The sequence below is a fragment of the Hermetia illucens genome, chromosome 3 (genome assembly GCF_905115235.1).
Source record: "Hermetia illucens chromosome 3, iHerIll2.2.curated.20191125, whole genome shotgun sequence".
Classification (NCBI taxonomy): domain Eukaryota; kingdom Metazoa; phylum Arthropoda; class Insecta; order Diptera; family Stratiomyidae; genus Hermetia; species Hermetia illucens.
The window spans coordinates 1,925,870-2,070,048 of NC_051851.1; the positions used below are offsets into that span (position 1 = coordinate 1,925,870).

Below are 144,179 nucleotides of genomic sequence, written 5' to 3' on the forward strand. Positions count from 1 at the left end.
ATCGTTTGATTTATCGCAGTTTGTACCATGTTAGCGAGACCATACACCTCTTGGAATTTTCTTTCATATCATTACATGGTCTTTCCCGCAGTCCACTTTCTTCCACATTCAACTTCGATTATACACCTCAAGGCTGGCTTTATGGATCGTCGATGTTGATTTGAACTTGTCTGACTCGTTGTTATGAACGTCGTGATCTGCACTGATAAAAGACTATTTCACTGGGAAGAGAGCGAAAAAATGGCAAAATGTAGTAATTTAAGTGATAATTTCATTTATTGAACGAAAGTTGATAGCAAAAAAGCCTGAAATGCTAAACGATTTTGGCTTCCTCAAGGGTATCAGGAATGGTTGCTCTGTAATTTCAATAAAACGCTCCTCAAGACTGGATCGTAACATATGGTCAGTAAATAATTCTAGAATTTGCTGCTTCGCCTATGTCGCTAGGCAACTTTGATAACAAGGTTGATTAAAAATAGAAAATGTTTCCGACCCTGGCTAAAATAAAGAGAATAATCAACAACGACGACGACAATAGTTGGTTCCAGAAACACCACTACTTTGGAGACTTCTTTTTGCATAATACTAGTTATTGAGGGATACCTTTCTAAATGATTTGGATTAAAGGCATTTACACACTAGCAAAGACCGTCAGCGCATCCCTTGAAGGGTTGAAATTATTCGGAGAGAAAAGGGTTCTATATATGTAAAATATAAACTGCTAAATCGCATATCCGTAAGGCAGCCATTGGGCAAATAGAAATTAAAGGGACTTTGCTCTTTTTAAGAGGTACACTTAGCACTCTTGTCATATACTGGAATGATCGATGGAATCGTCTTATAACCTCCGGGTCCGCTCAAAACTTGCGTTAGGTCGAAACCTACTTCGCCGTGGGATCGCTCGATCCATCACCGAATATCCCATATGATTCTGTATGTCCATCGGCCATTCTCTGACTTGTTCCACCTCTCCTGCCACTTGGCGATAGTTTGACTCCGTGCGGACTGCCTGAGATACCTTCGATCATAAATGCGTTGTCCTTCTCTCGCTAGAATGTCAATTGGGATCATCCCTGCTATCATCGAGGAGGGCGATCAGACCCGAGTCTGCAAGGGACTCATCTGAAGTGGCTCTGCCACGAAGCCTCACCGTAGGTTATCTGGTACCATGTTTCCATGGTCCGGGATGGCCCTCTGAGAGCATATGCTCCAGGAGAATTCCTGGAGGATGTGTTCTCGGCCCGGTTATTTGCGGTTGGCCCCCTAGTGGGAGTTTCATGGTGGTTGTGGTTATGCCTACATCACGGGCAGAGCTCCTCGGAGCTCAAGCGTGGAGTTGCGCTGTACAACTCGGGTGCCGTACACCTTAGTTGCGGCAGAGGTGTTAGATAGGCCTCGCATCCACTGGTATGAATGCTGAGCCTGCACTCAGTATAAACCAGGACCGCTGTGCTTGCATGGCGGGGCTCTGATTGTGGTCATAAAATCAATCCGCGTCCGAAGAGGACCGTGGGATTATGCCTTCATGGCAGGTACTCACGTTAAACCCCCCCCCCCCCCCCCCAGAACTTTCATCCCTGCTATCACGCAGGGCGCTTCATTGAATATTGTTCGATAGGTGGAACATATTCGAAGTGCAGTTAAGCGATATGCAGCTCCCTTTTTTCTTCTATTTACTTCCTTTTCCAGTGCATCTGCCCACACTGGGGCTGCATATAGTAGCATCGAGCTGACCACCCTTGAAACAAGGAGGCGTCGGCTCGGCCTTGGGCCACTTATATTTGGTTACATTCTCGCCATTCTCGATCATTACTTGATCGCAGGCTGGGAATGTATTATCTGTGTCCGAACTTTGATTTTCATAGACGTACTGTTCCTTTGCTCATAATAAGTACCATTTCCGTCTTATGTTCCTCAAGCGATAGGCGTGCATTCTCCAGCCAGGAGTTAATGTCGTAAATGGCTATTCGTCTGTTTGCCTGGTGGTGATCTGTCTGTCTATCACGCGTATTTTTCTTAGAAAAGGTTATACCGACTGACACCAAATTTGATGGAAACTGTGAAGGCCCACACAAAGCCTTTCATACAAGAAACGTCGAGCTTCTGGTTTTCCGACTTGTTTCTTCTTAATTGGTTGTAACCTGACTGCTAGCTAGCAATTTTGCCAGTCATAGCAGAACTCTGATGTATAGGGAAAGTAGGTCACCATCTTTTTCGTATTTCACTGTAAGATAAAAACTAGTATGTACTGTATTGCGCCTGCTGTAGAAAGCATTTACTCCTTTTTTGTAATCAGAATTGTTAACACATTGTTCGCATACTTTATCGAAAACTTCAACTCCATGCCTTCTCAGTGAGCTTATCTAATCTTGCACTGAAGTGGTTCTCAGATTTCTTTCTTACTTCCTGAAATGAAAGGTGTCATCGATAACGGGAAAGAATACCACCGATGACCCAATACCAAGCCAGACTTGCTTTTACTTACTCCAGAAAAGTGGTGACATGCGATTGACGAATTCGTGATCAAATCTAGGAAGTATTTTTACTCCTTATACTTCGCGTGGACTCTATGAGCATACATATGCAATTTTAATGACAGCTGTGAATTTGTCAGGAATTCTCGCGCAAGCTAAGTTACTGTTGAGATCGAAAGACTTCTCGAAATAAAAAAAACAATGAAACTCACACCTGGAGGAATATATGTGATGAATATAGAAGTGTTCATAGTGGAGAACGTTACAGCAAAACTTAAAAATGGCAATGAAACTAAAGCCAACCCATAAAAGGATATCAATTCAATAGCGTGGCTGAGTAAAAGAAACCAGGTAAGTAACTCCATCCATCCAAGATGTGAAGAATGTAAAGAGGATTACTACCTACAAATAAGACCGAAAAATACTTTGGAGCGTATTTGCGTCAACTTTTGAAGAAATCATATGGGTTAGCATACTTTTGAGTAACATATTTAACTAAAACTAAATTGACCCCCCTAAATACTCACCGTTCCCAACTACTCTTAACTTTAATGGTCGAACGAAAGCCGACTTTCTCCTAAATTTATTTTATCTGTTGAGTTACACGTGGTTTTAGAGTGGTTATTCCATACTTTATAGATCCCAAGCCGCTTCAAATCTTTGCTGCAATCCCCGGGACATTTCGCCTAAAAATACATATCAACAGACACCAAAGTTTCCAATGTTGAGCACATGAAATTGAGGTATTTTGTCCACCCAATTCAACCACTTCTGATCAATACTAAAGTGTACTGTCATAACAGAATTCCATTGACTCTCCCGTGGCGACTCCCGGCGTCTACTAGAATAATGTTGACAGATTTGTGAGAAGATTTCGTCACAACTCCAAGGATGAAAGGACATTGGATTTCTCACCAGAGAAAGAGTAGATGCTTGCGGCAACAAGGCTCAATAAGGAGGAGCAATCTTTGGTTTTTCTTCCATGTTATCGGATTTACAACTCCTATTTCTTCTCAGCTCACTAATCTAGGCCTAAATGCCGCAAAATTGTGCATAAGGATCATGTTTGCTATCAGACGTGAATTGAAGTATATTTTCGCTTTGGAAGAAACCTTCAATTTACTTTTTTGAATAAGGAGTCATTGGTCCATCACTAGGGACTAGCAAAACTTCCTGGTGTCTGGTGAAAAGATGATCAGTGAAGAGGAAGTTTGGTCAATTTCCCGCAGGCTTCCAAAGCTCCCAAATATGAATCTCCTCACTACTTAACCAAAAAGTAAGGTTTTTGCACCGGCAAAAAGTCACGATTTCAAAGATACTAAAGACATGGAAGTAACCCTCAATTCGAGCTTATGGGTGAACCGGAAATTCAAGGTCAACAAACTTTGATGACTAAAATAGGAGTTTAAGGAAGGAAGCAGATATCGTTGGTGCACTTCACTAGAGCTGACATTGAATTGTACCTTAAGCCAAAATCAGTACGAAGTGAAGACAAGTGGGGAAACCGGAAGCTGGACGCTTCAAGTATGAAAGGTTTTGTGTATAAAAAGACATTTAAGTGTGCATTTGTCCCATTGGTAATACAATATGCATGAGAATATCTACTTTTGCGTGATATTGGCAATTAAAATCTTCAATTTAAAGAAAAGCGAAAAATTTGAACTTCTAAAATTTTGTTAGTGATAGTGCGATTCCCACGAAACTTGGTAGGATCATGCTCTATGTTATAGCCTATATTATTACAATTCATGGTTCATGGTGCTAGGATGAATTTAAGGGGGGTTTTGCAGTCAATTACTAAAAATTATAGTAAGATATTATTATTAACTTTATTAGAATAGATATAAAGTCAATGTAGAACTATATAACTCACTGTATGCGTGAGCATTCACAGCTCCCACCTTTCCACCAAATTTGGTGTGAATCGCTATAAACATCTCTGAGGAAAATGCGTGTGACGGACAGACAGACAGTAAACCGATTTTAATAAGGTTTTGTTTTACACAACCACACAGCCAGTATTGAAGCAGACCCAGAGTATCTATTCGACACCAATCAGCTGAATTGTGATTATATTATCAGATAGTCAACCCAACTTATTCTGCGGTTGCATTTGGGCCCAAATCCTTATACAGATGCAGAAATTGAAGCGGAACTACTATAGACATGAGTTCATTAATTAGGCACCGGAAACGTTGGCCGGATTTTGAGCAAATAAATCATCTTCTTAGAAGAGGCCCATTTTGTAAACAAGGAAAATTGCAGATATTGGAGCGATCATAATCAAGTGCTCGATGAAGCATCAATGCATCCACAAAATTTGATGCGGTGGCATCATCAAAACCTATTTCTTTCGAAATGAGGCAAGTAACAACATTACCGTCAATGGTCCTCGGTATAGAGCTATGTAAACCGACTTTCTGTGATCAGAACTCGACAACATCGATATATCCGTGCTCAGTTCTGGAAAGGCGCACCACCTGCTACACAACCGACGCAATGCTCGAAGTTGTGAAGGAAAAATTTGACGATTGGGTCATCTCGCTGTCCGGCGACCGTTCATCAATTAATTGACCGCCGCAATCATGCGACTCGACACCCCTCGCTTTTTAGGGTTATGTCAAGTGCTCAAGGCAACTATTTTGGCTAACATTCGAGCAAGGCAACTATTTTGGCTAACATACGAGACACTATCACCAGAATAATGCCATATCTACCCGTAAAAAATGAGTATGCTATTCCTCACGAGGGAATTGAAGAGAGCTAAGGAGGAGTGGATGGAGTCAAAGTCAGAGGAGGACCGAAGTATAGAGCCTGCCAATTTTGCTGCTCGATTAGTGCCTATGGGTGTCAAAGCGGAGCTTATTGTCGAAAGTGACTCCGAGGTCTTGAGTGGAATTTAAGCTGGATAAGGAATGTCCATTAAGAAGAGTAGGAGAAAGAAGTGGGTGAGGATTTTTGGGAGAACCACATAGAGTGTCACTTTCTGATGTTTAGCGCTAAACCCTTAGTCGAGCACCAACGAACCAGAGTGTCTACGTTTGATTGAAGAGATACACAGTCCATAGGCAACGACATAGCGGAAAACAGCTTAAGGTCGTCTACATAGAACAAACAGGGACAAGTAAGGAGGGGGAAAGTTGTTAATAAAAATAACTAAGCAGGGATCTATTCTGGTCCCTGTGGACACCAGATATAGTAGTAGAGGAGACAGATCCTCCATAGATAAAAAGTATGACAAATGGTAATCGATACTTATCATGCCAGCTTAAGAGAGATTACTAGTCAACTTGACATTGCATATGGAACCGCCCAGCACATTGTGGTGAAAAAGCTCGTCCCAAAAGAATTTCTTGCACAGACAATATGGAGAGACGGGTCCTGAGAACATGTTTTGTGAAGCGAATAATGACCCAACCATCATGAAACACATAATGACTATAGATGAGACGTGGATCTACGAGTTTGACATGTTGCATCAGATGGATGTTATTTGGATGGTATATTGACAAAAGACTATAGAATCTAACTCCAGCCGTTTTCAGCCGTTAGACAAATAGTAAACCGATTTGAATAAAACTTTATTTTCACAAAAAAACTTAAAATACCGATTCTTTGCGTATACAGTCAATAACTTCATTTTAGTCGATTCAATCATAACAATGGACATCACTCTTGGAAACGACTTGCTCATATTTAGTTTAAAGAGGCTAAATTTGTATCGAGTCAATTGGATTTACCGCCTTAATTCAGGCAATAAAAAATTTTAAACTAGCACGTCAGAGCTTGTATTCGTAATCTGCATGCCATTTAGACATGTATGCAGGTTGGTACACATGCTTGGGACTATTGTGTGCAGTCCACGTCTGGCCCTCAATTAGCTGTGGCAACAACACGTTTGGAGATCTGGAAAGTGTAATGAAACTTTTCGAAATATTTTTCACGGAACAAAGTCTGTCAGAAAATGCTGCATTTCGGATTCGGCGAGCTTAAATTCAGTAGGAAAAGCCGTTACAATGCTTCGAGATATTCAGGCAATTTCAAAAGATGCATCAAAAGTGGCTCCCTTTGGTATTTGTATTCATTATCGTCTAATCCGAATTCGAACTAAAACTGAATAAACAGCGAAATTAAAACATTTCATTCAGAGCTCCGACTTTTAACTGATTCGGAGCCCCCGTACGATTATTCCCCATATGTATGTATAGGGGCTATAAATTTCCCCGAATTACTCACTCGAGTCACAGTTCAATTGGTGTTAATTAAATCCTAGATGATATCCATGCCCGTCGGCCATAAATTATACTTTCGATCAAATTCGACTTAATTCGATACGGAAAAAAAGAGAGGATTGTCTCAACCGAATAGAAACCCCTTTTTCAATCAAGGAAGCCACAGTCTTGAAAGGTGTTTCAATACAATTATGCACTCAGGATTAACTTGAACTCTCCCAGCAAATTGAAGTCTATCAAGAGCCGAATCAGCCTTGCAGAACCCAAACACAAAACCCTAAACATATTCAGAAAAACTGTCACATAAATCACTTTCGAATGAAAATATAATTCGATTCCGCAAAAACATCTTATGTCTATGTCTCCTATGTATCTTCTCTGGGTTTCGATTTCACCTTAAGGTCTCGCGGCCTGTTTTTTTCATTATCTGCTATTTCTCGGATGGTCGACCCTTATTAGAGGTGAACGAATAAGAATGCACCCCTAAGGTATGTGCGGTAATAATCTGCCCATATGAGAAGAATGGCCGTTGAATTATGATAATTTCTGTATTGCTTGGTCTTTTTTGTGGGATTTACAATTTTTTTCGGACGCCTTTATCTCTCATCTTTCAAGAATGAACACTATTTGAGGAGAATATGGTAACTGACAAAATGAAATTTATGATCACAACTCGTGGCATGGAGAGAATGAGTTAGTTCCCTGTTGCGTTAGTATAGGCTATTAAATGCTCGTAAAATTTGTAAGCACCTCATAAAAATAAATAATGTTTTACTTTTCTCCTGATGTGGTTTGTAGTGCGATTTTTACATTTGTTGATAGTGCAACAAGTTGAAAGAGTTGTGGGTGATTGGTTGGTGGGCCGGAAGGGTAGGCAGGCTGGAACTGCCTCCAGTTAGCTAAGTAACATCAAGATAGGTCTCGCTATGAATAAGAGAAATTGGGACCCTTTCCTACAATTGGAGCATCACCTGTCAGTTGCTGTATCTTTAGATACATAAATTACAATTTCACTTCATCAAATGTCTAATAACCCAAGTTTTCTCACCTCCATTTCAAAACCAAGCGAAACATGTAAAGATTTACACTAGCGCTAAACGCAGTAATTATTCCATTCAACAATATGTGGTTCTGCAATCTTAAGCAAAATGCCCAGTAATAATATAATAACTTCCACTGATGTTTTCCATGAGGTGATTATCAAAATATAAAAATAATTAAGTCACTTGAAAGCATGGAATCATGAACACGAAACCTAACGCTCAATGCTTTAAATCGTTAATGAGCGGATGGTGTGAGGGCGATTATGATGTGTGGGGATGTTGTTTCTGACCAGCATATCTTGCGTGGCGATGTTCATTACAAATGCATGGAGCTAAAAAATGAATGTTTAATGGTAATTCAGTCAGATCAACAACAGATCAGTGTTTGAATAAGAAAAATTTATGTTTTCTTGATGGCTTAAAAAACCTTTTGTTTCCATATACCTGGCGCCAGGGGTCTACCATAGTTGATGGGATTTAATAAATACTACAATTTTTGTTTTTTGATTCGAGGCAGTCCTAAGGCCTCATTGCCTGATGCCAGAGCGGACCAATCAGGAAGAAAATGCCTTCCCATTTTTCTTTGTCCATAAACTCGCTGTTTCGTACCCATTTTAAAACAAGTCGAGAAACCGGAAGCTGAACTTAAGGGGGGTTTTTCAGTCAATTACTAAATAAATTATAATAATACACTATTATTAAGCTCTGGCGTCAATCACCTGGGCTTCCATTTTCTTACCATTAACCTGGGACCACGCCCTCCTCTCCTTTAATTCCATTCTGTCTGAGCTCCTTCCTGGTTGCGTACCTTCCTCCCCCAAACCCCTGAACTCCTACCCATTACGGTTCACCACTGAAATCCATAAAAAACTTCGTCTGAAGCAAGCTGTGAGGAAAAAGTTTTTATCCATCGGAAGCCGTGCAGACTTTGACCATTTCAGCCCTCTGCTATCTTCAGTTAACTCGTTGATAGTTAAGTTAATGAAGGATTATCTAGACAGGGTGGAAATCGAATTGGCACGTGGTGAATAACTTCCTCTTCTTCCTCTCTCCCCCTTCTGAGTATAACTTTCTCCGAATTTCCTGCCATGCCCTCCCTACTCCCTCTTTGGTGGAGTACCTCATTGACAACCTTGATGCCAATCTCGGACCAGACCCCGATGGTCTTCCCAACTTCTTCCTGATTAAAACCTCTAAGTTCGTTTCCCTTCCTCTCTGCATTATTTTGAATAAGAGCCTCGAAGAGTGTTATTTTCCCACCCTTTGAAAGAAGCTCTAATTTTTCCCATACGCAAAGGCGGAGACCACCCTCTTGCTTAAAATTACGGCCCTATTTTGCTCCTCTCATTTTGCTCGAAGATCATCGAGAGGGACGTCAATGACTAGTTGACCACCCACTTCGGCCTCCTTATAGCTAAGCAGCAGCAGGGCTTCATAAAACGTCGATCCACTGCTACCAACCTTCTAGACTTCACCAATTTTGTAGCCCAATCCCTCAACTCTCGGCAGGAAGTCCACGTCATTTACGAGGACTTTTCTAAGGCCTGCGATTCCGTTAACCACGAGATACTATTGTCCAAACTCGTCAACATTCCTCCATCACTTACATGGCTGCTTACATGCTTTCCTTCCGACCCTGTAGTGTTTTCTTTGATGGTTGCACTTCTAGTCCTTTTTCGCCTTCTCTGGTGTGCCACAAAGATCCATTCTAGGACCCCTTTTATTTTTATTCTTTATTAACGACCTCCCCTTTATCCTTAATTGTCCTTGCTTGTTATACGCCGATGACCTCAAGCAGTTTTCTTCTGTTTCGTCCTCAATAGATTCCGCTTCCCTGCAGGCAAATTTAGATGTTTTGGCCCATTGGTCCTCCTTATGTCAGCAAATCCTACTCGATATGTTACTCGCTTCAAACCTCTCCCACTCTCTTGGTGGTTGCTTTCTGTCCTATCTGAACTCTATCCTCAACCTTGGCGTAACCTTCGATGATAAACTCCGTTTTGACAGCCACTACTTCGACATCACCAACCATGTTTTCAAAATGTCAGGTTTCATTCAGCGTTCCTGTACTGATCTCTCCTCGCTCCAACCCTCTATAATGCTTTTTCACTCCCTGATAAGTATCCTTAAGTACTGTTCCATGATTTGTTCCCCCTTCCGAAATTATGATTGTCTTGCCCTAAAGGAGATACAACGCAAATTCACTCGGTCGGTTTTCTTCAAAATGAACCTCCCCCGTGTTGCCTATCCCGTACATTTCGTTTCCCTTACCTCCAACAACGTAGAATCTTCCTCGATCTTTACACCCTCTTCAAACACTTTACCGACCTAATGGATTGCTTTGCCTCTGCTGATGCGTACTGCGTTTAATAAATAATTAAATAAATAAATTATTAACTTTATTTGAACAGATATCGGTATGGATGGTATTTGGCAGCCTAAGCGCTATATATTAACAGCCTCTTGATTTTTTCAGATTTTTCGGTGGTGTAGTTTCTGAGAATGAGTTCTTGACAAAAATGATCACTTTCAACTCCCCACCTCCCCACTTTTCCCACATAAGTCAAAACTTTGACCGGCTTCGGAAAGTACTAACCGAGACTTTTCATTTTATACGCCACAAAACTATATTTGGTAAAAAAAATTAAATCCTCCTTTTTCATGTATGGGGACCCTGCCACCAAATTCTTTTTTATTTTGTTTTACACAAAACCTTAAAAAATAGTGACTAACGATTCCGTCTAGAGCAAAGAGAACATCAGCAGCTGGCCTGGGTTCAGACAATTTCCGCCTCAGCCATTTCTGATTTAATTTTTTTAAGAGTGGCTTACTTATGATCCCAACCAACCAACCTCAACCAACTTGTCCAACTATGGAGTAAACACCTCATGCAACAAGGGTCTCAGATTGAATCTGAATAAAACAGAATTTTTAACGACCAATTCTAATGAAACAGGCACCATCAATGTCAGAACTGAGTGATTTAATGGTGAACTGCGTTATGAAATTGCTTCACCGCAATCCACAACTGGCATTCTGTATGATCGACATATCAACGCACGTCTCAAATCCAAAATTTACCGCATTGTCGTCCACCCGGTCGCCCTCTATGGTTCTAAGTCTTGGCCGACTGTAAAAGACAATGAACGGCGTCTCGCGGTAATGGTGGCGAAGATGTTGCGTTGGACTAGGGGCGTACGCGGATATCCGCGATCGATATGGGGTTGCACCGATCGTGAGGAAATTGCGAGAAAGATATTTTCGATGGTAACCCGCGCCAACTAAAATTCACTTGCCAAGATGGCTTGACACGCTAGATGGTGATTTGAAAACCTCGCGACTATAATAAGCCCTCACATTGACTGACTTAGCCCCTGTGTACCTTACTAGATGAAAGGTATCAAAAAGAGCCAAGATAGAGGATTTGAATGCTCACTATTTCGCAGGAACTAACGAATGTGGTCAATATCTAATATTAGGGTTCGGATGGTTTTCCATTCTTTTGAAAAACCTTGCAGTAAGGTATCTCTCTCTCTCAATTCGATTGATAATCAACATTCAATGGCTTTCGTTGAGCATGTGTTCCACATAGAAGCTCGTTTACATTCATATAATTGGTCATATGACAGAGAATCAGAATCGGCAGCACCTCTCAATTAGATCCCTAGATTCCACAGAACCTTGGACCTCTGTTACACCCGGAGCGTCTGAAGATCCGATGATCAGTGACGAACGGCGCACATCAAGAACTTCGGGAAAAGGATTTAACCGAACAAGCTATGCAACATCATTCGCAAGATATCTATACAAAGGCCACTAAGCCCGAAGAAAGAGCAAACTAGAGTACTTGTTTGTATATATCATTACGTTAACTGCTGCACGCACAAGTCGGCACCGAGCTACTACAGTTGTTGTGGTTGCAGAGATTCCCGGAAAGCACACATGCTATCCTGGCATGTGCGGATTCGGGGTCTCTGGACACGTTAGCCATCATTGTGGTCAAAATACATGAGGTTCATGTGCGACCCATGGTTGGCGAGGTGTTTCACGACAACTCAAGCCAGGTGGCTTAGCTGCAACAGATGGTGGCAGTATTAACAGCCACTGTCTCTGAGTTAGCAGAGGCCGTCGGTGCTTTGCTTTCCGGAAGTAAGACTAGATGAAGTTCTAGATCCGCTTCCCGAAATGGGCGATCGGATAGTAGGTCGTCGGCACCTTCGGCAAGTAAGGGAGCATGATGGTATCTGTTCATCGTTTTGAAAGACTTTGCCGACCCACGTATTCGCTCGTTTCTTCAAAAATACCGCAACATCACTACCGAGCGGAGTCTCTCTGAGTCCGTTAAGCATGATGTCCACATCAACACTACTGGCTCCTCGATCTTTTCAAGGTGTATCCATTACCATCGCAGACGCTCGCAGTTACACAGAATGAGTTCGAAGAATTTCTTAAGCAGGGTATTTGCAGACTTTCAGACAGTTGTTGGTCTTCGCATGATTCCTAAATGCAATGGCGAATTGAGACCTTGCGGCGACTACAGACGTCTAAATACTCAAACGATTCCAGACCGATACATCATCCCACTCATCCAAGATTTCGCGAACTCTTTCGCAAACTGCCATATTTTCTCGGCCATGGACTTAGTGAGGGCATACAATCAAACCCCTGTAGCTTCCGAAGACATTCCAAAAACGGCAATGTGCATTCTGTCCGGACTCTTCGAGTTCACTGGGATGTCTTGTAGACTGTGCAACGCGGTACAAACCTTTCAGAGATTCACCCACTCTGTGTTGTGAAACCTCCACTTCTGTTTCGCATATTTGGATGATGTTTTGGTCGCGCGTGTGCATTTTTCAACGTTTCCTTCAGGCTGGTCGAGTACTCAACGTTAATAAATGCAAATTCGTACAATTGCAGGTGAGATTCCTCGACCATCTGGTTACCCCTGAAGGCATTCAACCGGACCCAGTTAAAGTGCAAACGATTTCGAATTACCCGCTTCCAAAAAGATTTTTTTTTTAAGGATTACGGGGACTAAATCCGCATCCAATGTCGGACCGGACCAAATGGGAAGCAACTTACCCCCCCTTTTTTTTGGTTCACGGAACCCTCGTTTAGGGCTTAACGCCCAAACTTTAAAAATGATTAGGCGAAGACGGCTTTACGGTTTCTTACCAGGGCAGCGGCAAATCGTCAGACGCTGCCTCACCCCTGCCCTGGGAACGATTTGCCTCTGCCCTGGCAAAAAAAACCGTCTTCGCCCAATATTTTTTCCAAAAACTGTTATCGTGGTTTTTTGCCCCATACCGCCCATCATGAATCGATCCTTATCGCCTTCTAGTCTGGGCCGAAAACCAAAGTCTCCGGTCTGATTATGTGGTTCCCAGAGGCTGTCCAGGCGTTTAAGACCACCAAACAAGATCTGGTGGATGCTTCACATTTGGCATTCTCTCAGCAAAATGCACCCCTAGCCGTATTCGCCGATGTGTCAGACATTGCCGTAGGTGCTGCTCTTCACCAAAAAGTGAGCCAAGATAACGTGGTTGCAGACGCTTTGTCACGTGGTTCACAGGTCAAGATCCCCGTCACCGACAAACGACGCAGTTCTTTTGAGCTTGAGGGCCAACTCCAGATACACATTTAGGGAATTTCCTATCTTCGGCTGAACATCTAGTCCACTTTGCATATCTATAACATCTAGTCCCAGGTAATAAGACAAGCCAAAGATCTAGCTGCAGTTGCATCATCAATATTACCATTTTTAAGGGTATGTATAGCAAAACCTTATTAAATTTGCTTTATTGTCTATCTGTCCGTCACACGCTCTGTTATGAGAAATGACTGTACCGATTTACGCGAAATTTGGTGGGCAGATTGGAATTGTCAACACTCATACATGCAGCGATTTAGACCGTTCTATGTTTAATTTAAGGGTAGGAAAGTGAACTTTTTGCGCGAAACATAGTCATGTAGGGATGAAATCAAATAGGAAGGTAGGAAAGCTTGATGTTAGCTACCAAATGCGTTCTGCAAATATTAACTTTTGAATATAATTAAGTATTACCTACTATAGCTTGTCGAACCGTCCTTATTGTAGACAATTCTGTGAACAGAGTGGAGAATAAATTGCTTCGTAGTTTCTTGCCTTTAACCAACTGAGAGTTCTAGTTACACGCAAGACTGGACATACTTAAACTAATAATAACCGTGCGTGCGTGTGAAATCGTTTCCATTTTATAAACCCATTAATACCACTTGCCAGTTCTTGTTTTTCTGCTCCCTGGAATCACCGAAGAGGAATGAAGCCTTCCCGGTAGCTAAAGTCAAGAAACACACACTTTCGGTAATTCGAAGAAGGCAATAAAGCATACGAGCCTCTAGGTAGTGAATGAAAATGAAAAATTGAATTGGAACTAGTGCAAAAAATAGGTCGGGAAAAAAGAAGAAACGACTGAGTTTCCTTTGGTGAAGCAATCACGTTGGTACATACATAAATGTAGGCATCCGTATGTGTGTTTATGTAAAAAAAACAGTGACTGTGGAATGGTCAGTGAGATGTGAAATTTCCCATTTTTTATTCGGGGCTCATGTTTGTACTCGACCAGCTTCAAAAAGGCATTTGACACATTATCAAGTTAATATTGGTTTTTTCAGTCTTTGAGAAATGAGCAATTTAACCCCCATCCGATTTGACAACATCTGGACTCAGTGGGAGCGTTGGACACACAGCCGTGACGTATCTAAACATAAATTTGAAGCCGAAATTTACATAGAATTAAAAGAATTCCAAACGAAAATGGGAAAGATTAATAACTTTGTATAATTGGCTGAGGACCGATGAATAATGGGACATTTATCAGGGGATAGTTTTGAATTATTGATAAATAGAACGAGTTTCAGTTACTAGCGTGCATTGGCATGACCGTGTTCAAATGCATTATGCATAAACGATATACTTTGCATGAGTTGCTTTTAGAAAGTCTCGACTCTTGTTTGCTTTTCCTTGAATGGAGCCATGTATGACTTCATCCCTGCTTTAACCGCGGAACAATATTATTAAGCAATTAAATCCCAAGCCATTCGAATTATAATTATGTGAACAGTAGGCATGTTTGCATCCCAGCTCCGGACATCTTTATCCAATCTAAAAACAATATTAGTCCCCATTATAAATACCCAAGTCGAATTAAATAAAAGCACTTATTACAGCTTATTTATAGCTTGAATTTCAAAAGGATTCTTTTCTCGTACTGCGCTGAATTGAATTGCTGAATGTTTGGATTTATTACATCCATTTGTGCCGCCACTCATAATGACTACATATTCTAAGGTTCTCGAAGATACACTGAAAATTGCAATAACCAAGTCATCAGACTAGCAGGCAAGTAGGCAGGCACACACTTTGGCAAGCTACCAATTTCGTGTAGCCCAGCATCTGCAAGAGTTCGACACAAACAAAGAAGATATTTCGATGGATAATATTTTTATCTATTCAATATTAAATACTTTACTCCTGAATATCACATAATGATGACGAGTTAAAAAGCTTAACGGATACAAAATGTGGACGTTTCAGTTGTATCTTTTCTATTGATTCGCCATAGCTTTATGTATGGATGGGGTTGTGTAATTCGGTGGAGAGATGAGTTTGAGATTACTAGGAGTCTGTTGTGTGTGGTTATTACATTAAAAATGGGTTAGTATTAAGTATTTGATGCAAAAATAATGGCGAATACAAGTCGATTTCAAGTAATCCAATAAAATGGTTCACGATGACAAACGATTTCTTAAGATTTCTGTTATTGAAATATGCTGTACTGAAATATCTATTGGGGGCAAATGCATAGAGTAGGAAACTTCCAATTGATTGTAAAAAAATATGAATCAGTAAAGTCGCCTTTGTTTGAATTGGATGTAATTTCCTCATTATTGCCAGTTGAATCACAATCTGTCTTACTAATCGTTCTTTTCAACGTTTTGTGGAAAATAAAACCTTATTAAAATCGGTCCGCCTGTCTTTTTGCTTTTCATCGTTGGAAAGTAGAAAGGTTCAAAACCTACTGCTGACTATTGACATGCAGTTATTTGAGTAAGAGCCTGCGCACTAAATCAAACTCCTTCTTCCTTCATTCTCCGCACGGGACTGTTCAAAAGCTCTCAGGGCTGGATCAATTCTTAACTTCTTTTCTTCAGAATTCTTTCAGACTAAGCTCTACTCTGTTTCAACTTACTTGCAAGTCTGCGTTAAGTCTAGCGTGAACTCCACAATATTTTCGGGTGTTAATCGCCTGTCTGCGACGCCCTCCAATCTTGTTCGATTGTTAATTCCTCGTGCCTTCGTCCACTCCGTCTTCGAATCTTCGGTATAATCCAATATATTCAACAACAAGTTTGTAACTCGTCTCATCCCTTTTGTCACTCTCCAATAGATTCTAACAATGCCAGTTGACGCCGAATTACGCTTGACTCCCCAGTTGCATACGCTGTGTCATAGAAACGCCGCCCCTGATTCGCCAGAATGTCTATGAAGAGCATTCCTTCTAATACGTAAGCAGCTTCTCCTGATATTCGTTTCTCCCTTCAATTGTGACACCGCTAGTATTTAGAGAGCTCGACTTCACAAAGGATGACGACCTAACTGCTCCTTAACAATCCAAAATAAATATCTGCTTTTACAGAAATTCAGCGGTTTCAATCCGTCCGGAAAATGTTTACCAAATCCCATCAATCTTTCACTTCTCCGTCAAGTTATCTCTCAATAAAATCACACTCATTTCTAGCAAGTCCGAAATTTGAACCTTCTTCACCAATAGCCAAAAATGATCTCCCCTACTCATCAGCTGTCTCTCGATCAGCCGGTCCCGCTAAACCTGGCCTTGAACTCCTAGAGTTCATTTTGCCAGCAACATACCAAGTAGCGCTGAAGGCAGATCATTCCCCTCCGTCACGATCAATTCGCCCGAATGCATTCAATAATATGTAATATGCGGCGAAATTCAAGGTAATTGCACACTATAAAATGCATTATTTGATCAAAATAAACCCCACTGCAACATTTATAAAACGAACGGCGAAAAAAGCGACCACAAATTCAGTAAAAAGATAACAACATATTTGCAAACCTTTTCAAGAGTTTATTCGCTAAAAAAGAAATAAGAAGATTAATGACAGGCTTGAAAGCCTTTGGTAAAACCACAGACCCAAATTATGTGAAACTGTTGGCAGGGATAAAAATATTGCTTTCGACGTCAAGATTGTAAAATACGAGAATATTAGCTTTACAGTTGATCAAGTGACATTTTTGGAACATGGAATGCAAGAACCCCCCGCACCATACCCTGCCACATGTATCATACATTTAACGGATCACACTCCACGTAAACCCGGCGGACAATTTAAATCCCACATTCAGCAGCTTACAGACAAGTCCCTTTAAATTTTTGAAGCATATGGCGTTTTAATCGAAAAAAAAGTATAATATTAAGCCTACTGTTATCAGCTTATACCTGACACAGCATTAAGAGTGATGAAAATAAAACTGAAGCATCTTTTCACTGTGCCCCATACTCCATTAAGAAGTTGAAAGAGGTGGAGATAAACAATTCCAATCGTGGCATATGCCGGATTTTGAATAATACTAGCACTAAGTTCCCGCATTTAGGCTCGGATATATATATGTATATGGTTGTCATTCACTCATTGGTGGGGGGTATAAATTCAGAGCCATCGGGCCAAGGTCCACGACCCGGTGAGAGAGCAAAAAGATCCCACCAACGTAGTCGAGATGTTAGAGACAAGATGTCATAGTCCATTGAATTCCTCTACATCCTCCGGATAAAGCAGCATGAAAAACGTCACCGATAACAAGAAGAAATAATATCGGTAACAGGATGCAACACTGTCGGACTCCCCTTTGGATCTCAAAATCCTCCAAGATTTTACCTCGACGCAGCATGTGACATTTTGCGTCATCATATGTCGCCCTGATAATAGCTATTAGTTTCTCCGGAATGCCCCTACTGAGTAGAGCACCCCCTGTCGAGCGACAGTTGGATCATACGAGCGTTCGATGTTGCATTTAGCGGCCTTAACTCCCAATCCCTACGAGAAGTCATAAAAGTTAAAATCTAAAAAAAAGTGACGAACACCACGCAAACACGAATGTAAGCTGGCATACCACGAGCCCGATGTCAGCGCCACTGATGATACGCACAACCAGAACACAACTCCTAAGTCTATTGCCGATCGTGAGGTGGTCGATCTAATTCTACGTACGGTATCGATCAGTTGAAACCCAACTGACCTTATGGCAGCCTCCGCGCTCGTACAAGTTGCAAAATCCGCGAGCACCCCACTATTACCGTTACGGTCGCCGAGACAGATTCCCCCTCGCACATCCGAACAAGGTGTTTTCAGACGCCGCCTTGGCATTCAGATCATCCATTATGATCACAATGTCTCCTTTATGAAGCCTCCATTGAACTGCGTGTAATTGCGCATAGAAAATATCCTCCTCCTCTAAATCGAAAATCTCTGTTGGTGTATAGCATTGCACAATTGTGATGTTCCTTAACCTGAATCAAATCTTGCAGTTAGAAGTCTGTCGGAAACCGACTCCCCGCAGAAGAGAGCGCACCTTGCGGTACCACATTGCCGCAAGAGAGGGGGGAGGAGTACTCGACAGGGTCCTACCATCCTACTTCGCTTAAATCTAAAATGTCCCACCTATATCGTTGGAATTCCCATAAAAATTGGAGAAAGCGAGCATTCTGAGGACCCTCATTACCGTTGTTGAGAAACGTGCGCGCATTCCAGAAACCAATCGCAGTCCGTTTCCGATAGCCAAAGATCGTAGATGGAGATCTCATAGTCAAAATTCTCCCAGAAGTCGGCTCTCAGGTAATCTGGGTGCGGCTTGCGGTAACCATCAGTAGCAATCCTACAATGGAGGCGCATCTGCTACCAATACTGTTGCCAGAGTACAAAAGCACAGTGCCGCAACAGGAAGACAAGTACTCTACAGAATTATACCATCTTAGCGTAGAGGCAGAATGCCCAATTTATATCGCCGGTATCCTCGCTCAAGTTGTGAGAGGAAAAGATCGTAGTCGTCAGGTAAGGAGCTGTTGATATTTCGGAAGCAGGAAACGTCTCGTTATTTGTAGGTTGCTAGCCCACAAGTTTCTCACCTTCAAATAGAAACAATTTAAAGGAAGAGTAAAAGCTGCTAAAGAATCTTCGACGTGACATATGCCCAGATCTGCGTTCTAAAACTACAATTTCTCTTGTATAGGAAAAACATTCACCGGATCGGCAAGCAACCGTTCTTGTCATTGACTTAAATCCCCCCGTCCCCCCTACAGCTCATTGTATCTATGTCTTCAACTTTGGAATATTTTTGGACTTATATTGAAATGATGCAATTCGGTTAGATAAAAGACTGCATCTATCATTAAGAAGTACAGCAGGCCTATCAGCTCGAGCAATGTGGTTTCCATAGAGAAAGTTTTACTTCATTACATCCATTACGTGATGTTTACAATGGCCACCTTGACTGACTATAGTAAACCTTGACGCTAGCACCATCCCAAAAATTCAAAAAAGAGGCGAAATTGACCGAAACTGACCGCACTGGTTCGCCAGGATTCAAGTGCCCTGACGATATGCGCTGAAAGGCTTCAGGGAGTTTCTTAAGACACTCACACACCTATTCATTTCAAGCCCGAGTCTGCACGAGACTCATCTGAAGTGGCTCTTTTGGCGAAGTCTCACCTGAGGTTACCTGGTAGCACGGGAATTGGTATAGACTTCTGAGAGCATATGTCTCAGGAGAATCCCTGGGATATGTCTCTGGAGAATCCCTGGGAGATGTATTCTCGGTCTATTTATTTGCGGGAGGTTGGTGGTAGAAGGTTGTGCTACCTTGCTAAAGCGAGGTATTGCGAACACCGTACCTCTTAGGTGCGGTAGAGCTGTTAAGTTCGCATCTACTTTCATTCAAAAAAATGAGCCGACATTCCCTAAGCATTGGAAAAAAATCTCCTGTTTTACCTCTAGCTGTTGCTTGGTTAAGCAAATGTGTATCATAAAAGCCGATTAAGTTATTAAAATATGGTGAAATATATTGTCGTGTAACTACACTTGCCAAAAACACGTTTCTTATGTTAACATTCGAAAAGGTTCTGCCAATCAACCCAAACTTGCATCTTGAATAAACGCAATAATGCTATGCATTTATAATGAATTGCTCTTGATTAAAATACCGCATTGCCCTTCTTGCGGCGTGTAAAAAACTTGATATTGAGCCCTGTAATTTCCAATGGGTTACCATCTGATATGCTGAATGTCCTAAAAGTTTGGATATCTCAAATCGCAATTCATACCTAAATTACCAAATTGATTTTCCTCCGTTTCATTAAAGCAGATCTTTATTGGGAAAGTAGTACGTAACATCCAATTGACGCCTGCCTCGGTCTTTTTTGACATTTTCAGTATATTTTGAGCCATTAAAACTACCGAAGGGCGAATCTTTAAATGAAAGATAAAAGAAGATTTTGCAAACCGGATTGGTATCTTGGGCTTTCTAAGATCATAAAAATTCAATGGCAGCCCTCATGGATCTCTGATATCATTTTCGTCCAGGCGTCCATGAAATTATTAAACGGGCATTCCTTAAAACACAAATTGGAAAATACTGTAATGGCGTTCTAATGAATTCCTCCATGCAATCAGAGTATAACTCGTTCCTACAAAAAAAGGGAAAAACAAAGATAAGTGGCCAGTCCTCGCATATTGGGTCAATAAAACCTGATCAGAGCAGCTCAAAAGGCTGCATCTTTTTTCAGATCTCTTAGCCCAAGGTGGCGTGTACGTCATACTATTATAGTGTTTAAAGTACCCAAGGGAAATATCTTGGATCGGGAAGGTTTGTGAACTTTTGCAGGTTCTTGATCGCGAATACGCTCTTACCATCGCAATAAACAACTGCACAGAAAAATAAGTAAACGTTGACACGAAATCAAAAAAATGAAGGGAAAAAGATGGAAAAGAAGAGCTCACCTCATGGAACCCATAATTTTGAACCAATGGGCAATTTAGCCCTTTAGCATGTTTTAACTGAGGATTTAATAAAAGTGCAGAAGATAAAGGCTTTCGAAACCTAACTGGAATTGGACTTTGTTACGAGCAAAACAACTTGGAATACAACTGGGAGAAGATGCATATATCCACATGTATACGTATCTATGTGGATATGCACGGGTGATTTTCAGTAGGATTTAGGCTTCTTCCTATTCTTTATGAAATAAGGTGAAACTTCTTTGAATGTGAACTGCGTGCTTTTACTAACATCACCTACGAAAAAGGTATCCCTTCGTTTTGACAAGAGCCTCAGTTCAATCGACAAGCCATAGCCAAGTTTCTGATCTATCTAATGCTTCCCTGTATCTTAAATTTTTCCGATTTTCCATCCCCTGCATGCCTTTGATTAGCCATGGCTTTCCGGCATGTTTCCCATATACATAGTCCGATTTCGAAAATGGATCAACCAATTCCCAACCAAGAGTTCCATGAGCAAGAGATCTACAAATGAAAATGAACTAATACGAATCGGATTGTTAGGATAATTCGGAATAAACCGAAATGATAGATCGAAAATAGCAAGGTTAGAGGAAAGTAAGCAAAATATGATAGATTACTGCCTCCCGTGGTCTCCGCAATCGCTAACGAATGTCTTGCAAGTGATGGAGTAATTAAAATCCGCACCAAGAGGAAATCTGTTTACAATTGCTCACGGTCGGCGGCTATCTTATACAGTGTCCTGCTGCTTCCGCCAGTAATACACACGCATAACCTTCCGCCTTCAGAGTTATTAAACATCATTTCGAATGGCCTATTTTTCAAGCATGCATACAAATGAGCGAATCTACGAGCTGTATCTCATGCCCAATCGGATTAAACTCTAATTTATCAATAAGCTCTGAAAATCAAAATGCTGACTAAACACCGAACCTGCTCCTTCCCCACGGGACTCCATTTATAATATTTATCACAAATATTGTTTAGTCAGTTTTAAATTCACTATTTTGAGTCCAAGTATCACACGCTCATACATAAACTCCTAAGAATTTCTGGGAAAATGAACGAATCTTGCTGCTTTCTTTGTTTACTTAAACGACGTTATTTCGCTATTTAAACAATCTCGGAAAGCTGTGGGATGCAAGTTTACATAAAATGACAGACTACATATCTATGGATGTGCTTCATAGTGAAAAGATGTAGGTTTTTATCCGGCTTCCCCCCAGAATATCTGAAATGTAAACTACAAAGTGAGGAGATGTCCAACAGCGTGATAAAATACAAATTGGTGGAAAAATCACTAAATGGAGGTAGACCGTTTGAGATTGATTTATTTTTGTGTTTGTTTGCTGAAGTCAAGTTTACATTGGTCAATTTCTAATGAATCATTCCTACTGTCCCGATTTGGTTTATAGAAACAAAAAATTTTCCGTGCATCAATATGTGACCAAAAGTATCTATAGATATTATTCTAGGCAATCATAAAGTGCTAATCGAATGAATCTAGGTTGCTGTAGTAAATTTGCCATTTACTCTTGGACTTTTGGCTGAAATCTCTGTCGTGCTTCAGTTTGCTTCCATTTTGAGCCAAATTAAGTAGCGTTTGTATCTATTTTGTAAGCACGTAATGTATCCGGCATATATCGCAGCAGATACGGCACAGGTAAAAGTATTCGTATAGGGACCGTACAAAAAAGATCAACCCTCGCCCAATTCAATCAATATTTCGTTGCCCATTTTCAATATAAAAAATCTCGTGTGGCAAAAGGACAGACGGACAGTCGGCCTGTGAGGAGTTGCCAGATCTCCCATCAGGTGCGACCTCGGTTGGCAGATTGGGGCGTACCTATTTTCTGACTGTGAATGGACTAGTGTTTGCTCAGCTCTAGTGCGTTGGCCAAAATGGTTATGGAAAGGATACCCAGAAAGTAAAACCAATATGGAAGAAGAGAGAAGGAGGAAACTTACGGTGCTGGGGCACGGAACTCCAGTACCGGCGGCTTTTAGGAGTGAGCAAAAAGACTGCCAGCCGTTGATATTCCTCGACCGAGGTGGTTGTGGACAACTTAGCCACCGTGGCAACTAATACTACAAGTAATTTATAGTTGGAAGATGAGGTGTTGAAGCAAAGCAAGACCTTACCAAGAACACCACTAACGAAGGCAAAAAATGATGATTTGAAAGGAGATCGCCGCCCGACTAAGACGGTTTCGACATCCACCGCATTTGTCCGTAAGGGAGACCAAGAAATTGACCCATTCAGGAAAAGCTCCTCAATTCTTCGATCTCCACCAATGCCAAAGACGGCAAACAATAAAACCCAGAAAAGCCCGTTAAAAGCTGCTGGTGTTTGGAGGGCGTAATCCGTCCAAGACTGATAGAGAACAGAGCCCTGACCCGGAGGAACTACCTTTCAAGCGGCTTGGAGCAAACATAGTTGAACTATCCGAGTTCATCACGGACAAGCACAACGTGCTACCAAGCTATTAAAAGCGTCGTGAAAGCAATCAGGGTCCTCTGTAATAGGTCACAGGAAGAGGAAGGAGGCCCCAAGGAAAAGCCAAAAGCTTCCATTCCAACAGTGTCAGAGGCGACCCAAGTGGCACCGAACCGTAGTGGTAGGGACCTTGCAGCAAAGAAAAAAGTCCGGAAGAAAGACGGTGATCTTTTAGGGAATTAGCAGGCGCCTAAGAGAAAAAAAGTATATATATAGTTCCGAAGAACGGAACGGAACTATACGCACGAAAGATGAAAACCGGTACTCCAAGTAGCATCTGCAATTGAAGGGAAACCCAAAGAGAACAAAAATGGTGGATGGACGAAGGTCTTTAATAAAAAGGCGAAGAAGAAAGGAAAAGTGTGAATTCGCCCAGAAGCAATTGTTATCTCTAGTAAGGACAATTTGGCGCACACGAAGATTCTAAAAAAGGTGAAATCTGACCCCGACCTAACAGATCTGGGTGGAAATGCCAAAAAAATCCGAAGGACCCAGAAAGACGATCTCATGTTTGAGCTGAAAAAATTAGCAAAATCAAATGCTTTCCCAACCAAGTGAAAAACTCGCTTGGAGAGAATGTCACAGTTCGGGTCAAAAAGCATGAAATCTACATACAGTGCAAGTATCTTGACGAAGTGGTATCCAGAGAAGAAAAATGCACTGCATTGAGAGAACAATTCAAGCTAGAGTAGTAAGAAAAGTCTATGGTAATACTACGACTACCAGTGGAGGCAGCGCTGAAATTATTGTCGGCCGGAAAGGTTTGAATTGGATGGGTTGTCCGCCCCCTGCGAGAGCAAGGTTCATTAAAGAGGTGCTTCAAGTGCCTCATATTTGAACCCTTCGCGAAGGCAGGCACCAGCGGCGTTGATTGATTCGATCGACGCAGAAGCTATAGGGAGAAAGGACATATTACCAAGGAGTGCAATAGGGACCCCGAATGCCTATTGTGCAACAAAAAGGAAGGAAGGGGTAACCGGCGTATTGCTCGAAGCGGAAAATACCCGGAATTCAGGAAGGCATTGGTTTCGTGTGAGCGAAAATAAGCGATGCGTCTATGTACAGCTTCTACGCCCCACCCAGTCACACATTGTCATTGGCCGAAGTAAATTATATGCTTCTGCCCAGTTGGATTTAGTTTTGTCCAATGAAGGTGCAGCACCTAATCATAGACCTGATCTTTTTCAACATTACACTGGTACGTGGTATGTCCTGGCACGTTACCGAGGCCTACGCCAACAGCGATCAATCAGGCAATCATCTTTCAACTGACGAGGGCGCAACGGACCAGGGAAACAGGATAGCAAAAAAGGCCATCAAGCTGGTCTGCAAAAGCATTGGACGAGGGAAGCTTCTTCGAAGTGTGGTTAGGCCAACCTTCTAAGGCAGCCGGTCCGACGGAGAGAGCTCTCCATGTCACACAATGCATCGCCAAGGCATATGCCTAGGAGATGCTCATTCCCCAGTAGAAGACCCAACGACTGATGGAATAGTGAATTGGCCAACCTTCGATTAGCCTGCCACCGAGCCAGACGACCGGCTCAGAAGGCGGTAGCTAGGAGTGATCAATGACAAAAGGAGTATGTTTACAAGGTAGTCCGCAAAAACCTCAAGCCCTGCTCGGGAGCGGATGGAAAACCGTGAGAGAACATCTATAGAATTGTGATGGGTGTGAAGCGTGCATGTCTGAGGGAATATTCCCTACAGCATGGAAGCGACAGAAGCTGGTACTGCTGCCTAAGACTAGTAAAACTCCAGGTGAATCATCTTCTAGACACTAAGGTGAAATATTTGAACGGGTAATTTACAACCGATTATCCCCAATCGTCGAGAGCCAAGGAGGCCTTTCAAATCGGCAGTATGGGTTCTGTAAAACCAGATCAGCCACTAACGCCATCAAAATCACTACTGGTTTGACCGAAAATGCAATTTGCGGAAGAGGCAGTACCAGCAAATATTGCGTGATAATGACCCTGGACGGGAGGAATGCATTTAATTTGTCGAGAACGGACGCTTTGGTATGACATCGATAATAGGCCCAAGGAGTACGTTGTCTTCGTGAGTGTCCCACAGGGCTCCGTACTGGACCTACTGTGGAACATTATGTACAATGATGTACTGAACCTTCCGGTTTCGGAAAAGACCATGGTGGTAGGTTGCACGGATGGTATAACATTGGTTGTAGTCGCAAAGCATCTAGAAGATACTCTTGCGAAGCAATCAGTTCTGTTAAGGCCTGGTTAGAGAGCCCACCATCAAATACTTGGGGGTAATGATAGATACTAAGTTAAACAACACGTGCAATATCCGGCGATTTTGGCTCTGAGTGAGTGCGGTCTATAGGAGCAAGTCCTAAGGGTGTGTTCTGCTTTCAAAACCCTCTCAGATGAAACTACATTCATTATATCCGGAAGATGAGATAACAAATATATTCAACCTGAAGTCAAAGACAATGATCTTTCTTTGTTACTGACGCATCAACAAATCTTTCAAATACAGTCATCTGCCCTGTAGCCCTGTTCTGTGTACTAGGCCACCATAGAAAACAATGAACGGTGACTCATGATAATGGATACAAAAATGTTACGTTGGACCAATGGTGTAACATTCCACGATTATTTCCGAAATGAAACCCCCTGCGAGCGGTATGGGGTTGCATCGACAGCGGAAAAATTGCGAGAGAGGCGTCTTCTGCATTAGGATGAAATTCGCGCTAACGAAAATTAACTAACAATTATTAAGAACATACCCATACCCCGGAATTGAAGGAGTGATCATGTAGTCACTCCTTTATTGGAGATTCCTCAAGATTTACAGTCTTGGTCCAATTGTTTGTGCGGAGCGCACTTCACATAAAATTACACGAATAAGCTTTTTCTTAATTAGTTGGTGGATCGATGGTGGAGATGGTGACCTTTTTTAAATTTTTCTTGGCTAGTTATATAGGGTCCGTTGTGCTGAAGTTGTCCTGGATATTGTTGTATCCAGTAAAACATACTATACCACAGTTGATGACTCTCTGTAATATAGATGATTTTTTCACTTGAGGTTGTCGGGCAGTTCTTTCTTTTTTCTAAGCACGGAAGAATTAAGAATTGCCAGTTATTGGAAACTGATATGAAGGAGGTTATTAATGATTGGAGATGAAGTTCTAATTCACTAGCACGGTTTTCAGGTTTGTAGGCTTAGGTATCGCGGCTTTGTTGGTTGCTGTATGGATGGGCAACTATCATCTCATCCTGCTGCAGAATCCCCATCAATAGGAAAATATGACTATGATTTTCTGTGGATTCAGCAAACATGCGGATTCACTCTACCCTCATATTTGTAGGCAAAGTCTTCAATCCCCTTTCCTTAAAAGTCTTCAAAACGTTCGGAACATTTCATTTATGTCATAGGACTGGAGTATCTTTGCTTTTCTAGATGCGGAAAGATCAATTTTTCACAAAATATACTAATACATCTATCAGTCTTCTTGTAATTTCTTGGATAGGCGAACAGAAATTCGCTGATCCCAATTTCATCATGATTTTGCATTTACCTCCGTTGTTTTCGTCCTTGATGCCATTATGCTTATGCTGAATTTTGTCACCTTTGCTGTTAGTGATGCAGCTATTGTCACCTTTGCGTCTCTAATAGCTACCCAGCTGTAGCGCTTGTTCAAACCCCGAAGTGATGGGGCATTAAGAGGATTTTACGAAGGACCAGAGTGGCTGTTGTTTTAGTGTGTTTACTGTGAACCTTTTAATGGCATTGACAAACATAAGAACCTACAACTCTAGTTTTGTTTGATAAATAGAGTGGTCCTGAGTCCGTCATTTATTTGATCACGGACCGCAGCGTCTCAAGAGTTCGCCAGAAAGAGTGGTTGGTGCACAAGACAGAAGAAGTAAGTAGCTCCTCAAAATTAGTGCAGTCAGGATTCTGGCCAACCAAGGTTTCTAACAACACCTGTAGCTGCTTTCGCTTATATTGCTTCATATAGTAGAGTGGCTTTCTTCTTCTAAATAGGCTAGGCCACGAAACAACGTTGGAGATTTTTCCTCCATATGTATCAGTATTTATCCTAACAAAAGCCAACTTTTAATAATTGATTCTTGGCTGACGTGACTCTATGATATTGTTTCCACAGTTGGAAAAAGGTTCTGTCATCTCAGAAGGAATGAATGATTCATGCATTAATATTGAGACTTTTGAACATATACATTAATTTCATATTGGCCAAATTAAAAGACATTCAGTGAATTTTTCCTTTTTTTGAAGATTGTTCAAACTTGAATATTTCTGCAGAAAATGAACCTGAATTTAGTTATGTACAATAATTCAATAATAATTAAATTGATTAATTTTTATATTTCCAGGAAACGGTTCCCGATGCTTTCTTCATAAATATCAACTACCCAAGGATATCATCAAAGAGTACCTTCTGAAAGACATTTGTTCTTTCATTTTGGATGCTTACAATTTTACGTATGAATTTAAATACTATACAAACTACAAATTGATAATAAGATGGATCCCGACTGCTTTGCGATGACTTCATATCAGTTTGTCAACTCATTGGCATCCTGTTACCCTCAACCTCAGATCAACCAGCAACAAAGTCACCAAGCAACCGCTGGCAATACTACAACAAACACAAGTAGTGGATCAAGTGGAAGTGGCGGAGCTGGAGCCTCGAGTGCCCCTCAATCATCTGGATCCAGTGAATACTTTCCCGCTGCCCCCTATGCCTCAAATCTCTATCCAAATGCTCCTCAGAGTCACTACGCAAATCAAGCCTACAACCTAGGCGGTCAACAGAATCCAACAGATATGGTAGACTATACACAACTCCAACCCCAACGCCTCCTTTTACAAAACCAACAACAACAATCCCAACCGTCCCAAAATCAACAGCCCAGTTGTAAATATGCCGCGGAAACGCCTGCGGGTAATAACAATAATAACCAGTCAATATCGAGTCCTCAGGATCTATCCACAAGAGACATATCACCAAAATTATCACCGAGTTCGGTAGTGGAGAGTGTAGCACGATCCTTGAATAAAACCTCAGCGACCACTGTTTCATCAACAAATGGCGGAACCAGCAATCATACCCCCACAGCATTGAATAACAGTAGCAATAGTCATACGACACAAGTTCCAATGCACAGTCCCAACGGTGGTGATTCGGATACTTCAAGTGAAAGTGGCAATGAGGGTGGCGGCAATCAAAGTAGTTCCGGAAAGAAAGGAGGTCAACCACCACAGATCTATCCATGGATGAAGCGTGTTCATTTAGGACAAAGTAAGTGAATTTTGACTTTTTTATTGTAGTAGATTGAACTATCAGATTTTCGAAAAATCTGAGGCTGGATTTGTAATTATTCGGCCCCGACCTTTAAAAAACGAATTTCGTTTAAAATTAGTAAATTTTCATATATCTAAAGATAATTACCATCGCGTGCAGAAATAGGGAATGTTATTTTTGCTGTAGAACCACCCAATGGCCCAAATAATGCAGAAACCCCATGAAACCTGTCTCCTGGTTTCAATTTTTTCCGTGCGTGACCTTCTGTAATCCTTCACTTCCAGAACAGGTGTAGAAATTTGAAGTTCGCTCTTTATCTTCACGTCGCCCAGCATTCGAATTGAGAACACTCTGAAGACGTCTTCCAGACACAAGTCTATTGCGATCTCAGCTATGTGGTACCACGCATTTGCTATATCGTGTGCCACACGGATTATATTTTTATCTCGATAAGATGATGAACAGACTCACTGAATCTAGACATAGAAAAGACATCAGACAATTCTCCATGATCATCGACCATATAAATAAAATTCACATGCGGCACTTGCTGCCGGCCCACTACCGCCTTCCGAGTGTTTTCAACGCAGTTTCAGGCGAAGTGAGAAAAGTGAAAATTAAGAAAAAAAACCCTCAGTGGGTCTATTTCCCAATCATTTTCAAAAATCCTCTTCGCAGCCTTTCACGCTTTTCACCATGCCAATCACTTTCACGAAAAGATCGTTTCTACGCAATGTCAAAACATATAAACATGAATGGGTTTGAAAAATTATTTAGTGTTTCAAGATCATCGACTGAGGAATGTTCCCGAGCATATCCTCTTAGTTCACACACATGTGTGGGGGCGAGACTAGTAGGAAATCTGCGACATTTGCTGTTTAGATATGATCAGAGCTAAAATCGGATTGAAGGAATCCTGGAAGCAGACTCGTCTTGCGAGAGAACGGTGGAAAGGAGCTCAGAGTTGGCTCGGGGCCCGAAATAGGGACTTCGAAAAATCTGGGTCAATAGTAGAATTTTGGAAGGGAGAAGGGCCGCATTATTTTCACCACGGGCACGGATTTTCTTCCTATGACCATGCCTCAAAGCGATATGTAAGTTTCTCTGCAAGAAAATGGGAAGACAAGTCGATGGACCAGCTGCAGGTATCTTTTAAAATCGGTGGAAACGGGAGATATTGAATTCAAAACAGAAGGACAAGAGCAGGGCCTTAGAGAGGAACTCCGGGCCCGGGATAAAAATTGTGCTAAAAACAGGACCTAGGGTGAAAATTATAAGGGTTTAGGGAGAAAATTATTTGAGCCAGCCTATTATGCCTTTTTCCGTTCCAAGAAACCTCCGGGCCCAAGGGAATCCCTCCCCCATTTCCACTCCTCTTTCGTCAGACCTGGACAAGAGCTAAGCATTCCAACTAAATAAAAATCTTTTCTTTAAAAATCAGGGGTCTCAGATTTCCAACTGGGTCCCAAATAAAACCCAGCTCCCGAATAAGTTTATTTACTCGTATGTTTTGCTGTTGAGATGCTATGTTCGCTGACGGATAGCCTCTTCACAGCTCTGATAAACAAGTGTTTCATTTTCGATCTGCAGAAGTGTTGAAGTTCTTAAGAGAAATGCAGAGTGAACTACAAGCGGTGACAGGGCATTGGTAGACTGAGAAAAGTTGATCTCATTCCCATCATTAGCGCTAAATTTAAAATGGATGAAAACTATTTTCACACAATTAGACATTTTGATTATGGAGAAATTCTTCAAGAATTTAAGGATTTCGCCATTGTTGATTCAAGAAAATCGACGAATTTCTGTTTTGTTTTACATAAAACTGCCAATTATCACGTATTTCTATAAGCAGCAGATAGAAGGGTAGAAAGTGAAGCAGTATTTGTGTTTGTCATGCTCATAGCACCAGTTATACCCAGACACACAGTTCTTTGCAGTATGGCTAGCTTACAGTGAAAACTCTTTCGTTTCACTTTAACCGCTCACACTACGATGCATAAGCGAACATCGGCCTAATGAAAGCGAGGCCTAAATCCCCATGTCGAAGCAAAGGTCCTCCCACACAGCCCATAAGCTGTGAGAGCTCGTTTCATATTTATCTCTACATGTTTGTCCCAAAGAAGCTTCTTGTCTAGAATAACTCCCAGATATTTTACTTCGTCGGAAAATTGAAGGTTTGTAGCCCTCCTCTCTGGAAGGCAAAGACCATTCAGTTTCCCCCTTCTTGTAAATACTACCATTCTGGTTTGATTTACCATTTATTTTATTTACTGAAGGGCCATGCCTGAGGCACCAACTGTCAATCAAATCAACGGCCAACCGTTCCGGGATCTCAACCAACAATCTCTATCTTTAAAACCAAAGAATGAAGAGCAGACTCATAGAACTTTCTATGTTGGTTTTCATTTAGTGGGTGCGCCCTTAGCGCCTTCTCCCGAATGTGACGCTCAATCAGTCTCTCCAGACGTTTCAACGAAAATTATGTTAAGCTGATTCCATTTTCCTAGGATTCCTTTTCATTGCAAACTGTTCGCCTGCAATAGTTACACTAAATTTTCAGTAACGGTGATCTTAGATTGAGACTTCATCTAACACTCGCCAGTTTCTAATCAACTCTAACAAGTTTGAAGTGTAGATTGTCAGGTCAATTACCTCACTTCTTCTTGGCCCCACAAACATAGCGGCGTACCATACGTTTGCGGTCATCAGACCAGCTTCTCTCCTCTCAAATTGCATTTGAAACTTCCCCAACAAATATGCTGAGGACCCGCATCGTACATTTGGAGTTCAGGGCCACTTGATTCTACATACACTACCAGATCCTTTAGTTCTTGCGTCGGAGAAGGACACAAAAAATCATAGGGTAAGTAAGCAGAGGCAACTATAACGTTTCTCCTCTTACCATTAACCTGGCATTGTAAGTTGACCGCAACAAAGTCCTGGGAACAGAATTGTCTCAGCATGGTTGACTCTAACAATTTTGACATCAGAACGCAGGCGCTCGGCCTGGAGGATCTTTCATCGAAGAAGATCCTAGTCCCCTTGACTGATCCAATACCACAGATTTAAAATCTAAAACGAACCCATGGCTCTTGGACCAGAAATACATAAGGACAGTCCTGAAACTTTGCCAGTCTTTCCGCCAGTAGGTAGGAAGAAGCTTTGGCATGCTGCAGGTTAATTTGACTAACTCTTATGTTTGTAACCATAAGTGAAGTCTGATATGAAAACCAGCGCTAACTGAAAAGTCTGCTACCACACTTGATGTTGTAGCAACATCCATGTCCTCAGTCCCAAGAAACTTCATCTTGTTTCGCAGTGCCTTCTGTTATCATCGGCTAGGAGCCCTCCCAACTCCACGGTGCCCGGACTACATGGATTTGTTTCAATATACCGCAATTAGGATAGTTGCTTCTGCTTCACGAGCTTCCCTTTCTTGTGTTTTTTCTGGTAGAGGTGGAGGATAAGGTTCTGACAGGCAAGCCTGTAGTCCCTTCTCCTTTGCGGCTGAAGTTTCGTTCTGCCGAGCCTTCCCCTCCCGTTTTTTGGAAAAGTTAAGCAACAGTCTCACAGACAGGCCGGCGTAGTCAGCTTTCCAGTTGCTTTTATTGAAGGAGTTGCGGTACTATCCTTTCTGGCTGAAAGCGTCGTAGACACCGGATGCAGCTTTTCCACTGAAGTGAGGAACCTGTTTTGCACAGATTTTTCCGTGGTGGAACATGAATCTGGTGAGGCTTCCAAAATCCATGCCCCGGCCTGATTCCTCAAAGTCGCGGGTGGATTCGAAGTCTGTGACTTTTTACCACTTGGAGAGTTACAATCCTTTGTTTCCATATTCAAGTGTTTTTGAACACCCTTAGTGTAGTAGTAAACTAACACAGGCTCCCCCAGCACGACAGGGTGGTGCCCGAGGGAGAGATGAAATCTACAGGAACCAGCACCCTAATTATCAAAATATTTATTTGAAAAAAACAGACTTCTAATTATGTGCTAAGCTATGTCTACCGAATTCCATTGTATAAAATCCTTCACCCTCAGCTTTGCAGAAAATCAGTTGCAGAGCAAATATATCCAAATATTTGCTACCCCCAAAACATGGTCCCTGTAAAGCATCCATCCAATTATCTACCATCAATGACGATTTTCTCCAGAGTATTTCTCATTCTTAAGGTGTCAAATTTTCATCCTACCCCAAATCAACGAGCACTACACCACCATTGGACCCTTCTCATCCTTTCGACTGGTAGGATCAGTGCAGGACACAATGTTTATCTACAATAATGTAGTGAGGGAGATATACGAGTACTTGAAAGCAAAGGAATCCTACAGGTGTGTAAATCATTCTTGCAGCAGTTCTTCCGTTGACTCGTCCAATTGAATTCCCTTCGTGGAGTTCATTCGGAGGATTCTGTACGTTCTCATTCCCTTCTCGAGATCAAGAATGGAATGTTGTTGTTGCCGTTATCGCCCAAGGGAAACTCTACCACCATCACAAAGTCTGCTGCGGCAGGCGAAAGACAGTATCAGGTCTTTGATGTAGGCCAAGCAAATTGTATTGCCCTTTGCCGTCTGTCCTATTCCACAATTTTCTGTTTCGGCCATGATTTATGATGTTTTCTCAGATATTTCAGGATGTTGTACAGATATAGGAGATGCCAGATGATAGAATCTTTTATACTTAGCTTGAGTGCAACTTTAAAAGGTGTTTGGGAACATATATAATAGTTCAATCGTAGGAATGTGTTTACATGGCTCTGAGAACCCGGTGAGCACTTGCATTCTCCTTAGATGGCGAGTCGCTCTTTCCTTTGGGGGAAGCTGAGACGGCAATCCCCTCGATATTAAAATTCAAGCAAGGTAATGGAATAGGGGAGTACTTTAATCTTCAGGTCTATTAAAATCACATAAATTCCATAGAATGGAATTAAAATGTGTTTATTGGTTGTATTCATGTTATAACCGGTGTAGCTTCACCCCTTGTCTCAACTGGATAAGAGAGTTTCTTCAGATTTTGGGGGTGTAGAAGGATATTAAGAAATCCGTACACAATATGTATTGAGAGTAATTAAAGTTTTCAATTCACGTTTTAACCACACAAAAAACCCAAATGCAGGATAAAAATAAGACCGATTTTGGCGCGGTGGATTACAACATTAAATCAAAGCTGCTCTAAGCTATTTGAACCCAAGGACGTGAATTCGCGAAAGTATATTATGCAAGCGCAATTGCAACAGATGATGCTCCATTGGAGGTGTTTGTAATTTGCTTCTCAAAAAAAGCCGATTTTCAAGCGAATCATCATTGCGGACGAAAAACGGATTAGAGGAGTTAAAAAGGATAAAAGGTTCCGCAAGTTAACCCAAAGGCCAAAATTGATAAATAAATAAGATGCAGTGTTCCATCAAAATAATACGCCAGAAGCTCGGATTGGTTGGTTGGCACATACTGCCACACCCAGAATATTGTGATATCTTAATACCTACAAGGGAACATAAAATTCAGCATTTCATTTCACAAAACCATACAAAAGGATCATCAACACAATTCCACATGAATCATGGGCGCTACTTCAGGAAATATCCTTCCAATTTGATTTGAAATTCCAGTAAAAGTGCTTAACGCAGTCATAGAACTCATAATTGCCAGAAATATTTCGGACTAAAAACTCTGTGGAACCCCAATGAAGTCATACCAACCTCTCTCTTTTTGCTTGTTAGGTCCACTTTGCCCATTGGTAACATCAATGATGGGATGAATGGTTTCCAATGCCATCCATCCGCCATACTATCACGTCGACCAACCGACAGAACGGACTCGACTAAACCTGACGGTCAGATGGACCATCCGCTGAGCTGTTGCATATCACCCTCTCCAACAGCTTTCTCATATTCTCTAAACGACACATGGGGCAGGATGGGGGGAGGGCGCCAGGTGAACTTTGAGCTTCATTAACAGAACCAATTTATACCTCCTACACTCCGCGGGGAACATTCCATTTGCCATACATGTGCAGTTTCCATTCGATTGGTTCATAGTAGCTTCTCCTACCTCGATGATCAAGGTATTCTTCCCCGGTTCCTAGCTCTTCGACTTCCTTCTCAAGATTTCTTCATGCTACCAATAGATATGCATCCCACTGTGGGACTTCAGCTGACCCAGCTAACGCAAATTTTTCCATCACAATTTTCTTCAGGTCATGACCTCCTCCTAGATCCGCCACAAAACTCTCCTCCCCAAAGCCCCCGTAAACCAGCCAACGATCCAAGTTCTTTAACGTCTAGTCCTCCAACTATCGCTTTTTTCATTTCCAGTATCAAAAAAAATAGCTGGTCATTTTAGGCATAGTGTTTACTCTCCCGCTAGACCACCCCTCTAACCAACGAAAAACTAAAGAATGTCAGGTCGACGATCGATATTAACCCTCCACTTTGGAAGATAGGCGCGCATCTAACGCTAGCACGTCATTCAACTCCTCCTCCTCCCTCTTTACTTCAAGGAACGTGCACTCAAATTGCCTGCAATTACTTTGGGCTTCTGGTCTATAGCATTTAACACTAGACTATCCAGCGCGAGGATTAGCAGCTGTAAATATGGAGGGCGTTGATTTTCACCCTCACAAAATCGGTTGCTATATAACTTGTCTTCCGCATGTCTATATTACGACGTTGCCAGACATATCCCCCAACCAAGTAAAGCAGCCATTCAACAATCTGCTGTCAAGTAGTTGGTGAGTCCCACAATGATTGAAAGTGACTTGTATCAATCTCATTTAGCCGTGCGATTGAGCTCCCTCCCATGGGTGGGTCACCTGCCACCAGACGCAATGTGCTTTCCTTTTTATTTAATTCTACACCACTAATTGCCCCTTCAGCGCAACACAGCTATCGAAATAATGAAATAGCTTCATCCAGGTCTTTGCATTCGATTATCTCCTCATTTCGGCCTTTAACTACTTACTACCATTTTTAAATTTTATGTAAAAGAAAATTATTAAAATCAGTACATTGCCTATATGTCTGTCTGTCTTTTTTTGTGCTGGAAAGCTTCAAAAGCTACTATTGACTCCTGCCAAACTGTTATGTAGGACTCTTACTCATCTCCTATTAAGTCGCGAGGCTGGACTAGAATTTACCCTGGATTTGCGCTCCTCAGTCCTTTTTTCTTCAGATTGATTAGTAAGCTTCTTATGGATGGCGATCTTCAACTTCAGTCCATATTCTTTCCAATCGCAGCATATGCTCACCGGTTGCAGCTTCTAATGCGGCCTTTTAAACTGTGAACATAAAATAAATAAAACGTGTTCTAAGAAATATTGTATTTGCACACTTTGGACAAAATGATGATTCGTCAATCTCAAATCAATATAGGTATGCTCAATAATCTCCGTATCTACTCAAAAGCTGCGTTAGGCTGAAACCTACTTCGGCATGGGATCATCGCTCGATCTACCTTCGAATTTCCCATATGATTCTGTGGATTCAGCGGTCATTTTCGGACACCTTTCATTTCTCATGCCATTCAGATATATTTTCACTCCATGCTAACGTTACCGGTGAGCAAAGGATTCTCCGGTGAGATACGCTCGATCATAAAGACTTTGCAATTCTCTCGTTAAAATATCAATTAGGATCATCCCTGCTATTATACAGGCCGCTTCGTCGGCTATTGTTCGATAAGTGCAACATGTTCTGAGTGCACTTGGTGATCTGCAGCACCAATTTTTTTTTTGTTCACTTTTCTGTCCAGTGCATCTACCCACCCTGGGGCTGCAGACCTAGACCCCAGGCCCGGAGGATGGAAAAAAAGGATAATAGAGGAGCTCGCATAAATTTCACCTCAGACCCGTTTAATTTTTACCCCGGTCCCCTTTTGCAAATTTTCACCCCGTGCCCGGCTTTTCTCTCTACAACCCTGTGGGACTACATTTAGTAGGATCGAGCTGATCACCCTTGAAACTGTTGGGCTCTCTATATTCAATATAGTGGCATCAGTGCTCCGGTGTTTTAAAAGTCATGGTCGGTCAGTGTGTAGTTTTCACCAACGTGCCACTGAAGGTCCTTAGCTAAAATGTTACTAATAAATGTAGTAGCTATCACCAATCTCATCTCCCTTCTTCGGAAAGTGTTTGCGTATCCTGTGTTTGCACGAATATGATTAAGCTGAGAATGAATTTCTTCTTGCATTCATTTCGCGGTATTCTTCATTCCATGCATTAAAATTGCCAGATATTATCCTTGGGTTTAGGTCATTTGCGTCCATTACTAGCCTCTCTGCGTGAGGCTTGGTACCGGATATAGAATCTATTTCCACTCTCGTGAAACCACTTTCGAGTATCTCCATTGATTCATCTATGGTTCGATTTCCTCCTGTCCATATCGCCGCTTTTCTGTTCTTATCGGTAATCCACACCTCAATATGTAGATCTTTATACTTTTCGTAAACAGTAGCAACTTCAATTGTGTTCTCAAGTACCCTCTAAGAGAAGAGCTCATGGGCCACTTCGCAATAGTTGGAACTGTCAACGCCGATGCGTCCAGCAAGTAACATCGTTCTACGTTCAGTTTAAGGGGGGCGTAAATTTTTTCACCGAATATAGTTATGTGGAGTACCAGATGAAAGGTCCCGATTAATACTTTCTGCAGCTGCAACCAGTTTTGACATTAATTGTATATGGGGGTGATGGCACTCGAGTCCCCGATGAGTCTCGACTGCCGAGAAGAATGCTGTTCTCGGTAGTGATCTTCAAGTTGAGAACTTTTCCCGATTAAGATCTGTTGTAAATTTCGTTCCCATCGCAGTAGTGAAATTTGCCATTATCGATACCCTGTAGTCACTGAATATCTGAGGGTACACTTATACCAGATCAACTACTATAATACGGTCTATCCCTGCAAATGTAAATGCATTAAAAAAGTTTTCATTTTGGGTAAATATGATCGCGGAATTACTGCCAAAAAAATGGTTCCCGAAATTCGGTTATGCTAAATAAGGAAATATCTTCGACTGATTTACATTCGTTGAATAGTTAACAAATACATACTTAAGTTTTGGTCCAGATATACATAGGTAACTACTTCTCCGAAGCTTTCTACTGAAATATGCATGTACATATATACTCGTATACGCGATTGCCTCCAAAATCGAAACAAGTTTCTACATTCGAACCAATCCGTAGCCTCTTTACCACGGAGCTCACTGGAACAGAATGAGTGCATATCATAATGCATTTAAAATATAATCCACTGAATCCCCATGTTCAATTATAATTTCATTAGCATCGAACACGAAATCTGTAGTAAGCAAACAAATCATCCCGAAGGCTAATTTTTAATACTTACATGGCGGCATCACTTTCTTACCCAACCACTCCACGCCACTATTCAGATTTATAAACACCCAAACAGATATGCAGCCAGGTACCAGTATAGCGTTTATGTAAACTACCTCCATGAGCCTCAACGAAAGGGCGTAAGTCTAGCGTAAAGGCCGAGCACAAAGAAAAAATAACCACTAAAAACCATGTTGTCTTGAAGGGCTTGAATAATTGTTCAATTTTCTTCAATTTTTTCGTGTTTTTTTTGCTCCTAGTTTTGTTGCTTGCTTTACTTACCTTTAAATTCACCTTCATGATTGGTAATTTAAATGTACGTGTTTAGTAGGGTGGTGTTTGTGTAATTTATCCATAGCAATCACGGGGGCAGGTAAAATAGATGAAATAGCTACACATCTTCTCCATCTAGTGGTTAATTGGATGGACAATGGAGTGATGAATATCCAGGAGCAGGAATTCATTATCAAATTTATCTTATCTGCATTTATATTAAATTTTATTTGCAAAATAAAAATTAAAAGGTGCCTATAAGCTTTAGCTCCTCAGATTTCTAGATTCAATTTTCAACTCTTAAAATTCTGCCAGTTCAGTCTCATATCGAAAAGAAAATTTGATTCAAATTCAATCAAATGGGCAACCAAATATTCATTATTCGAATAAGAATTTTATACTTTTAAAACTATAACATATGAGTAACCCCGTAATCTTTTACAGAACAAACGCTTAAAGTCTGAAGTTGCTCCAAGAATAGACTAACAATAGAGAACTATGGCGAAGGTACTGTTGATATTATACTTTTCCCACCTGGAGGCAATCGAAAACAATATCCCCATTGTCTTGCCTACAATTGTTTGCCACCTTCCTTTTTACTCGTCCCTTGTCCGGCATATCTCCATGAACTGTTTTGTGTATCTACTTGGGCGCAATTTATTACTGGAGTTGACTATATCGTTACAATAAGCAATATTGCCCGTCCAGGTCCACCCAAGCTAATAATATCGAATTTAATTATTTCCATTCAAAGATTGTTTTGCAATTCCAAAAGTGCAAAGCTTGCACCCGTAGAATTCTAAAAGTAAAAATTAAGATATTGTCATATCTGTTGTAACTTTCTTATCAAAACAATTCGCGGGAATTATGTAATGGCTATTCATACATACAAGCATAAAATATTGTGTGCTCAAAACTTCACATGGCATTCAGTGTTCCTATCGTAATCGTACTTTTTTTCAAAATGTAGTGTCCAGTTTTCTTGTCGGATTTCGTGTGGGTTGTTTGGAACGCGAATAAGCTATGTTCCATATAGTACATGTACGTATATTACATGCAATTTTCACTAAGCAATTGCACGTATCGTTGAAAATTGTGGGAGCAGTCAACGAGCAGAAAAATTTTAAAAGGTATTTTGTTGACCCTTTTAACGGGGTGCAACTATTATATTTAATCGTAACTACAGAAAGCATTAGCAAACTTTGGACATTAAGATGATTATCTCACAGTTTATATTTTTTATGCATCCAGGCAGTTTCCTTGTCGTATTGTTTTTTTTTTGCCTATCTAGAAAGAGTTAAAGGCAACAAACGACATCATTTCGTTACCTGCATAATGAATTTTTATGTTGGGCAAAAATACGAAGACAGGCACAGGCGCCAATTTATGCATTTATTCGCGCATTAAATTTCAAGAACCATGGAAAAATGCTGTTGACGTCTTTAGGAGCCAGCAGGACATCAATTCCCACATACGGAATAGCCAACCTCACACATAACCACGGCTTTCAATGGGGCTCACCTTATTTACAAAGGAGAGACGGCGATTCCGACCATGAGGACAATTACTCGCGGAACCCAGTAGGATGATATCCTGCATGATTTTCTGGACAACCAGTGAAAAATGGATTCAATACCATGATACAGCTAGGTTTGGTACGTCCATCAAAAAGTCCTTGGGCTGCACTTCTGCATATGATGCTCAAAAAGACTGACGAGTAGAAACTATGCGGAGATTATGGCGCAATCAAAAGGATACACATACACACATACAAAATTTCGTCCAAACACTATGCAAGAAAAGTTTCTTCACAAAGCCAGTCCCAGTAAGGGCTTTTAACCAAACCCCGGTAGCGGAAGCCTGCCACCAAATCACCATTTGTCCTTTCCGTCCCTCCCTGACATTCAGTCTACGAAATACATAGCGAATGTTCCAGCCTTTCATCAATTACGCTTTAAGAGGTTTCGACTTCTGCTATACCTACATAGATGATATATTGGGTTGAGGAAAAAGAAATGTCGTATTTGTGATCGAAATTTGACGCTTTATTTAACATACTTAGAATTATCCGATTTAAGTCAAATATGCGCCGTTTTGTTTGCAAACTTATTGCCATTTAGAGGGCAACTTCATTATCCGCCCCTTATAAACCCCCCCCCCCCCTCCTTATTTGTAAAAAACTCAGACAGCCAGTTTTCTCAAGCTTCTTTTGAGGCCAACTTAGTAGCACCAAGAGCTTTTCGCATGGACCGGAGGAGATGGTAATCACTTGTTGCCAGGTCCGGACTATACGGTGGGTGCGATAGGATATCCCATCCCATGGAACACAACACCATTCCTATTGACCAATTCTGGCCGCTTCTGGTCAATCGCCTGCTTCAAACGGTCGAGTTGCTTACCGTAGCTCATAGTGGATGATTCCTTTCCAATCCCACCAAACACACCGCAAAACCTCCCTGGCCGTCAATCCGGGCTTGGCGATGGTTTGGGCCGGCTCGCCGCGCTTCGACCACGATCTTTTTCGCTTGAACTTGTCTTACGTGATCCTCTTTTCATCCCCAGTCACCATCCGCTTCAAAAAAGGGTCGAATTCGTTCCGTTTCAGCAGTGCATCGCAGGCGTTGATTCGGTCCAAGAGATTTTTTTCCGTCAACTCGTGTGGCACCCAAACATCCAGCTTTTTTTGTAATCCAATCTTCTGCAAATGGTTCCAAACGGCGAATGCTCACATGCCGGGCTATTTGGATGATTTCGATGATTTTATTGGTTTCTACGACGATTGGCCTACCAGTACTGGGTGTATCTTCGGCATCCACTACACCAGAACGAAATCGATCAAACCAACGCTGTGCTGTGCGAATCGTTACAGTATCGGACCCATAAACTTCACAAATTTTTTCGGCCGCCTTCGTTGTATTTTTACCTAGTAAGGTAGTAAAAACGTAAAATATGACGAATTTCTTGCTTGGTGGACTCCATCTTTGACGCGCTGTAACTTGAGACTGAAACGTACGATCACAACACTGCCAAAGAGACACTTGTAGCACAGATTATCGTCTTCAAATAGCCGTATAGTATGACCCGATGCGATAATTACAACACAAGATATGTTTAAGTGTCGCCATCTATTGACAAAATACGACATTTCTTTTTCCCCAACCCAATATTAGCCGATTCATCCTCCCTCGAAGAGCACGCTCACCACTTAACAAGCCTGCTTCAAGGTTAAAATAAAACGGAGTGGCATTGAACCCAAGCAAATACATTCGTCGTCAAAAAGAAGTCAGCTTCCTTGAATACCTGGTCTCAAAGGAGGGAACGTGTCCCTTGGAAGCTTAAGTCGACATGATCCAGTCATTTTCGCGACCAAACATCCATAACGCTTCTAGTCGAACTCTTCGACTCACCACCAACAACAAGCAAGTACAAACGTCTAATTTCACCAGCGAGTTAAGCCTGCGTTTTCAAAAGTTATGTGCAGTTAACGGAAGACTTGTGACAGCAAATCATGTCTTCATCCGTAATAACTGCCAAAAGAATATACTCCAACGCCCACATCACCCTGATCAGCAAAACAGATAAGTTTTGTGAATTTAAAGTATCCACCGATCGGCTCAAATTTGCTTACACGATACCCGAAAACATCATTTTCATCCTAACCTCTATCTTCCTTTAGCTTTTGTCCCGTCATGGTCTGCTCGTCTTGTTCGGTTGTGAATTCTATTTTGTCAAAAGCCTGATCGGAATGGATAAGTGATGCTTTCAAATCACCGTCCAGCGTATCACCGTTCTTTCGGCCGATCTTTTGTTCGTTTCCCATCGATTTCTATTTTAATTTTGGTAAGCGCAAATTACATAACCATACAACCGAAGACAACTCTCTCGCAATTGTTCCATGATCGGTACAGCCCCATATCGATCTTCGTTTCAGATGGGATCATGGCATGTGACGCCACTGATTCAACGCAACATCTTCGTATCTATTACCGCGAGGCACCTTTCATTGTCTGTTATAGTCGCCCGACATTCAGAACCGTGAAAGGCGACAGGGCGGACAACACTAATAGCTCCCAAAAAAGTCACTATGAAACTACAATAACTAACTAACTAACGTATGAGCATGCTTTTACCAAGTTCCTCTTTATGGTGGTCCGGGCAGTGATGCAACTCTTACTTTGAGGCAGGGTTATAGTCGTCGTTTGAATGGATCGATCCCTCCTACCTCCATATGCGAAAACCCGTAATGAAAAGGATTGTTCTATCCATATCTGTCAATACTCTATCTTCCTTCTCTTATTGAAGATACCTGCGCAGTGATCGATTTTAAAAGTTTCTCATTATTGAATGCTCTTCCTAATTGCAGTATGCGACCAATCATACTTTTCTCTAGCGGTTTGAATGTCACCGCGTTATATTTTTCACCGACATTTCAGGGAAAATCACAATGTCACGATTAGGAGTGGGAAATTCATAACAATTGCATCCTCGAAATCATTTCTCTTTAGCCTCAGGTGTGAGTGAGGCGCAGTCTTTGGGACGCTGGCTCTTCGTAAGCGTTTTCGGACTGAAATTTACACCCGAAATTCTGAAGGTAATTTTTTATTCGCTTCGAGTAGATAGACGAACAAGAGGATAGGAATCCTCACTCACTCTCGCGAACATTCTTCATGATGTCCGGGTAACAAAGTTGTTCGATCATCTTAATCCCATATAGTCGTCATAATCACATAGTCCAGCCGATACAAAACATCCGAAAGGAAAATGAAAGACCCCAAAACCTATAGCTAGACCTCAAAACTAGAAGCTAGCTACAGCTTCTGAGCACTCAGGCAGGTTTAGTAACCTGTTGATGTGAAGAATGGTGGCTAGGATCAGTTGATAATGTCACTAAAGTAAATAACCTAGTTCACTAGTTTTTCGATGGGAAAAAAAGGATTTTTAAGGACACGTTTTTGATATCGGAATATGGTCGGTGTCATCTGTACTTTTCCTTTACGGACGATATTTTGTCATTGTTGGAGTTGAGAGCTTTGTAAAGTACCAGTAGAACTCATCTAAATATAAATTGAGGGGAGGAGGGTATTGTCATCCTTCTAGAAAACTAAGAAGCTAAAAAAGCGGGAGGAATTGAAGCTTATTGCCTAGCTTGTTAGCTAGTCCACACGAAGTCAAAAGCTTTCCTTGTTAAGGAATTAAGGCTTGTAGGTGTCAGGTGTCTTACGGATAATTCCAAGCAAGATGTGGGTTTTCAGGACTAGAAGATTATTCTCAACTGGTTGACCTGATTGGTAAGCGATATGGAAGCGTACAATAGTATTATTTCTACTACGGTGCTTATCTATCATTGATTTGACGTTCTGCTCAAAAATTTTGGCGAAGGTTTAGAGGATGGAGGTAGGCGGGTGATGGAAGAACCGGCGGATGTATGGTAGAAGCATATATATGGTTTCTAAAGTTTGATCAAATTTTATCTGTTTATTTTTAGCAGCTAGTGGCATACCATCATCATCATCAACGGCGCAACAACCGGTATCCGGTCTAGGCCTGCCTTAATAAGGAACTCCAAACATCCCGGTTTTGCGCCGAGGTCCACCAATTCAATATCCCTAAAAGCTGTCTGGCGTCCTGACCTACGCCATCGCTCCATCTTAGGCAGGGTCTGCCTCGTCTTCTTTTTCTACCATAGATATTGCCCTTATAGACTTTCCGGGTGGGATCATCCTCATCCATACGGATTAAGTGACCCGCCCACCGCAACCTGTTGAGCCGGATTTTATCCACAACCGGACGGTCGTGGTATCGCTCATAGATTTCGTCATTGTGTAGGCTACGGAATCGTCCATCCTCATGTAGGGGGCCAAAAATTCTTCGGAGGATTCTTCTCCCGAACGCGGCCAAGAGTTCGCAATTTTTCTTGCTAAGAACCCAAATTTCCGAGGAATACATAAGGACTGGCAAGATCATAGTCTTGTACAGTAAGAGCTTTGACCCTATGGTGAGACGTTTCGATCGGAACAGTCTTTGCAAGCTGAAATAGGCTCTGTTGGCTGACAACAACCGTGCGCGGATTTCATCATCGTAGTTGTATCGGTTGTGATTTTCGACCCTAGATAGGAGAAATTGTCAACGGTCTCAAAGTTGTATTCTCCTATCCTTATTCTTCTTCGTGTTTGACCAGTGCGGTTTGATGTTGTTGGTTGATTCGTCTTCGGCGGGGTGGGTGATGGAAGAACCGACGGATGTATGGTAGAAGCATATATATTGTTTCTAAAGTTTGATCAAATTTTATCTGTTTATTTTTAGCAGCTGGTGGCATACCAGATCACCGAAATCTACGAAGTAAATTCAGTGGAGCCAGCATTTTGCTCACATCCTGGTAGACAAAATTTGTTCATAATCCTACCCAAGCATGTCGAAGTGCCGATAGTGAGAAAAGTTTCCGGCCTATCGGTTCTCTCTCCTGTTTTGCTGCCTAGCAGCAACCAGGTGGACGTGTTAAGGTTGTTCTGTACACCAAGTTGTTCCAGAACCCCAACACCATTTCGCTCTTCTTCTGGAAGCCAGAGAAAGCACTTTTTAATCGATGGAAGCTCAGAGATCCTTTTCAAGGTTGGTCGCGCACCCTCCCACACATCTTTAAGGGAGGGGCAGTACTGCCTGAGCCACTCGTTCGTGTCTTCGTCGGCAAAGTTCAGCCGTAACATTTTACGGTATACGCCTACCGACTCAAAGAAAAACTTAATGTCTTGCGCGGACGCAGTCCTTACAGCTAAGAGAAGTTTCCTCCTAAGCTGTTCAGACTGCTCAGTATCGTAGCCAGATGGATTAGAGTCGTCATACAGGACCCATCCATCGGCTTCGATAGCCTTGACTGCAAATGAAGGCCTAGCCGTTGCCGGCCGAGTCCTCTTTGCTGCCTTTTGTGTCGGAGAGTTAGGATCGTCCGAGGACCGCTGCCGCTTCGGTTTCCGCTTAACCGCAGATGCCCCGAACGCTCCTTTCCCCTCAATCTTGGCACAGCTCTTGGGTTGTGCGTTGCCCGGAGGCGGTTTTCCCGAAGGCGGTTTGCCCGGAGGTGGTTTGCCCGAGGGCGGTTTGCCCGGAGGCTGTTTACCCGAAGGCGGTTTGCCCGAAGGCGGTTTGCTGTCCGTGGATAGGTGCTTACCCATGGGCAAGACTTTAGCCTCAGCAGGTGGCGCCGATTGGAGCCTGGGGTCAGGAGTGCTGACAGAAGGGGCCTGCTTCGGCTCGTCCGTTAAGGACTGGGTCCCAATTGGATTGGTTCCCACTTGAATAAGTGGGGAATCTGAGTCTAGACTCAGGTTCTCCATCGATAAGCTCAGGGTTGCCCCTTCACTCGGGGTTGGATCGTCACGATTATGTTGTTGTTTTTTTGTTTTTTCATAGTTGGCTGCCATGGCCTCAATTTTTCCGGGGAAAGTAAGTCGATCTCGGCAGAGCCCCTTTTTGCCGAGACAAGGCTAGTTGAAACTGGGGGTCGCCTGGTACCCAGAGTTCACCGTTTACGGCCACATCTTAACCCCTGTGACCATTCAGCCCTCGGCACGGTTGTCACACCTTGGCTTGGGGTTTTGATTACCGCTTGGCTTCAGGTGTTACCTCCCGTTTCCTGGAGGATCTTCCTTACTGAGCTCCCTCACCACGACATGGTAGGTAATCGTCGAGGGAGGATGAACACCCATAAAATTAGATCCGTCTAATTCTAACGGGTTCAGTTAAAGTCAGTTCGGTTTATATTGGGAGAGGTGCCCTTTTACGCATAAATCTAGCAGTCTAGTATGATCATTCAAAAATTGAACTATTCTCAAGGAACGTTTACACCAAGTTTATGGTTAATGAATTCAAAGATTACTCCCTGCTCTCAAAGTTAATCACAAAACTACTTTCCATTTTCAAAAACTTCCTACTCAACAAGGTCCCCTGATATTATTTCATTTTCTATAAATTATTTTTTAACTTGCAAAGGTACAATTAACTTTTATATTAAAAAAATAATCTATAGAAAATGGAATAGTATTAATTCAAATCATGGAAAATTCTCATTGTGATCCCGTGTTCCTCATACACACATACTAATCCACATTGGACCAGTGGGACACAAAGTGTGCGAACAAATTGCAATTATTAAATGTTGCATTGTTCGGAGCGTGAAGTAATTTGTATTGTTGTTGCAAATCCAAAATGCCTCAGACTCCGAGCTAATTCCGCACTCGCGTTAATCATCCAAGGTTGTCCTGAAGCTGTGTTGTCCAGGTAACGGGTATCATATAGATATGGATACGAATGTATAAATAATTCATTGGACGATGGGCATGGTTGATTTGAAAATGGTCCCGGTTAAATTTCAATCTCCTTTAAATTGATATTAACTTCCTTTCTTCACTGGTGCTGATCTTAAGGGAACCTTGCCAACTGAGGGTCTAGAAATATGATTACGAAATTTGTCTTGTTAAAAACGATAAATACTTTCATGTGTAAAGATAAGATAGTTGCATAGTTTCTGAATTCGAAAAAAAAAACCCACTTCGCTTGTCAACAAAATAAGTTATAATAAATTCATTGAAATTTCGAATTAAAAGATGTCGTTCTTCCATAACATTCGCGGCACCCTTAAATGAAACCACACTACTGCTTCCATTCCACGGTATCCGGACTGATAGCAAGTATGTAGATACTATTACAGGTACCACCGCCAACTCGAGGAGTACCCATAGAAACATCGTACATAGTAACTATGTGGCTAAACGTACCTTTTTACTCGACTCTCTGTTTTTTTTATTTCGGCAACTTGATAAACACCCTTCAGCCGATATTTTGACTTGAGTAAAATTTATTTCTTTATTTCCTCCTCCGGAATACTCCGAGTACTTACACACATCCGTACATTCAAGACACGGCACGCAACTCGTGTGCGTCTAGGGAAACACGTAATCGGCAATGGTGGCTGACTATGACTGCCTTGACCAAAAGGATCAACCCCCGCTGCGAGTTACATTTTTGCGTAACGATTTTCATGTGCGGCGTTTTTAATTCTATTTTTTCCTCTATTTCACCATTTCGTTCACACACTTACTACCTAAACATTTGTTGTCCGTTGGCTGGAATTTCAACATGAAGATCCCTAGCCCTGTTGAGACATTGTCTCCGCAAAGGACAATGCGAGGGAAATGATAAAGGCGGCTTAGTGGCGAAGTGATATGGGTGTTACAGTTTTTAATGCTTCAAGAAGTCACTCTATTGTTCTCATATTGTCCTGAAATCTTCGTTTCCATCACTTTCCTTTTAGGGGACAATAAGGAATTTTGGCTAGAAACATGCAAATTTACAAATGTTGAGAATTTTGAGACAATTAATAAATCAATAAATGTTAAAACCACGTGGCTGGAAGACGTTTTGAATGTCCGATAAATAGAAAGGTCCCTTTGCCACGCTTCGAACTCAGTATGACCTCTTCAAGGAAAGCGAATACATATTAAAAACTTTCATTTTTCATGAGTATAACCGACGGAAAAGGAAAGTATTTAGACTATGTCCTAAAAATTAGATGATATTTAGATGAATTTCTATTATAATATTAGTAAATTTTTGATTCGAGTTCGTAGCATTATTTTATAACTCCCGCTCCAATGGTAAATGTTCATAAAATATCTGATGGTTGCATGAAACACGGTGCAATTCTGTCTTACTTTTTTTCTATGTCAAAAAAATCCTCGATAGTATCTTTGAATTGTGCCTGATTCCGCCGTGCAAAAATGGCTATATAAATCTTGCTGCGTCCATTCGTTACTATTCTTTATTTATATATATATAATTTATATGTATTAATTAAAAATTCCGGATGTCCTGTTAATTTTATTTATTTAATCATGACGCTTCGGCCCTTTTTCAAAGGAATTGTCAATACCAAAGAAAATAGTACTTTTGTATCTGAGTTCTGGCCTTCTTGCCTTAACCACAAAACTAAATTTTATCTTGAATACAAAATTTATTCCTAATATTTATACTATCATCTGATGACGACTGCTATGTCAGTTTCCCTTTAAAAAAAAACTGGGTTCGAACCCTTCTAGGTCAAAATATTTGAGTTCGTTTTTGTGCTGTGATGCTACTATATTCTTATTACATTAACTGTGATAATAATGAAACTGAAGCACAGTCTCACTAATCAAATAATCACTAATGTGTATTTCCTGTGCTGCTAGAGGAAAAAGTAAAGAAAATAAAAGTAAAATTATAGACACTGTTTCCGTCGGTAGTAAAATTTTTGTTCCGTATATACTAATGTTTCGAGAACAAATTGTTCTCTTCTTCAGTGCAAAGTGTCGAACGGAATGAAAACCCAACAGAATTGTTTTTCCTGATAATGACGTAAACATTTTTTGTTTAAGGATTAAGGGGGTCCTGAGCACGTATCCATGACGGGCTGGACAACTTTTTCAATAAAGGGTGACTGACAATTTCTTTTAGAAGTAATTCATGACCCTTACTTTAAAACAAAACAAAATTACTTCAGCCAACCTGCACCCACGACGTGTTTGCAAGTATTTTTCGAATATGTTGTATATACATATTTTGGGACAACAAAGGCATAATATTGATTGAATATCTGGCTCAGAGGGAGCTGACTAGATACTGCTAGACCTTAAAAAATTGGAAAGGGCGATTCAGAATAAAAGATGCAGCGAGTCTACCTGTTACACGACAATTCCAAATTTAAAACATGTCGGCCTTTTGTCAGCACAAGAAAAGAATTTTTTTATAAACCTCTCGCCCATCCCAGTACCTTCCAACTGCTTATAAAGTTCCTTTAAAAGCAAAATGAAGATATTGTTAATTCTACCAACGCTTTCTCGATGCGATCAGCGTCCTAGTAATCCGCATCTCTTCGCATCCAAATTCATCGACATGTCGTCTGGTTCAAACATACAGAGATGCAGATCGAAGTTCATCCTTGTAACGGGACCAGACATTTTTGGGATCTGTGAATCAGTGGAAAACATTCTTCCACTTCCATAATTCTGGGTATTTTTAAACAACAAAGCAACCTTCCGTTGTAGACTAGACGAAATATTCCAGGGAGCATTTACTATATAACTAAGTTTACTTTATCTCCAAATTTTGGAGTGAGAATTGAACTGATAGTGGTTACCAAGGAGAAAATTAGCGCCAACATCCACAGCCATGCAAATCGACAAGAAGGTCATCCGAAATAGCGAAAACTTGACCCATTACACAAAGGGCTAAAAAGAGCTCCACAGGGTAGTTTCGAGTGTTGCTTTAGGCACCCCTTGAAACTGTCCTAAAGGTTTTCCTTCAGCTATTAGATGATGCAATGCATATATGAAAATTGGCATTAATATGAATGTAAACAATCATTGGACCCGTTATGGTGAAAATCGTATTTGATCTCGCAGTCCTACAAGACTAGAGCGAACCGCGTGAATTCCAGTGTTGCTCCCGCATGGTTTGGGAGGAAATATTACCCTCACTTCGCGCGTTTATTGGAATATAAGCGGTGGCACTCTTTGACTAGAATCTGTTTTAGTATCGAAATCCATTCAAGCACGTGGGCTCTGCACAGAAGCATCTTCATAAAAATAGTTTCGCTCATTTTATGGCTGGTCAGAGCTCTCTGAACCTATCGATTTCAGTGCATGGTTGAATCCGTTTTTTGAGATCGGTTAAATCTGTTCTTAGAGGTCGGTTGAAAAGTATGAAAGAATCATAATAATAATAACAATAACGATCAAGCGGATTGGCACCGTTCTCAGAGCATGGTCTCCATTTGATGATTACATATATGCCTATTATAGAAATTTTTTAGGTTGTTTCCTGCTTCAAAAACGTTAACCTTTCACTTGATATTAGATATTCTCCCAAGTGTACTTTTATGCTGCACTCAAGGGACGAAGAATATGTAAAGGATTTGAGTATCTTAATCACGGAATCCCTAGCTACCTTAGATGATAGCGTAACCTGCAGTACTCAGTAAGTATAGTCTTAATATTCCTTTCAATTAGATCCAAACAATCCTGCGAACTCTTTAGTTTGTATGTCCCCATAAGTGCCCTGGACTATTTCATTCCTGGTAGGTTCGCCCAATATTATTTCCCTAATCGGTCTTTCTCCCTCCTGAGTGTCATAACCATTTTTCTATGCTGTAAAGTTTCACCGCGTCCTAAAAGAACTATTATGCCCCCCCCCCCCCCCCCCCCCCCCCATTTCTACAGAAATGTTCTGGTCCATTGTATATGATATGCCAATATGATCCCAGAGTATGCTGACCTTATTGTTCAAGGCGAATGTCTTCAATTTATCAAGGTATTCACGTGCAAGTTTGAAGTTCCCTGATAATCTGTTATTTAGAATGGCAAAGTTCTTATAGTTTCTACAAGATTAAAGTAGGCAAACCTATCTAAGGCACATATTTCTGGGTGAAATATGTTGGTATGCCTACCTATCAATTCGAAATATAATTTTCCTGGACCACTCCCACCCCCTGTGCTGCAAATGACCCATCATAACACTGGGTTTTCCTGCTCCCATGCGCTAATTTATAAAGAATATCAGAAAAATTGGCTTGGAAGATTTGGCGTGAAAAAATATGCTTTTTGCCCGCATGTAGGCAAATTTTACCCGTTTACAAGTTCTTGGTATGTATTCCAAGCCTTATCATCGCTGCTTACTACCCGCGCAAGGAGGCTTAGAATGGATTACAAGCCCCTTTGGAGTAGTGCTGGTATAGAAGCCTCCGCTCCGAGTGATATCGTTGTTTTAAAGTTTCCCATTCCCAATCTAACTCCAGTTTTTGAATATATCTCCCTCCAGTTCAACTTATTGCTTTCTCTGCCTATTATCGGAGTGTCAGACACAATGGTTCTGCCCCCCCCCCCCCCCCCTTGAAATTGAAGCCCGTTAAATATGTATGTACCTCTAAGAATGTTCTGAAGTTATTTTCTTCTTCTTCCCTGATCGTTATTGTACCTTGGTAAACCCTAGTTTTTTCCCCGGATTAAAGTATGTTCAGACCTGCATCACCATCCTGTCTAAAATTTTGATTCACCAGTGTACACCGTTTTAGAGAGGTACATACAATAGAATTGATCCAATACGCGCTTATTTCTAGATGTGCCCTACAACATGGCTCAAATGCCTTATATTGACATCATAATCTAATTTCAGAATAACTATCAACATCAAATCTGATTATTTTATGATCCAATATAGAAGACTGGTCACTATTTTTTATATACTTCCTGCGGTGTGTATTTCTAATTTATTATTAAGAATAAATTCAAGAAGACACTTTCCTCATGGTGTCCACTGGCATTACCGCCAAGTAGAAATGGTAATGCCTGCCTCTGCTTCGATATGATCGGAATTTCTGTTTATTGATGCAACATTATTCTTAATTGTCTCCAATGACTGGTCGTCAACTTCGATCCTGAACATTTTTCCTTCGCTATGGGGGGGTGGATCCATGCCCATTACGAAATCAATGCGCCTGCGCAATCCAAGAGCTTGATATCGTTTAATACTCTTCACTCTCCGACAAGAGCCGCAATGTCAGGGGATGCGAAGGGTGATATCGATGACCACTTGCCTGACCACGTTGAAGAAAGTAGGTTCATTACCCAAATTGAGGATCTACAATTTGGTTCCTACCAGATACTCCAGTAGTCTTGATCCTCTCGCGTTGATGTTGGAACTTCCCCAGCATATATGGTAGGCGTTAACATCATATCCTATTATTATTTCCATGCGAATGTTGCACTGGGAACTTTGTCTACGTCATAAGAGAAATAAGCAGAGCACCATAGAATCTCCTTATCTCCCTGTTGGCTTTGTATGGTTAATTTGACCGTTGTTGTGTCGCCATCACATAGGTCTTTAGCCACCAACAATCCATGGTTCATGTATGAAGTGCATACATGGCTTGATAGCCTGTTTGTTCCTGAAGCTTTTAAATATTCGGCTCAGGAACGTCGATAATGAGGAAAGTCCCCGGCCTATCAGCCCTTCCTCGTCCTTTAAGGACTGGGTCCCAATAGAGCTGGTTCTCACTTTAATAAGAGAATCTGAAGTGAGTCTGAGTCTAGACTCAGGTTCTCCATGGAAGAGCTCAGGATTGCCTCTTCGCTCAGGGTTGGATCGTCGTGATGGAAGTGCTGTTGTTTTCTTTTGTATTTTAAGTTTTCAATTTCTTCATAGTTGAATGCCATATCATTTGTTTTACCGGGAAAAATAACTCGATCTCCTCAGAGCCCCTTTTTGCTGAGACAAAAATTGAAACTGGGGGTCACCACATCTTAAACCCTGTGACCATTTAGCCCTCGGCACGGTAGCCTTACTGAGTTCCCTCACCACGACAAGGTAAGTAACCGACGAGGGAGGGCCAGTAAGGGTGGATACAAAGAGAACTTTACCAGTACCCCAAAACACTTGTTCTCACATACAAGTTTATACTCGTATATAATCTTGTATCAACGGAAATGTGTTAACTTCTTCATGACCTCAATAAATATGAAATTGAAAACTTCTCCTTTTCGCGAAAGTGTAATTCCCATTTACAACTGTCATTGCTCCAATTGTAGAAATATTTTCTCCGAAAGCAAATGAGCATATCATGCGCAAGTTCTTCAATATGAGAATTAATTACGTTCCCAATTTCTACAATTTAAATTGAACGTGATAAATGAGTGAAATTGGAGCTTTGATGTTTGAGTTTTCCTTGATAATGAATTTATTCGTCCGTTTCACGCCGGACCATTAAAAAATTGACATTGACCAGCTGTAATCGCACACACACATTCACATTCCTATCAATATAATTAACACAAAATATTTTCTTTACCTCGGCCACCTCTGGTGGCCTTTTCATTCATTTTCTGCTCAAAACAATTAATTTCGATGCCACCATCTCGAGATAAATGATTGTTTCGTTTTATTGTGACAAGTTTACTTGATGAAAATATTTTATATTTGTGGGAATTCGGAGTCTGTGAAGGAGATTTATAAAATATCGATTTTTCCTCATATATATGAATGCCGTTGTTAATGGGAACGTTAATTTTGGAGACACTTCAAAGTGAAGCCAAACTGATACAAGGAAAAACTCTGTTTATTGGCTCCCCCCGAAATACGCAAAACATTATCACTTTGGTAACGTTTTCCAGAATGGGGTTGCACCTCAGGTCAGCGGAACCCATTCCTTAGAGACCGGTATGCACTGGGGAAAATTCCTTATTCCCATGCTCGTCATTCACGGAACCTTTTCAGGAGGAGGAAAAATTAATGCAAAGCAGGAGGAAACTGTAGTCCTAGTCTATCAGTCTATACGTGTGGAATGCAAATCTTTCTGGATTTAGTACAACTTCCTCGGCATTTTGAGGTCGCGTCTTCCAGTCTCGGTGGTTTCGTGTATTCCACTCGGGAGTTTTCCCTTCTGCACATTCATGTGATGTGGCTGAATATCAACGGGAGGGCGATGTTCAAATGACATGTAATTAATTAGCAGTAATTAAGCGGGATTAAATGTTAACCCATAGGATATGGTTTTTCTGTTTATTTCTATGCTTTAGAAGACCTCAAGGCGGGCTTTCATGAACATAAAAATGTTGTTGCTGTTTGTACGGTTGTTGTGATTGTTGTTGTTGCGTTTCTTTGGAACACAATTCGTGGGGCAATGAGTAGGAGAAAATTTTCTTCTTAGCCAAGACGACCGGCAAGAAGTTGTCAGATAATGTAACTTTTAGCTTAATACCAATAGATTAATTGCTATTTACTCTACTAAAATGCTCAACGATTTCTTGATATGTTGAGGTTTTTTTTTGCTTTTGGGTAACTTTTAGTTAGCTCCAGGGAACTATGTCTGGAATTCTCGCTGAGCGGCGTGAGAATTAGTGCTTCCTCAGGAATTTTGAAATTCATTATAGGGAGAATTGGGGTATTGAATTATAGGGTAGCTATATCTTAACATATTTAAATTTAGATCCACACTTTTTTGAATTATGATGATGATCACGACATGCTGATACCAACACTGAACTATAATCCATCGAAACCGGGTTACAATTCAATGGTCTTGTGACGGAGCGAGCAGCTTGCGTGTCAGACGCATGTGGCCATGGCATCGAAAAACCATTTTTGACAGTGAAAATTGTTTTTCGATTTCAGTACAGAATCGAGCCGGAACAGAGAAGAACCCCTCCTTTAGAATTTACATTTTCAATAGTATTCTAAAAATTGTGAATATATTAACAAAATAATTATAAATGACCCCTCAAAAGACAAATTTGAAAACTAAACTACTTTCCAAGGAAAATCCAAAACAAAATACTAAAATACTGGGCGCTTGAACAAACCTCACCATTCAAGAAGTCTACATCTTCTCCGAGACTTCCTTAATTCTGCTTGAAAAGGTAAAGCAAAAAACAGTGTTCCAATTTTTGCAACAATATTCAAAACCAATTCGTGCCAAAAGAAAATGTATGAATCTAGACAATGTTTGCCGGGAAGATTCCTTAGAGGATACCAGAAGATTAATCTTCAATGTCGATAAATTAATTGAAGAACAGAAATACTCGTAACTAGAAGTGTCCGGGCAAATTCAATGATAGCCAATTGTTCTTGGGAACTCAATGATATTGCGAAGTTTTCTAAATCTTTCTACCAGTCATTTTGTCCACGCAAAATTATGGAAGAAACAGCTCAAACTTGAGGTGCTTAATCAATAACAATTCATCGTCACAAATCACAAATGCAACCGGAGCTGCATTCCTATCTTCACTTGCAAACATAGATGGTGACAGGGTTTTGAAACATCAATGATCGGTTCAGCTCAAGAACTTATTCAAGAAATGATTCTCAAATAGAATTTTTTTCATTTTGCGAACAGCCATGATGCCCACTTCAACGAAATATTTCAAACAAAGATCATCATTCCAAGAACGGCATTCAATCCCGTCGATAAAGTCTTATGGATTTTTTCCTTTGTGATATCCAATTCACGATCGCGAATTCCTTCTAGTTTCTCTGGATCATTGATTAATACTTGAACTATATTTTTTTAAGGTTTTTATGTAAAACAAGAAGGTGGAAAAGTTCAAAACCTACTGATGGCTCCTGCCATGTAGTTATGTGAGACTTCTACTCACTACCAACCACCTCCTTCTCATTACACTCCCCCCACGAAACTCCTATAAAGTATTGCGTCACGTGGCTGGATCAGCTTATAACTGCGGCTCGTTATTTTTCTCCCCATTTCATGTTTTCGTCATAGTCCTTCCTGCCCAAACTGTTGGTGAACAGTTTTCAGTTTCTTTACAACCTAGTTCCAAGCATCCGTTGATTCCAGCAAGAACTGGACAATATTTTCGGGTGTTCCATCTTGTGCGGTGCCTGGTAAATCTGGGTGACGGAGCTGACTGCCCTTGTCTGTAGGTCACACTCATTTTTCTCAGAAACGGTTATAGCGATTGAAACCAAATTTGGTGAAAAGGAAGGAACTGTGAATACTCACGCATACAGCGAGTCACATCATTCTACATCAAATTTAAGGAGGCTGCCCATACATGCTAAAGAGAGGTGTCAGTTAGCACTTTCTGAAGCTGGTCCTAGTTTTGAAATTTGTTAGGAAGATCGGAAGTACGAGAGGTCGAAAGTCATCTTTTTTTCACGAACCCAATCTCAGAAACTACCCAACCGAAAAATCTGCAAAAATCAAGAGGCTGCCACTATATAGTGTCTAGGCTCCAAATTACGCTCCATACCGATATCTATTCAAATAAAATTAATAATTAATTACCAAATTAATTCCTTTAATCTTTAGTAACTGACTGCAAAACCCCCGCACTATCACTGTTGTTTCTATGCAAATTCGAGACTTTGAATATATATTACATACTAGGTTCTAATGGGACAACCAATTCCAGGCACAATCGGCTTTGGCTGGCGTTACGATGGACGCCGTTCGCTTCAAACACGCGCCGGTTGAACTGGATGAGGACCGACGTCCTCGAGAAATGCTCTTACAAGGGACTAAAAGAGCAGCTCATAAAGCGCTTGTTAGTAAATGAGACGACTAAACTTAACCACTTACTGACGCAACTTACGTGCGCCAAGCCAACTGCTGAATGAAATGAAGCAGTTGGGTAGTGGCAAAGTCGGTGTCGAGCTGCTATTTTCTTTGTGGCTGCAGAGGCTCCCGGAGAGCATACAGGCCATCCTGGCATGTGCGGATTCGGGGTTTCTGGACATATTGATACCACCCTGGATAAAATTCATTAGGTCCACGTACGTTGCCGAGGTGTCTCGCGATAACTCAAGCCAGGTGGCTCCTTCATCTCTGAGTTGGCAGAGGCTGTCGGTGCTTTGCATTCGGAAAGTAGGATTAGATAAAGGTCTAGATCCGCTTCCCGAAATGGGCGATCGGATAGTAGTTCTGGACCTTCGGCAACATGCTGGTACTATTGTAGATTCGCCGAAAAAACTAAGAAATAGGTAGTTGTTTAGGATATGCGGGATCCTAAGTCCACATCCACACGATGGTGGACCGGACTAAATGAGGAGCAACTTACTCCCACGTTTTCTAGTCCATGGATCCCTAGTTTGGAGCATAGCACCCCAAGCATTAAAAATTAAAAAATCAAAAAATGACTGATGGTTTCGTCCAGGGCAGAGGCAACTCATCAGACGCTGCCTCACCTCTGCCCTGGGAGCAGCGTGACCGAAAGTGCCAACAGGTGGAAGAACGCTCCCTTTTATCATCGCAAAAACACGACAAGGTTGCGAATTATATTGGACTAAAACGCCAGTTGTTTTATTTTAAGTCACGTGGATGTGGACTTAGGATCCCGCATATCCAAAACAACTACCTAGCTTTAGCTTTAGTCTAGCTTAGACTAAAACAGCTGGCGTTTTAGTCCAATATAATTCGCAACCTTGTCGTGTTTTTGCGATGATAAAAGGGAGCGTTCTTCCACCTGTCGGCACTTTCGGTCACGCTGCTCCCAGGGCAGAGGTGAGGCAGCGTCGTATGAGTTGCCTCTGCCCTGGACGAAACCGGCAGTCATTTTTTGATTTTTTAACTAAGAAATATACCAGCCCTTGCAATTTCGCACCGAAAAAAACAGACTTGCCGGAAGTTCTAGCGACTGCTACCCGAAATGCAGCACCATGTCGCCTCACAATCTATGACTTCTTGAGCCGGTGCAACTACCTGGTCGATACAAGCGCTGAAATTTCGGTTCTTCTCGTATCACGGCATCATAATTTAATACCACAATCGTTGAAACTCGCGGCAGCAAATTCTTCGTCCATCCCAGGCAGCTAGACTTGAGTTTAGTACTTGGACGACTTTTTCTTGGCGCTTCATTATCGCGGACATCAGAATTCCCATCTTAGGTGCGGACTCCCTCTGCCACTATGGATTGTAAGTAGATCTACATAACAGGTCCCTCATTGACTCCACAACTTCAGGAGGGACCAAAGGGTCATCAAGAAAAATCCCATCCTACTCACCCAGAACTCCTTCCATCGTTTTTGAAGACGTAGGCGATGCACGTATTCATGCGCTTGTTCAAAAATACCACAACATCACTACCAAGCATAGTCTCTTTGTGCCCGTTAAGCATGATGTTTAGCATCACATCAACACTACATTCCTACTCCCATCTTTTGTAAGGTGCGCCCAACGCAAAAGGTCGCAGTAGCGCGGAAAAAGTTTGAAGAACTTCTTAAGGAGAAGGCAGTTATTGATCTGGCCATTTCACATGGTCCCTAAACGCCATGGCAAATGGAGAGCTTGTGGCGACTACAGACATCTAAATGCTCAGACGATTACAGACCGATACCCCATCCCACTCATTCACGATTTTGCGCACTCTATCGCAAATTGCCGTATTCTCTCGACTTTGGAGTTAATTAAGGTATACTACCAAACCCCTGCAGCTCCCGAAGACATTTCGAAAACGGCAATATGCACGACTTTCGGACTCTTCGAGCCCATTAGGATGACTTTTGGACCGTGTAACGCGACGCAAACCTTTCAGGGATTCATCCACTCCGTACTGCGAAACCTCCACTTCTGTTTCGTATATTTGGATGGTGCTCTGGTTACATCTTCCTCTGAGTCCGAGTATTTAGAACACCTCGAGTACGTTTTTCAACTTCTCTTTGAGCCCGGTCTAGTAGTTAACGTTGAGAAATGCAAATTCCTGCCATCGCAGGTGAGATTCCTCAGCCACCTGATTACTCCCAAAGGCACCCAACCGGACCCAGTCAAAGTGCAAGCAATTTCGAGCTTTCCGCTTCCGAAAACTGTTAAGGATCTGAGAAGGTTCTTGGGCATGTTAAACTTCTGTCGTTGTTTCTTGCCAAAGGCCAATCTATCTTTGACGTCTTCTTATCTGTGGTTCCCATAGGCTGTTCAGGCGTTTGAAATCACCAAGCAATAGGTGGTTGGTGCTACACTTATGGTATTCCTTCAATAAGATGCAACCCTAGCTGTATTTGCCGATGCTTCAGACATTGCCGTAAATGCTGTTCTTCACCAAAAAATGAAACAAATCTGGCAGTCGTTCAACTTCTTCTCCAAACAGCTGAATCCCGCTCAACGAAAGTACAGCACCTGTAATCGTGAGTTATTAGCCGCATACCTCGCAATTAAATACTTCCAGTATTCCTTTGAAGGCAGGGCGTTCACATTGTTGACGGATCATAAGCAACTCACTTTTGCTTTGAAACAAAAGCCCAACAAAGCACCCTCTCGCTAACTTCGGCACTTGAGTCTTATCAGCCAGTTCACTTCCAACATTCAACACGTGTCTGGAAAGATAACGTAGTTAGACGACGCAATTCTTCAGGGCTTAATTCCAACTCCAAATACACATTTAGGGACTTTGGCTCAACATCCAGTATATACTGCGAAAACCCAGGCAAGGGACCGAGTCCATATATTTCGGTCTTTTTTCGAAAGGAAGTATTTCACGCCATCCACGATCTGGCGCACCCAGGCATTGGGACAACGAATCGGTTAGTAATCGTGAAGTATTTCTGGCCGGCCATGAATAAAGACATTAATTCTTGGACCAGACAGTGCAGTGCATTCTTGGAGGCAGACATGCCAAAAATGCAAAACTACAAAACATGTGAGAAAAGAGATAGGAGTGTTCCCTCGGCCCACCAACCGTTTCCATACAATCCACCTCGACATCGACGTATTGCTTCACAGTAATCGAAAGTTTCACCCGGTGGCCTAAGGCCATACCTCTGAAAGACATTACTGCACAATCTTGTGATGAGGCTCTCTGTGGAGAATGAATTCCACGCTTTGGTGTACGAACCGTAATCATTACAGACCAGGGAATGCAGTTTGAGTCCTCCCTTTTCTCAGAGTTGGGCAAATTGCTCGGCTTCACACGCCACCGGACACCCGCGTACCACCCGCAGTCCAATTGGATCCTCGGAAAGTGGCACAGGATGCTGAAGGCCACTATAATGCCCAAGACCACCCTTCTTGGTCACCACTCGTTCTACTCGGCCTCCGGACAGCGAATTGTGAAGAATTTGCTGGAAGTCCCGCGCAGCTGATATACGAGGAGAGCCTAAGACTCCCCAGCGACCCTGATCTCGACATCATGTTGGGACTCAACTCTACCGGTTTGTTACGTCTGCTCATGAGCGCAATGTCGAACCTGAAACCGTCACCATCCGACAACCATGCGAAAACCGTGGCTATCGTGCCCAGGGTTCTCGAATTTTCCACGCATGTCCTAATTAGGACGGACGCCTCTCGGAAGCCGCTGTAACCACCTTTCGAGGGCCTCTTCGAAGTTCTCCAGCGAGGCGGACATCATTATAACCTCAACGTCGGGGAACAGTCAAACGGGTCTCCTTGGCTCGATTAAAACCCTTCGTCCAGCAAGAAAGCGCAACCAGGAAGAGAGGTGCACGACGCGTTGATTACAGCTAGGGGTGGAGATCAATGAATGATAGGATACATGATTTGGTGGGAACTGATCTAGTTTTGCAAATTGATTATTTATTTTTCTGAATGTAGAGATAACATAGCCCTCTTCACTTGAAACCTTTCACACAGCTTTCAACTCAAATTCGCTTTTTCAACCTTAATGAAGCGTTTTCAAATTGTCTCTCTCCGCAATGTGGTTTATCGAAATTATCGAAAGTTTGAGGTATCAAGGATTGCAAACGTGGAGATTGTATTGTTTATAGATCTCATGTCTATTCGACCGACTTTAAAGCTATAACGCATTTATAATATTTCCACAAAAAATTATTTCCTCAGATATAAAACCAAAACACAATTCATAATCCTGTCCCAACATTGGTTCTCTTACCCTACAATATGACAACAATAATCACTCCTATCCACATTTAATGTATTGTAAATGCAATTAATCAATTACTGTCTCGACTTGATACCAGCCTCCACTATTCATTCCCGCTTCATGAAAAGCCTCACACATATGAGTGCATACCAGAAACCACTGCGGAAATAAATTACTATAACACTTAACAGTTACCTGTTGCTTTGAAAAATATCCAACATTTCATTTGTTAGATTTTTTCTTAAAGATTTTTTTCACAAAACTTAGATTTCATAATAAATGAGGGGCTTTTTTCAAGTAATTTGTAAATCTTTCGTTCATCGAATGATACTTCACACGTTTCGCGGACGTGTACCTGATAAATGTACGGAGCAAGTACTAACATTTTCTTTAGATTTTTTTTAAGATTTTTTTAATTTTTGTTTTGAAGGCTTCATTATCCATCTACATATATTGACGATATGCGATTGAGCTGTTTTAAGACGACGTTAATTAATGAATATTAATTTAAATATGCTTCATTTAGTTCTTTGTTAGCTTTGGCTACGTGGTAGGACGTGTTTATTAAACAAATTATAGTCATAATGAAATGTGCGGATTCCAGGAAATTTCCGCTATGGATCAACTAATGGCTGTTTGGGACCTCCCAAATGGTTTTTGAGATATAATCTTGTTTGTTTTATCTACCGCTGAATTTCTTGTACATGTTAGCATATATTGCAATTTTTAATGCCGACGGTATTAATGTATCAATTTAAACATGAAAATAAATAAACGGAATGAAATCTCCGCAAATAAACTTAATAAGAGTATATTGGCAGCTTTTCAAAGTTGACCGTAGAACCCCCTTAAGTTCTTCCTAGGTTTACCAAAGTGCGGATAGTATCGCGCACAAAGAGCAAAGTTTCGTTCAAATCCGACTATTAGTATCAAAGTTCTAACAGTTCAAACTTACTAAAATCGCGCAAATTTACAGCATCTTAGGCCTTGCAAATAAGATCAGACGTCATAATTAACGAGAACGATTAACATTCGATATTGAAGCCTTATATATAAAAAAGCTACTTCTCCCCAGCCCTTTGTCCCTATTGCTTGAGTCCTTTTTAAGATTTTGTGTTTGGCCCTTTTTTAAGGTTTTGTGTAAAACAAAACCTTATTAAAATCGATTCAATGTCTGTCTGTCTGTCTGTCTGTCTGTCACACCCATTTTTCTCCAAAACGGCTAAACCGATTCGAACGAAATTTGGTGGACAGATGGGAGCTATGAAATCCCACGCATACAGCCAGTGGCATAAATTTAGGTGGAGTTTAAAGGAGGGCTCCCCATACTTCCAAAGAGTGAAAAAATTTGTTCACCGGATTCAGTCGTGTAGGGTATCAAATGAAAGGCCTCGATTTGTACTTTCCGAAACTGATATTAGTTTTGGCGTTAATTGGAAAGTGCGTGAGTAAGGAGTCAAAATGTACGCACTTGAAGTGAGACAGGACTCATTTTCGGAAACTACCCAACCTAAAAATTCGAAAAAAATCAAGGTGGTGCGCTTAGATGAAATCTAGGCCTCAAAATATGTCCCATTCCGGTATCTGCTCAAATAAACTTGCTAATAGTATATTACTAACTTTTAGAAATTTACTGTAAAACCCCCCTTAAATTCATCCTAGGACTTCCGAATTTTGCACCAGCATAGAGGATAATATTTCCTATATACATGCTAAATTTCGTAGAAATCTGGCAATTAACGCCAAAGTTATAGCAGTTCAAACTTAGCAATTTCCCGCGAATTTACTGCTTCCAAAGCCATGCAAATCAGATGCTGACGTCATAATTACCCGGAATAATTGACATTCGCGTGAAATATTAAAGTCGCATTTATGAAGAATCTACTTATCTGCAGCCCTTTTTAAGATTTTGTGTAAAACACTTATGTGAAATCTAATCTTCGAGAGATGTCCCATTCCGGTATCTGCTCAAAAAATTTACTAATAGTATACTATCAACCTTTAGAAATTGACTAAAAAACTCCCCTTAAGTTCATCCTAAGTGTACTAAATTTTGCACCGACATAGGGGACAGCCTCGTGCATACACATGCCAAGTTTCATGAAAATCCAACTATTAGTGGGAAAGTTATAGCAGTTCAAACTTATATATTTCGTGCTAATTAATAGCATTCTAAGCCATACAAATAAGATGCTGACGTCATAATTAACGAGAATAATTGGCATTCGAGTGAAATATTAAAATTCCATTCAAGAAGAATCTAATTCTCCCTAGCCCTTTTTTATATTTAATGTTGGTTAAATTGTTGGCATTTGCTAATAATAGTAAACTCAGAGTGTGAAGCGTATGAGGTTGACTGTTTCAATACAGGGCTTTCCATCAAATGATTGATTTAAATTACTTTCTAAAAAATAGAGGCCAATAGAATTTTTAACTATGTGACACGGAACTGTCCGGCTCATCGCTCCTCACATGTTCTTCTTTTTCTTCAGCCTTCAGTTCACAAGCGGGCTCGGCTCGTCGTGATCGGTTTCGTCATTTTATTTTATCAAATGCCTGATCAGGATGTAATCGCGAGACCTTCAAATCCCCATCCAGTGTATCATGCGACCATTGTTTTGGCCGGCTTTTTGGCTGCTTACCATTGACTTCGATGTTGTGACCAATACTGGTTGTTGAATTCTCGTTACCGTGAATTACGTGACCACACCATCGAAAACGCCGCTCTCGCAGTTTTTCCACGATCGGTGCAAACTCATATCGATCGCAGATATTCTCATTTCATAACGTGTGACGCCACCAGTGCAATGCAACATCTTTGTCCCCATTACCGCAAGACGCCGTTCATTGTCCTTTATAGTCGCCAACACTCAGAACTATAGAGAGCGGCAGGCAGAGGACATTGCAGTAAATTTTAGATCTGAGACGTGCGCTCATACGTCGATCACAAAGAACACCAGTTGGGGAATGCCACTTCATCCAGGTTGCGTTAATGTGTAAAACAATTTCATTACGCAGTTCTCCATTGGCTGATAGCATTGACTCGAGATATTTAAATCGCTGAGTTCTGGCAATGGCCGTAACCTCCCCTCGAGATATTTAGATCGCTCAGTTCTGGCAATGGCAGTAACCTGTCCAGAATTGAGCGATTTCAATATCTCAGGTCAATGCTATAAGCCAATGGCGAACTAATTTATGCTCCTCACATAGGAAAACACAAAACCTTTTATACCTGAAGCGTCAAGCTTCCGGTTTTTCGAGACTTGTTTTTTTTTGGGAGTAGGGTAGGTGAATGCGTTTACGCACAGAGTGTTGGACTCCCGCAACAGCACGCTGGCGGACTACCAACTAAACACCTCCCTGTCATCAGAGGACTAGCCTGGAACCATTTGACACATTACTTCGGGCTAGCCCTCCCGCTCTCCCGGCTTTGGGAGCCTTCAAGTCAGGGAATTCCTTTCACCAACGGGAGGGGAGGGGAGGGGAGGAAGGGAGTTGTTGTTAGTTCAGGGAACGCCTTACCGTCCGATCCCTCCGCCGGTCGAGTTTAATCTTCTTCGTAGTAAGAAGAGCCCGAACATAATGCGCAATACGATTCCAACTGCCAACGCTCTTCAGCATCTCTCTGACAATGTTGTCTGGAGAGAGCTCCCTTGCGCCTGCATAAAGCTGCTGGCGGAGGCCGCCCCACCTCTCGCAAGAGAAAAAGGTGTGTTCAGTGTCATCCGCCACTCTATTGCAGAACACACAATCAGGAGATCGCGCCTTCCCAATCCTATGCAGGTAAGACTGAAAACCTCCATGCCCACTTGGAAGTTGGGTAAGGAAGTAATCAATCTCACCGTGCTTTCTGTTTAACCATGGGTCTAATTTGTCGATGAGCCGCGCAGTCCACTTGCCCCTTGGCTCATTTTGCCAAGAAAGTTGCCACTCGCTAAGGGTGCGTTGACGTTCTTCACGGGCAACCACTTCTATTAAGTTTTCGCCCTTACGGCGATAGATAGCTTTGCGCTCCTTGGCAAGGAGGGCAACGGGGATCACTCCCGCAATCACCATCACAGCTGGTTCGGAGACGGTGCGATAAGCAGACGCTACTCGCAAAGCTCCCCGCCTCTGCACTTGATCGAGGCGTTTACGATGCACCTCGTTGTCAAGGGCATCAGCCCATACCTCCGCACCATAGAGAAGAACGGACTGTGTTGCTCCCATGAGGAGACGTCTCCTAGTTGATATAGGGCCCTTGCCATACGGTTATGTGAGACTTTTACTCACATACCCCATAGGACTGCCATTTCGGTATTACATAACAGGACATGATAAATTGCAAACTGCGACCCGTATTCGTACTTATCATCGTCTACTGAAGTTCCTTTTTCCTTAGAGTATTGTGGATGGCCTTCATTAGTTTTTCCACCGCCCATCAAGATGTTGCAGAGACGATAGGTGTAGTATTCGCCGATTGCGTATGTTGGGTCGGAGGACCGGGAGTAGTCGACCCTCATCCGCCAAGATGTCGATCGGGAACATCTCTGCTATCCCGCATGCTGCTTCGTCAGTGCACTTAGTCGGTCTGGGCGTGCAATCTTTTCACTAATTGCTTCATGTTTCAATGCCGATGTCCAGACCGGAGCTGCATAAATCAAATTCGAGCAAATAAACTCTGGAGATAAGGAGCCGACGACTTTACCTTGAGTCGCATATGTTCGGTTACATTGTAATAATGTAATAATGTTGTAGCTCCGGATGCTTTGGTTGCTAAACTTTCAAGATGAAGTTCAATTATTGGTCGATCATGACTCCCAGATATCTTAGCGGTTATTGCCAATGTATGATTTGTTCGTCAATCCTAATCTTCATCAACGTTTGCTTCCTTTCTTTGGTGATTAGAACTACCTCCGTTTTATGCTCTACGATGGCCAGATCAGCACCAGATCTGATTTTCCTCTTTTGTCAAAATCTCGATCTCCTGTCCTGTCTTGTGACACGATAGTCGTTCCTTTAGGGAGGTGTAACCTCAAAGTCACTATGTACACTATTATCGACAAAAGAGGACCGATTCTTGTGAAACCCCACAGGTTATCCGATGCCTTAAGGCGTCCAAATCATAACACAATAATCTCTCGCGGAGAATCGCTATCATTATGAGGTATTTGGGTGTGTCTAATTTGGGCCCATTTATATTGCAGAATTGAATGCACACATCGAAAGTAACCGCACAGGATTTATTGGTCCTCATTGTTACTTTTCGCAATTTTTGTCACCGTGCTGATCGTATTGACAGTAGATCTCGCCTTTTAGAATCCGAACTGCCTGACCGAAAGCCCACCCTCTCTTTTAGTGATCAGTACAAGCCTGTTGTAGATAACTCGTTCGAAAAACTGGTCAATGCCGTTCAATAGGCTTGATTTGCTTCGAAATCAACATTAGCTTCTATTGCTTCCACTTGTTCGGGAAAATTCTTTCTTTCATGAGAACTATCTTGACTGTCGCTAGCAGCGCCTCATTCAGGACACCATCTAAACCTAGAATTTTATTTTGCGAAATCTTCTTCGCAGCATCCAGAACCTCTTCTCTTCTCTCTCTTCTTCTCTGTGGTTACCTCGGAAATTTCACCGGCATCAGCCTGAACAGTGAGATAGATCGATTCACTTACAACTTGTGGGAAAATAGTACTGTCGATATCTCGAAGCAAATGATCGGCGGTGAACGTTTACCTTTGATCGATGCTATGTCTGCCTTGCACGCAACCCCCCCAAAGTGTTCGGTTTTACTTCTAGGAATAGCTGCTTCTAGTTTTTTCTCGCCTTTCTATATCGGTTGGGGAACTCGCCACACTCAGGTCGGTTCCTGCATTTCCTATCGACATCGCCTTCTGCAATGGTATTGCTTCGAACATTAATTTATCAACTTACTTGGATGTCCAATCTGCCACTCCAGTTTTCTTAGAATATTTTCCTCTCGTCCTACGCTCCACCCGGAAGATGATACCCTGATGGCCGCTGTGTGTATATTCTTTGCTCACCCATCAGTTCAGATCCTTGTATAGATTGTCGCTAGCAAACATAAGGTCTATTAAAGATCCCATATCCCGTCATCAAAAAATACTTACTTCCCCGGTATTTGTCAGGACGACATTCAAACGTGAAAATGGTTCAAGTAATATGCGACCTCGTGCATTTGGTGTTGTCATAGAGTATATGTACCAGGAGAGTTCGTGTGGCACATGGTCAAACGCTCGCTTTCTCCCGATCCAGAAATGCAGCAACCTCAAAGAACGCAAGCACATGCAGAGACCCCTCATGAATTCCATCAAGCTGACAAGCGTGAAGACAGAAAAAGATAGCCTGGGAGAACTAACAAATCTGTAAACTCAAGAAGTACAAGGACCACGCGCAGCAGGCGCGAAAATCTTGTCAACAAGCCCAGATAAAGCCATATACAAGTACCAAATCTGATTTCCGACCATATAGGTATATTGGAGCGGCAGGTTGCGTATTTTGTCAAAAGTTCCGCAGTTATTGAGCAACACCGCTTGATTCACGGTTATTTGAATGATTTTGCGAATACAGTTCTCAAGAATGCTTTCAAAAATCTTCATGGTATGAAGCTGCATCTGGATCTGACCATAAAACATTGTGCTGGACTAGCTTTCTTTTTCCATGTTGGAACTGTAGTACTTTCTTGCCAGTCCGATGAGGTTCCACCTCCCTCAATCAACTAATTAGAAAATTCACTGAACTACAGCATTGGGTTCCAGCTTTTCGCTGTGCACAGCTCAGATGCAATGTCGTCAGGTACTGTTTCAGCGGTGCTAACAGATAGAATTGCTCCAAATATTGGCAATGCTTGTGAAAGTGAAGGATAACCAAATTCTTCCGTTGAAATCTGGTGAAATATTCTCCCCACCTTTACATCACGGCTCATCGATCAGTAAGCAAGGTACCATTCTTGTCATTAACGCAACGTAAGTGTTTGATATCCTGTGCATTTTGTGTCGGCTATTGACAAGTCGATACAAATCTCTCTCACCATCCCGAGTTCTTGTGGTAGAGGCGTTTCTTTTCATGAACCTTTACTTCAACATCATCATTTTAAAGCCAAGTTGAACCGCTTACCTGGCTTTGTAACCCCGTGGGTTGCTGAGGGAGCTTTGCCGATCATGCCTTTAACTTGATTCTATGATTCTTCCACATTCGTAATGGCTGGCGATCGCATAAGCGAGATCAATGCGCGGCAGGCCAATGAGTTCCTTACGCTATTTTATCGGAGGCTTGTTTCGTAAGACGACTGATATTGAAATGCGATGTTCTCATTGGGATCGGCAAATATTGGCGTCTTATAAGAATGCATATTGTCAATTTGTGTTTTCTTGTTTTTACTATAAAATGTAGGAGATGAGACAATCGTTTAATGAACCATGTGTTCATAAGTACGTGCTCCAAATCCTGTTTTGATATAGTGATCAGCAGGCACGTTACAGGTCTTTGCATCGAGAAGTTGCCAGAAGGTATCCTTCCCGGCATCAGATCGACCTGTCTGATATACACCTGACACTGAAGAACGGAATGGGTTGATATTTTGAACTAAAAAAGTCTACTAACGTCGGAGACGGTGTTGAATTTTAATTCCTAAAAACTTTTTGCTTTTGATGTAACCTGTCCTCCTTATTCTCGGTAAATGTCCCATCTTCTTTAGGAGTCTCAATCTGTTCTCCTAGGATTTCTTGCTATTCTTCTTAATTTACAGTTGCCCTGAATATCGAGTCTTACTACGGTATGATCCGACATAGAGGGTTCTCTCTAATTGTCGACTAGTTTGTTCGTAACAATATTTCCTAGAGTTATGCTTAGTACCTCTTGCCTGGTGTGGTAGAAATGGTAGCGTCTTCCTCACCTCAGAGGACAACTCGCAGGTGCGGATATATTTTTGGTGGGGTTAACCTATGTTAGCTGGTTGAATCAACCAAAGGAATTCACCAGGTAAATGGAGTTCCCCATGGAATGCCACCCTAATTCATGTTAGCATATTATCGATAGTCATTCAACCAAACCATTCACCATGAAGTGATACCCAGCTATTGGTAAAACAAGTCATTGAGTAGAACTTGTAATAAAGCAGTTTTAGCCGAGTGCCAGCACCGGGCTACAAACTAGGACGGGTTGAAGACGAGGCCGAATGTGGAGGAATAAGAAAACTTCGAAAAATTATTGCCATTTTTCCAGCATCCTCTTTGGTGAGCAGAATTTGATTGCACGAGGTCTCTGAAAACGACCACGGAGGTCGGTTTTTCAGCACAGCAGGTGGAATCCCCTTGGTGCGGAGTAAAAATTCCAACGAAAAGAATATCAAGAGCTTTCACCACGGACCTAGTTTTCCGCATAATTTTCACCCCGAGGTCAGATTTCCTCTCTACGGCCATGTTCAATATTCCTCAATACTCCTCAAGGTTGTTTGTTTTTATTGTTATCTTGCTTGTTTTTTAATACTTTTGTTTAACTCAGACTAGCTTCAAGAATAACTCAATATACTTCTACCCATAGTCATTTTGCCAAAGGTCGTCGAAATCTCTTCAAATATACGAACTTTCATGGTCCTTCTTTTCCGTTTTCTATCTTTCTTTTAGCGCTTACATGAGAATTTTCGATGAACTTGCTATGGGTACTTTCTTGACCAAAAATGTAAAAGACTACTATTTACTAGTAGATCATCACCATAAAACCATCATAAAATGGGTTTCTCTAAAAAAAGGCAGACATAGGATTCGAAACTAAGCACTGAAAAAAATCTGCGAAAAATAGAAGATGAACGAAGCAAAACGAAAATAATTTTTGATTTTTATTTATAAAATTAAATGCAGTTGGTCCCCCATCTTATTACTCCTTCATAACAACGCTGAACTTTGATTATGAGACGAAAATCTTTTTTCTCTTTCCACTGTCATTTAGTGTTCGGATGGCTCAAGTGGTTAGAGCGCTGGGCTGTCGTAGCGGAAGGCGGCGGTTCAAATCTCACTGGTGGCAGAGAGATTTGTTATCGTGGCTGGATGTCGGATACCAGTTGACTCAGCTGTGAATGAGTACCTGAGTCAAATCAGGGTAATAATCTCGGGCGAGCGCAATGCTGACCACATTGCCTCCTACAGTATACTGTAGTGTACCGTAACGGTCTTGAATGAAGTGCTCTAACACACTTCAAGGCCCTGATCCAATATGGATTGTTGCGCCAACGATTATTATTATCATATTATTATTTCTGTCATTTATCCTGTCTTGATAGAGTGTCGAGAAACCAACTCCGCTCAATAGCTATGGTGTAGACCCCGTTAGTGATATTTTGTCTATATTGCATGCAAGCAAATAGCAATGTAGAACTACTGATGTACCTTAATCGGCCATGGATGACATGAAAAAATCTTCATGGGCGATAAAACCTAATATACTCGATTACAAATCGAAAGTGTTTTCGCACACAAAAAAATTATATCTGATTAGGTAAACTGCCAAATTTCCTTCCAAAAGCCATTCATTTTCAAATTTCAATCAGTACAAATGCCAAGCAAAGTGTAAACTATTATAAATAGCCTTAAAATTGATTGTATGGTAATAAATGGTAGAAACACACATCCAAACACAAAAATAGCCATAAGCAAGATCAATAACGATCTACAAGACTATGACAAGACTCTTTCTTGGCTTTCAATGAAACCATAACTACTTGTGCAAGTGTATGGGTGCAACACAACAACAACAACGAAACAGCCAAGCAACTGTTACAAAAAATCAATACAAACTTTTTCCTAGCTCCAATACTGTTTACATGTTCTAAGCGGATCGATGATAAATCGATTCAGTCTCTGCCACGTGATTAATTGCCCCGAGTTGCATTCGTGAGGAAATTAAATGAACTCACTTATCTCATCTGTTTAGGTGGCTTTCATGATGGTAAGAGGACAGTATTTATCTGTGGCGGTAGTGAGTGGCTCCTTAATTGCCAGCCATTCGAGAGACGAAGTTAAATGCAAGCATGGGATGTAGGTGACAGTTTTTGTGCGAAATCGATATAATGACTGAACAATGTTGTCTCGTCGATGACGATTGCATAATTTATTTGCATAGAAGTGGATATGTCGTATAAGCAGTTGCATAGCAATATTATGATTTAATTATTATTTCAACTTTTTTATATGTATGGATTTATCATCCTTGGATTCGACAGGGCGAGCTACCCTTCCTTGCGATCAACCTCGTATTGTCCATGTAACTAAATGAAACGATTTCATTCTTATGTAGAACTGAGGACACTGAATCTCCTTGTGCTCAGTCCAGACACGTCTACTATCCCCTCTCGAACAATAACGTTTGGATCCTTTACAATTGCACGCGAGCAGCACTATTTCGAGCGAAGACTTAGCCAATACTACAAAATTATCGGCACCCTTTTGGTGCTCATTTCATCAAATTTAATCCAATTTCACCACCATCTTTTTCGAGGTAAACATTTGCACTCCCGAATTATTTACAAGAATGTTAATTCGTCCTCCTCATCCAAAATAATTTTGCCTGCAGTACAACAACTGTACATACACCCAGCTTGCCCGCTGTCAGCAACGGCAATGCCGATGAGCTGACGAGAAGATTCATTTGCTTGTAAGCAGCATTTTCCTGTCTTACTTTCTGTGTTCCTTTAGAATAATGAAGGTATCCTCCTTACAAATTCCTCCTTCACATCCTGAAATCATATTACACCCAAAACATTAATGCATTTTAAAATATCAATTTACAAATTTTAATTATCTTTTGGAAACTTTTATCAGAAAGCCCTCTCAATTTTTGAATTTCCCGAAACGCTAAAAGCATTTAAATATTTTCAATTTTCGAATTTTTAAAAATGATCATAACCTTTCCTTTTTATTGTTGTTTACGCCATGCATTGCATGACTCGGCCCTATACCCAAAGGTGCTGTATATTAGCAAATGTACTTTTAACGTTTGTCTCTGGCTAATGGGAAACGTTATTTATAGCAGTATTGCGGCGAGCAGTTGATACGAGGATTATTATTGTGGGGGTGTGTGGGGGTCGGCCGGCGGAAAACACCATTGGAGGCTGCCTGCTTTTGCTTTGTTCCTGGGAATTAGAAATTTAGATCTATCGAAGAGAAGTAATGTTTTAGTGTTCTAAGTACACCTATTAGCTAGGTGGTTTAAGCAGCACTTTTTAGGCCAAGAAAACTCAATTCTAAACTCGAAAGTGTAATTTTATCTTCAATAAGAGCCGATGAAAAATTCTTGGAAAAATTGCAGTAAATAGTGGCTCGAAATTAGGTTTTCCTTTTATTTAAAATTATCACTTTTTCGTTTCTCCCGCAATAAAATAACCTTTAGAGCTCTTGGGAATGGTGAATGGTTTTATTTTTGTGTTATAATTTCTTGAATTTATTATTATTTTTTTTTATTTATATTTTATTTCTATTCATTTAATTAATTTTTCTCATTTTTTCCTCACTTTCTTTCCTAATTTTTTTGCTCGTTTTTATTTTATTTTTCATGAAAATTTTACTATTTGATTATCAGTTTTTACTTTATTTATTGATTTATTGGGTAATAACGATGATGCCGAGCTAAGTCTTTAATTTTAAGGCTCCTTCTTCTTCTTCCCTTCCTTAACTCCCACAACACTCCCATAAAAAAGAAAAAAAAGGAACATCCTCCATTTATATGGCCTGACGATGCGGAGAAAGAGTGAGAACCCCAAATGCCGCACCTCCTGAATGTTGAAAGCTGGCGAAACGTCGGTTGAAAATATGATCCTTCACAGATCTTCCCTCTCGATCGCGGCACTTGGATATCGAATTTTACGGCTCCACACGCGCGGTCGAGTCGATAATTTTCCGAACAGTTTAACTTCGCGTGTTTTTCATTAGGTTCCCGAGACTTTCCCCCTTTTTAAAGTTTTTTGTGAAACATACCTTATCGAGTCGATGTCTGCCTGTTCGTCTGTCTGTCCGTCTATCACACCCAATTTGGAAACGGCTGGACCAATTGTCACGAAAATTGGTGAGAGCATGTGGTCTGTTGTTCCCTTTACATACAGTAAGTGGCGCCATTTTGTGTTGACCTTAAGGGAGGCTCCCCGTATATGCGAAAGGAGGGTGCAAGTGTGGTATCAAATGAAAGGGCTTAATTACTCTTTGAAACTGGACCCATATTTGATATCGGTGAAATATGACCACCGAAAAGTGTAACAGATCTCGTTCTCAAAACCTATTGTTATGAACTAAGGGGAATTGCAAGGTTCAAAAGATCATCCTGAGGGGCCGAAGACGGCCTAGAGCGAAGCGCTATCTCTTAGCTAAAAAGTTGGCGAAATTGACCGCAAATACTGAAGCTTCTTCGTAGCGGTCGATCGACACGTGCTTGGACCCATCTGTGCTAGCCAGTCTCGAAAATGCCAGGGGTCTTTGAGCGCTACGATCCTTCACGTGTCATAATATAAAATTCAAGTGTCTACACCAGTGCGTGGGTCCGCACCGGATTTTGAAATTAATCGCACAATCATAGGGATTCGCGTAAGCCTAACGAGTTAAACGAAAACGCGAGCTAAAACCTGAAAAACAAAAAATTATAAAAAGCAACATATCGACCGCGCGCGTGGAGCCGCAAATCTCCGGGACTAAGTGCCGCCATCGAGGGGGGGGGGAGATCCACGATGGATCACTGTCTCCATCCCTGTTTCTTCTGCCTCAAATGTCTATTGAGTCACAGCCTCTAAGGTTCCCTCCCTTCGTTGACACCCTCCGGCCATTATTCTGGAGGATGTCCCTACTTGTGAGAGCTTTGTAGGGACTAAGGAGGAGGAGAGAGGAAAGGAATCCTCAAATCAAAGGAGGTTAATTATGATTCATGAAACGAGATATATCCAAAGGAAACGCGATATGAAATAGCCATAACTAAAATTAACCATGATATGAATCAATTCAAAAAATCAAAACAGAGAGAAACTAAAACCATTCTCAAAGATAGAACTAAAATAAAAAACACTAAAGTAGCTAAAAAAAACTAATAAATAAAAAAAAAGGCATACATTTAAAAAGAATAATAAAATTCAGGTATAAATATAAATAAATAAATAATAAAATACGAAAAGTAAAACTATAAAAAAAAACATTGAGAGTTCTGCGTGACTATCGGGTACATTCCTACAAATGAAAATTTAGTTAACATGTATATCTTGATCTCTTTGCACAAACCCAAAAGTGCGAAGGATGGATCGCGTCTTCCTTCTATAAGTAAAGGGCTGATAAGTAATTCAGGTTTGTATTGGGTGTAATCGAATAGGGCTCCGGCTAGGTGGTAAACTTTTGATCTAACCCATTTGCATTTAAATCACTATCCAAACAGTCAGCCAATTTCCACTCACCGCCGCTTTATGGTCCTTGCTTCAGCATGCTCCACCGGCTTAATCTTAATTTTCACACTCCGAAACACTCTTCACTGAAATTTTTGCGTCTGATCGTAAACGATTTGAGCTGGAGACTCTTCCGAAGCATAGAGACAGCCTCCACAGCTCTTTAAAATCCAGGCCTGAGTATCCCTCAATTCAAATATACCATATATTACCTTTTGTTCACATTGCACGAATTTCACTTCATTCCCTTTCAGGATCCTTCGGTATCGCAATTGGGGGAGAGGCGCTTGATGACTCTTGTACTTGTTGCGCACAACTTTTTATCCAAGTTGTCGCTAAGTTTTCAGTTTACTGAAATTGTGGTGGTTTTAGCAAAATTTTCCTTTCTACAATCAAATTTCCTCGCAGTCGCCGAAGCTCACACACACTGCAGGGAAACGCGACGGCTGTCCTCATGAACGGTAAGAACTCACGTTCACTGAACACTACAGTCACAATGTCAAAGAAAAATTCGTTAATTTTCTCGAAATTCGGTTCATGCACCTGCTACTCGCGGGTAACTAAATTACCGATCCGAGCGATAAGAATCCTCAGATATTCAGTGAGCACGGAATCGCTTAAATATCGAATACAATAAATACTACCAACCAATGATACAGTCAAGCCAACTTTCTCAAGTCCATTGCCGCTTCCAGTTTGCTCCTCAGCTCTCCATCGATGAACTCCTCTGCGAAAAACTGACGTTCTCTCCGGCCCATCAGCTGTCTCTCGATCAACTGTTTCCGCTATAACTGGCCCTGAATTTCTAAAGTTCAGTGACTGATGCGGCAGATCATTCCGCTCTGACACCATAAATTCGATATTTGATCAAATTAACCCCGAAAAAGACGAATAAAATGCTGCTCCCGTTGCTAAGCAACCGCCCTTACACTATTCAACTGAAAAATTTGAAAAAAAATCACAAAGGTGTATCGAAACAAAATCTAGGCCTCAAAATACATCCCATTCCCATATCTTCGTTTTAGCTTTTTTATTATTTATATATCAATATACATACATATTTCCGATTACGGCATGAATAGTCCTTGGAAATCTCGCAATTCACTTAAGTAATTACAAATGTTAGCAAAAGACTTTGCTGTGGTGTTTATTTTTTCTCATTAATTTAAACCAATTTTAACACGCTCGAAAAAATCCCTAAGTTCATCATTCGCATTTCAAATTCGTTTATCTCTTCCAACTGCTTTTTAATTATAAGAAGTAACATTGACCCCTCCTCTGTTCGGGTTACCCTGCCTTCATTATTATCAATGGCGCAACGGACAATATCGAGATTCGGCCAACAGTCCTAGTCCATTCCATATGCTACTCAAATTACCGCTCTCACCAGAAAATATGGTCAAAAACGGAACGTATATAAAGGATACGGTTATGACGCTTATTGAAGCGATGATCCTGACTAGAAATAAACAATTTGACCAAACAAGAAGTTATTTTAACCTGCCACACTGCAAAGGATTTTCAGAACGTTTGATATATAGTACAACTGACGGAATGCAATATGGTATTCCAGCTTTAACCTAACGACACAGCGAAGCACTTTACAAGTTTAACCGTGATGGGCGTCATGGCTGTACATGGAACAAACGGAAAAGTTGGTTGATTCGTGGTTCACCAAGCGCATACGGAAAGTTGAAGTAATAATATTAATCGTTGGCGCAGCAATTCAATTGGATCAAGGTCTGAACCTGTGTTAGAGCACATCAGTCAAGACTGTCACGGTACATAATTCAGTCACTGTAGGAGCGCAATATGCATTGCGCTCGCCCGAGATTATTACCCTGATTTGACTCAGGTACTCATTCACAACTGTCTACGAGCAAACTGAAGATCTGCAATTTGTAATGTGTGATTAAACCCACTTTCCCACCTATCCCACAGAAATCCGTGGTAACTTCAAGAGGAACTACTTAGCGGTTCCGCAAAGTAACGGTTTGGTACCCGATTGGAAAAATCTTTCCTCATCGGTTCCTATTTTTTTTAACATACGAGGCTACCCTTAAGTTAACATCAAACATATCTTCGAAATGACGAAAACGTATTGATCGCCAATGTGTTTAGTTCCAGCAAGATCACGGCTGTCAATCCAGAGTGTCAATAGCTCTTCTTCGCATTTTTTGTCACAGTCATCTCCTATGCAGAGTTGAAGAGGTACCATGCTTCCCTCGGTCACCGGATTTGTCTTCAGATGTTTTTAAGGGGTACCCAAGCCCAGAATCTACCAAAAGCTAGCCAATTGGAGCGAATCAATCATTCATGCTTGAAACAGTAGAAACATACCAATTTCTTAAAATGGTAACAGTTAGTTTTTAGTTAGCTCTCTATTCTGTGTCAAGTGTTCTTGGGGCGATCCCCACTGTAGTCATTTTAGAAGAGTGGGTTCCACTGGATGGCATTACCGGCAATGCAATTGTCGCCCTTTCTTAATATTTGACATATGCACTGCCACTGCCGCATTCCGATCACACCAAGTTCTTCGTTTAAAATAGTATCAGGCCAGCGTACTTCAATGATACGTCGCAAACAGGTGTTCACGAAGGATTGGAGCTTTCGAGTGGCAGTGGTGGTCACTTTCCATGTGCTACTCCCATTTAACAACACAGAAAGAACACAAGCACGGAACATTCTCAACTTGATTTTGGGGATTGAGATAACCGGATTTCTATGTTTTAGACAATGCGTCGAGGGACATCCAGTTCGGGGCCGGGGTGTCAGCAGAAACCACGCTTCCTAAATATCCAGATGTTATTCTAGATAAACTGCTCACTGTGTGGTGAATTTATCGAAAACTAATACTTGGGAGAAGCTTAAAAAATCATCATATTCTTAAAGGAAGCAATAGAGTGAACTATATTTTGCATGATAGCTTGTGATGTTCTAACGTAAAATCTTCAATAATATTTTTTTCAAAGACTTCAGACGATGTATTTCTTAAACACAAAACGTCAACTGAAGAAATGATCTAGAGCAGCGAAATTCAAATTGGGAAATTCAAAATGTTCACGAAAAGTTCAAATTTAAGAACTCCCAACGGCTCCTTTTCGGACCACTTTTCTAATGTCAGTCAATAGAGCTCAAAATGAAAACTCCACGGAGGACAAAAGAAAAACAACTTTCACAGGGAAAGTTAAAAGCCAACTTTTACGTGCTCACAAAAAAACCTGCATTCATACAAACATACAACTCCCTGGTAGTGGTTCTATTTCGTTTAACTCTTGTGAAAATATATGGTTTAAGGGAACGACATTCATCAATCAAAATATGCCGTTTCTCGTGACAGTCGTATACATAATAAAAGAGCAATTCAATTCAGACTTCATCTTCGGAGCACGTTGTGCACTGCTCCAATGTAACCGTCGTGCTCCATGTGGTCTCGTGCATGGTAGAATTTCAATGTGGACGCCAGCAACCTGTAGTTGGAAACCTGTGCTCTATGAAACTGAACCCCATTGATGGTATCCTGCTTCATGCCCAGTTCGCTGAGGAACTAGCCCACGACTGATTTATTCAAAGAACTTGGCTAATGGTATGCATTGGATCTGATAAAGATATTCAGGCCATGACTTATTCCTGAAGCTGACTCACTCTAAAGCCTACATACATCCGAGTATGTAAGACTCAAGAAAGCACTCCCCAAACGAAAAGGCTCGCAACCACACTTTTCCTCAGAACATATCTATTTAGGTGGCGGAAAATACACGTTGCGCCCCCAAAACGACCACTTATCCCAGGCAAACACAGACTATTCAATTAGTTCGCGAGAAAAAATTCACAACCCCTCGAAATTGAGGGTTAAACAGGAGGCGGGCTTGCAGGCTTTTATTTGAAGCTCCTGGACGAACCCCCTGTAACACGAGTGGAATGAACGTTAAAGTTGGAAAAGTATTCGGGAAATTCTCGTACACTTTTCACATCCTATTTAGAAATGGCGATAGTGGATTCCGGACCAAATAGAAACACCTAATGTACTTACTCCACACAATAACGAGGAAATTATTAATGGAGTTTTTGGGGTAGGTTAGTTCGCTTTGAAAAGGAAAAATCGATGTCTATTGATTTTTAGTCCAAGGCTGGATAACTTTTTCTTGCTTTCAGGAGTTTAGTTTAGTTCCTACCTTTGTCATGGGTTCATTTTTTTTTATTCCCTCCAAAGTATGACATGACGTGTTTCGGTGCAATTTACTTTGGCCGTTTTGCTAGAAGAACTCTAAAATAATTTTTATCTGCTGTGAAGTTTCTGATGGGAAAGTGCACAAATGGTGGAAAGACGTTAGGTTTGTTTTGCGGATGAATGAAGCGCTTGCTTGGTATATATACTTATATACAAAGGTATTGCAAATTAATCAAAGAAATGTTGCAATTCAGATTTGGCATAATTTCAACGTGAGCAATTTCAACACAAAAGGATTTAGTTCAAAACAAACTTAATTGGAAGTCTGTCAATTTGATCCTTGGTAATACGCATAATAAATAATAGAATCGAAACGTGATAACTCAATGTCTATGGAACCAATTTGAAACTGAAAGCTCGGTCCCTTCAGCATTACAAGTTTTTTGTGTATTTCTTCACTAGGAGGACATGGGCTTGTGAAGGTTCTCTGGTGGTATGCCACTCTTTAGTGTGATACTGGCATATAGATATGATTACGGTCTATATAGTATTACCGAATCACCAAATTGTTTCGATTGATCTGTTTCTGAAAATGACTTCTTGATTCAGATGTAATTTTTCCTGCCTCACACTTCCTTCCTCTAAGACCAATGTCGGAATTGGAACCAGCTTCGGAATTGGATGCTTTTATTTGATACCTCGGTCTGATAAATGCTTCAAGGTATGTGTTTAGTCAGGCAGGCTTTAAATTCTTTGGTTACATGGTTGACAGCATTGCCACCGAACCTTTACCAGAGAAAGTTTTCCGAAAAGAACTTCCTTCAAACAACGTCAACCCCTATGTATGTATATTGAACTTCTGCAGAAATATATATATATGGTAGGGTCCTCGCTCAAGGCTACCTGAAATAATCTTAGGTCGCCGGGCGACTTCCCCAGAAGCCCACAGTCTTCCTCTACTGTTCCTTTAGGCGACCTACTCGTCGGCCTTCTTGGGAGAGTGAACTCCACTGCATGGCATAGCCAGTGTGTGTCAGGTCTGTCCGTCAACAAAGTTGTACATTCGACATAGTGGCAGGCCAGCGTACTTCGATGATACGATGCAGGCACGAAGGCTTGGAACATTTGAATGCCAGTGGGATTCACTTCCCATGTGCCACTCCCATATAGGAACACAGAAATAACACCAGCACAAAATAGTCTCTACTTGATTTTGCTGTTAAGATAACGGCATTTTCAGATTTTGGACAGGGCAGCGAAGGGGGATCCAGTACTCTTAATATGTCGGACAGAATCCTGTTCGATGACACCATCGGCAAGAATCACGCTTCGTAGATATACAAATTGATCAACGCCTTCGATGCTCCGCCCATTAATGCAGATTGAGAGAGTGCCATAACCCGCCAGACCGACAACTTTGGTTTAATTGGAGTTTATCTTCAGTCCAACTCTACTTGCTTCTCCTTCCAAATCCAAAGCCATTTGGTCAAGAGCCATGACAAGATGAGAGAGGAAACAGTTGTCATCAGCGTAGTTGACATATTTTAGGCAAAATGTCATCGTTCATTGAATTCCTCCACGTCCTCAGGACAAGGCAGCATAAGAAAACGTGACCGATAACGAGAAGAAAAAATATCGGTGATAAAATGAAACCACAACGGATTGCGCTTTGTACCTCAAGATCCTCCGAGATTTTGCCTCGGTGCAACATTTGGCTTTTAGTTTCTCCGGAATGCCCTTCCTACGTAAAACACTCCAGATACACTCCCTGTTTATTCCATCGAAAGCCTTCTTGAAATCGATGAAGGCTAAGTGCAGCGAAGATCTAAACTCTACACATTGTTCCAATATGAATTATAGGGTGTTGATGTGGTCAATATAGGATGCTCCAGAGCAGAAACGAACCTGCTCTCTCTCGATCAAGCTTTCGATATGTTTTTTGATGTGTTCCAGGATTAGTTTAGACATTATCTTTGGAATGGTGCGGAGGGCGCAGATACCGCCCCCATTATCACATTCATTATTATCACATTTTTTTGGGATCTTAACGATTATATCATTCCACCCTCCGGGGAAGGTCTCGGATTCTCAAGATTTTCGTACTTGTGAAAACAGCAGATCTCCACTAACTGCAGGTGCGACGGTAAAAAACTCTGCGGGTAGGCAGTCAAGCCTAACAGCTTTACTCTCTTTGATTGCATTGATGGCTGAAATGATTTCTCCTCTGCTTTAAAAAACATGCATATCCGGATGTTACAGTGACTAGCCATTTCATCCACAAGAGGAGGAACTTCACTAGATGTAATACGGTCAAGAACCAGTTGTAAAGTATTCTTTCAAACTCTTCAGTTGCTCGCCATCGTGAATTAGAAGTCGATCCTTAACATCCTTCACTGGACCATCGAAAGATTTGCGACCACACGCAAGCTTTTTCGTGATGTGGTATACACTTCTGAAATCAGTGCATTCCGCGCTATCGTTTCCCTGACCAGCGCAATACCAAATTCTCTTTTCTCGCGGTGCACACTACTCTGAACTTCCCGGGATTTCGGTTTAAGCGGGTCACGCCCGCCAACACTCCTAACAATCAACCCCCTCTATTCATCGATCCGACTGCTCAATCATACAAGCGGTCGATATTGAACAATTCCTAAATTTACTGGTAATCACTAAGTGGTCGATTTGGTTGCTCTTACAGGGTCGGTCAACTGAAACCCAACTAACCTTATAACAGACCCTGTGCTCGAACAATGTACCACCAATGACGAGGCGACGGAAGTTACAGAAATTCATGAACCTCCCACCATTATCGTTACGGTCGCCACGACCGTGTTTCCACATCAAGTGCCGAGTGAGACTTTGTGGCATTCAGATCACCCATCACAATCATAATGTCACCTTTAGGGAGCCTCCCCTAAATAGCAATTAATCCTTCTCCGCAATATCGGGAGTCCCTTGGTGCGTAGAATTGACAACTGTGATGCTCCTTAAGCTGGACCACAATCTAGTAGTTTGTCAGAGACCGGCTCCCAAATGATCCGTGTCAGCTACCACTTGGCTCCCTAGAATACAAAAACCCATTACGATAAGAGAGACAGGAGTGCTTTACAAAGTCCCAGCATCTTACTTCGTTGAGGGGTAGAATATCCGACTTATGTTCCTGGAATTCCTGAAAAAAGCAAGTTCTTATTTCAATAAACTATCGCATTGAATCTAATTTATTGGATATGTATGTATTTCAATACTATCCTTAAAAGGGATGCAAATCGTTTATTCAAATGCACAAGACAATATAGATTTGTGTCATATGCACTACACATACGAAAACGTTAATTCGTAATCTGAGGAATGATAAGAAATATAAATAACTAGAAAGATGTAAACAGTTTCCAAAATCGTTCCATTGTCTATTGCAACAATGCGTCCATAAGGGATATCCTGATAAGTTCATAAGGGATATCCTGATAAGTACATACTATCCAACAACACATTCCGGATCCTCAGCCAGACTATCCCTATCAAAAGTTTTCTCGCAGCAACAGTTCTCTTACGAAGTCCTCGCAATTGATTCGCCACTAGCTGCCAATACATGTCAATCTCCCAAAGTAACTTCTTCACATATTGACGCTGGAATTTCTGATTAAACTTTTAATTAATTGCTTGCCATTTAATTAAAATGTAGTAAAGTGTAAAACCAATCATGAAAGTATATATATATCTTACATATATTCCGTATTGATTTTAGCTACTAACCCCGCAAGCTCCTTTCACTTGTGAAAAGATACATTTGCTAAATAAACCTTCGTTGAAAACTTGAATGTCAGGAGCACTAGGGTCATACGTTTGACTGTTGAATGCCCGTTCTCACCGCGAAAAGACATTCATCATTTTCCTAATACGCAATATACTCTGTACCATGGGGAAGTGAACTCGAGAGGAGGAAGAATGTTAGGAAAATTTCATTTCAATTTTCTCAACTGTCTAACATCGAAAACAGACATTCAATGTTGGGGAATCTTCGTCACATTCAGAAACAATGTCCCTTCTAGAAAACCATTATCTTTACAAAGTAATGAAATTTTGTGGTGTGCTCTTGAATTGTTGAACTACGAGCTTAGTTGGGAAGCATACATATATAGAAAATAGCAGTCACGAATATACGTAGATACATTTGGATCGACAACTCCAAAGATGTTACTTTCAGGAAAAAATTATATAAAGCTAGGGGCAACCTTATGCAGGTCCTCATATTATTTCATTTACCCCCATTCCGGGAATCTGAGAAAACTCCAGACGGGGATGTATCATTTCGATTCCTACTCCAATCATCAGGATTCTGTACAGAATTTTGTTTCTGTAGAAAAAAATGCAAAGCTCCTACTTGCTTCTGGAATCCTTTTTCTTTTGTCGAGATCCCCTATGTTGATCAACTTTTCGCCCTATAGGTCACATATTACGTAGATTTTACTTGTTCTCATTTAATCTGGAAAAGTTTTTAACAAAGGAGAGTCCAAACAAATTTTTGGTTACCAATTTGAGTCTTAGGATTATTTGTCAACCGTGATACCGTCCATCAAAATTGTTGCTTTTATTGGCTTTTAAAACAAATTGGGAGAGGAGGATGAAGGAGAATATCGATCTGATTAGGATGATTGACCCCAGGATCTGCAAGCGAAACATTTTGTGGAATGGACCATGATAAGATGTCGATGAATTAGTAATCTGGGGTAGAACAAAAGCTTCGATCCTGGTAGAAAATCCAGTTGTCCTGGACGGGTTTAAAAAATTTACTCTGGATTGAGTTCTTTGAGTCCCTGGGCCGATCCCTTGTATCCACAATGCATCAGGAATTTCCTTCAAGCCAAGCTGTTTGACGAGGTGTTCGGTGATGAAGTTGAATTGATACCCGGAATCAAGGAATATTGCTAGCCTTGGCTACTAGGGTTTTTGAGTTCATTGACGTTCCCGATGTAGTTGCTTGTGGCTGAGGTGATATCTCGGTTGACCGTATGCTTTGATTGGTAGGCGAAGATTCCTTTGCTGAAGTACTGTCTACGTGTAATAAAGTGTTATGCCGCGGTGAGCATTTGAGAATTTTTGACTAATATGGTCCACATCCAAGCAGTTGTAACAATTATTATTCTTCTTTACAATGTGGCGGTGATCCTATAGCGATTGGTACAGGTACTCCTAGAGCAGCGGCTTTTGGCTGTTTTTTATTAATTGTTGCGAGACCAGTTCGCCAAACGCTTCCAAATTTTGGAATTGATCTTCCAAAAATGTTAGAAAATGCTTGGCCGAAGGTTTTTCAATGATTGCTCATACAGCGCGTGTGTACTGTGATCCAATATATAGGATCCCAAGAGTCGATGGAAATGCCCAAATCCTTGAGTCTCAAAAAACATTCGTTTGCCACATCGTGTAAATTCTCTGAATGATGGTTCAGGTTCGACCGAACTCGATGGCTGCAACAGCATTTTGTTAAGAAGGTGCATCAACGTCAACGTCTTTTGTTATCATATCTGTCCTTCACTATATTCCAGGCGTCTAAATAATCTTCACTGGATATTGACAAGTGTGACTAGTCGTCGGACTTCGCTTCATAAATTCCTTGTCGGGTAATACATTTTTTGCGCGTTACCGATTGCCCGATTATGGATCAGTTGAAGATACAAATTTTAATCCCCCTAGAAAGTCGGTAGAAAAATGTTTGGGCACTTGCACTGGGTCGTCACTTGATCGAGGCAGTGAGTTGTCGCCCCCAGTCGCTCCTGTGGCGAAATTTTTGCGTTTTGCGTTGAACAATGCAGTTCTTGGGAGAGCTCAGGCTGGTAGTCAAATAAGGATCTTTCGATGACATCTTCCTATATTGTCTGATCATTCTGTACAAGTTCGTGTTGAAGCAAGTTGATTTTTAATTGGTAGTATTCCTTAGAATGTTCGCCGCTAGCATTCCTCTCAATATCCAAAATAAAGTGCGTCAGGGACTTCCTCCTCCGGTTTGGAAAGTTCGGATGTTCTGGTGCCGTCTCTTCGAATAAACTTAACAGATTGGGGATTCTGCTAAAATGAGAGCAGTACACTTCCGCCAATCCCAACTTCTGGTCCAAATACTGCCTTATCTTACAGGACACTGGATCCTTTTTAAACTTGATCGTTGATTGTACAGCCATAAGTTTCTCCATCGTGGAAATTTGGCCAATACTATACGTGATGTAGCTTCCCAACTATCGGCTTATGATTTTCAATTATCGCACTGGATCACATCGAGGTCACCAATTGATTTATACTGCGACAGAGGTTTTTCTCTACCGCCTGAGTGCAATGGATTTCCCTGATTATATCTGTATTTACGGGCTTCTATATGGGGTAATCAGTTTAGAGAAAACTGAGGAATCCGTTCCAGCAATAACTAAGATTTTAACCAAGGGGAAACTTTCCTCGAAAGAATGGGCCTCGGATTTGAAGGAAACATTGCAGCATGTGGATAAATCACTTCAGATAGATTCATAGGTTGAAGCACAAAAAGCAGAGACTGACCTTAAAATGATGGCGAATCATTTCCATCCTCAAGAATAATGTTTCCTCTATCAAACCAACTCGGTTCAAATTGCGGAATATACTAAAGGAAAAGTGCGTAATTTGATCGCCTCTGTATACGACCCCATAGGTTAGTTACTACGTACCATAATGAAACTCAAGATAAAAGTCGAGAAGGAGATGACTGGGATACGACTCTTAGCCCTCTTTGGATTGTTTGGAATGATTAGAGATTCTCTCGACTCCATCCACTCCAGGTCATTCATGAGTGAAAAGCAGCACCGGGAATGGAAGCCTACTCAACAGGACGAAACAACGGTGGCTTGATACGCTGGATAAGGATTTAAAAACGTCGAGATTGCACCCAGATCAGGCATTCGATAGAGCTAAATAGCGAGCGAGCCGACCTCACTTGTGAACGGGACAAAGGCTGAAGAAAAAGAAAAAGAAAGAAGGCATTCAATGCAGGTTTGCCAACCAGTCCCGTGTAGATTGGGGGAGAAATTTGAGGGGTGGGAGCTCCCCTAGGCCAGGAATAGAGAAAAACTTTAAGGAAATTAGGATTTTATTTCTTTGAAAAGGGAGAGGCTCATAATTCTCTCCTTCCTACGACCTCTTTGTCAGCGAATATTTTTGCTTTTCACTGGAACGTTTCGAGACTTGTACTGAATAAAAGCAGGGGGTTGTCAGCGAACAGCCCTAGTATGTCTGCCACAACGGGAAAACTGGTCGAGGAGATCACCAAATCAAATCTGTTGCCAAAACTTTTTTTAATACAATTAAGGAAAGGATCAACTGAGGCTCACAGCCAACACGACTTTTTACAACATTATCGTTTTCACGTTCCAGGCTACCTCTTGAGGATATTGACAGACTACCTAAGAAATTCCTTCTACGAGAACCGGGAAAGACAACGAAGAATGATGGATTCTCCCGAGCTCTGAAAAATTAAAGTGGTCAAAAAGAAGACCCGCGCCACACTTCATATGTTAGTCAGTGAGATTCATTAAGTTCAAAACGTCGGTGAAATACTTCGGCTTTATGATAGACTGGAAGATCAAACTATATATATATATATATATATCTTCACGCTGGAATCTAAAAGCTGACCTAGCGATGTCAACCACAAACATCACGAAACTTCTGAATTTGGTCTTCCAAACCAAATCTCCTCGTGAATACCGAGTAAGTTGCATGGAATTCAACATGGGTACCCCCTATCGAGAACATAGAGACATAGAAACGAAACGGATTGTTTACAACAAAACTCACAGAATCCAGCTCGTGAAAAGTCCACAAAAATGTTTAAAAAGGATTCTGTTCCCAACGGCATCAACCACTATTTTTCCTAACATCTCATCCAAATCAAATTCCAGCTAGGAAGTGAAACCTAAACGTTTTCGGCTAGAATGCAACAACTCTAGAAATGCAAATTTCATTCATTGCGAAGGCTCAGATTCAGACATCTCATGGCCTGACCCCATAATACACGATATGCAGCCCCTTCTCAATTAAAAAATAACAAAGTTATGCAACAATCCACACTCGTACGTAGTAGTGTAACCGTCAAATGGTCCATTAATCTCCTAAGCATTTTCAACTATTCGTGTTACCCATCAATGTGAAATTGCCCGTGCAAACTATGTTAAATAAATTTGTTGGTTTCAAATACTCATGGATGTTGGTGCAATGAAACAATCGTGTCAGCGGCCGACATGACTTAAGCTCCGTTGACAGAAAATATCTTCTAAACCCATTGAATATTTTTGTGCAAAGTGTACAGAGAATGTAAGGTACAGGGTGTGGGGTAGATTGGAAGAAACGGAAATGCCTGATGGCTCAATTAGAAATAAAACTAGAATTATGGATGCAGAGGGAAGTTTTGACAGAGATTAGTCAGCGCATGACAGGCTTTCCTGAAAGGAAAATAGCTTTGTCGGTCTCATAATGGAAGGAGGCTACCATACTCTCTGAAGAAATAACTTCAATTTCAGCACAATCTTTTCGGTCCACTAAGATGGCTGATATTCTCTGGCATGTAGTTGGAGGTCGTGTTTCAAACCACCTTTACTTTGCGAAAGGCGTTCTGACAGTATACCCCGCAGATAAAGAATAGCCATTTATCTATCTATCTAACCTGCATCGACAAGACCATTATATGCATTTTCAAATTTCAGTTCACCCTGCAAAAAATTATTCAATTTTATCTTATTCCAATGCAAGGCAGCTACATCACTTTGTCATTTATCTGTTCAAACTTCTCACAACATGTGCCTCAGATTCACATCACACATATAGTCAGTCAACTCACTTTCGAATGATACAAAAAACACTATTCTACTTAGTATTATTCATCCGCCATTCATCTTGGACCCAATATCAAATGCATGTGGATATCCACCGAATTATATATTTATCTAGATGAACAAAAACGTGAAAATCTATTTTCGCAGATGATTTAATCAAACACGTCCATCCAAATCGATTTGTGTTAAATTAATCTTTTTGAAAAAAAAAAGAAAATCTTAAAATCACGCCCTCCTCCTTTCACATCTCATTGGAAAAGATACTTTTGTTGTTGAAAGTAGACAATCGCTTTGTGCGGAAATTTGAAAAACTCAAGATTTTTTTGGACGAGAAACAGGATTTTAAGTAGACATCCAAGGTCAGTTATGTTTGTATATGCAAAGTGAACTTTTTGCATTGTTTTGCAATTTCGCCCTTGTTTCTGATTTTTTTTTTTTTTTTGACGGGACCAGGATGCAAATGCAGAGTTCGGAGATGGTGATAAATTAGGGATGTTGTCGATACTGCAGACATCGATATCAAAACCTTAGTTAGTTATTCACTTTTGAATCTTTTTAATTGAGCCCATTTATCTACATTACTCTGATGTATTTGGTTCTTTCAGCAAGAAAACAAACAGAAAGTCATTTATTTGTGCGAGAGATCATGAACTAAAAGGGATAGAAGCGCTTTCCAATGGTTCTTAACACAGCCACCTCACCACCATATTACAAAATGGATTGAAATGTCATCTGCAGAGGTCAATTGTTTGTTATTGCTGACTCATTTTCAGCATAAGATACATCTCAATTTGCTTAGAGTTCAGATCTACAATAGCGTTCAAACTGGTTTCCACATTTCCAGTGAAAGATGGGAAGTTGCCACTAAGGGATATTGGAGAGTTCAAACCCCACCCTTAAGGTCTCTTGCATGACGATTTCAATAAGATATAAGGTACCTGTTATTAAATTCCTTGGCTTGCTTTGAGTCGATATGTTAGAGCTAAACTTTACAGGTAGTACTGCGCTTCCCTCAACGATATATATATGAGAGAGTGCACGACTAACTCCAAAGGGCAGCCATTGTTGAACAGACGCCTTCTCCGGCCTTTATATGAGGATCGTCATGGCGCCGAGGCTCTATATGAGCTTAGTATCCAGAACAACCTCAGCACCAGCATTTGAAAAAACAGAGCATGAAAAAGAACTAAAAGACCGCGAACTGTTTCGACAGTCAGGCAGCGTTTTCAACATTAAACACCAATACTTTATGAAATCAGTTTGTATAGAGTTGCCACCAGTTACAGCTGCACCTTGACCGAACGGACGAAATATTCCTGGTGTGACTTCCAAGGCACTCGAACATCGCTAGCAATGAGGGGATCGACATACTGGCTAATGATGGGTCTGACTCTGGATTGACCAGAGCGAGCATTTGGTGTCAGGCCATCCACTGTCAAGTCTACTCTAATAGAGAAATTTGAATTCCCGCTGGCAAGCCAAAATATTTGTAAAAAATCCCGAGGCCCTCGAGAAGAGGAGATGACAACCAGCAGAAGGCTTTTAATGGAACACTGCTCCTTAAATTACCTCATGAAAGAAAATGGAGTTGCAGTCTCGGTTATACTCTGTCCCAAAAGTAACCGGAATCAATAAAAAATTTACATCAGAAATATAAAATTGATAGACCAGTAGCTTACTCCAAACTACAATTTTATTTTATTATGTATATATATATTTCGGGAGCAACTTACTCCCTTCATCAGTACAAAGCTACTAAAAACAATTGCGATTCTACAGTTCTATTTATACTAAAAACACTAATTACCTAAATTACTTTTACCAAAAAAGAAAAAACATTAAATTATTAACTTAATTATCTATTAATTACCGCGGCAAGTCTTATTAATTTTGAGGGGCAATTACCGGAATCCGTATTTAATAACCGCGTCGCGTCTTCTCTCAGAATTTCTAGACTTTCCCAAGGGTCCAAGGTTGTAGTTCGGTTTGTATGCCTCAAGAGCTCAAGGTTATCGCGTTGAATGATATGGGCTTCTTCGACTATATGCGCTGCCACTGATGACCTTATGGATGATTTTTTGTTTCCGAACACAATTTACCGCTTCCCTAATGTGCTCATCAAATCTCGTCGTTATCAGGCGTTTCGTTTGTCCTATGTATATTTTATTGCAGTCGCTACACGTTATTCGGTAAATCCCACTTTTTTCGTTCGCTCCCAAAGGATCCTTAACGCTTCCGAGTAAAGTCCGCAAGGTGGATGATCGACTCGAACCTACGATTTCCAGTTGGTACTTTTTTGCCCAATTCCTGATGTTGTTGAATAGGTAGGAGTATGGGATACTTATTCGTTTGGTGGTTGCCTCCTTCTGCTGCGAAAATAGCGTTGTATAGGCATGCCTATTGTGTTGCCTGACTTTTACGACGCTATTAGGAATGGGTATAATTCTCAGACCATCGAGAAATTGATTGGGAGGGATACATTATTATTGACACCGCTATTAGGAATGGGTATAATTCTCAGACCATCGAGAAATTGATTGGAAGGGATGAAGGGAGTAAGTTGCTCCCGAAATATATATATACATAATAAAATAAAATTTTAGTTTGGAGTAAGCTACTGGTCTATCAATTTTAGACTTAACTACAAACAGAAGGCAATATCTAACATATCAGAAATATAGCTTCGTCGACACGTACCTACATGCCTCGATGCTAGGCAGGCTCGGGAATGTGGGAGGGACCTTTGAGTCCTTCGACCCCTTACGTGCCATTGTAATAAAATCGCAAATCCTTTTAACCGATGTGTGGGTCCCCACAGGATTCTGAAAATTCAACCAACACGAGACGTCAAAACGCCAGTTCCCGTTAAGCCCAACATTTACTAGGTTTTTGGCTTGAAATTCTTTTGGCCTATTTCTACCCACAACCTCATTTTAAGGTGTCCGATATAAGATACAATGGTTCTCAACATTGGTCCCGGCTAGGCTCCACGTGCATTTCTATCAAGTTTCAGGGTTCACTTCTTTTCCCCAGAAGCAAATGTTCCTTTACTTGAATTTCCCTTCACAGCTTGTGGAGTTCCCTATCCTTTCCCTAGTAGTATACCTCAAGAGCTAGTCGTTTTTTTGTATTTGCCTTTGAGACTTACCGTCTCGTAGATGATTGCCTCCCAGGAGTCTCTGGATCTAGAGGCCTTTGCGGCTATATGTTGAAAGGTATTACTGTCTGAGCTTCCGTGAAGTCTCTTCCCCTACCTGTGAAACGCCAATTTCTTCGCTCATTTTATTGAAAAATTGAATATTCTTTCTTCTTCGTCGGGATGAAGTAACGGATGAGATGGAATACGGAGGCAGCCGGATGCTGTCGAATCTGCCCTTACGTCCACAATGATTCATTGTCATTGTAGTCTACATAATGGTGAAATTTGTGAGCATATCACGAATGTTCTGTCATAGATATAATCTGGCTCAATATGGTCCATCAGACTGTTTCATCGAACGCGGATAACCTATAAAAGCCATTGCTATGGTAGAAAAAGAAAACGTAGTAGACCCTGCCTCTGATGGAGCGATGACATAGGACAGGATGCCAGACAATAGCTAACGGGCCTTGGCACATAATCGGGATATCTAGCGTTCCTTATTAAGGCAGTGTTAGAAAACAATAGTTGTTGCGCCGTTGATGATGGTGATGATGATAATGCAATAGATGCAAGCTCAACAGATTGAATCAGAACAGCTTTCGAAGAAAAGAGGTATTGCTCAGTGGTATTCCTTAATACAGAGCAAGCAACACGTCACTGATTGATGATTGTAAGTTCATAGCGGAATTACCCCAGGGAAATGGGGTCCTATTTTATATTTTATATATGCAGCGGATTTTTTTGTTAATAGCCTAACGACCACAATATCTTTAATTCAATGTTAGACGCAGGAACAGTATGCTTTAATTGTACGGTATGTTTAAATCTAGTCTATCAGGAGGGTCGGAAACAGGAACTGGACTTGAATTGACTATTAAGAATCTCCTGATTGCTTACTAGATTCCTTGATTCACTTCAACGGGTACAGGACATCCCCTGTAGTAGACAGTGTGATAACTATCATAGTGACCGCATTTCTTCCCAGATGGGTCTTCCTTGTCTGGTGGGCATTCATATGTGGTATGGAAACCACCACATAGTGCCCAGTATATACGTATTTTGTGGGACAAAATTCCTACTTTCTCTTCATCGTTCTTTTAACTGTTACCCTTTGATAGAGAAAGTTCGAAAATTGTGAATTAAATGCATTTCACGTTTGCACAATTCGGAGCTATTATGCTCGCGTAAGTAAGTTGACAAAGACTTGGGTAGTAAAACGTGTTCAGCGCAATGTCCGTTATCTTCATTGTCAAGAACGCTGCACGGATTTTGCGACTCAATTTTGTTGTAGAAATTTTTGCAGTGAAAAGTTCAACTCAAACCTCTTGCGTTTAGAAATAACTAAAATGTCACAACTTTTTTCAATTGGTCTCCACCAGTGCTGATTTGTGCTTCCGGTGAAGACTCGGTAGTGGAATTCAATAAATAATCTTGATGATACTTCTACTACTAATTGTCGGTATATTGAGGCTCTCCGAATATTTCTCTTGGGCGGATTGAACGCAGAAAGTAACAGACTTGCTGATACAGTTGCTTAGGCGGCAAAAATTAAATCCGCGAAGGCATACCCGAAACAAAAGCACTCTTTGGATGCTAGAGGTATTCGTAAGGCATCATTTGATCTGACAGGACACCGATTCCCCGGGGTGGTAAAAATATGTATAAAAATATGTCGTTTTCTTATATAGCTTTTTGTCTCACTTTTCCACATGACTACTCCATCCAATTGGACACCCCCGTCTGTCTAAATTTTAGCTTTAGATGGCCCTCTTTTCTGCTTCCGCTTCCATTCTGCAATGAACCTTCATCATGGCAAGTAAAGTATCGAAGCCAAACCTCGTCACACTATGTATTGCAAAAAAAGGCTCCCTTTAATTTTAAGAACCAATCAACGTTCATATTTTTGTCTAGAAGCAAGGAGGACGAATGTCTCGGATTATATCCTTCAAACCTCTTACAACTTGACGTCTCAATGTTGTTGTTGATATTCCGAGAATATACTCGTATCTTTTACGAGAAAAGGACTGCCTTGTTAGGAGATATGACTACAATATTACTGCTAGCCAATATGTTCATTTTATAGATGAAATTTCTGAAAGTTACAAAAGAGAAAAGCATTCCCTAAAGCTCATAGACTCTCACATAACAATCGATTAATACCATTGCTGGCGCATCCCTAACACAACTCGCCTCTGCGAACTTTCTATGCAATCTTCGGCGTGGTCACATTTCACATCATCCTATATCAAAATGTAACCACCTGACATTTTATATCATTCGAAAAACTGTGTTTGACAGCGTCACTGTCCATATATCAAGATTACAGCATTACATTAACGACATGGACCCTGTGCGCTTCACATATTCTCGATGGATGTTTCGCTCTCATAGTGAAAATGTTACAACTTGACAGAATGGAGATGAGTTACTTCGTGAAATTTGAGTGCATTCTTGAACGAATGGGTACGTAGTTTACATACGGACGGGCAAACAATCTTTATTTTCCGGGCCGAATCTACATTTTAAAATATTAAGATTGAAATAAAATTTGAATAAACGTCTTGGCTAAAAATCTCAAATAATACTTGAAGATAATAAATAATGCGCATTCATTGCATTGTGCGTATGAAAATATCATGTTGTTGGCTGATCACAGGATCAGAGAACAATTGCGGTGCAGGCCAGAAAAGATTCTGTGCCAAAGTGATTCAAAAATTCATGAAAATTTAATCTTTTCTCAGGCTCAAGTATGCATACTAAGAAATAATCCAGTTGTATGCAAAATTGTTGTATAATTGATAAATATATTGATAATGCGTAGTATCAAGGTGGATATCAATAAACTATTTGAGACAGACGACTTGTTGATTCAGCCAGGACAGAAGGAACTCATCAGACGCTGCCTCACCTCGGCCCTGGTTACCAGGTGTTATTCGCTCCCTTACACAGATTCGCAAACACGACGTCAATGAGTATTATATAGAAACAGAAAATTGCCTAGTAGTTCAGTTTCTCTATATTTGGTCAAGCCTACTGTCAATTGCACGCGAATTTAAGGCCCCGTGAATCCTTAAACAAAAAAAAGATAATTCTGGTTTACCGGCTTACGCCTGAACTACCAAGCAGTTTTTCATCTCAATATAATTCACCATGCAGTGTTAACTATATACTGGAGCAAATAAAGCTTGGTAACCACACTGTCCCCAGCACAGAGGTAAAGCACCGACTAGTGTGTTGCCTGTGCCCTGGACAAAGCCACAAGTCGTATGTTCTAAAAATTGGACGCCAGCCAAAGTTATGTTCATAGTAAATTCGTTCTTTTGACTTTTCCCACGTCCATGATGTAGCTGAAGGTACAAGATTCTTCCAATATTGAAGATTCACGGCGGGAGGCTCTTTCTCGTTGGCATGTTTCGCCAGAATCTTGGACTCAGAATGGATAACATTGGGTCCTTTCCTGTTAATAAAAAATCCACATTCAATCATTTTTTTTTTTTTCATTATTTAGATTATCTATTTTTAATGAAAGTAATCGCCCATGCTATCGACATACTTCTGGATTATAATGAAAACCTATTTATCCCTTTGACGTTGAAGTCTTGCTCAAAGAGGAGAAGGAACTGTTTAACCGTTTTCACAGCCTCTGCGGAATTGAATTTTTGCCACAACAAAATGTTGTCCAAATTTCCAAAAGTTTCCAACCCCAACTCCTGCAATTTTGCCATGGACTATATGACGGACTACACGTTCGAACCGATTAATTGGTCAATCTCTAAAAAAATCAAAAAACGCAACGCCATTTATGGTACATGATTCATTTTTATCACACGTAACAATTTGATTCAAAAATGGTTCATTTTTTGCAGTTTAGGAGAGAAAGAATCACTTGTCCAGTTTTTCAACTTGCCGATTTCCGCTAGGTGGACAAATCTGGGCATTTGGACCACCTCGAGTGCATTTTTTAACGTCTCCTTGAGGGCGGGCCCGTTGTAAACGTTGAAAAATGCAAATTCCTGCTTCAATTCAACCAGACCCAGATAAGGTTTAAGTGATCAAAAACTCTCCCCTGCCAAGCACGGTTCTTAGGCTGGGTAAACTTCTATCGTCGTTTCCTGTTCAAAGCCGCTCACTACCAAGCGATCCTCAACGCTTACTTGTTTAGGCCCAAAACGGAAGACTCCCGCAAGGTTACGTGGTCTACAGAGACCGTCTAGGCGTTTGAAACTATCAAACAAAAGCTTGTTGATGGTACACTACTGGCATTTTCTCGGCCAGCAGCAATGATAACTCATGCGCTCTTTAACCAGGACGCATTCTACTTTGCCACGTGGCTCATTCAATAGGCACAAACCAGAGACTTAGCTTCGATTGAGAAATAAACTGAGCACCTAACGCACCGTTAATATTCCCAACTGTGTTGGACACTATGGTTGTGCGGTAGAACTCGTACTTTATTGATACCGAATTTCCACTTTAACACTAGAACTGTTATAAAATATAAAAATCTCATTATTTTTGAAAGCCAAAGACACGTGCCTTTCGAACAATACACAATTTTCCATTAAATATTGTTTCGGTATGAAGCTATGTCCTATTAAACCATTTTTGAACAGGGTGCGGAGTTTGGATATCTACTCCACCTGCTCTTCATCAATGTCAAAAAGTTGAATTTGCTCCGCCTCATTGTTCTGTTAGTGCTACTATATGGAAGCAGCACACGGTAAATTACTGCTGCTGCTACTCGAAGACTCCAAACTTTCGTTAACAGTCAGATACTTCCGAATGTGTTAATAATAAGCCGGAAATAGCAGTAAATAGATCATATTTTTAAAAAAAGTTACAACTGCATTGCAGACTACGTTATACTAATCCAAAGTGGCCGATGGGTGGGTTGTCCTAGTAACACGTGGCGCAGAACAATTGAGAAATACTGCGAACTACTCAACGGACCGTCGAAAATTCTATTGCTCCCAAGTGTTTCCCTTCCGGGCAATAAAACTGACATATTAACAATTCCATCGCATAACCAGATGAGAATTTTGAAGTGAACTATATTAGTAATACCGATTGCACCAAATTATGGTAAAGATATTTGTAAAAGAGCCGACGCTAAGGAACCATACCCCTTATACTCCTTGAATTTTCTTACCCCCCCCCCCCCCCCCCTTCTATATTTTTTCAAACAACAATATTAATCCTCTTCAAAGTAAATTGAAATGATACCCTGTCCCAATATAGGGCTGATATAACAGCGTTACAAGAGATGCGATGGACAGGGACCGGTTTCCTGGAGAAGAGCCACTACACCATATATTATAGCGGTCATCCAGTAAACCATGTGCTCGGAGTAGATTTCTTAGTCAGCCAAAAAATGAAACCTGCTGTTATCGGCTTTGAAAACATAAGCGAACGGCTATGCACTCGGCGCTTGCGAGGCAAGTTTAGAAATATAAGCCTCATAAACGTTCACGCCCCTACAGAGGAGACTGCAGAGTCGGAAAAGGATACCTTCTACGAGGCAGTAGAACGAACCCTCGAAGCCTGTCCCAGATATGATATCAAAATCATACTTGGGGATTTTAACAGCCAAGTAGGGAAGGAGCCCGTATTCAGGCGATACATTGGCTCCCATAGCTTACACGAAAAAACTAATGATAACGGACTGCAGATTATTCAATTAGCAGGGTCACACGAAATAGTTGTTGGAAGTACCTGGTTTGCGCGGAAAGCGGTCCACAAACATACGTGGGCCTCTCTAGACGGGGCCACTTTCAACCAAATTGACCACGTGTTGATCGAACGCCGCCACCTCTCAGCCTTGATGAATGTCAGAACATATAGGGGGGCCAATATAGACTCGGATCACTATCTCGTTGGCATGGTGCTCCGAGCTCGAATAACAATACCACCTAGAATCCCCTCTGACAATCAGGTGAGAGTGAACACTGAAGCCATCCACAACACAACCCTCCGCGACACCTATAAGAGGGAAATGGATGCCGCAATAACCGCAGTCAACTGAGGACCTGGAGATGAAGCATCAACAAATGATCTTCACAATCACCTGAAGAACGTTATCATGGATACGGCCACAAGCATACTTGGCCCCAGCCGCAAAAGGAGTCGGAACGGCTGGTTTGACGATGAATGTAAGCTAGCAACGGAACGGAAGAATGCCGCATACCGAGTAATGTTGCATTATCAAAGAACGCGGGCACGCGCGGAGACTTATCACGAACTCCGTCGAGCGGAGAAGCGACTTCACAGACGGAAAAAGGAAGCCTGGGAGAACCAACAAGTCTGTGAACTAGAAAAGTACAGGGAGCAACCGCACCAGGCGCGGAAGTTTTACCAACAAGTCAGCAGGATGAGGCCTTATACACCTCGATGCTCATCCTGCGGGGACAAAGAGGAAAATCTGATTTCCGACAGAATGGGCATATTGGAGCGATGGGTTGAGTAGTTTGATGAACTACTGAACAACCAGAACATCGGCGAGTTGGAAGTCCCGCTAACTGAAGACGACGGACAAATACTGCCACCACCAAGTATTGAAGAAACAGTCCGTGCAATTCACCGGCTTAAAAATCATAAGTTGCCGATGGAATTACAGCCGAATTGGTTAAATATGGAGACGACCAATTACACCAAGTGGTTCATCAACTTGTGCTCAAGGTGTGGGACAGCGAATCAATGACTGGCAAAGAGGCATTATCTGTCTCATATAGAAAAAGGGAAATATCACACAGTGCAGCAATTATAGAGGTATCACGTTGCTGAGTACCATCTGTAAGATAGGCCGAATAGCCCCATACACCCAGAATATCATTAGCCCATACCAAAGAGGCTTCTATCCAGGCAAATCAGATTTTCTCTCTGCGGCAAGCGATGGAAAAATTGTTGCAATATGGACATCAGTTGCACCATCTTTTCATCGACTTTAAAGACGCCTATGATAGCATAGCCAGGGTAAAACTGTACACGGCCATGAGAGAATTCGGTATCCCGACGAAAATGAAAAGACTGACTAAGCTGGCCCTGACCAATGTGCGAGGCCAGATAAAAGCAGCAGGATCACTCTCAAGACCAGTCAAAATCAACAACGGTCTATGGCAATGGGATGCTCTATCATCCGTCCTCTTTAACCTGGCCCTCGGGAAAGGGATCCGTGATGCTGAGGTAAATGCAAGGGATAAGATCCTCTTTAAATCCACCCAACTACTGGCCTATGCTGACGATATCGACATCATGGGAAGAACCACCCGAGACGTACAAACTGCCTTCATCCAGATCGAGCAGACGGCGCGAGATCTTGGGCTGCACATCAATGAAGGCAAGACAAAATATATGGTGGCAACGTCAGCACCGAAGACGAATCAACCAACAACATCAAACCGCACTGGTCAAACACGAAGAAGAATAAGGATAGGAGAATACAACTTTGAGACCGTTGACAATTTCTCCTATCTAGGGTCGAAAATCACAACCGATAACAACTACGATGATGAAATCCGCGCACGGTTGTTGTCAGCCAACAGAGCCTATTTCAGCTTACAAAGACTGTTCCGCTCGAAACGTCTCACCATAGGGTCAAAGCTCTTACTGTACAAGACTATGATCTTGCCAGTCCTTATGTATTCCTCGGAAACTTGGGTTCTTAGCAAGAAAAATTGCGAACTCTTGGCCGCGTTCGAGAGAAGAATCCTCCGAAGAATTTTTGGCCCCCTACATGAGGATGGACGATTCCGTAGCCTACACAATGACGAAATCTATGAGCGATACCATGACCGTCCGGTTGTGGATAAAATCCGGCTCAATAGGTTACGGTGGGCGGGTCACTTAATCCGTATGGATGAGGATGATCCCACCCGGAAAGTCTATAAGGGCAATATCTATGGTAGAAAAAGAAGACGAGGCAGACCCTGCCTAAGATGGAGCGATGGCGTGGGTCAGGACGCCAGACAGCTTTTAGGGATATCAAATTGGTGGACCTCGGCGCAAAACCGGGATGTCTGGAGTTCCTTATTAAGGCAGGCCTAGACCGGATACCGGTTGTTGCGCCGTTGATGATGATGATGATGAAAGTAAATTCCCCGGAGAACTTCATTTTGCATATTTTACAATTGCGGCGTTGTTCTCAGCCTTGGTAGTAGCTCTGGAAGGCTTCCCCCGCACCACTTTACCATGTCTTTCTATTCTTCTGGACGTTTTCCAAGACCTCCAATGAGGTCCTTTCAAGATTTTTTTAGTTTAGGCAAAAGAGACATTTTTTTTTTCAAGAAGATCACGACATTGGCTTTTTGATTGTCCTTCTGCTCAGTTGGGGCATTTTTTCGGCCCTATTTTAGGGCAGACCTTTCACATGTGCAAATCTTCAATTAAAATTTGTTGGACAGAGAAACTTTTCATTTTTACCTGGTCATATATGACTTTATACACTTTAAATCCTTTAAATTATAAACCTCCCTGAACGAGGTTCACATTCCACTAGTTCTCATGGATTCATATATGATTCGTATAGCGACAAGTTTGGGTTCTTGATAAGGACTGTTCAATATGTCTGAACGCATTTTCTCTAGATCACAGAATTATTATCTGTAATCTAAGAGATATTATCTTAGCTGCTTGCTATCCAAGAGTACATAATATACCAGAAATCGTGAACATAAATAATTCTCTGCTAATTTACTATAAAACAAAGAAGAGAAATTCAGTGGAATTACACATTCCGAAATCTACTGAAATACATATACATAAAGATACTTCGTCCTCGACTAAATACGAGTATATACATGGTACATACATAAGTATCTAAATTTTTTTCTTAGCTACTTCCTCCACGGGTATAATCATAAATTTTCCAACATGTCTGTCGTGTCTGACAGATTTCTTTTCATATCACCTGAATATTTTTCTTGGCTTGGCGGCGTCCGTACTTATTTCAATGTTGATTTGTCGCAACTAGCGTTAAAAGATGAGACAATTTCATGCTATTCCTTTTTGAAATTCACAGCAACGTTCTTGCTCTGCTCTGTTTGTAATATTTATTTAAACTTTTCTGCTTGTTATTGAATGCATTTTGAGCTGACATACAAGATTAAACCACATAATGAAGGTGTAAAAAATTTTAATTAATTACTTTCTTCGTTCTGAGCAAGCAATGCTTGCAGTTTTTAAATTCTGTTATGATGAAATTGATTAATACATTGAAGAATGAAATAAAATTCGTAAATAATCGGATTAAATGATTGAATGGAAGGTTCGGTGTAGTTCCATTTGCTTTGCTTGAAAATACGTCATTTTAGGAGGTTTTTTCCTATTTTTCTAGTGCTTCTGCGCAATTTCTCATGCATCTATATCTGGCTAGACCAGGTAAAATAATACACAAACAAGAAATCTGGAAAAGCTCTTCAAAAAGACGAGTCAACTTTCAGATATTCACTTTACCGGTAGTTTAATCGTCCTCTTCTTTGGTATACCACCGGTTTCAAAGGAACCTTAAAAATTTGCATGCACAACTCATGATACCTATATTGGGTTGTATAAAATAGAGCTCCCCGCCGAAGATTGCATAGAACGGTTACTTACCGTTGGTGGATTACAAGCCAGCCAGGAGTTAAAGGGTGACACACTATCTACTTAGAGTGTCACCTGTTAACCCCTTTCTAGACTGTAGGGTATCCATACAGCCTCTTCGTTTCTTGAAATAATTAAGACTTGCCTTTTCTTTTGACTTAAAATATTTATTAACCTTGTAAATACCGATATTTCGGGAGCCACTTGTTCCTCTCATCAGTGCTACAAGCTGATCGGATCATCTAAAGGAAGAAGATGAGACTTCCCGTATTTTATTATGCATATCAAATATAAACGGGACTGATTTCGTAAAAATGTTTCTGTTCATTATATTTCATTTACAAAAATGTTCTATTCTTCTTCGTACTCTTCTGCCAAGGAAATGCATGTTTCCCACCGAATTGGGAATTTTTGAATACCGTCATCATGAAATTTCTTTGAACGTTCTTGACAATCTCGCCTTGGTCTTCACTGGCGCACCTCGCCATTGTTCATCCACTTCATTCTGGCTTGTTTCGACTTAGGGATGTGTAGTAGTCCAAGTTTCGGGACCCAAGCTTCGGCAAAGGTGAGGATTCTATCCAAAAGTCTGTCTCCCCCAAGAATCATCCAAACAGTCGCTAAGAAAAATCCAATCGCTCCGGCTAGAAGTGACCTCATCTAGGTCCTTGCACTGTATAGCGATCTCATCCTTTTGAGTACGCATAGCAGTACTTTCTCGAAGTAAATTTTTGGATTGGCTGCGAAACCCTTCGGGTTTGCTCTCTTCGGACCTTTTAATTTTCAGCATGAAATCTCCCTTTTAGTTCCCTTTTGGTGCTTACATACCCCCAAATCTTTGAGATCAGGGTCAGCCTTCACTCGTCTAAGTATGTCTGCATAGGACACACTACCCGTCCTTGAACTGATGATCGCCTCTGGACGGATCCTCATTCTCTCCGTCTTCTTTTTTGGCTTTTTGGTCCAACCTTAGCCCAACTATCGTGTACCTTTTGAAACACCGGCTCCCTTTCTGTTTTAGACACTATTTTCCCGCCTACAGATGTTTTAGGCCACTTTTTCAAAGCGGGTGGTACACCTTTTTGTTTTTTGGGAACCTGCTGATTTCCCGGATATTCGTCTTCCTTTTTCCGAACTCTCTTTTTTCTCCGCCCATCCAGGTCGGACTTCTATTCCAAAGCCTCCATTCTTCTTTCCACACATTTTCCGGCATTAACGGGATTCCTGTAGCCCGGGTCTTTTTCCGCCGTTGAATTTTGAGGGAGAACTCATATTCGTCGAGGGATATCGATGACCGAGAGCCTGCTTGTCCACTCCCAAAGGCCGTCAATATTGGGGTTCCAAGCCCCTGCACCGTAAGTTTATACACCTTCTCATCGTTCATATTGATTTATTATTCTGGGTAATCTCCCTTCTTCCCATTGCCCTTTTTATCCACGTTTCCCGCCCACCTACATAACCCGCGCAGCCCTTCCACAGGTACAGTCGGTGCCTCGCTGCCGGCTGTCAAGAGCGGAATTTACCCACGCTACTTAGCAGCCGCGGGTCTTAGATGGCGAAGGCTTACCACCTGTGCCAAGTCAAGGAGGATTTGTCCGGCTTATAACATAGCCCGATCACGAGAGCTCCTGTGCCAAACACGTGCAAATGCATTCAAGTTTGCAACGATATGTACGGATTACTGGCCCATAGGGGACCATTTCGCCAGACTCGGCATACCCTACAGTTCGCATTGCCGAAGCTGCGGAGAAGGGGGGACCCTCAGGCACTTCCTCTGCGATTGCCCAGCTTTAGCTAGTGTCAGGCTTCGGACACTGAGTAGACCACTCTTTAGGGACTACAGAGAGATCTCTAGCTGCAGAGTGAATGCTATTTGCGCTATTTGGGGTCCTCGGAGGGGCCACTGATACCTACCTACCTGCCCATAACCGGGGGGAAAGCAAGTCTATGGGATAATGTACGGAAAGAAAACCCGATCGGTATGGGGTTCACAGTGGGAGGTCAAAAAATAATATCAGCCAAACCAGCTTCTCCACCCCTTCAAAAGATTCCTTTATACATATTTGATCTTCTATTTTTTTCCAGCAAAATTACCCTAATTTTATTAATGCTGACATTTTCTTTTTAATTTTTAGGTACGGTAAATGCGAATGGCGAAACAAAACGACAACGAACGTCCTACACCCGCTATCAAACCTTAGAATTAGAAAAGGAATTTCACTTCAATCGTTACCTGACACGACGAAGACGTATCGAAATTGCCCATGCACTATGTCTAACCGAACGACAAATCAAGATTTGGTTCCAAAATCGTAGAATGAAATGGAAAAAGGAACATAAAATGGCATCAATGAATATTGTACCGTATCATATGGCACCGTATGGTCATCCTTATCATCAATTTGATATTCATCCTTCACAGTTTGCACATTTGAGTGCATAGGACGCGTGGCACTTTTCGGGTACTGGTTAGAGACTCAATCAGTTGTATCAGGAACCATATCAGGGATATCAGAATAATCAGGATAGTAGCAATTCATTGTTTAGCAATTCTGATTGTTCAAAGTATCCCCAAGAGTTCTGATCCATTCTTACGTGAACAAGAATAGTAAGTGCAGTGTAAGTAGAAAGTTCTTCCGTTAGGACTTTCTATTTTACACTGTAAAACAACTGATGTGAGCCAAATATGTGATGGAATTGGTTTATGATACTGGCGATTATTTGAACTTTGGTTGTTTCTTTGCTTTCTCCCTTTATCTAGAGCAAAAATGTTCATTTCAATAATCATCCTTTACCACTCTCAATAAAAAGATACTTTTGCACAGTCAGCGGCAGCTGGTTATACAGCCACTTCTTCTTAATTTTCAAGAATCTCCTACTCTCATTCTATATTTTTTCATCTCCATCCACATCCTTGATCAACTGGAAATATTCTGTTTATTTTTGAGGCTTCCTACTTCGCATAATATGATTATGTGACTGAATTTCATCCTACATCAAAGGAATGCAAATGCATCAAATACTCAGCCAACCATAACCAACCCCTCAAATTGTTTTGTTTAACACTTTGTAACATTCACTCATAGAGATGAGCAAAGTTCAAATAATTGATTAAATGTAAATAAAACAAAATTTTAACTAACAGTTAAGCTATTGCCCGTCCAGTGTGATAAACCGAAATCTCTAAACAGTATTCGAAAAGCCATTAGTTTGTAAGTTATCTAAAGTACTAACACTACTAATAGTATTTATTACGATCTTCATTTCGTGGAATTTATTTTTCGAGAAAATTATATTATTGTAGCTTTTCCCATTGAAACTAAGGTTGTTCGTTCAGAATATGGCAATATATAGATATCGGTATCATTTCGTTTTCGTCCTTCTTCACTTATTATATTGTTTTCCTGTTTTACAAACAAACATTGTTGAATTCTATTTCTGTTTTCCAATTCGCAATCCAAATAGATTTATATATGTTTACAATTAACACAATTAGTTTTATAATTCGATACATAGACGAGGAGAAAGTATCTAGAACAAAATAATCTCAGATGGAGGTAGAACTTGTAAATAACGCAAACTATGACAAATTTTAGCTATTAAATATGTATGGATCCTGTAAGATAATGTTTTATTAGTGATATTGTAGAAACATAAATAAAATAAAGAAAAATTATTAAATTAAAACTGACAACACAACACAACTTAAAATAAGTTCTTTTTTAAAAGAAAAAAACAAAAATAGATTCCTCAAATAATATATACCTATATCTGAGAAAAGAGATTAATAGATAAATATTTCGAAGTATCTGAATAATTTGTTGTATAATTCACTGTTCTCTTTAAGTTTTCACACTGATTTGCTGTCAAGTGAAGTGAAAGTCTTCAACAAATTCGGATTACACAGGGCCTTTGGTTTGTAAATTCGGAGAAAAATGTCTACTTGAATTTTAAACATCAAAACTAAATATTTCTTTGTAACCTTCTTTGCTTTAGTTTTCTATAAGAAAATTAAATATGTGTATAGACCTAAACTTGCAACTTATTTTAGGGTTTCGTAGCAATACAAAACTCGTACTTTAATATAAGGTTGGGACTTTTTCATAAAAGATTGCTGTTATATCTTTTTTTTCTGTTTTTATAGAAATGCGAAAATGTAATGATAATTATTGGAGAACTCAATATAAGCAATTTCGGTTTGAATTTGATTTATAACACAAATATTGTCAATGCTTGGAGTATAGGTTAGTGTATAAAGTGTAAAATCACAAAACAACTCTTTGAGTTTTTAGTACGTAAAATGTTGTAGTCCAGACTCAGAATGATATTAACTTATACACAATAATAAAATTATGAACAAAATAAATTCGGTTAAGCGAACAATGTATGTATGTAAGGTTAGTGCATTCTTTCAAATAGTTAAATTTTATTTAAATACAAATCCCTAAGAGTAAATAGTTGAATAAATATGAAAATGCGTCAGAAGAGCAGAAAATATTCGAGGAAATATTGGAAATAGTAACAAAGTAAGGTGAAAATTTTCTCTGATCGAAATCACCCCGACGATAAGTAATAAATGCAGTATTCAGATGAATTTACTACAAAAAATGGCGGAATAAAATAAACAAAACTCGGAAACAAGCTCTTTACTTAATACAAACGAGCGTCAATATACTGCTGACAGACAGTAAATTAAGGTGTACCCTGTACACAATAAAAAAAAACACAACTCTCGTAATAAGAAAGAAATTTTAATAAATTAAAAAAAAAAATAGTAACTTAATTTATACACTACAGAGCAAGTATGAGTGTTATGTACGAGACTTATGTATGTATGTACAAATAGTGGTTTGTCAAGGATACAAAATGCAAACACTACGGAGAAAAGAAAAAGAAAAATATGTATTGATGCGAATATCATTCTCCCATTCACTTTTGAAATTTTCACCAAGCATTCCATGTGTAGAAGAATAAATAAAATTGAAAAATACAAAAAAAAAACATCAAAAAACAAAATACATAACAAATTTGTATGTATATGAGTATATATACGTAGATTTGTATATTTACAAATATACATATAAACCAAAATGAAAATTTCTTGTGAAAAGTATTTCGGAGAGAATAAAAAACGATGATGTGTTACTTAAATAAAACTACTATTTTGAAAATCTTGTGAACTTTGAATTTATGTGAATCTTTCAGGGTGGATGGATGGATAGATAACTTTATACCGTTTAAGTGAATTGTCCGACCCTTTCCGCTGGGTTCAGAAGGTATTTGCCTAAATGGCCCTGATCACGGGTTTGTTCGCCAAGTAATATTTGTGTTAGACCACTTCAGTGGAAAACCTACATCCGGTGTCTATGGCATGTTCAGCCAGAAATTATAGTACAGCAACTCCCTTAATGAGAGGAACTGGAAACCTGACTACGGCCTAACTCTGACACTGTTGCCTAACTCTTCCAAAAAATGGGAGAAGACGGCTCGGCAGAATGAAACTTCAGCCGCTTAGGAAATATGGTCTTGCCCGTTAGAACCTTCTCTTCCGCCTCTACCTGGAAAAACGGAAAAAAGGGAAGCTGGTGATGTGGCCGCAACCGGTCTAATTCCGGTATGTGGAAACAGGCCCATGCAGTCCGGACCCCGTGAACTTGGGAGGGCTCCCAGTCGACGACAACGGAAAGCACTGCGAAACAAAGTGAAGTTTCTTGAGAATGAGGAAATGCGCATTGCTACATTGCCAAGTGTGACAATATCCAGAGAAAACGGACGCAAAAAAGCGGAACTTTCGGCAGAAGGTGAGGATAGGCTGGTAAACCCGGTGAAAAGGGCATTGTGTCGGTAATTGCAAAGGAAAAAATCAATCGAATTTGAGACAGCTCTAGTTCCCTAGTCCAGATGACATAATTCCCGTCATGCTGTAGGGACAAGAAGAGATCATTGCGTGCAAGATGGGAGCCTATCGGAGGTGTATTTCACTCAGCTACATACCAAACACACGTAAAGATTGTTTTCATATAAAAGACGCTTAAATGCGACCGTGAGTCCGCAAAGGATCTTAGGTCGACCAGTCTTACTTCCTTTATATTGAAAACCAAAGAGCGTATCGTGGACATTCATTTAAAGACGAGATCGTCCCTTTTCACATCTCAACACCTCTTTCTTAAAGAGAAATCTACGGAGACAGCCCTTCTCCAGGTAATTTGTTCAATTGAATAAACATTATACCAAAAGCGCTCATCCAAAATAGGATTGGAGGAGTTCCTTATGCGTTAGATAATATCTGTGCTACCAACTGGGATAATTTAAAAAGGTCTCATGGGCAGGCACTTAACTACGATCGTGAGCGGAGAGACACCCCCATCTTTCCGGTTCTCTATGGATGTAATCCAAGGTCAAGAGCAGGGTGAACCGGGTGGTGTATATGGGTGACGTGGTAGTGTTATCAGTAATATTTAGGGTTGTAAAAAGTATTCCTCTGAACGTAGGATGAAACCTGATCTTCTTCAAAATGGAGGCAAAAAGAACTGAATTGCATTTTCTGCGGGCCTAAATGCACAAAAATGAAGCTTCGTCCGAAAAAGCGACCATGGATGTGCAACGCCGTAGTTCGTCTATTTTCACTTATGGTGGCCTGGATTAGGATCTCCGACACATTGACAAATGGTGAATTGCCAATCCCGTAAACGGAAGACAGTAATACTAGTGCGAACCCACCATCTTTACGGGAGATTGATTTGACGATAAACGAGGGGCTGAGAGCGAACAAAATGCCCGGAAACCGGTCGTATACCCTGCAACTCTTAGAAGAAAACAACAATTGAATGAAGACAAGGAAGACAAAGTCCCGGCAGAATAGCACTAAAGCCTCATCTAACAAATCTACAAAAAACAGACAGGCTGACATGTGACAATTTCTGGGGCAATTCACTGCTTTATTCGACCTACAAAGTATACATCCCGGGAAACAGGCTGAGCATATGGAAAATCCCATTGGCGAGTACCAGAACACTCAACAGTAGATCAGCTCTCATCGTGAAACAAATGACTCAATGTCGACGTCTACCAAATATTCGTGGAGCTTAAACAAGCATACCACAGTATCGGCTGCAACGTATTCGATGAGGTTGTGCTCAAGTTTTGGCATTCCAACCAAACTAGCTCGTCTCACAAAAGCAATTATGACGCACTCAGTTTCGTAGCTCCTAATTCGGCATACTCCGACTGATCCATTTTTAACGTAGAGCTCCATCGTTCTTCAACTTGACTCTAGACCAAACAATCAAAGAAAAGCCCTGATACCAAAGGTACGCTGCTGTTTAATTCGATGAAAATGATCGATAACATTAATATTTTATTGCGTTCTTTACTGGGTGCTAAAGAAACTATCGTGAAGCTCGACGATGCAACGAAGGACGTAGAATTACGGGTAAATTGATGTAAAATGGAGAGTACAGCTTGCATATTATTCTGTCTTCCCCATAATGATGTTGAAGTATATGCACGGAAAGAAGAAGCTATAAGTCTATAAATCAATTATCGGCTTGAAACTAACTAGTGACCAACCTGTCTAGTGCAGGAACTAATACAGGCTCTTTCCCTATCCTCGACTGGACTTTCATTTTATCATAATTTTGTTTTCTAGAATCAGCAAAAATCCATAAACACCGATTCTACAATTGGATACGGAAAGTTCAGGCATCAATCGTCTGTAGTAATAAAAAAAAACGCAATTCATCAATATGCATGAAGTGCATAAAAAACTATAGATAAAAAAAACAGGGATTACTTGAAGCACATGGAGGGAACTGGTGGGCGTGCGAGTATTCATTCGCTTTCTATGCTGGCTCGCTTCGCTATAGTACTACTGCTACGTACCAAAAGCGTCTGAAGTTTTTGGCGGGGACTTTTCATATCATAACAGTTGAGCACCTGAATCAAATCAGGGTAATAATTTCGAGCGAGCGCAATGCTGACCACATTGCCTCCTACAGGATACTGTAATCCTATAGTGTACCATTACCGTCTTGAATGAAGTGCTCTAACACACTGACTGTGACGCAATAACTATCAGACCCTCAGGGAGACTATGGATTTTAGCACATTTGTACTTCATGCGTAGATTCTTTGGCGTAGAAATTTATCGCATTCAGTTCTGCCTGAAGTACAGTGGTACATTGGCCTAGGAGTACCGAAATGCCAGGTTTCAGTATCGTTTAAAGTGACCCTACCTATGTCCTACCTTCTGCTTTCGATCCATTATTCTGTGTTTCTTCGGAAATTCCAATCACTCCTAATTTTCAAGGTCCCGGACTTTAAATTCGCTGTAGAATTCTATATACATATTTAGTTCCCTCGAAGCCCTATTTAGTGTATAATGCGTCAACCTTACCTGTGCATCACCGTTGCCAATTTTCAAAACATCTGCTCCAGCCAATACTTTCCAAGAAGCTTACAATCTTACATAGCTTAACCTATGATTTGCTAATAAGGCCAGCATAACAAATTTAGTTATTGGAGAATAACTCTGGGAAATAAAAGGAGGAATTTACATAGTAAGCAGTTAAAGCAAATTCAACAAGATTGCGTTCAGTATGAGACAATAACCGCGAAAAAGTAATTGTACAATAATCGTATTAGGAAATTGGAATTGGGTCAACAGGTGAATAGTATTTGGATATGATAAAGGTAAAAGGGGAAGAAGACGAGTAAAAGGAGTGTGATAACTTCCATTCCCAAATCACCTACCAGGTCAAGAACCAATTCAGTCTTTCTAACTTAATACTTCCGGTCTACTTGTCATCGCTGTCGAAAGGGCGTTTATTTAAACACAGCCTTAATGTCATCATAGACTCGAACCAAATATTCGAGCCTCCCACGAACTAACTGCGTGCCCATACTCGGACGAAAAACCTCAATCATAGCCAATATACTCACCGGTCAGCCTTTTAAGATTAAACATTTGGAGACTCTTACCGGCGTGACAGCGTGGAAACTGCATGAATTAGATAAATGAAACAAATGGAATGCATTACCCTAATAATCAGAAAATGACCGTCTCGGTGGGAATGGTACAAATACAAAGTACTGGCACAGTTTTAGTGAAAGGTTTGTTGCAAGCGGGTTTAGCACAAGTGTGCACACAAGCATCCATTACTTAGCTAAGGCTTGAGTCCGAATCGTAACAAGTACAAAGTTATTTGAGCAATCGATTACAATACCAACAAATTCATGATTGTATACTTTCTACTCTTTGGATTTTGCTCTGTTCTGTACCTGGACCCGTTCATCTGAATCGGGTTCACAACTTCTATCGGTCTTAACCTTGGTTCAGAAGAGTCGAGACATTGGATCGTTTCCCATCGATTGGGATGTTTAGGTCAAACCTAAACGGCCATAAAGATAAAACCTTAGCACGAATGACATCATTATATCAACGAAGACGCCTCTCCCGCAATGGATACACGACCATATACATAAATCAAGAATGTCCTCATTCCGAGTGATTACTGATTTTCGTCTACATAATCACTAGGCGACATGCATTGTCTTAAACGGCCGGTCATCGGATTGATGTTGGCATAGATTTTGGATTTGAGGCATTCGTAGGTGCGTCAATAGCAAGAAACGCCAGTTCATCCAAGTTAATAATAAATAATAATAATGTCAGGGAACGTCGCACTGCGTCCTAAAAGAACTATTGTGTCCCTTTACTATTTGTCGTATACTTATGAACTTATAATTTGTGGCTTAAGCCTATAACCGACAGGAAATTTATTATGCTCCCCACTCCCAAGTGTTTTAACCTCGCATCTAGTATTAAGTATTCTCCCAGGTACCTCAACCTACATTCCATAAGTGCCACACACTGCCCCAGAAAAGATGTAGAGGTTATCTCTAGCTTCCCCAGGTGATAATTTAACCTGTAGTAACCAGCCAGAACTACTGCTATGATCCGGAGGCTCTTCTTGGCGGCAGTTCCTCTTCGTTTTTTAGCGTGGGAGCTATGAACCCACTTCCGCCTCTATAAAATACTTTTGGTCCGCATAGTGGCGTCCCTATTCACGTTACAGTAGTACGTAAAGCAATTTTATGGCGCGGTTCACCGTTAGAAGAGAGCACAAATACGAAGTAACTATATTACTCAGTTCTAAGCAAGTTACTGTTAATGATAGTGATCATATCAACTTTATTGAGACAGATGTCCTAAACTCTGTTTTTTTCAGATTTAGCCTCAAATCGATAATATCTCCCCATATTTGAGCAAGTTGTATGAGATCAGCCAGATCAGCTCTGTTAAGAGGTGCTATTAAAGCATAATTTGTATACAGCATTGTTCGCTGCCCTGAATGAGTGTCGATTCTAATCAGTATAAAACCAAAGAAACAAGCATTAAGAAAATACAATTCCAGAGATTTTGCAAAGTTCTCATGCCACCAAATTACTGAAAGTGTTTCAACTGACTGCAAAAAGGTTTCATTTTAAATACACCAAACATTTTTTCATTTATATGATTCCAGGACTGTATTCTGGCGCCATATCAATTTTGCCTTAATGTGAGTTGCATAGTTTACTTTACTTTGATAGAAGGGTTTTAAAAATTTTTTCAAACATTGCCGTCTGTCCTCAAATATCCCAATTTCTTAGAAGATATCTAACCCCCTTCACATCAGGTTATCCAAGTTGATCGAATTGCTTGCTCTGACTCCCGAATATTTAACCAAATATCTGCAGCACCAAGATGTTTAGTCTGGTCTAGTTATAGTACTTTACTCCACGTCTTGATGATGAGTAAAATATGCCTTACATGCTCAATTCGTCATCCGTTAATCTAATAACTGTCAGAATTGCGTAAAATTGATCGTGTAATACAATCGCTAACGATCTAAACAAAATTAGAGTTAGACTAATATCTGACAACGAAACAGCGTTTTTTCGTTCTGTCTCTTTGGCGGTTGAAATAATCAAGGGCACCACGCAGCTACATCGATCTTGAAGACAAATGTCAGTTTTAGACTGATCGTGTAAAACCAGCCGTCAACCCTTCGGTTTTCATCATCAAATTAATAATCAAAATTACAAAAACTGTATCATTCAATTGGTAATCAAGTTTACAAAACTGGCTGATACCAAACCGAGATTGTATTAAGCTTAAGAAGTCTAGCAATTTTATCTTTTCAGACAGGAGCGTGAAACTCGATCTCCATATTTCAAATTAGCGCGCATACTGCATTTAGATTTAAATATTAAATTGAAACTATTGAGATTAGTTCCCAGCGCAGCTGTTAGCTCCACAGAGAGGGACATCCTGAAAGTATTCAAATCAAACATCTTAGCAATTTCGGATCAATTCCATTAAATATCCTGAAAAGCAATTCAAACCGACTTTCCCAAGTCCATAAGGGTAAAATTAACGATATTTTATTTAAAGATTTTACATTCGCCTTTCTATTTCAATTTTATTCAAAATTTTATATCTAACAGCTTCCTCAATCATAGATTCATTTTCTCTCGAATTACCCCAATTAAAAAAGAAATTCCTAACCTCTCGTTTATGGTGGGCTTTATTATCCCGTAAAACAAGTGAACGCAATATACCGAAGTCGGCTCAAGTAAATGCACCTTATAATCAAAAAGTACCGAGAATTTATAAATAAAACAAAAACGATTTAATTTTCAGGCAAATTTATTTTATCTTCTTCAAAATGGAATTCATCTGAAGCAACACACGTGTGCCTGCGTTTCACCCACTCGTCCATGCGCCGCTGGTAGCCTACCCAAAGATGGCCAGAAAGCAAAACAGTAGTTTTCTTTATTGCCTCTCTAGTCCGGTGATAAGTACTATTCCTTAGTAATAAAAAAAAACAGTCGATAAAATCTCAACTTTTGATCGCCTTCGCACGGTTTTTTCGGCTTCGGTTCGTCTTCTAAGCGCCACTCGGACGATCGTTGTCTTGTCTCCACGTCAAACTCGTAGACCTACGTCTCATTACCAATAATTATCCGTTTCACGAAGGTCGGGTCATTATTCGCTTCAAAAATCATGTCCTCAGCAACCATTTCTCGATGTTGTTTTTGTACGAAATTCAGGGCTTTCGGGACGAGCCAGGATGCTCAAAATTGTCACCGCAATGCTGATATGCATTAAAGAGTTCATTAGCAATCTCTCTTAGGCTAGTGTGACGATTTTCCAGCACCATTTCTTCTTTCGTTGCGAGGAATCTCGCGTCCTTTATCTCCTTCTTATCAGGCCTGCCCCTTCCACTCATCACTTTCTGTGCATTAGCTTCTGGCGGCTCAAAAAATAAAACTACTTATTGTCACACCGGAGAAGAATTTCTGTACCGCCCATTCAAGGACGACTACTAACAATGAAAATTGTTAGTAGCCGTGAAGGAAATGACTGACAGGAACCCCGCCTAATTCCAAAACTGCGCAGAAGCGGGCTAGTTCAGCCATCATATTCCCTTTCATATCCATATCATACCATAGCGAGAAGGAGGCATGGCTTCTTCGTTGCAAACAGAAACAAATTCACGTTTTTATAAACTTTTCCGCTACTCACTCATAAAAATATTAATTACTCATTCCTTTTCAAAAATACACTGGCAGTTGCTAACCTACCGAAAAAGGGAACCATTTTGAGCTTAACAGCGAGAGTAAAGATATATACGTGACACGTGCAGTAAAAACCTTATAGGTCGTGGAGCAGGGCGAAATAGATCCTCCATTTGCTTTCCACTGGCTTCAGGATTGCTTTTGGCAACAACTACTGAAATTACAGCATAATTACATGCATCAATATTCGATCCATCGAATCCGTCCTTTAGTCTTTAAAGCTTAACACCAAATGAAAGCTTAGTTCTTAACGCACTAATTTATCAGAGGAGTTTCACTGGTCTCATAGCATGTACATTGGTTTGTCCCGGACTAGCATGGAGACTATATTTGGTTGTTCATAGCCTTTTCTTTTTTTTATATCCCATAGCATTTTTTTCAATTTCGCAATCCCATTTCCTATTTTGAATATCCTTTCCGACGTTCCAATGTCAAAATTCCGGTCCGGCATCAAGTGGATGCGGACTAGGACTCCCAAATTCCTAAAAAAATCAAAATTAATATTCTTTCAAAATCCCCGATACGAACATGGACGCGAACGACAAAAGGACACGAGTAGTGCAACTTGTCTTGGAGGGTGGAAGTTGAAAGTTTTTCTGGTGCCACAGAGTTGTGGCGATTTCACCAAGTTTGAACGCGGGCTCTCTGAAAAAAAAAAAAACAAAAATAAAAGCATTACTTGAAAGTTAGTGGTTTAGAGTTTAGAATATGAGCGTCTTTGAACTGTAAAAGGTTTAGCCCTTGTGTTTTAGGAAGTTGCTAAGAAACGAACTCAGTTAAAGTGTAGACACAGTTATCTTGTGGAGTCGTCAGTTTAGTGGCAGATTGGAAACATGGATGACGTGAATTTGCCGACAGAGTGTGGATGGTCCTAAACATTCGCCTTTTTGCCGCTAAAACGACTGAATAATAACAATCGTAGAATAAGCGTCAATACACCAACGCAATACTCTTGAAAACTTGCAAAGCTTTCACGAACCTCGAATGCAAGAGAGATTTCAAGGCAATAAAATAATCCACCCCTCCTCACTTTCCAAATGCCGTTACATAACACATGGCCAAATTTTCCACCACAATTATGTATCGAGTGAGAAAAAAATCTTACCGTTAACCACAAGTATAGGCCAACTCCAGAGTCTTATCCAATTCGGGTTTCAATTCCAATTTCTATCACCGTCTGCCCCTAATTTTCTATTGGAAGCAAGAATCGTCCTAGTTATAGACATCAGACAAAGATTATTGTGATGCAATCCACAGTGATTCGTCCAATTGTCCTAATATTCCGAAGCTTTTTTGGCCCTCTTTTTTCCATCCCTCTCCGGAAGCGGGGCCATGATGATATCAAAATACCCCCCATTTGCAGCGTCATAACTTGGCAGGAAGCGGAAGTGATTGCCACGATTTTTCAACGGGATTCGAAGGAGAGAACTTCCCACTTTTGCCTGAGAGGTTCTTTCTCTCAAATCTCGTTCAAAAATCACGGCGCTCCCCTCCGCTTCCTCGTGGCACTAGGTAGGATTAAAAATGAAACACTAACGGTTTCACATGAAAATAGTCCCACTTTGAGGTCCCATGTTTTTTTAAGGGATTGACACCGACATTTCTCTTTCTTCTACATATCTTCCACCTCACGGGATATGGTTAAAAACTCAAACCTGATCATAATGATATGATATCAAGACGACTTTGAAGTACTTTTTAGTGGCCGAGAGATTATACGCCACCCGAGCTTGTAAAAAGCTCATCATGACAGAGCGGGTGCAGCACGACCAGTGCAGAATGTGTGATTCAGCGTTAGAGACGTTGGACCATCTCATTTCTGGCTGAACTGCAATGGCACCAGGGCAATGCACGAACAGGCATAATGCTGTATGTAAGGTGATCCATCAAAACCTTGCATACAAGCATGGGCTGATCACGGGAACATGTCCGGTTTACCGATATGAGCTGCAAGCAGTACTTGATAGTTCTGCTTACAGCCCGACAAGTTCTAAACAATCGCGACATACCACACAACCAGCCTAACGTGCTGTTAATTGACAAGACGGGTTGCTCCGCGTTTATTATTGATGTTGCTATCCCCCATAATAGCAACATCGAACGGAAATACGTGGAGAAGGTGAACTATGAGCCACTGGCTCGGGAAATCAAAGAAATTTTGCATCTCGAGTGGGTGGTTGTAGTCCCCATAATACTGTCAGCTACAGGTATTGTACCTAAATCCCTCACGGCTTCCCTTGATGTCCTGGGACTTTCGCAGTCTGGTCCAAACCATGCAGAAGTACACATTTCTGCATACGTGCCCGATGTTGCGGGGAGTTCTCGACGGAATCTCCCATTGACCCACCACCGGCCACTACCACCAGCGCCCCTTTAGTTTTTAAGTAGGTAGGATCGTCCAAGCCTAAATGCTTGGCACTTAGTGCTAGTATTAGGTAAAATCCGCCATCTGCCGAGATTGTGATAACCCGGAAAGAAAATCTAAGTGAATTTGTCTGTGTTATTAATCAGTTGGAACGATGCAGTGTGCGGATAGTGAAACTGAACCATTTCCAACCAGTTAAAAGCCGTCAGCTGCTGTTCACAGCCTCCAGTTAAAAGCAGTCAGCTGCGGCGAGAAGAAGAAAAAACGTGACTTGGGATACGTGCTCGAAATTCTAGTAGAGCGAACCCAAGAGTAACCGTCGCCGCTTACGGATTTTCTAACCAAGCACTGAAGGCACGTCTGTCTCTGAATAGCCAAAATTCAAGGACAAGACGTTAGAAGCATTTCTCGAAGAAAATCAGTCAAACTCAAAAAGAGCTTGCAGAATCAATGCGAATGACTCAACAAGCCTTTTCCGTACAATTGAAGGCGTTGGGAATGTACAAGGGAATTATGTACAAGGGATTTGGGTGGCTTGTGAACTAAACTGAGCAACATTGAACCGCGATCTCGACACTTCTTATCTACGCAAACGCTCAGGTGAAGTATTTTACCGCACCCGGCCCATTGTTGCGAAGATTAATTGATTACAAACTTAAATCGCTTCAAAGGGTGGACCATTTCTTCGAAATGGAATTAGAAAATAGCGGAAGATGGAAAAAACAGCCAGCGATGGACATCACTTCAACTGATCTGATAATTTAGTTTGTTTCAAATTCAACCCATATTCGATCATAAAAATGGAACGAACTTATATTGTACTCCCAGTAAGTGATTTGGGTGAAAATTCCTATTCATACACTAAATCTCCTAGGTCGTCTCATTATTCAGAGAAGACAACTAGCCCGACACCGAAACGAGGTGACCTTGTGTAATTACTTAATTGATTGGAAATTAAGGAATGATGAGTGTTGTTAAAGGAGTGATGTTAGTTAAATATTCAACTGCGCGTTATTTTTTAAAGATCCATTTACACAAAAAAATGATCTGAAAACACTGTATTGGTAATAGCCAGCCTTATAGGCTTCTCACTAGGAGTTCAATATTATTCACAAATATGACAAGTTAACCTACAACAGATACAAATAAGTCGGGAAACCGGAAGCTGGGCGCTTCAGGTGTGAAAGATTTTGTGTATTTCTTATAAAAAATATTTGAATGGACATTTGTCCCTTTAGAACCTAGCACGTAATATATACATATATTATGTGCGAATATTCATTTTCGCGTGAAACTGGCATTCAACGTCTTGAATTTGCACAGAAGCGGCAACTTTGACCGATTGTAACTTTGTTAGCAAAAGCGCGATTTCTACCAAACTTTGTAAGATAATTGTCTATCTTATAGCGTACATTGCTGCAAATTTCTAAAACAAGTTTTACACAAAACCTTAAATAGGGCTAGGGAGAAATAGATTCGTCATGAATGAAGATTTTATATTTCACTCGAGTGTCAATTATTCTCGTTAATTATAACGTCAGCACCTTATTGCATGGCTTAGGATGCAGTAAATTCGCACGAAATTGATATTTGCACTGTTATAACTTTGACACTAATAGCCGGATTGAAACTTGACATGCGTATGTGCGATACTGTCCTCTTTGCCGGTGCAAAATTTAGTACTCCTAGGATGACATTAAGGAATTTTTTTCAGTCAATTTCTAAAAGTTGATAGTACACTATAGGTAAGTTTATTTCAGCAGATATGAAAGTGGGACTTATTTTGAGATCTAGGTTTCAAATAAGTGTTTACCCAAAACCTTCAAAAGGGTTGGAGAGAAGTAGATTTTTCATAAACGGGACTTCAATATTTCACGCGAATGTCAATATAATACTAACTTTATTTGAGCAGATATCGTAATGGGACATATTTTGAGGCCTAGATTTCGTATAAACGCACCACCCTGATTTTTTTGCAGATTTTTGCGTTGCGTAGTTTCCGAAAATTAGTCCTGTCTCACTTTAAGCGTGCACATTTTCCCTCTTTACTCGCGCATTTACATCCCCACTTTCTCATCTATCCACCAAGTTTCGCTCGGGCCAGCTTAGCCGTGTTGGAGAAAAGTGTCTGTGATAGACAAACAGACAGACAGTGAATTGATTTGTTTTGTTTTACACAAAACCTTAATAAAATTGATAAAATAAAGAAATGAATTAATCAACAGAAATAATAAAATATCATAGAAAAACGACTGAAAAATAATAAAAAGGAAGAACCAAATGAAACGCCAGACCTATCGGCTAATCACTTGCCCTCTTGAAGACAGAATGCCAAGAACTCACTTAGACAAGACACTAAACTGCAAAGATACTTATATTCTGAATTTCATCGAACTCTTTTACAAAAAACATCAAAATGTGCACTACATGTGCTTGTGCTTGTTTGGGGCAAACTTGTTAGCACTGATAAAGGGAACAAGTGGTTCCCGAAATATCGGTATTTGCAAGAATAAATATTCACACCAACGAAAAAGAAACAACAAGTTTTAATTATTATATTGACCTTTTTTAAATGGATTGGGAATGGATTGGGGAAAAGTTAAGATGTGAGAGAGTTCGTCAGTAAAATTTAATATTTTAAAATAAGTGAATGTGAGGAAAGGAAGTAGGAAATTGAAAGAGGAGTAATGGAGGTGATGAAAGCAGCTAAGTCTGGGTGAATGGAATTATGCTGCATATAAAGAAGTGAATCTTTCGTCACAGGGAGGGATTTGGATACTGCAAAATAGCGGCCACTACACTTGATAAGTGTTATCTTCAATGTATACAACGGAGAATGTCCTGAACACATGAATGGCTCGAACCACTGCCACAATTTACCAAAGGCAGAACTAAGATGGATAAATTTTGTCTCCAGAAACCCTCTCGCTCTCACTCACTAACTTTTGAATACGTTCCTATTCAAACTTGAAATGGTTGTAATGAACAACTACCATTTTATGCTGGTCACAGTCTTGAAGCAAAAGTACCGAACATGGTGAGTTTGTTAATAAACTATAACTAATTATGCTGGTTCAGTTTGGATATCTAGAATCCCGTCATTCTAAAAGATTAAAGTTAAATTCATTAGAGACACTAGTACAAGATTAAATGCACTTACATATTTTTGTTCTTAAAATACTTGAACGCATAATACCAGCCACCAATCAGTTCTTCCCCAGGTAATAGCAATGGCCAAGCGGAGGATATCCTAATCAAATTCGAAAAAAACTGCTTTTTTGCTACTAACCAAACGACTCTATTTAAAATGAAAAATACGCGTCAAAATGGAAATTCTTACAATTGTACATAAACCAATTACCTTTATCTGACCAGGATCCTAAATATTTACTGATAATCCGACTTAAAAGGACACATGGGATGAAGAAAAAATGCAGATACCGCAGGTAGATCCACTGTAGCTATCTATTCACACTGAAATGGGAAAAACAATTACCGCCAAATCCGACAAATTCGCATCTTCAAGTCATTTTTCCACTAATAAGATTAAAAGTATTGATGGCCGTAAAGCCGTTTAACTGAAACTCCTCACTTTTGCTCCGAAAAGATACTACAGATGACAACCGGCAGTTTGCAGCCTCAACCGACCCTACCCTCACCCGATAGAATCCAAAGCATGGCAATGGTGTCGTCGCCGACGATGGCTGCCAGCTGCTGTCATTCATGAATTCGTTTTCTCTTTCGCTCGCAGTGACAATGGTAGGAGAAGGGCGGGCCCACAAATGCAGTTCAATGGACGGTGGAAGAGACTGTGCAATCTACGCCAACTCAAACTTGGCTGGGTTAGAACTCACGTTTCCCCTCAAATAACGAACTTTCTTTCAAATTGCAAACCGATTTCATTTAGATTCAAAAATTGTAATCCAAATTCATTACATCAAACTGAGAAGGAATTATTTAATGAATGTGAGGAAAGAAATATGTAAATAAATGAGTAGAAATATACTTCCGAATTGTATGAATATGTAACTTCCTCAAAATGAATATAGAAAGGGCATCGGACTAGCGTTCTGGCAAAATAATATCAAAAAACTATAAACAGAAAATATCGAAATTATTAGGGGACAAATCGTTATAGTTAAAGTTATATGGAAGTGGAGATACCCTCTTGGAAGTTGGCCGCCAACCTCATTTGCATCGAAGCTATTAGCGCACTAAAGCCCAGTGCTCGTCTATTTCTATTAAGTTGTTCTAGATGTTTGTGTCCGTCCTGGGAATTCATTTTTCAGCATTTGAACTACAAATGGGGTTGTACGAGCGGCTGCTGAGGGGGCCATTCCTACGACTAAACGTGAAACTCATTAGTCAAAAAAATCATAAAAAGTTCCCCGACCGTTGATTCATGTCTCCATACTATGCACGAGGTTTTTCGTTCGGGATTGACACTTAACAATCAGTACCCGCCTCCTGAAAATCGTTAACATCAGTCCAAAGCCACACCAAAACGCTGCGCCGGAAGTCAGAAAAGACAGGTTGCTTAGACCCAGGATGTATAACTGGTACCATTAGAATCCTCGCATGCAGGGCCGTAAAGAGAAAATCCAAGTCCGGGGAGCACTTATGCGGAGTCCATCCCAGCGCTTGACAAAATGTTCTTAATCACCCTTACCTACCATCCTTTGGGCTATCGTATGTTTAGTTCGATGGCGACCCGAGTGAAAGTGAAAGATTATTATTGCAAAATGCATCATCTTAACATTGAGTCGCATTTTTTCTGCAGAAAGTTCCATCACTCTATGGTTTATACACCAGCGTAGCGCTAACGCATGACATTTCCACAACTGAGCCACACACTCCTTTCTAATTTATACTCATATCACATTTCTTGGCCAGTATGTGTATGTATATGAGGTAGGGAAGACACAAAGCCTCTGAGCAGTCAAACCCTAGTGCAATATTGTAGTCAATTCCCCAGTCTAACGGAATATCTCGGATTCGTTTATGTGATGCAGGATTTCTGTTAGTGGATGTGATGCTGCCCGCTATAGTTGAAGCACATCAGTATCAAAAATCTTATGGCTGATGCGTCCATATGCAAGGCACTCACATAGAAAGTGCTTCGTAGATCCCGCTTCCTCATTACAAAATGAATACGCTACAGATTGCAATGCGCCTACCCTTCAACTGCTCGTCAATCGTCCAAGTTGCCTCCCTTAAGATCGCGTACACTTCAGCCTGAAAACCACTTCTCGTTTTTATTTGATAGGTGTACTCCTGCTCTAGAACACTGTTCTGTTTTTGAACCACACATTCTTCTGATTCGTCCCAGTTTTCTGTACATTTCATGATAATTTCAACAGACGCTGCAAACTCAGTAATGCATTTTAGAGCTGCACCCGATGTTGTGCTTATGGCACCGGTAATACCAAGACACACAGTTCTTTGCAGTGTAGCTAATTTATATCGAAAACTCTTTTGTTTCATCTTAACCAATCACACATTCATAAGCGAACATCCGCCTAAAGATAGCAACCTATATCCACATTACTACCTGAAGGCTATGTCCCCATGTCCAGGCAAAGGCCTACACAGCGCATAAGCTGTGAGAGCTCGTTTCATTTTTACATCTACATGTTTGTTCCAAAGAAGAATCTTGTCCAGAATAACTCTTAGATATTTCACTTCTTCGGAGAATTGAAGAATTGTACCCCTCATCTGTGGAAGGCAAAGATTATTCAGTTTCCTCCTTTTTGTAAAGAATATCATTGTGAAATTTTATTTAGGAATTGAGGGCTTCCTAAGTCCGCCATCCACTTAATGGCAGACCGGACCAGTTGCTCCCACGGCAGAGGTGAGGCAGCGTCTGATGAGTTGCATGGTTTTATTGGGGTTTGTTGTCAGTTCATTCCTGGGGCACCAACTGTCAATCAAATCAACGGCGTGTTGTATATTTTTACCCGCCATTCCGTGATCCCGACCAGCAACTAGCACAACCACGTCATCCGCATAGGTTTGGGAGTGTATTGGCAGATTTCACAGTTTGCATAATAGAGGATCGATCTACATACCCCACAGAAGAGGCGGTACTACACCTCCTTGGCGACAGCCTATCGTTGCTTCTGTTGTCAGGTAACGATCAACACATTACTCTCTGGCGGCATCACTGTCCATGAACACCCCACACCCACAGCATACTCGCCTTCCAGAGCTACGACCTCTATATTTGAAAGCAAAGAGTCAATATCAGACTCACAGGAATTTCCACGTTGATAAATATGTTGATTTTCATTGGATGCGACCTTAGCACCGCTTCGCTTTCGAGAATTTGACGGTCAACCAGTCTCTCCAGACATTTCAGTGAAAATAATATTTAGCTGATTTGTCTTCTGCTAAGAGGAGGGCACGTAGCCCAGAGCAAGACATCCTGGAAAAATATTTCTTAGAAGTCGCCCTTAGTTCTCTACACCCCTGTTTAGCATCGCTGGATAGATGCCATCCATGCCAAATGCTTTGACGATTTTAAAGGATAATATAGCAGTTCTCACCTTTTCATTGGCAACAACTGCTTTCGCAGTGTCCCAATTCCCCTTGCAACACCTTCGTGTTGAAAGGTTGACAGAAACTGCCCATTCTCTTCCTCCCACTTCTGAGACTTGTTCTCCCGGTTGGGTTGGGTTGGGTGAAAGTAACGTCCGGATTTCTAAGAGAGTCCAATCTCCATCTTTATTAAGTATTTTCCACAGCCTGGAAGTCTTTCTTTCATCTTCCAATTCCTCACAGTATGCTCTAAAACGTTTCGAACTTTTTATGAGCCTCTTATGTTCACGATGTGAGTTCCGGAAGTTTAACCAGTCTTCATTCTTATTGCTTTTGCAAGCACGATTTAGAAGTCATATGGCTGATTTCCTGAGTCTATGCAGTTCTCAGTTTCACCAAGGAAGCGTCTTATCGCGTTGGCCTCGGGAAATAGGGCAAGCCTCTTCAAAGCAGTTTAAAAGTGTGCAATTCAGAGTTTCGAATTGATCATCTATCGCCAAAGACGTTCTTAGTCGCCTCGGGAGCTCCACTTTCTCGCCAAGCCCATTAAAATTTGTCCAATCCATTTTCCTATGATTCTGCCTTTATATTATAGATTTCGCCTGAAATAGTCAGACTAAATTCTAAGTAACGCTGATCTGTGAGTGAGGCTTCATCTAGCATTCGCCAGTCTCTAACCAACTCTAAGAACTTTAAAGTGCAGATCGTTAGGTCAATTATTTCACTTCTTCTTGGCCCCACGAACGTAGAGGCCACTCCACGTTCGTGGTCATTAGACCAGCTAAAGTGATAAAATCAAACTGCCCCTCTCCTCTAGGATTGCATTTGCTAATTCCCAACAAATATGCTGAGCGTTCGCATCACAACCTGTTAAGAGTTCAAAGCCATTTCATTCTGCATCCCTTAGTTCTTGTGTCGTCGGAGGACACAAAGAATCATACGGTAAGTAAGCAGAGACAACTATGACGTTTTTCTCTTGCCATTAACCTGGTATTGTAAGTTGACTGCGACTAGATCCTGAGAATAGGATTGTCTCAACATGGTTGCCTCTAACAATTTTGACATCAGGACGCAGGCCCTCCCTCTCGAGGATCTCTTATTGAAGAAGATCCTAGCCCCCTTTACTGATCCAATACCACAGATTATATATATATAAGGACAGTCCTGTAACTTTGCCAGACTTCCTACCAGTAGATAGGAAGAGGCTTTGACATGCTGCAGGTTAATTTGACTAACTTTTACATTTGTAGACATAAGTGTAGTCTAATATGAAAAAATCCGCTTACTGAAAAGTATGCTGCGTTCAGCATGGATCTCACCGGGGTTAGCAGCTTGTTCTCACCTTCTCAGGGTATTGCGACACATGATGGTGTAGCAACGCCCATGTCCTTATTCTGAAGAAACTTCGCTCTCTTTCGCAATGCCTTCCATTGTCGTCGACAGGGAATCCTCCCAAGTGTACGGGGTCCTGGATGCATGGATCTGTTTTCCACTGAAGTGGAGAGCCTGTCTACCCCAGATTTCACGAATCTGGTGAGGCCTCCAGAATCCGTGCCTCGGTCACGACCTAATTTCTCAAAGTCGCGGGTGGATTCGAAGTGTGTGACTTCTTACCACTTGAGGACTTACAATCTTTTGATTCAATCTTCGTGTGTTTTGGACACTCTTAATGTAGTAGTAAACTACCATAGGTTCCCTCACCACGACAAGGTGGTGTCTAAGGGGGAGTCCTCACATAATAGTATAGTATAGTTTAGTGTAGTATAGCAATCGGACGTTCATATTGCGGTTCCTTCAATCTAAAGGTTGCTACAAATTTTACTTCAAGAGATATTATAACTATTTAAATGTAACTTTATTTATCTATCCAGAGCATAGAGATCTGGTCTTTTCCCGGGGTTTTTTTCGCTTCTCTTTAACTGTCAGCTATTATTATTTTTTCTTTTGAAAGCATGGCCATCTATTTTTTCCAGAGCGTTCATCATTGAGTTCGTTTGTCACGCAAATTGCTCACTGCTCTTCTCCTTCCTCAGCTGAGACCAAAAGGATTTCAGCAAAGAACCAAACACATAGCTCCCTCAGCTTTGTTGCCGCAAGTCGAAATGGCTGCACTTTTTCTGGAAAAAAAGGCTGCAGTCGAGCCAGGAAGACCCTCTTGAGCGTGCCTACGACATCGACGATAAAATGGTGTGATAAATCTCAGGTGTTCCCCGTATACCAAGCTCCGCGTGACTTGCAACAAATTTTCCGTGACTGGCTGTCCGAAAGCTAAGTAGAACGAGTGGCAGGACTTGCGACCAAGAAAGGTCGCCGTGGGTCATTACAGCGGCTTTCAGCGTCCTGCGTCATCTTTGAAGCATCCTACTGAACTGCGGGTAGCATGCGGTTGTCCGGTAGGGTATGATGTCAAGGAATTTGCCTTACTCTGAGAAAAGAGATGATTCGAACTGCATTTACTGTTCGGTGATTATAACTGTCAATACACTGAAGCATGGAATTCATTCTCAGCTAAAGATTGTGCGGAAATATCTTTCAAAGGTATCTCATCAGGCTACCGTGTGAACCTATGTATGATTGTGAGGCAGTCAGGACCGTAAAGAGAAAACCCGGGTCGGGATGAAAATTATCCGGAAAACGGGGCCCTCAATAAAAGTTATACTGATCTCGTCATACTTTTTTTTCATTAAAAATTCAATTCCGGACCAGAGAAGAGTTCTCCCTTTCCACCCTTCTCGTGTCAGATCTGGAAGCAATATCTGAAACTATGCAAGTCTCACAAAAGGCCGATTAAGTCCAAATGAATTGCCTGGCGACGCTTGGTGGGGGAAGAGAGTTTTCTAGTTCCGTACTTCCGACATGTGATACACTGTCTCACCCAAAAATGAATGTCCTTGTTAATGGACGGTTAGAATTATTTTCCTGTGACTAACCGACTCGTTATTGAGATGCCTGGGTGCGCTAGATTATAAATGGCGTGAAATATTTCTTTGTGGAAGTCAGCCTAAATATGTGGCCTTTAGTTCTTTGTCTAAAGTCTCGTAGTATATATTAGACGTTAAGCTGAAGATAGGAAACACTCTAAATATGCATTTGGAGTCAGTCCTGAGGCTCTGGAGAATTGCGTCGTCCTTCTGCAGGGGAATACCTTTAGTATTCAATTGATAGATACACCGCAAATAATTCACGATTGTAAATGCTACAGTTTCATTGGACTGTGTTCAGCTGCTTGGAAAAGAAACCATGTTAGGCCCGAAATTACCCCCAATGAAAAACCGGATATATCCCTATACTGAAAAGATTTGTTTTCGCATCCTTTAAACTTTGTACATATACCTGTTTCTATGTGAATCATAAAATTTAGCTCAAAAATCTACACTCATCTAGACAAATACTATATTATAAATATCATCCTTATACATACTAAAAGGATAAACAGGACACAAACGCAATAGATAATCATTAAACCTTTCTTCCTGATTTCCAGATTCCCTTGTAACTAACCAAACTTCTTCTTGCATACTAGACAAGAATTGCAGCACAAACCTATTTTGCCTATCCTGCAAATTCATATCAGCACATCATGAGATATCCAAACTATCCCAACACCCAATCAATTCGTCAACCAAAAAGTAAATCCTTTTGCCTTTCTCGCCAAAACATAGAGCTTGCCCGGGCCGAGCACTAGATTAAAAACCGAACCAATAAAATTCGAAAGAAAACATTTGATCCCAGAAAAAGCAAACGCCTCAATCGAATCCTTTTCCTATATAGGCTGCCATCAATACAATATGCAACATTGTACTGATTTCCTTCAAGATAAATCACTTCGGGTTCAATGCTTCATAAATGGCCTTCTTAAAACATTACGAAAATCTAAATTTGCTACACGTGTCCTTGCGATGATGCTGTAAAATCGCACTTCCAAGGGTTTCCAGCGATTCTTTCCGATGAGCGTCCTGGAGCTAAAGCACCACAGCAAAAATCTCCTCTCACACAATGCAATGGAGGAATAGTATTGGAGGATTGTTTGTTGGATTACTTCTCGCCTCTAGGGCATCATTTGTGCCTGGGCCATTATCATGCGCATTACCCTATATCTGTGGGATGGCCAATGGTACGGGAACGCGGAGCAAGTAAATTATTTTATCTTCAGTAATGAAGATGAGCTAATTACGTGATTGTTTTAATCTAAACGCCTAATATAGAAAGGAATAATAGAACTGACAGGATATTCTCCTTAACTTGTAAATAGTGAGAAATCGTTGATAGCACTTCCCGTATTCGACGGATTAATATTTAAGCAAGCAAGCAAAAATATGTATATATCGGTGTTTCTAGGGAAATAGATCAAACAAATCGAGAATCAGAGGCTCTCCTCTCCAGGTATGAAAGGTTTTGTGCATTTCATAAATAAGAAAATTTTGATGGACGAGATTAAAGGGAAATTCTATGACGTCTTGGAGTACAGCTAATTCACACAAGACAGGCAAATCTACTACAACTTTTTTAATAAGAATAGGATTTTCACAAAACTGTCCAATATCGTAAACTGAAGTTAATAAAGTTAATATCATTTGAGTAGATATCGCAAAGGGATATATTCTGAGGCCTCAGAACCATCCTGGTAGTTTCTGAAAATGAGTTAACATGTACACTTTTTAACCAATTACTCCCCTACATCCTAATCAAGATTAATTCTAGATTGTTTCATAAAGTACAAATTGAGAGTTTTCAGTTGATATCTCACTGGCTATATTCGTAGACAAAAATTGTACACTAGCTTTTCGCTTGTTTAGGGACTTCTTCTTCACGCCTTTAGATGCGTGGGATCTCGGAGTTTGCATACATCCACCGCATTTCACCTCAATAGGAACAGACGGACAAATAGACAGGAATCAGATAGAAACAGCAAAGCAACAATATATTAGGTTGTTGCACATGAAATGGCCGATTTGGCAATCAAGTGAAGTTAGTTGCGATTTTCCTGTATCAAACCACCACCAGTTGGCGCTGTTGGTGTCGGACAATGAAGTATAAATACTCCTACATTTAATCGAGGAGTCATTTCAGTTTTGACTATCGTTGTGAAAACAGTGAATAAAAAGGATGGAAAAGAGCCAAGATCGTATACTTTTTCCGTATGAGCTCAAACTCGGTCATAAAGCAGCGGAGGTGACCAGGAACATTAACAGCGCATTTGGAGCTTCGAGGTTTGAAAAATTTCAGTCAGGCGACGTAAACCTTCAAAGTGAGCCACGTAGACATCCGGGATCATCGATTGACAACAACGAGCTGAGTTTGGTAGTCAGATCCGACACACGTCAGTCTGTGAGGGACATTGCGGAGAAACTCGGCGTACACTCGACAGTTTTCCGGCACTTGCAATAACTTGGAAAGGTGAAAAAGCTCGACAAATGGGTTCTGCATGCCCTTACGGAGCAAAACATGGCGCTTCGAATGGAAATTTGCAGTTCTTTACTGTCCCGCAACAAAAGCGATCCCTTTTGCACAGAATAGTGGCATGTGATGAAAAGTGGATATTATACGACAATCGTCGCCGATCAGCACAATGGCTAGATGGTGATGAGCCACTGAAGCATATGCCGAAACTGAGCCTCCATTCGAAGAAGGTAATCGTGACTGTTTGTTGCTCTACAGCTGGAGTTATCCACTATTCTTTTTTGGCACATGGAGAAACGATGAATTCACAGAAATACGGTGCCCAACTCGAGGAAATGCACCAAAAATTCAGTATTCAACGGCCGAGATTAGTCAACAGAGATGGTGTAATACTCCTTCACGACAATGCACGACCTCATGTTTCCAGAACAATTGTTCAAAAGTTGAACGAATTGCAGTTTGAGACTCTGCGTCATCCACCATATTCACCGGACCTTTTGCGAATCGACTACCACTTTTTTAAGCATTTGGATCATTTTTTGGTGGAAAAACAATTTACATGCTCTTGAATCTCGCTGGGAGAAGTGCTTTGAATCGACTGGCACCTATTTTGATTAAATAAATAAATTTTTGTAAGCTTTACAGTCGTTTGAAATTTGAGTACCAAAACGGCGATTTCATTTACAACAACCTAATAATTCCGAGAAAATCGACGAAGTAGAGCAGTAGCAGTTCTGAATTCCCAAAATCTTTGAGGAAGTGCTACCGTACTATTACAGGAGGCGATGCTGGTGGAAATAACAGAGAAAAAAGGTCACAAATTGTTCGAAATATGCAGGTAGCATATGGCTTCTTCCAAGGTACGCCGGGAAGAGAGGATTGCACATTGGACCTTCCTTCCTTCCTATCGAAATCTTCATAGCTAACCTGGAAGTGGAGTCAACTTCGGCCGGTTGGAAGAAATATGTAGATAACATTTGCGCCATTGTCGGAAAAGACGACGAAGAAAATTCTCTCAACTCTCCCAACTACAAATACTACTTACTCCCGACTACACCAAAATATCAAATTCACCCTGGATATGGGAAAGGAAGGACGAATTACCACCCTTAAACCTATTATTGAAAAGGAAGCCGAAGGAATAAGACTTAGAGATCTACAGGAAATCGAAGAATACCAACCGAGACATATTTTGTATCTCGTCAAACTTAACGTCAGAGAACTCTTCAACCATAATAACGAAACACGTAGCTTTTTTTCCTTTTTTTCAAATTTTTTTCATCATCACATACGGCGCAACAAGAGGTATCCGGTCTAAACCAATCTTCCATCCTCCTATAGGGAATCGAAAAACTTACTCCCTTTAGCTACTCTAAAGCACTAAAGAAAGAAGTAACAAGCTACCAAGATACGTATATACAAGAAATAAAAAATTGGAGGAAAAAAGTTATATATCTTTATAATTGAAGAAGACTACAAACATCGGAAATGATAACTTCTTCTTCGGCGGTAAATACTCCCCAAAGCTAACTCCGGATCGAAAATCCAAAGGTATAACAGCATTGAAATTTAACCAAATCTCAATTTCGTAGAAGCGAAAGCCGGGGAAACATGTTTGGACGTTATTTTCGATAGCAGGAAAGCTCGAAACTCTTCTAGAATCAACCAAGGACTCAATCGGTCAAATGGCTAAATTTAGAATATCCCGCGATCATTACAGCAAAAATGCATCGGACAGATAAAACGGAAAGTGGAAAGATATCTTGAAGAGCACCTGAAGGAACTAGAGTTAGCGAAAAGGGGATTGACAGCTTTAAATCAAAGGACGCATGTCGCTTTGACGAATAACACCGTTTCAAAGAAAGATGTAAGATTAGGGAAACACATAAGGCATATAAAAAAATTAGACGTCGACGAAACTATGAAAATTTGCTGAGCCCAGAAAGACACAGCAACAACTGCATACATCACCTCATTAGTTACATAATGTTCATAATTTGACGAAGCAGTCCTATTAAGCACCTCCTTATTTTCTCCATTTGGCTAGCACTCATTTAAACCCGACACCCGTAGGTGAGTACTGACCTAACCAGAGTAAGGTAGCAAATGATTTTAATCTTTCGACTAAGATGTAAAGTATAAAGGAATCTTCGAAGAGATATGAATTCCTTTAACGTGCTCCTTAAATTGGAGAGGTTCATCGAGATGCACACCCAGGTATTTAACGCACTTCTTATGAGAGATGCGCTCAGAACCATCCTCGTTCGCGACAATGTGGAAATCTCTCCAATTTCTGTTCAAGTTCCTACTGGCGAATGCCAAGGAATATCGAAACGGAATCGTTTCACACTTTTGCGCATTGATTTTCATCGGCTAGTTGTCCGTGAAGAAATTAGTGTCATTGAACATCTTAAGTTCTTATGTGCCGTGCATCGTCAGTGAAGGGAACAAACAAGTTGACTAATTCGATCGTGTAGGCGCAGTCACTGTTCCTTGCTGCAATCCATTCAGAATATGAAATTCTCCATTAGTAGTAAGATTTCCATCTGTGATGACAAAGCATTTGCCGTACAGCATGCCACACATCATTGCTACGAAGTGATTTGGAAACTCGTTTTTCAAGAGCCTTCGTTATTTCATGTATTGTCGAATGTCCAGCATTCGACATTCGATAATAATTCCTTCCTCTTGATATGCCCGTTCAAGGCTTTCAATACCAAAACCTCATTGATTGGGCGGTAGTTTTTAGGACTGAATGAATCCTTCCCTCACTTTAAGATCGGAAACACTCGGAGTTTCTTCCATTGTCCTGCAAACAAAGAATTGTTCAATAAATTCTTGAACAAGATGTAAGAATTACGAATGGCATTGTCTGGTAAATGCCTGAGGACCACGTTGGGAATGTCATCCATACCGGATGACCTCTTACTGCTTACCCTTCTAAATATGAAAGTTGACTCCACACATGAGACAAAGTTATCAAGCAAATTATCACTCGGTGTGAGATGAGCCTACAACGCAGGGCTAAACTGAAGAACTGTAGTGCCGTTCAAGCTATATTTGAAATAGTGGACATCTCGCATCAAGTTCTAAAGCTTGAGAAGATACTGAAGTATTTTCTCGTTGCTTAAGTTCCTGTCACCTGGCGCAATTGTACTATCGTTTTCCCCATCAAGAGGTGGGCATTCCTCTCGATATCCCCGTATAAACCTCCCTTGGAATTTTTTCCAATCTGGTGGCTTAAAGTTCAGCCTGTGGACGCCGCTGTCCATCAGCAGAAGGCGAACTCTTCGTCCATCAAACAGAGCCTCAATAAGAACAGCATTATGGTCGCTATCGTAAGAAAGAGTCTGTAGTTTCCGTTGTGGATTCCTAAAATTAAAGTTGAGGCGCGCGTCAGCTGTGCACAAATCCAGATAGGAATTTGCCCTGGGTCAGGTGGGACTATCTGACCCGTATAAATCGCATTTATACTCTATCTGGTATCGCCAAATGCTGTTTTTAAAAACGGTGTCCAGTCTTAGAAGGACAGTTTTCAAGCTGTAAGTTGGAAATTTTGACAGAACATTCTTTCTTCCATTCTTTATGTACGTATGGAAGCTTTTTTCCTTCGAAATCTTTCAATTTTTCACACTTAAAAATTGTTGAAAAAGAGGCTTAAATTTTGTACTTTTCATTCAAACCGCTGTCATGATTTCATAGCGTCTTACATACAGATTGATAATCTATTTTATCTTTTTTTTCGAACGAAAACTGCAGCCACGATCGTGGGCACCAATAGCCGCCTCTTTTTAAAGATACTTTTCTCAAAAAATTATCATAACTATAAAAAATAAATAAAAACAATATTTTCATTTTATTAAATAATGGTATTCATCCTAAGAAAAAATAATTCTCATTCCCTCATCCTATTCTTTGTAGGAAAGGCAAAACATTTGGCGGAGTGGGGCAGGATGATCCAAATACCAAGGTGGCTCTATGACACCTTGCTCCGATATGTGATGGAAAAGCACAGTCTTAGGGATCGTAATGATAAGTGGAGTGAGAAGTTTATAGGTTTCTATAGCTTCCACCGCTTCATCATTGCCGGCGCGCCATTCATGCATGCATCACGGGAGAACTTGCTGGTGAGCCTGTGAGGAACCAAAACTTGATTGACAGAGAGCGGGTTGGTTTCCGCTTTGGATCCGAGATCGTGTATCTGGAATACTCTACGCAGAAAGGGCATTCCTGAGAAACTATTAGCGTAGTGTCGATCAATTTGTCCATCTTGATAACGTTGTTTCTGCTGACAGTATCATTGAGATTGATGTTACCTGACGCACCTCTTTCGCGGGTTTGTCAGAAATCTGGATATATACAACACCAACATCAGATTGAGATTGTTCCACGCGTCATTGAACTGATCACCACTGTTACTCGAAGGCTCCAACCCTTCATTAACACCTGCCTCCACCATACCATCTATGTACTCGGGTCAGACACAATCTCGAACGAAGAGCTGTGTCGCCACGTTGGCCAAACGCCTGTAAACGTGTTGATCAAAGGCAGAGGAGGTGCAGTGGATAAGTCACACATTGAGAAAGGGTGACAACGCTGAGCATGTTATGCAATAGAACCCAGTATCCCAGGATATCCGACGAGGTAACCTCCCTAAGAAAACATAATACAGAACAGTAGAGTAGTAGTGTAGACTTCTCGGGAAAGTTTGGAGAGCATATTTTAGCGAACCCATGTCAGTTTAGGGGATATTGGCGCCCTTGTCTTCAAAGGATGCCAAGGACTTCATTTGATACCTTAATGTTTTAGTGTCTGGGTAAACCGAGGATACCTTGAATGTTTGCTTGAAACATACATACATAAGTGACAAAGTTCACTGAGACGTCCAACGGCTCCACTTATCCATATTCTAAGCGATAGCCAAAGTTGCTAATTACCAATCATTTCATGTCATTCATAAACTCACCAAAATATCCGTTACAGATTGGAATCTTCTACGACACACCACGCTTTCCTCTTGGAAACATTCTTAACCTTCATTCACCCTCGAACTTCAGTTATCCATAAGAATAAGACCAATATGATAATGTGGCCCCAGTTTTCCTCAGCCACCACACCACATTCCACTTGAGTTGGTAGGAACTGTCCGAAATTCAAACAGAACTACGAGCTTTTCTCAAATCGTCAAGGTGCTCTTATCATGCAAGTGTTATTCATTCAGATTTGTTTGAACTTCTCATTATTGGAGACAATTAGCAACTTACCTCATGCCTTAATGTAAAACACATTTTTAACGAGCGTGTCACGAACTTAGAGACAAGGCTGCAAGGTGAGGAAATCTACCTACGTACGACTATGTACGCACAATTCTTGTGGTGGTGATGTTGAGCTACGAAACTCTATTTAGCGACTTTCTGAGTTTCAGAGTTTCCGAGGTTCAACTTGCTCTGTCTCCTCTTTGAATCTTGGAAATCTTCATGCCTTTCTTGAGGTGTTAGATCATGACCTGCTAATTTAGTTAGTCAGTCTAGTAATTGGAAAATAATTATTGGTGCCATACCGGACGAATGACTGCCTTTCGAATTTCACATCCCCGGGAAGGGAAAGGGCGAGTATGGTTACGAGCTATGTACGCCGACATCATATAATCCTGGCATCTATGTGTGTACTCGTACTGAAACGTGTCATTTACGAGGGTGAAAGTTTTACAACCCCTCTCAGTCAGTAGCAGACCAAACGATCTCCGGTTCCCGGAGGGTTGATTGTTAAGTTGTTGGTATGTCGAAATTTATAAAGCATTTTAGATAGATAGGTACAATTTCTCTTTTACGTGAATTTCGGCTATAGTAAATTCATTCTGTGACGGAGAGAAAAGGCCTCCTGGCCCCTCAAATGGGTTCCATGGCTTCCATTGGACTGTGTGCGATGTTTGGTTTCAGTTATACGGCGAACTTCGAGCAAGTTGGATTAATATTGTGAAGCAGTGTCCCGACTTCTGGGTCCGGTTTTTCCCCACTTTAAGCTGGTTGGCTGCTTCAAGCCTGGGATTCTTTGCAATTTATCAGTTCAAGTATGCAGCTTGTTCGCAGATTGAAATCGCTCCAAAGTGCCGATAACTCTCATCGTAGCGTAACTGTAGAAAGTGATTAATAGCCGTTTAACGTTCGTGGTCGTTTAGTTACCCAGTAACTGGGATTCGCCCAATTAGTTAACTAAATTCTTATTTTTGTGCCCCAGCTTCATTCGAAGGATCGGTATTAGCGGGCTTTCGTTGGATTTCAATTGAAAATTCTCAGTACGTGTTTCATTCACCGTTCTAGTTTGAAATTGTGGCAACAAACCGGTTACCGGAGTAGGTAAGTAGCAACCCCCGTTTTTCCAATATTCAGATGAATTATAAAAAGAAGTGTGTCTCGTCTTAAAATATCCTGAAATCCTTTTTGATTCACAAACATATTTGCAGTTTCAAAAAATCGCCGCCATGGCAAAAATCTCTGATTTCTCTATTTCAATAGGCAACGAAATCAAATCATGTCTCCATTGCATAAAACGGGATTTAAATCTCGGTGCTTAAAGACAGGCGCAATGTGGGAAACTTCAATCCTATTCAGACGTATCCTTTCACCATCGTCCACTTATCCCTTCTCACCTTCCTACCATATTTTGCTGTAATACTTCTTTGAGGGTGACGACATGCGCGGGATTTACCTTTGCCCTGTGCACATTGTATCCTGCACACACTCTCACTATCCCACATCTGTCGATCTGCCTACAAACACTCACATAAAATACATTTTCAAATAGGAGGCTTACATTGAAAAGGAAACCCAGGAAACAGACCGGCAACCGAAGCCGAGCCAGGCAAAGCAGCCCCTGGGATAAATGTTCCGTAGTAGCCGCGCCCTTTTCCCTTCACCATACTATCTGATATTTGCGCAAACCAAACACCACCACCATTCTTGAATTCCTTACAAAACTAATAAGAACCCTTGCGCAAAACCTAATATAGTATATGTGAATATACGTATGGATAAATCCTCGTACCTACATTCATATGTGCATTCGAGTTTTGTCGGTCATTTCACCCCGAAAATTTAATATTCAATATGCACTGCTTCCTTTTGGGGTAAATTTTGAATTGTCGAGTATATCAAATGTCCTCAGACAAACGACGTATAAATGGAAATTGGTGTGTCCTTAACGTGCGCCCTCATAGAAAAGTTGAAAGCTTTATACTGAATAAGTTAAACTTAAACAATTGACAAAAACCATCGAGCCCTCAAAAGATTTTTTTTTAAAAAAAAGGCTTCAGTTTTGAATAAGTTTCGTCAAATTTTGTGGGATTTCATAATTTTTAAAGTGTTAGTGATAGCAAGAAAAGCGTTAAATCAAAAGTTGAAGTTCCTTAATATCATCAAACTGTAACTTCAAAAGCCAGGCAAGTCACATCATTTAAACCCAAGCATTAAAAAGTATTAAAGGACCTCATTTCAAATTCGTAGCGGAACGATAAAAATCAATGTGTTCAGCACTGTGCTAACCCATGGTTATTAATTACACTGATTTGACTCAGCTGATTCGATTCATAATCGGAATCGTACCTAGAATCCCTTCGTCAGCCCTGTCCTTCCAAAAAACTAAAAAGCGAAGATGGCTTTACGGTTTCTTACCAAGGCAGAGGAAACTCGTTAGACGCTCTCTCATCTCTCATCTCTGCCGTCCGACATCAAGTGGATAGAGACTTAGGATCCCTCAATCCTCAAACAAAAAAGAACATGCCCTTCCATCTCAAAACCTGGTTACTCTAACCAATAATCTATCCGGATGTAAATCGTCACGTAAGGCAGCTTCTTGTTGCTCTCCCAGGTGACACCAGGTTGAATACTGCCTCCGCGGGTGGTCTGGCTTCCGAGTAGGTTTCCAAATCTTGTTATCTGCGGGGCTTCAAATTCTTTTGGAAGGTCCCACTAAATTCCTCCTAAGTAGTGACCTTGTCGATGCCCTTGCATTCGATATTTATACCTTGATTGCTAACCCATATACTATCTGCCTCCTGCACTAAGCACTGTTCCACTTTCCGTCAAACTAGTCACCGGTCATATCCCTGGATATTTCGAGTTCCATTATAAGGTCATACAAATCTGAATCAGGTTTACTCTTTCGGACAATTTGGGCATATGTCTTGTCCCCCTGAACCTGCCTTTTCCCCGTGCTCCTACATAAGATTTAACTTTGATTTTCACATACTTTTACAATCGAGTAGAACGTTGCCCTCTTCGCCAAATGCTTTGCAGAGCAGCTCTTCTGCCTCTTGAGGGTCTAGCATCCAATTGACTAGTTCAACCATTTTTTACAAACTTTCTGTGTTTTCGAATTCACTTTTACTTTTATGCTTTAAAGAGTTGTAATGAACCTAAGAGAATAAGGAGGATGAAACGATCATCCTAAGTGGCCGAAAACCACCTAGAGACAAGAGCTATCCCAAAAAAATAAAAAAGTTGGCGAAATTGACCGTGAAGGTTCGCTCGCAAAGACTGAAGCTCCATCAAAGTGCTCGGTTGACTCGTTCTTGCACGCCTCTGTGCTAGTCAGGCTGGGGAATGTTGGGGGAGGGGTCCTTTGAGCGCTTTAATCCCTCACGTGTCATTAGTACAAAATTAACGTGTGTATACCGATGCATGGGTCAGCAGCGGATTTAAAAATACAAAAAAACAAAAAAATTCGCGACGGCCTAAAGATAAAAACCAGAACGCAAGCTTAAATTGGAAAATAACAAAAACGGTTCGACCGCGCGCGTGGAGCAGTAAATCTTCGGACCCGAGTGCCGCGATCGAGAGAGAAGATCCACGACGGATCACAGTCGCGATCATGATTTCTTCTGCCTCAGATAGTTATTGAGGCGCGGCCCCTGAGGTTCATTCCCTTCCTTGACATCCTCAGGCCATTATTTAGCGGATGTCCCTACTAAAGTTTAGCGGGGTCTGATTAAAGGAATTGAACATTTAGAGAGAGAGGAGTCCTCAAGGTACATATTTTTTTTATGGTTAGGTCTTTTTCCGTATTTAATTTGTTGAGAATTTACCTGATTTCATTCTTTTTTTTATTTTATTATTCTTGATTTAATTTTTTTTTTCTCTACAATTTACGGTAATTTCCCTTTTGCTCTTTGGTTATTTAAATCTGGATTTTTTTTTTGATATTTTCGTTTTTGCTTTTTATTACTTTTTCCGATTTCCTTATTTCTGTTTGCCTAATTTTCGTTTCTTTTTCTTTCTGCCTTGAAATTTTTGTTTGGTTTTTCTCGAGTGGAGTATTTTTCCATTACTTTTCTTTGACATCAGAAGTACGTTTCATCGACGAGATCACGGGTCTCGCAAACTTAATCCCCTTCCTTCCACACTACCTCCAGGTCAATGGATATCTGCTAAGCTTGACCTGCCAGCACGCCGTGACGACTGACGGTAGCATGAGTCTACGAGGAGGGATCCTGTGGGTTGGGTTGATCCTTCCACGCGGAATGCTAGGGCGACGGACGCATATATCGCTTCACGGGTTGAAGGATTGGTTCGAAAGCAATTTTCTGCGCTTCGAGACTCGGAACCGAACACGCACTCAGTGCATCAGGCAGCTCAACATCAGCCTGCTTCAACTCGTGCAGTACATTTTGAGGACAGACGTGACGAAGGGCTGAGTAGAGACAATTTTTACAGACATGATGATAGACATAATAGAAATTTTTACGGACTTGACGACAGGATCCGAGAACTTTCACCGACATGACAACAGATCCGGACTCGACTATATGTACGATTTTAACGACTCTGACGATGACGATTCGCCTTATGGATGCCATGCACGACCGCTTAATACCATGTCGACGGATCGTGTTTACACATTTTTTGCATCCTGGGACTTGGTTTTTGATGGCATATGAAAAACTTTCCCCATCAACCGGTTCGTCTTCCGCGTGGAGTCCTTGACCAATGCAACCCTAGAGAGGGATTTCGGTACTGTGTACTTATGTACACACCCTACTCAGAGATAGAGCAGCAGATTGGTATTGGGACTACCACCAGTCTGTCAGACGAAACGAGTGGACACCTTTTCGTGAGGGATCAAAGCGCTCAAAAGACCCCCCTTTAAAATGAGGCCAATTCGAGATTAGTAAGTTGAAAAGTCTTGCCCCAGGATCACCTCTTGCGAAATAGGTCAATTCAATGCGAAAATCTATACCGTCATTTAGTTGTTTAAAATCACCGGTACCTGGTTAGGAAAAGAAAAACTCCAGGTGAAATTTTGAGTGATGTTAAAATTGTTTACGGAGGTTGGCCAATACACGCCTGAAACCAAACGGCGTCACATCTTTTCCTCCTCCGTCGAAAAAATTCAACACCACAATTTCAGCCAAAAAATTCATGACATCTATGTTTTGGGATCATAAAGGCATTATTTTCATTGAATATTTGGTTCAAGCCGGCAAGCTACCTTGAGACCATGAAAAAATTGATAAGAGCGATTCAGAAAAAAGGAGGCGCTTATTGACACAGAGAGACTGTCTACTACACGACAATTCCAGACCTCATATGGCCAATGCCACAAAGCAACTTCTACGCTCGTTTGGATGGGACATTTAGAATCATCCCCGCACTCCCCTGACTAGATACCATCCGTTCACTTCCTTGAAAGTGCACATGGGGAAAAAGGTTTCCAACGAACGAAGTAGTGAAGGAGGAGGTGGCCAAATGAATGAAAGAGCTGGTAGGAAATTTTTTCGAGGAGGTTTCAAAAAATTGTTCCTCCGGCATGAATAGCGACTGTGTTGATAACTAACTTGTAATCATGTATTTTTTTTAAATAAAGACAATCCGAATTGAATACACTTGTTTTCTAGTCGTACCTCGTAGTATACCTCCAATTAGCAACTACGAGACAGTTTTATATAGCATGAAAGGTTTTCTGATCGTCCTGATTGCATGTTCAACGTCCACTATTGGCACCTATTGTCTGCAGATGGTCCCTTGATGACCAGTTATTAAACTTTTCAGTGTCTTCATTTTAATTTTATTCGGTTCCAGGATTCCTTCCGTTTTAACTTGTCTTCCATCCTGTTGCATGAATTTCTTGTGCCTATAACTACCGTGGTTATCTACCGATAAAACTAGTTGTTCCCACTTCCAGTCCTTTATGATTCTCACAATTGCGCCGTTTCTAATTCCAATTTAGGGTTCTGGCCGTATAAATGGTAATAATGATTCTTTTCTTTTGAGCGCATACAATTTTCCAAATTTTCTCTCTCGTGCTACCCACTGCTTGCTTAACAAGACCAGAGAACATTTGCATGAATTTTTTCATAAGTCTGCTGATGTCATCATGCTTAGTTAAATAAGTAGTTCGTCTACTACAAGGTCTCACAACAGTGGTGATAAGACTTCCCCTGTGGACATCCCCGGCGTAAACGGCATCTTTAATTAGCCTACATACCAGCAACGATCGTGCATATAGTCTACATATAATATTCTCTATACTGTGTTGTTAGCGGCTGATAACATACTACATATTCAAGGAAGTTATCATCGAAAGCACCTGCTGTTTCTATAAGGACAACGATAGAGCTTTTCCTTTAATTGTTCCTCAACCAACTTCTCAAAAATTTTACTAAAGAAAATGGTCAGGTTGATTTCTCTATAAGTTTAGATTTACATAGGCTCGCCTTGACTTTCTAGGATTTCTAGAATTTCTTCTGGTGTTTTTGTATATGTTGAGTTTAAGGATCGCCCCAACAAGATTGATCGGGGCGTTGGCTAAGGTCTTCCTAGAGACTTATCTTTCTGTCAATGTCTCCTCACAAAATCTCCCTCATGAGTCCTTGTTAGCTTAGAGGATATTTATATCCCTTTATTTTACTAGATTTACTGAGTCTAGGCTCTGGTTCTCCATCGAGGAACTTAGGGTTGCCCCTTCACTCGGGATTTGATCGCCACGATCGAGATTTAATTTCACATAATTGGCTGCCATGTCCTCAGTTTTATTGGAGAAAGTAAGTCGATCTCGGCAGAGCCCCTTTTTGCCGAGACAAGGCTAGTTGCAACTGGGGGTCGCTGGTACCCAGAGTTTACCGTTCACGACCACATCTTAAACCCTATGACCATTGAACCCACGGCACGGTAGTCACAACTTGGCTGTGGGTTTTGATTACCACTTGGCTTCAGGTGTCACTGAGCTCCCTCACCACGACAAAGTAGGTAATCGCGGGGGAGTTTTTCATCCATTACTCGCCTCTCTTCTAAAATTACAGGCTCAGGCTGGCAGAAAACAGAAACTGTCTATGGAAGACATGGAGCTGATATCTAATTTTTACTTTTCAAATTGTTGCTAACTATTTATCTAAATTGTTAGTTCCAATATATGTATGTGAGCAAAAGTCGATTGGAGTGCAAAAGAAAGTAGAATAAAAGTGTTACCCTAGAAATGCGGCTCCAACAAACGCTAACGACAAAGTAAAGTATCATCTTTCTACCAAATATAGATTTGTAATAAAAAAAACGATACTCCATCCCAAACTTTTCCAAATACATACCGACAATACTATAACTGGTTTACATACAATAACAATTAACTACTTACACATTAACATTACAAATTAAAAACACAGTATACTCAGCTCTCATAAAAAGTTATCGGCAGATACTCCCACATAAATATTGATAAAACTTTCATTTTTACAAGGGATTTTCAGGCAGGAGTCCTTCAAATAGATTTCCAACTTTCTAAATCTTTTAGAGAATTTCACTATATCCTATTCATGGGATAAACAAGTTCAGGCAGACTCATGGTGTCAATTGCTTTACAACTACTTTATGACTTAAGTGCTATTACCTTCTCGGAAGTCATTTGTTTGCCCACCCTCTTACACCTCCACAAAACGTAGATAGCCTTTAGAGATAATTTTCAATATCTAATGTATCTACCTTCCACTCAACTTAAAGGATCTTTTACGTTTATCCAATTTGCCGGATTGCCTTTTACATTGTTCCTTTGAAGACAAGGTCAGATTTGTACAGAGCTGCCTTTCGGTAGACAGAGCTAAAACAGTGCTGTAATATCTCAGATTTAAGATTTGATTTCTTCAATTAAAATTCATTGTAGAATAAAGAATGTGTAGAAGAATAATTAGTATTTACATTATTACTATATAACATGCTAAGATTATTGCATTAATTACATTTAAATTAAGATTATATCTATTTAAATGACCCGAAGCCATCCAAAAAGTTAGATGAGATTCGGTGTCAAAAAAACCGAATTAGATGTGCAAATTAAAGGTTTAAAAGATTTTGAGATTTAATATCAAATAATAGCAATCATATAAAATAAGAGAAAACTTTGGAACGCTCCACAAGGAAGTAAGACCACAGTTGATTAATAGTGCTATTTTTTTATTGTTGTCCATCCTTTCCCATCTATTCAACGCTAATATTTCCCTTTTCCTTAGAATGTTTCCAATGATGATTCAGGATGTTTTTTTTACTTTTGCAATCTTTATTTCCGTTTAATGATTTATAATGATTCACTAAATAATTGTTATCACCATGCACGCTACTTCTATGACTGGAGAATGTAAGGAATGTTAATTGCAACTTCGCTTTGTTATGGCTTATGGGATTCGAGGACTCCTCTTACCAATATGTTCAACTCAGTTATATTCTCTTTGCAGACCCTTAGATAAAATGCCAAAAGCCACCTCAACCCCGAAGCTCTATTCTCAATATCTGCTCAGAAAAATGGCCACATAAAATGCTTTTGCCAAAGGAAAAAACATCGGTCAAATTGCCCGTCCCAGGGATCAAGATGACCAATCAAATCAAGAGAAAATAGCGAATCTTGCTTGTTTGTAATCCAAGAACTATGTGAAGAAGGAATAGGCAGTTTAAGCAAACTGTCTTCGTGTTGCATTAAAATTTCTTTCCCACAAAGGCTGGAAAGGACACTCTTCAGAAGTTCGGACGGCAATAGCTTTAAGACCCGTATATCCAGAGACTACAGGAAGGCAATTACCTACGACAAGATGAGTCTCAAAACGAACACAAAAACGGCATACTCTTGAGGTATCCTACCAAGGAAACGACACTTCTACTAGGTGCGATGGGACAATGAGGCTTAGGCACACTGATTCTCGGGAGAAGGAATGTAATCCAAAGTTCAAAAATCGAAGTCACGTGTACGTGGAGCCTTGTCGGAAACGAGGTTGAGAAACTAATATATCTTCATCTAACACACTAAAACGAAGCTTAAACTGAACGAGCCTTGGGCAATTTGTAATGACTTAAGGGGGGTAGGGTTCATTCGGTTAAAAATGGCATATTTTTTTTTTTTTGGAAAACGCATCGAGGGTCCGCTCTACTGTCTCGTAGAAGGTATCCTTCTCCGACTCTGCAGTCTCCTCTGTAGGGGCGTGAACATTAATGAGGCTTATGTTTCGAAATTCGCCTCGCAAACGCAGAGTGCATTTCGCGTATGTTTTCAAAGCCGATAACAACAGGTTTCATTTTTTGGTTTACTGGATGGCCGCTATAATATATAGTTTAGTAGTTCTTCTCCAAGAAATCGGAACCTGTCCAGCGCAACTTTTGAAATGCTATTATATCAGCTTTATATTGGGACAGGCACGTTTCATTAGAAAATGCGCAAATCGTTAATCCGTTTTCGTTGCAGCGTCCGTCGTTGAAGAATCCATCTGGTATGAGGATTCTTTCATGGCTCCGTAACTTTGGTTTTCCGTGTAAGGTTGTCAGCATTACACAACCCCCAACCTAGAGGACCAGTTAGTACAATTTTCCCGGAAGACTTTCATTTATCCTTCTTCGTCTGCACGATCCTTATTGTGTACAGAGTATTACGACACTATCGTACGCCTGACAGAAGTCAACGAACAGTTGGTGCACATCGATGTCATATTCTTAGCATTTTTCAAGCACCTGCTTAACTGCGAATATCTGATCTGTTCTCGATGATCCGGATCTGAAGCCACCTTGTTATTACCCGATGATCTCTGTATACCCTCACATATTCATGCACTAAAATTATATCCCCCTTTACCCTTTTCCTTCAGTCTTCAGCTATTTGTTCGGTTGTCCAAATTCTGCTGATTCCGATTTCTTTTAAGAACTTGGCTGATTTTAATCTAAACAAAGCTGCCTCTACTTCATACAAAGTCGGGGGTGGGGGCACTTGTACTCCATTTGGGTAATCTGGAACGACAAATGGGTGGAAACAAGTCGTCGTTAGGGTCAAGAGGCCTTGAAAATACTGAAACCATCTGATCTCTACAGAGGATGCTTCGCGGTTTAAAACCTATCCTCATCTCTTTCACTGTGCTTAATGCTAATTGTACGTCGTTCCTTTTTAAGCTGTCGTCAAGTGTTAAAATTTTCCTGTTATTGAACTTTCATTGTTCTCGTCTGCAGATGTTCTTAACGTATTGCCTTAATTCGTAACACTTGTCTTCTCTGGCTCGGGTTCGTCTTTCGATTAGTAATCGGTAAGCTTCGTTTTTCTTGTTAATCGCTTCCAGGCAGACATCATTGAACCTTTCATTACAGTTCCTCCGTTCTACATGCCCAGGGGTGTTTTCCCCAGGGCCAGCATGAGGTAGTGCGTCGAAATATTCCTTATTGTGGACATATAAGCCATTTTGACCGTGTCTTCTTTCAACTTTTCCATACTGATTGTAGGAGTCCAGCTCCTACGGCTGTGTTTGAGGCAGTTTTTTTTTTCGACGAAGACGCAGTCGATTTAATTGAATATCTGCTGATGTCTAATGATGTCCACGTCATTTTATGTATGTTCTTATGGGAGAAGCAAGTGGAGCCTACGACTAAATTTTTGCTACTGGCGAAGTCGGCGAGCCTTTGAACTCGATTAGTATCATAAGATGATACTTAAACAACTACGGAGTTAGGTTAATGGGAATTTTCTTAGAAGTACATCATCCGGAGAAGCAGACAATGTAGATGGGCAGGAAAAAATTAGAAGTTTATGCACATTTTTCCAAATAATTTGTGCCAAACCTTCAATCCCTTGACCATACGGAATTCTGCTGTATCTTTTGATGATTTCAAAGCACCTGATTTGGATGGCATCTACTCGGCAATGTTGGAAGAAATTATAGAGTATCTCGAGCGATTCCTAAGAAATACCTTCAGAGTCACCGAGTTCGGTGGAAGATTCATAAACCGAGATATTTGGGACGATGTCCAAATCAAGGTCCATATCCATAAAAAACTTGTCATTCGCCAAAGGCCTTGGCGCTGTATCGATTTGTCAAGGCGCACACAAAATATGAACTCTTATTTGTGTTAATGATAAGAACAATACGTTACTTACTGAGCACAGGACCGCGACGAGAAGCAAATTTTAACCAGAAGGTTTCCTCATTCATTATTTCCGCAAGTTCTATCGGCATTTTGAGCAATTACACTTATAAGCGCAAAAGAAACTGAAACGAATGAAAGCAACAGGACCTGACAGCATTAAACTTATGGTAAACTGTGGAAAGCGAAGGGTTGAAACCCAATACTCTGGCTCAGTGGGTTCTTCAATTGCATTACTGACGATGGTATACAATACGATACGGCATCTGATTGACAAAATAGCATTGTTAACAACCATTTCCGCTACATTGTTCACCAAGCCAACTACGGAACTATTGACGCATCACATGCTGTGCGATTACTAATGAATTAATACCGTGAAAAGCAAGCCCCTTTCTTACCCTTTCTTACAACTTCTCTTTGTTTTTACCATGGAAATTATCGCATGGAACTTCTAACGTCCAATGGTTATGCACTGCTGTATGCAGATGATGCTTTCCAAAAGTGGAAGGATTGTCTCATGTGGCACAGTCTCCGAACGAATCTGAATACAACAAAATTTGATAACTATCCGCAGTGAAACAGTGACTACCACTGTAAGTGATAGCAACGTGCTATCTGAGAATTGAGCGATTTAAGTATCTTGGAATAATACTCTCACCCAATAGTGAACTGTGCTATGAAATTGCTTTATGTATCAACGCATCCTGGATGTAGTGGCGTCCAGCATAACAAATCCAAAACCTACTACAGTGGCATTCGCCCTGTTGCTCTATATGGTTCCAAGTGCCAGCTGACTATAAAGTTAACGAATGCCACCCTGATAATATTACGTTGGATTGGTAACGAAACACGCTATGGTCACGTCCAAAATGTGAATATTCCCGATCGATATGGCTTTACACCCAACGTAAAAAAATTGCAAGCAAGCTGCTGACTGGAACTCACTAACTAAAATTGGTCTAAAAATTGAAATCAATAGGCGACGCCCCAAAAACCGACCGAAACAATGTTGGATTCAGACACTAGATGATGATTTGAGAGCCTCTCGACTTCACCAGGACCAGGTCTATGACCGGAGAAACATGGTACCTCCGAACTGAAAGAATCGGATGAATACTAAAGAAGGTGAAGAAGATTGATTCATCCACAATCGTTGC

At 40.8% G+C, this 144,179-nt stretch overlaps 1 protein-coding gene across 1 annotated transcript; it reads left to right on the forward strand.

Moving 5' to 3' along the window:
* The first annotated feature begins 27,691 nt into the window (after nucleotides 1–27,691).
* Nucleotides 27,692–102,531, forward strand: LOC119653155 (homeotic protein Sex combs reduced). The gene is made up of 2 exons (XM_038057695.1): nucleotides 27,692–28,613; nucleotides 101,862–102,531. Exons 1-2 carry the CDS (start codon nucleotides 27,836–27,838, stop codon nucleotides 102,167–102,169), a joined length of 1,086 nt encoding a protein of 361 aa, XP_037913623.1. The 5' UTR covers nucleotides 27,692–27,835; the 3' UTR covers nucleotides 102,170–102,531.
* Nucleotides 102,532–144,179: the final 41,648 nt, after the last annotated feature.

Coding starts and splice junctions, on each gene's coding strand:
- LOC119653155 (XM_038057695.1), top strand. CDS start 27,836: ATGGATCCCGACTGCTTTGCGATGACTTCATATCAGTTTGTCAACTCA. Junction 28,614..101,861: donor GCGTGTTCATTTAGGACAAA/GTAAGTGAATTT, acceptor TTTAATTTTTAG/GTACGGTAAATGCGAATGGC.